This window comes from Labrus bergylta, chromosome 14, assembly GCF_963930695.1.
Source record: "Labrus bergylta chromosome 14, fLabBer1.1, whole genome shotgun sequence".
In the NCBI taxonomy this organism is placed as follows: domain Eukaryota; kingdom Metazoa; phylum Chordata; class Actinopteri; order Labriformes; family Labridae; genus Labrus; species Labrus bergylta.
Genome location: NC_089208.1, coordinates 20,237,385 through 20,358,743, shown reverse-complemented (window position 1 = coordinate 20,358,743; position 121,359 = coordinate 20,237,385). Strand labels below are relative to the sequence as shown.

At 39.6% G+C, this 121,359-nt stretch overlaps 3 protein-coding genes across 10 annotated transcripts; 1 reads left to right on the top strand and 2 right to left on the bottom strand.

The window, feature by feature from the left end:
* Window positions 1–330: 330 nt before the first annotated feature.
* On the bottom strand, window positions 331–9,450 carry dnajc18 (DnaJ (Hsp40) homolog, subfamily C, member 18). The gene is made up of 8 exons (XM_020633346.3): window positions 8,301–9,450; window positions 6,605–6,773; window positions 6,075–6,220; window positions 4,628–4,834; window positions 3,253–3,365; window positions 2,820–2,929; window positions 2,537–2,709; window positions 331–2,270 (listed from the first exon to the last, which is right to left on the bottom strand). The coding sequence occupies exons 1-8, from the start codon at window positions 8,425–8,427 to the stop codon at window positions 2,146–2,148; spliced, it is 1,170 nt and encodes a 389-aa protein (XP_020489002.1). The 5' UTR covers window positions 8,428–9,450; the 3' UTR covers window positions 331–2,145.
* A 630-nt stretch (window positions 9,451–10,080) lies between these two features.
* Window positions 10,081–48,928, bottom strand: ppp3ca (protein phosphatase 3, catalytic subunit, alpha isozyme). Of its 4 annotated transcripts, XM_065962997.1 has the most exons (15): window positions 48,611–48,927; window positions 45,823–45,864; window positions 41,058–41,258; window positions 33,589–33,713; window positions 33,323–33,434; window positions 32,185–32,330; window positions 31,930–32,069; window positions 21,592–21,669; window positions 21,367–21,461; window positions 17,257–17,382; window positions 17,056–17,133; window positions 16,018–16,102; window positions 15,720–15,817; window positions 14,768–14,821; window positions 10,081–13,080 (listed from the first exon to the last, which is right to left on the bottom strand). In XM_065962997.1, exons 1-15 carry the CDS (start codon window positions 48,663–48,665, stop codon window positions 12,902–12,904), a joined length of 1,614 nt encoding a protein of 537 aa, XP_065819069.1. In that variant the 5' UTR covers window positions 48,666–48,927; the 3' UTR covers window positions 10,081–12,901. The 4 variants fall into 4 exon arrangements, with proteins under 4 accessions (XP_065819069.1, XP_065819070.1, XP_020488990.2 ...); XM_065962998.1 differs by lacking the exon at window positions 14,768–14,821 and having other exon boundaries at window positions 48,611–48,928; XM_020633334.3 differs by lacking the exon at window positions 45,823–45,864 and having other exon boundaries at window positions 48,611–48,926.
* Window positions 48,929–59,285: 10,357 nt separating this feature from the next.
* On the top strand, window positions 59,286–83,207 carry cxxc5a (CXXC finger protein 5a). Of its 5 annotated transcripts, none has more exons than XM_065963173.1 (3): window positions 59,286–59,710; window positions 68,978–70,007; window positions 80,923–83,207. In XM_065963173.1, exons 2-3 carry the CDS (start codon window positions 69,202–69,204, stop codon window positions 80,924–80,926), a joined length of 810 nt encoding a protein of 269 aa, XP_065819245.1. In that variant the 5' UTR covers window positions 59,286–59,710; window positions 68,978–69,201; the 3' UTR covers window positions 80,927–83,207. The 5 variants fall into 5 exon arrangements, with proteins under 5 accessions (XP_065819245.1, XP_065819244.1, XP_020488908.1 ...); XM_065963172.1 differs by having other exon boundaries at window positions 80,920–83,207; XM_020633252.2 differs by having other exon boundaries at window positions 59,287–59,710; window positions 68,978–69,996; window positions 80,920–83,207.
* The last annotated feature ends 38,152 nt before the right edge of the window (window positions 83,208–121,359 follow it).

Sequence of the window (121,359 nt, the reverse complement as noted above, 5' to 3'; positions counted from 1 at the left end):
TATCAACTTAAAAGTGCGTGAGATGAACCGGAATTATTCACTAGGATGAGAACAGCTAAGGCAGTTTGGCAGTCTTAGTGCACAGCGATGAATGTCAGTGTCTGAATGGGTTTTGAATGATCTTGGTTTGGAAAAAAAGGATTAAAGTTCAAAAGTCCTTTTCATGACATGACCTGACAAAAAAACAACAACTGCGCTCATTCTTTTTGAAGGTGTTATTTTGTGTATTATGCACATGAAATAAACTGCTAATTCTGTTAAAGAATACATTTTAGATATGTGTTTTTTAAACATCAGTATAAATTAAAAAAAATGCAGGACTTAAAAAACTTAAATATGGGCAGAAAACATTAACATTATCTGCATCGTTAGCTGTCGTCTATCAGACACTTGTTACGTTACTGTGGAGTACTTTCTCAACACAGCAACTAAACAGAAACAGCAAAGTAGGCTCAATGCAGTCCTATACAAATCTTGAGGGGGAATTTTAACTGAACACAGACTAAATTCCACATGGATCATTTAAATCTTGTTGGGACAACTTTTCAGATGGGGACAAAAAACAACAACATAAAATCACTTCCCTGATTTTTCAGAGAATCCATCCTTAAAATTCTTCATGAAAAGAAGGTATTGGCATGCCATTTAAACCCTGGTAACACTTCAGATACCGCCCACAAATGAGCCTTCTACATCTTCCAGGTCCATCAGAAAGAACCCTGTGCAGGAGTGTGAATGGGAGTTTCGGTTTCAAGTGGCTTATAAAAATGAAGAGACAAAAACCTATTCTTTCAACACACGTCCTCTCTTACACTCAAACATCAATTATATGTGTTTATATCTGAATCAGCAGTTTCTGAATGGCAATAAACAATTGTAAGCATTAGTGCAGGGAGGAGGAAGCTTGTTTTTTTTTTTTGGCAGGTAAAAACTTTCATTATCAGCACATTAATCGGGAAATGTGGTCACGTTTTGGAAAACGTTACTCTGCCTTCTTTTGCTACGGTTCTAGAGGTCAAACTGCCTGATTACTCACAGTACAGAGGGAAGGTTGAAGTAAAATAATTAGAGACCGACTGATTAATTGGCCAGCCGATAATAAAGGCTGATATTAGCATATTAAGTGAATATCGGTATTAGCTAATTTTATCTTACATATGCACCGATATAACTAGATTTATTCACCAGTCAAATAGCATCATTCTATTTCACTAGCAGTTCTTTCTCCAGCAGAGGGCGCTATAGGGATTACGACAAACATCACTTTCCAGAGTGTCAGGCGGTAATGCACGTACATGAGCAGCTACTTTCCAGTTGAGTGACCATCTTGTCTTCGTTATAAATCTTTTCCAGAAGTGGTTTATAACTGCATTTGAGCGATCATCCAATAAATTTGTTTATCTAAATCTACCTCTCTCCAAGACAATATCCTTAGACTTAGACTTAGATTCCGCTGATTTATCGGTATCAGAATTTATTACTCCCCAATTTTGATATTGGTATCGGCCCCCAAAATCCCATATTGGTCGGGCCCTAATGATAAAGTCTGATTCGTCTGTTGTGATTATAAAGAAAAGGTACTCTGTCATTTCACAGTACTGAAGCTCTGCCTTTAGTCCAAAGACGACAGTATCATTTTAAGTTGTCGGACTTAATTCCGTCTAAGAGAAAACAATAATGAGCCAAGCTGCTCCAGTAACATTCACTCTATAAACTAATAAATAAATAGACAAAATATTTTAGCAAGGACGCAAACACATTCAAAAAAATAGTTAAACTAAATAACCTACACAAGTAAAACATTAATGTGTGAACATGGAACTGCTTGCAAAACCCAAAGGGGAGACCCCGTATGTCATGCCATTTCTATAAGAAACTTTAAAGGCTCTGAGACATCGAACACACTGCCACAGTGAGTTTGCACTCGATGTTGCCGCCGTGGTCGGCAGCTAACATGCAACTCTTATTTTCTACCATCGAAGAGGAGAGAAGGCACATTGTTTCCAGCGGTGTTATCTCCCACTGACTGCGCCGTACCTAATCCAGATTTCTTTACAAAGTGGCCTGCTTGGGTCAATTACACACTTCAATAAAACGCATTGTTGTAAAGTCTGTAAAGAAACATGTTCTCCTCTCAAACTGTCCTCATTTGCCTCTCTGGCGCCCGACCAATCGGTGCAGTTTCTCACAGTGGTCGAGCCTCATGGACTCCGCCTTCTGCTTTAACCGATCATCTCGGTACAGCTGTCCCAGGTTGGCCAAGTCGGACTCTGGGAAGGGAAAAAAAAACAGAAGGACAATGACATTTATTATGATTTACACTTTTACCATCCAATGAATAGTCAACCTGCAAGCACCTCTAAAGATCAAAGCATTGTATAACTTATTTTCAATCCCCCCACTCCAAAAAAACCCCCAAAAAACCCCAAGTCAAATAAACAGAAATTCAACAACAGAGTACCAACTGAATTTGACTCTGTGATATCTGCACCGTCAAACAGGTTCCCTATCGATGCCAAATGAGCTCCATTCTTACTTTGCTGTTTCTCTTTCCAGCAGCTGTTCTGCAGATGTTCGATATAGTCGTTCTCGATGGTTTTCTCCAGTTCATCCAGTGCAGCTCCGCCGTATTCCTTCTGAAAACTTTTATCCACATAGTACGGTACACCCATGTGCTGCGTTTCCCGGGACACCACCAGCCCCATGGCTCTAAAATCCAAACACGACATCAAATGTATATTTAGTTTAACTACGACACTGTCAAGCGTGCTGGAAATGTAGAGATTTGTTAGTGACGGTTGATGGTGCGACAGACTCACGGCTTATAGAAGAGACTGTAGGGTGGGTTAGTGGCCATCATCTGCGTAAACACTGATATGAGGATTAGCACCAGCACAGGCAGCAGCTGCAGGAGAGCTGTGAAGGTGTTCTGTGGGTAGATAAAATCAGCACAGATTACAAAGCATACTGTATTATACTGTATGTAGGCTGCACTGATACACTGTACTCATGCCAGCACAGTACTTCAGTGCACAGCAAACCACGCTCTCCCAAAGCAATAAGTGAATGAAACAAACCACTTATTATGGGGAGAAAGAAAGATTAGAGTGCTGCTTCCATGTTACAAAAATGCATCCTCAAAAATGTCTACAGAGCATGTTAATGATTGATATAAAGCCACATCTCCACAGGAAGAACACAGCATAACACCGTGGTTGTTTTTACAGAGATTTATATTTGTGAGTCACTGACCTGACTCTGGTTGTCCTCCACCCCCTCCTCGCGCCTCTCATAAGCACGTCGACGACGAGGCTGATAGAACTGAGAGTAGGAGGCTCCCTGGTTTGTGTACACGTGAATGTTTCCTGTAAGAGACATGCGCGCACACTTTTATTAGAATCTGCACTTTCATACTAAGACAGCAGATGATCGTCCTAAACTAAAACCAACAGTAATTAACAAACATGTTACAATTATTGTAGTTCTTTATCTCTATAACTCCTCCCTCTGAGAGTACGACACTCTGTCTAACATGTAGACCTAGTTCACTGCTAGATAAGTATACCTCCTTCCCTGTTTATTATTTATTATCAACTGTTGATGCACATATTTGTACATGATGCATGTATCTGTACATGATGCATGTATCTGTACATGATGCACATATTTGTACATGATGCATGTATCTGTACATGATGGACGTATCTGTACATGATGCACGTATCTGTACATGATGCACGTATCTGTACATGATGCACGTATATGTACATGATGCACGTATATGTACATGATGCACGTATCTGTACATGATGCACGTATCTGTACATGATGCAGGTATCTGTACATGATGCACGTATCTGTACATGATGCAGGTATCTGTACATGATGCACGTATCTGTACATGATGCACGTATCTGTACATGATGCAGGTATCTGTACATGATGCACGTATCTGTACATGATGCAGGTATCTGTACATGATGCAGGAATCTGTACATGATGCATGTATCTGTACATGATGCAGGTATATGTACATGATGCATGTATATGTACATGATGCAGGTATATGTACATGATGCACGTATATGTACATGATGCATGTATCTGTACATGATGCACGTATATGTACATGATGCATGTATCTGTACATGATGCAGGTATATGTACATGATGCAGGTATCTGTAAATGGTCATATTTGTTGATGCACTTCTATACATATTCACAGTTTGGATAAACCTCTGTACATATTCATAGTTTGTACATAGTGCTGTATTTCTTCTTTGTACCAACTTCTATATTGCTCACTATACTTTATTTTTTATGTATTATGATGTACTTGAGTGTATATCTTATATCTGTATGCTTATATTCGGCGTAGGAGATAATGTAGTGCCCAATTTTCCACCTGGGATTAATACATTATTTCTAATTCTATAACAGAAAACAAGGTGACTGTCTTGTTAACATTCAAATTTACAAACGTCTTCCCACCTAATTTAGGTAATGAATTTGTGTGAGTCGACAAATTAGAAGATGAACTTGGAGTGTCTTCACTCATCTCTGCTCATCACACACAGCCAAAACTGTCTAAGTTCAGCCAAATAAATACTGCACAACACGGCTCACCCGTGGGAAACCTTCCCCCGAAGAAAATGTTGAAGAGTTCCTCTGGGGAAATATCGGCCTCGAAGTCTCTGTGGAAGTTTCTGTGGTATCCATGGCGACTGTGGCTGGAGTGTTGGGGTGCATTGGCGGTTGTGGATTGATCTCCGTATTGATCATACTGCTGCCTCTTCTCTGGGTTGCTCAGCACTGCGTATGCATTGCCTATTGCTTTGGGAGAAAGGAGGAAAACATTTGGTTGTGGCAAAGTAAAAAAAAAATAATAATAATAAAAAAAATTGCAGGGAGACGTCCCCTTCAGTAAATGTTCACTTTTCCTCTTATCAAATACACATGTACATGGCAACATTACATTCTTTCTTTTTTTTAGTTGAGTTGAGTCAGCCACTTAGACCGAGCATCACTTTTTAAATAGACTCCCTTAAAACAAGTCACATCAGCAGGGGGGGCATGCATCTCATCACACAAAGGGTTTGAAGGCCTGATACCATTTCATCTTCTCATCTTTATGATAAGCAAAACTGATGTTTATTAACCTAGTCTTTGTGAGATCCTTCTGTAATGTGTTGGATTATCAATGTTAAAAAGGCAGGATTGGAGTTCTGGTCCTTGTGACTCACAACTGACTAGACTTTGCAGCAGATTTTTAAGTGACTTGAAACCTGACTGTCGTTCAATCATAATGTTGACAAAATATGTTCATATTTTGACTGATAACAGCATGTCCAACAACGAGAATTTACTCAGATGGAGGAGCCTGAATTCTGATATAATGTATGCAGGCATATATATATATAATCATTACTGCAAGAACCAGGATCTTTTACAACACTTAAACAAACCTCTCTGCCTTTGTTTTACTTTTTTGAAATTGTGCCAGATCGGTCTTTAGGTTTAGGGGAAAAAACGATCACGCATTTGACTCAAAAACAACATCAGCTTAGGGTTTTGGTTTTGTGCTGGGGCTTATTAAGATCCTGAAATAAGAGGAGGAGATTTGACTGACTGTAACTCAACAAAACACAGTATATCTAACTTTCTATTGTTTTTAAAACATGGACATGCGCTCCCCCTTGACTCGCCTGTGCCCCCTGGTTACAAGGCGTACAAACCATTCATTGAAGAATTTCTGAACTGAATGAAAACTGGCAAAAATGGATGGCCAAGGTGAAAACTCCTGCCCTGCTGCTGTCTGTTTAAACAAGACAATTTCAGACCGAGGAGGCCGATATTAAACTACTCATGAGAAAGAGCATGTCCTTTGAGGGGATCAGTACATTTTTACATGAGTAGTGCAATCAATATGCTTCAAATCAGTTGGGATACAATAGAAAAGGACAATAAAGGATTATCTTCATCATTGCAGGGCACAGATTTATTAGAATGTCTGGTCGTTACACTCCTACCAACAAGGAGAAAGAAAAACAAAAATATCCTGCCAAAATCTTACCTTTGAAAGCATCTGTGGCTCCCGGAGCAAAGTTCTTGTCAGGGTGAAACTTGAGGGCCAACTTTCTGTACGCCTTCTTCAAATCTTCATCGCTTGCATTTTTGGAAACGCCGAGGATTTCGTAAAAGTCCTTGCAATTCTTTATTCTGCATTAAGAGCAGCAAAATTGATGTCAACACAAATGTCGAGATGTACAAAGTAATACAGAAGATGTTTATATGTTTATGCAAGGACATGTGGGAATATCAGATCATGAAAAAGCATGGTTAACAATACAGGCTTAGTCTGACTTTAAGGAAGTTAGAATGGCATGTAAGCCTTCTTGCAGATTTGTAAGTATTGGAGTAATGAAACAGAAAAAGTCAAACAATGGGCATCTTATGACTTATTAATCTGTTTTTGCTGGCGGGTGTACAGGAAAAGTGTGAGTGTATTCATGTGGGTGGTGAGCTCATGAACAATGGCCGCCATCAACCCAGCCACTGAATTAAAGTGTTGAAAACAAAATGTCCAGTAGAATCATCACGTACCTGAGAACACCCTGACGTTGATCCTCGGTGTAGCTCTTCTTTTCATCACTGTTTGCATTGCTCTTCTCATTGTTTCTTATGTCTTCATCCCTCCAGCCTGTTGGAGGGGGAACGTGGTTTGCCTCTGAAGTAGCAGGGCCTCCGTTCCTTACTATGGCATCGATCAGCACTACAAAAAAAAACAAAAAAAAACACAGCATCTGAGGTCAGCTGGCAATTCAAGTCACAATGAGTTTTGTGGTAAGAAGCCAGCCAAAATGTTTAAGGTAGGTACTAAACACACAGAGAGGCGAGAATAAAGGGGGTAAACCTACAGTAAGAGGTCAAGAGGTTTGGCCACCGTGAGGTTTAAAGTCACATTTTGTTAAAACAACTTCCCTACCAGGCCTCTGCTAGCTCCCCCTCCCAGCAGCAGGGGGGGTGCTGCTACCCATCATGTACCTTTTGCTGTTGGGCAATTTGATTGGTAGGTTCATACTTCATAAGGTTGCAAGTCTTGTTAAATGTTTAGAAGGTTTGCCAGAATAATCATAAGATGAATGTTTAGAACAGCACAAACATATCACACTCTAAAAGCTTCAAGACTATGAGTTGTGAAAATGCCTCGATTGTTTTTGTTAATGATTAAGGACTTTGGGGGAGAAGCAGTGTGGACAAAAGCAGGATTCTAGCAATGAGAAAGCCACTTTGCTAACAGTGTCAGAGCGGATATGTTGTGTTTCCGCAGAATGGGGGGGGAAAAGGACAACAATGAGGAAAACGAAGAAGCCCGAGCTGCATTACAAATGTAAAAGTTAGAATGATAAGCTGAAACTAAGCTACTTCTGTCATGTGCTGTTCTAACTCTTACATTTGTAATGCAGCTCGGGCTTCTTCGTTTTCCTCATTGTTGTCCTTTTCCCCTTCATTCTGCGGAAACACAATATATAGTAACTTTCTCATCGCTAGAATTGCAGAGTGTTGTTATCTCATGTAACTTTAACCTTAACTTTCTGCAGCAGTAATAGAGATGCATTTAAGTGACTTTGATTTGGATTGACTTTGAATGTTGTTGGCTGTTACTTTTTTCTTTTTGGCATATATTTATATTTGTGCAGTGGTAATATGTGGATATAAATGTGCTGGCTTGCACAATTAACTTTTTAGTTTTACAGCCAGAATAATCAACTCAAGACTGTGATTTAAAAAAAAAAATGCAATAAATCATTTGATCATACGTTTTCCTCAGGTGTATACTCAGGTTTTCCCTTGCATTTGCCATCCATCTGTGAATTTGTACAATGATATTGATGTGTACAGTTCATCGAGTTTCTCAGTCCTCGCACAACAACTTCTGCAATTCAGTAGAAACTGTGGTTTAGACCATGACCAAAAAAAGTACTGAATGACGACTTAATTATCCTGCTTTTAATGCAGTTAACATGCAAAAGAAACCGATTTGAACACAGCAGTGCCTCACAGCCTGTGGTGGAGGAAAGGGAGTCTTGAACAGCCCTACATTTGAGCATTAAAGTATTAAGGCTACATGGCTAATATGTGTCCCATTCTAAAAATAGCAATCAGTGCAACCCATTTGAAATATGATAATATATATTTACAGCGAGTTACCTAGTTGACTTGTGTTGGATAAGTCACACACACAGACACACACACACACTTGTCATTGCAGAGTGTGCGTCAGCTAATTTTTTTTTACCTCTGGCCCGGGTGCTGGGGAAAATATTCTGGGCTTCATAGAGCAGCTGCAGCGCCCGATCTTTCCGTCCTGACCGTAAACACAGCTTCGCCTTCTCTATTAGCCGGTCTGCTTCTTCTTTATCCATGTCAACGTTACACGATGAGGGGCTTTTTTTTTTTCTTTTTTTTTGTTCCTAATCCAGTCCAGAGGTCCCTGTCCCTTCGTGTTAGTGCGTCTATATCATATGTCCAGAGCGCTAGATAGCACTTTAGCTTTGGGTTTCAGACAGCTGCGTACTGTTAGCGAAGCGAGAGCCTGCAGTCACTCAAAGTCTTTCGCAGTATCCTATTCGCAGAGGATGGCGGTGGTTGTTGTCGAGCTGCAGGCCGGCGTGCAGCTGGGCCATTTTAAAGATGTTAGTCTGAAATGTTGACTGTTTTTTTTTTTTTCGCTTTCTTGTTGTTTAGCAGTGTTTAAAGGGGCCACCCTGTGACATTAAACCCGGACCCTTTATGACGGTGACGGACAAGAAGAAGGAGGAGGTAAGACCACATGACGTCATATCCTATCCTGAGCGGGGGCTCTGAAATCTGAAGAACACCTCTGGTAATATTTTATAATATTTACAGGCTGTTCTGGTAATCTGTCAACTGTTTTATACAGGTTTTTTTTATTCTTAATAATGTTTATTTTTTTATTTTTTATTTTTCTAATACCTAACGGTTCATCGACATCAGCTTGTGTGTACGGTCCGTGAAGCTGCTGCATTCAGGGTCCAACTTTAAAGGCGGAGTTTTGTGATGCATTCAAATGCCTAAGTTGAAAATTGGACACAAAAAGGATTTAAGGTTTATAATAGGTGTTTTTTTTGTTGTTGTTTTTTTTTCAATTTCAGTCAGATGTTATGCAATGCCAAACAGCAGGTTATCTCAAAATGCCATTTTAAACAATGGGGAAAAAAATCTATAAAGGGTAAACTATGTTTCAGTTATTGATGACTTATTGTTTTCTTTAATGTTTATAAAGTGTACTCTTGGAAACGTTGTGAATGAGCTTAAAGAGAGGCAGATGAATCAGATATTACGTATTTAACAACACCTCAAAATTGTAAGTTGAGCTCTCTGAATAATAATTACTAAAAACTGTGTATAATTTACTTATTTTCTTTAAATGACCTACAACATTAAATTACATTTTCACAAGGCTGTAAGGATCCTGCTTTTTGTAAAGTGTCTTAAGATAACATTTGTTATGAATTGGGGCTATACATATAAAGACTGATTGATTGATCTCCGTAGAAAGTAGTCACCTACATCAGCGGTTCTCAACTGGTCTAGCCTCAGGACCAATCACCAGCTCCTTAATAGGAATTCACGACCCACATTTCTGATATTTTTCAACCAATGAGATTTGTTTTATGAAAAATGGTGCAATTTGGACTTCAGACTGTCCAAACAAATGACAGAACAAAGAGATGAAACAAAACAAACATGTTTTAAAACTGATTTTTAGACTTGCACTGTCGCGACCCCCTGAAAACGACTCCACAACCCACTTCTTGGTCCCGACCCACCAGTTGAGTACCACAGACCTACATGACCAGGGCACATTTGGACATGACCTGAAGGCAGATTTAGTGATATAAAAAATATGTAGAGTGATGATTCTTCAAAGTAAATCAGTTGCACGTGGGGTAGATATTCTTAGCTGGCTATGTTGTACAATATTCCTTTTTTGTTTTTCTAGGCCTTGTATCTGCATGTAGGCTGGGATAAAGGTTTAAATTAGCAGTCACACATTTTTGTTCATGCATATTTTATTCAAGAGTAAAAAAATGTGATTTGTCCCATAGGGCATGCTTACAATGTGTGTATCGTTTTTAGGAAGTCAAATGCGAAAACATATTTCCATAGATAATAAAAAATGTTGCAAGATAAAATCCATTATATTTGTTTGTTGAAATATGCATGTAGACCATACAAGAACCAGAAACAGAGGAAGGAAAATAACCATAAGCTTAATTGTAACAATAATAATATCAGCAGTAAATATAACCAGAGTACAATGTTTCCTGTTAAACGTAAGTGCGACACATGATTTTCTGTGTGTCCGATTCATTTACATCTGAAAACCATGCTATCATGCTTTGGCAGCCTGAAAGTTGCTTTTCACTGAGATTATATTCATTCACACTATTGAACATTTTCTGTACATCAGTACAAGAAAAATAAACTGAAAAGAAACACAAGGCTTCACACCTTAAAAGGGCATCTCTGCATACAATAAATCCATATAAAATTAAAAGCAGTGGTAATAAATAACAGATTGAAAAAAATGGACAAAAACAATCAAAGGAAGCCTATTTATAAAATTTATAAAACAAGACAAATAGAACTTTAAGTATAATTGAAAAAATAAAAGAATTCAAGTTTACTATTTGAAACACAACTATCACAATTATAATCTCACATAACAATTAGGAACTTAATTGCATGCATTGATGCGTTCCATACCATAGATGCTGTGTTAAAAATCACCTTTTCCATCCGTAGTTCACGTACCTTTATCATTAAATAGGAAGATGAAATATCGAGTAGAAAAAATATTAATGTGCTCAAGGAAATTCTAGAAATTGATGTGACAGAATGTGTCGCTTGAGGTTGGCGGTATCGACCTTCCCAAAGGATTTATTTTGAAAAACCAGAAATGTGTCTGTTTAGTTTGGTTTCTTTTTCCTTTTGTTTCTTTCCACCTTTGATGCATTTCAGGATTCTCGGAGACAAATGAACTTTTTTTTCTGAAACAATTAGTTTATGGCAATTGATGTTTTATCTGGATCACAGTGTGGTTGCACTTTTCAGTGACGTTTTCCTCAGCATGTATCTCAATCACAAAAATTTAAATATGTAAGAAAATTTGATTGGAAACAAGAAATTATAAATGATCAACACACTTAGATGCAATATGGATGAATTTTTTTTAATCTAATGATTGTTATATAAATATTTTCTGATAGTACTTTTGAAGACTTTGAATTCATCCTCGTTAAATTTGCTAAAAGACAACTCTCATTCCTTCACAGAGTTAGCTTTAATCTAGTCCTTTCAGGTCTGGATACATTCCTACATCGCATCAGAAAATCAGGATAGATCTCAGGGTGCTTTTGACACAATGACACATTAGTGTGTGGTTGTTAAATGCTCTTTAAACAACAGCTAGTTCAATAATATAAATTCACAGATTTGTAGAATTTCCTTCTCACTCTGATATATTACTTTGTTTAGCTCTTAGCAGGAAATCTCATTGAAATGGCAGCACACAAAAAAAAAGCAAAAACTCAAAGGGCGTCAATGTATTCGTTTACTTTCTCTTCAGCAACAAGCAGGTGAGAAATAATCAGGTAGTGTGTGACAGCAGAGTCCATCCCAAAGTTCAAAATGGCCTCTTCTTGTTTTCCCTGTGATACAGAAAGTTGAGTTAATGCTGCCGGTCGTAGCGATGCAGAAAAGATGAGAAACCCACGATCCAATCTTACGCCGAGGATGCTCATGTGTACACTCTCTAGACAGTGACTTTTGACCTCATGTGTGAGGTATTATCTTAACAAATGTCATGCTTCTATGAAGTGCACTACCCGGACATTTAAAGTCGAGGGATTACAGTCTAACTTTAAGGATGATTTGAATGAAGGAATAACCTTTTTACATTTACCTGTGCACGCTGATGGAAGCTTTATGGGATAGTGCTTTTTATTTGGGGACATTTTTAGACATATATTTTGGTGTTTAACAAAGTATGTACATTTTCCAAATGCTCCTTTCTTCCCCTTCCTTTCTTTCCTCGTCCCCTCCAAGTGAATTCTTGCTAGGAGATGACTGATAACAAGGGAGGTGAGGAAAGGAGCAATCCTGGAGAGTACTGGGGCAGACCCAGCTAGAGCTATTAATACACACGAGCACCCTGTCCTCTTTCCACTTTCAGCACGGCAGCATCTTACTACAAGGTAAATCAATAAATTCAAGTCCACTGGTAAGATTGCACTGCCAGTTTTTTAAGAGGTACACAGTTCGCTCCCTTTCCCTTTGCTTTCTTGCTCACAAAGTGGCGTGACTTGTTAATACTAGCAAAACATGAAGGTAAACAAGATTAGTGTCCTCATGAAGTGAACTTGTGAGTGATTCATAATAAACACTTAGGAAACCGTAAAATGATTCGTGTGGCATGGATACTGCAATTATGTCATCATCAGTCAGGCCCTGCAATGAAGGAGCAGACATTTGTCAGCACTCAGAACAACACAGCCTCCAACAATCCAGTCCGTGGTTCAGTCGAGAAACAGAACAACGGGCAGAAACAACTTTCAAACCACACTTTTTTTCAGTCAAGTTGCAGCCTGCTGGACTCTCCTTATCTCAGCCCTCTGCTCCCCCCTCCCCCAATCTGTGGGATGACAAACTGTCATGAAAAAAATGACCTTTTTGCCCGTTTAAGAGTAGATTTGCTGCAGATTTCATGTTCTGTCTGTGGGCCTGATTTATTTCTGAGGCCTGAATTCCCGATTTGGCAATGTCTTGCTGCACAGCTCGACAGCGGCACGGTTGTGAGGCTCAGTCAGCACATCACTGGAGGTTGCTGTTGTCATCGGTGCCATTCGCCTCCGACATATTCATCTTCCCCATGGAGTGGCCGACGTGGTTCACCCCGTCCTTGCGAGGCGGCATGCGCTCGTTGATGCGGTCCAGGCCCTTAGCCTCCGCAAAGCTGTTGATCTTGTGCTGTGGGGAGAAGCCACGGATAGCTGGAAAGAGAAAACACATATATGAGGATCAGGCGACTCTTGAGCGGACCACAGCTGAAATTGTGATATAACCTCCTTTTCTCAATTTCTCTCAATTAATTTAGGGCTAAGGTTGTTAAATTTTCAATACTTGGATACTTTATATAATACCACTTGTTGTAGCTGACCCAAACTTTAAGAAAACAACAAATCTTTGTCATTGCTGTTGCAATAGAGAGAGAGAGCACCGTCTAAACAGCACAAACACTTTGGCAACATTTGGGAACTGAAACGTTGACAATATATTTGTGCAATTTAGGCTGAGTCCAGGAGCCATGAGTGATTTTTGTTGATTAAAAAAAAAAAAAAGTTACCCAATATTGAGTTCCTATGACTTTATTTTTTTTGCTGAGGTATTGAAACAGGTCCAATTGAAAATACTTACCTACTAGTAGTATAGGCTGTTTATTCATAGTAATTCTTTTTGTGAAAGAGCAACTGCAGTATGATGATTCAAAGATTCCCTGTGAAACTTGAAACAACACTTTGTGCCACACAAACACTCATAATGAGTTCTAAATCATTTGTCTACGGAGGAAGCAGCCTTTTAAGAATTGCATTTGGTAACGTCTACATGCCACCTGCATTTATAGACTGCTTACTTTCTTCTTTCCTGTAGGTGGAGCAGGTTGACATGTTTAAAAAGCGTCTTTCATCAAGTCAAACTCCCCTCCTTTAACTGATACCATGCTGCTGTTCACATGTAATAGTCCCCCATTCAAAATGTCTGACCCCATTATAGTGGATCATCACAATAAGAATTGGAAAGGTCCATACAGTCTGGCATCATTGTAGTTGTGCCTGTGCTGTAAAATGCTGTATGAAACTGAAGCTTCACAGTCAGTGAAGCAAACATTACATCAGACATATCACGAGCATTTGAGGCTCCATGATGCATATTTCATGTTGAGACTCTGGTGTGTTTCTTGCTCTTGTGCATGCAGCATTTTTTTTTTTTTAGAACCAGAATGAGGCCATTTTTCAAGCCAAACCCCAAAACAATGTTTTTTTTTTTTCTTTCGTCATGCATCTTTTAGCAGCAATTAACCTTGCAGTGTTTTAATTTCTCACAAACCTGTCTCAATGCCTTTTAAAAAAGGGGGTTCTTGATTTATGTTGCATTTATTTAAATTATTATTCTTTCTCTCGTGACTCAGTTCCAGATGTGTGCTACTGTCTGAGTGAGCAATTCATATATCATTCCCCTTGGTGCTTGTGCCTTTATCAAAGAGTGACACGAACATGATCCCTCACCTGCTTTCAAACTTAAAAAAGCTGAAATTAAAAGATCCTTTTTTTATCTGTTCTGCACTCAGGGACCCACTGGAAAACATTTCATTAAAGATAAAATCCCCATTGTGTATAAGGTGCCCTACTTTACTAATAACCACTTATCTCATCTCAACCCAAGGTTTTACATGAACTATCTTTCTCAGTTATAAACAGATCCTCTTTCTCTTCAAGATAAAAACCCAATCATGTTCTTGGGTTTCTTTTGTAATTAAAGGTACTGCAAAGGAAAGTGCTGCGTGAAAATAACCGCATGAAAACTGTCCTGTTAGATGTTGCTTGATGGAGTTGTTATTGTGTGAGCTGTTGAGTGAAAGGTCATGTTGAGAGGGCTGGAAGGGAGGGAGCGCAGGTTTACCTTCTCCGTCCTCATCCTGCGTTGGCTCGATGGCTTCAATGGCTTCAATGGTGGCTGAGGGGGGAGGAGGGGAGCAGGTTACTGCTGATAAAGCCATGCAAATGTAAAAAAAAACAAAAAGAGGCAGCCCCAGCGAAAAAGGCGGCTCATGTTGGACCAGATATGAGAAATACATGTTCAGCGGCAGTGCAGCCAAAATCAGAGGAGTGCCGTGCGTTAAAACTGAGAGAATAAGTGTTAAAAGATCAGTTGAGAAAATAACAAAGATTGATCAATAGAACAAAAGAGATTGGATGGTTGAAAGTTAAAGATAGAAGACAGACATCAGAGAGTTGAAACTGTGACAGATTTGTGGAGGGAGGATAAAATAACTTGCTATGGCCTTTCACAAGATATCTTACAAATCTTTAAGATTAGAAAAGTGTAAAATAATATCCCAGTCAAGGTAAGCTAAAAGAGATTCTTGATACTTCTGTCCCAGTTGTGACACATTCTCATGGTTCCTACTTTGATCAAGCCCTGATTAGAGAATAGTTTGATCTTTGCAGTCGTTTATTCGACATGTTTTTCTTCATCCAGCTATAAGTAAAGGGGAATTAACGCAACTTAAAGTTCACATTTTTGGTCATTTTCAAAGAATCTATGACACATCAGTAGTGAACTAGAAGTAAACATCGCAGTGTAGATCTTGCAGAACGTTTGACAAATGTGCGATTACACTAAGACAGAATATTGTGAAATGGTTCTGGTCAGGTTGTCAACATTATGTCCTCCTGTCGTGTGAATAAGAGGCTAAACAAATAAAGCTATCCTGCCACTTTACGATTTCGTCAGAGAGAGGAAGAGAGAGATAAGCACCATTGTAAGGACTGAGAATGGCGGTGAAGAAATGAAACATAACAAAGATGGAGTTCAGGGTAGAGAAAAGGCTTGTGCTGAGCCGTGTACTCACCACTCTGCAGTGTCTGTCTGCCTCCAGAGAGAACCCCGCTCGGCAGCATGCCAGTGGGCGTCAGGCCCTTAAGCGTCAACACATTTTCACTCTCCTCTCTGCAGGAAACACACAAACAGGTCCGAAAAACTTCACCCAAACCCTCATCAAACAGCAACATTTTTGACTTTATGTCCTCACGTAAGACAAACGTACACCTACACACGTGACCCACATGTACACACTAACACCCGATACAGTTTAAACATTTGGAAATATACGCCTGATCTGAAAATCTCACACACAAACAAGAGTGTACCTGAGAACTGAGAACATTTTGGCCATTTTCCCGATGGCACGGATCTTGTTTTTGATCACCTCCTTGCGAGCTGCAGCTGCATTGGCTGAAAAAAAAAAAAAGTAAATCCACTTTCACTTTGAGCTTCTCTTGTACAATATATGTTTTCTTTATAAGGCTATATAATGTGTAGGTGTCACTTTTGTTATTGGGTTATTTTCATAGCATGTCTAACTATTTCTTGAGATTTTACTAAACGTACAATTGATGAAAAAACATTCAGTTTAAATGGATAATTATCAATAGTTGCAGCTAAATACAAAGTAGTTAAAATAAGGCTCCACCTCAACCAACGACAAACTGTAAAATGCTGCTTCAACTTGTTTGTCATTAGTTATTATAATCTTATGAAGGAGTATATCAGTAATGGAGACACTTTTCTGCATGAAGTACTTTTGATTTAAAAACTATCCATAATTATATTATCATACTTTCACCCATTTACTCTTTATTTAAAGGCTTTTTACATCAAAAGTAATTTATTGAAGTAAAGAATCAGAATCCTGTGGCGCCGATAGCGTAGAGGTGCACACGCATGACCCATGTACAGAGGCCATTGTCCTCCAAGCAGGCGGCCCAGTTTTGAATCCGACCTGTAGCTCCTGTCTTGCATGTCATTCCCCGTTCTCTCTCTCTCTCTCTCTCTCTCTCTCTCTCTCTCTCTCTCTCTCTCTCTCTCTCTGATTTATCACTCTATCCACAGTCCTATCTCTAAATAAAGGCATAAGAATCCGAATCCTTCCTCTATCTCCTCAATTTCAACCAATGTTTGAGAGTGATGCATTCAATTAAATCACATGAAAAAGAGAACAATTCATCATTTCATTTGGCCTACATAAGGAAACACACAATCTTTGGTGTTAATAGTTTGGAAGTGAACAGCTCAATTGTGTTCTTATTCCATTAAAGACCTGATTTAGTGTACGGACTTGAGCTGTTTATGCACATCTGAAAATAACAGAAATCAATGTTTTAGTCTTTGTTTACAAAGCATCTTACCATCAAAGATCTCGTCTTCATCATTCATGAGCTCATCATCAGAGCAGATGCTCAGGATGTTCACCAGCATTTCTGTGACTGATGAGGAAACAGAGTGTAGACGAGAGCTGCTGTCATTGAGCGATATATGCCGCAGTGATCAGTTACATTCGAGAGACCTCAAAGACATCAGAAGACTTTTTTTCTGGAAACACTTGATACCTTTCTCTCCAACGAACGGCAGAGACCAGGTGAAGACGTCCATGAAGTTTGGCAGCCAGTAGGGATGGGGTGAACAGTTGAACTGTCGGATGTTCATGACGTTATTTTCATATTTCAGCACAGCAGCTGTTGGGAGGAAGAAGAAGAAGAAGAAGACACAGCCACAGGTCAAAACTTCCTCTTGAAACGTGCTCAATCTTAGAGCCTGTTGGTGTAGTGAGCACTTTTTTGTCAGGATCACGTGATTATTTTACATACATTTTCTGAAAAGTGTAACCTGATAGGATTTAAATGGATTAAATTCAGGGGCCTGTGACCAATATAATATCAAATCATAGGCAAACATTGTTTTACAATCACTTTGATTTATATTCTCTCAGAATAAACATCCTTCCATTCTCTATACTGCTTTTCCCGTTCGTGGTCGCAAGGGCTGGAGCCGATCCCAGCTGTCATTGGATGAGAGGCGGTGTACACCCTGGACTGTTCACCAGTCAATCACAGGGCTGACATATAGAGACAGACAACCAGCCACACTCACATTCACACCTACAGCAATTTAGAGTCGAATAAACATCTTCAATCTTATTTACCATTATTGTAACTCAACTCATCCAAATAAACAAACATTTTTTGGTAAGAGAAAGAAAAATACACCAGCCAATGAAATGCCTCATTTTACATACGCTAAAATGAAGCTAGCATGAGGTTAAAGCAGAATTGTTTTTTTGAGTGCCAGTTCAGATTTGTGGTGTTTCCTGAGTATGTTATCTGAAGTCTTGTGCTTACATGTGGCATAATGCTTTAAATATTTCTCCATAATTTCTCTAGGACACAAAATATTTCATCATTACTATTTTATTTGTGGTTTTATTTATATATGTGGATGTTTCTTTGTTGCTTGCTGTTATCTGCCTTGAGCATATGCTCAGCTGGAAACTTTGTGACATGCCATGGCAATTTCAGATTCTACGCTGATGCATCTTAAAGACAATGATTTGGATTTCTTTTTCACTTTATACCTTTCTAATTGAAGCGTTGATCATTAAATGAAATGCATGTTGATCTGATACTGATGTATGGTAAGTACATAATTACTACCACTGAGTCACATGGGGCGGCTGTGGCTCATTGGTGCAGTTGGTCGACTCTGAACCGGAAAGTCGGAGGGTTGAACCCCATACTGTTAATACTGATGGACCCTTTATTTAATTTTTTGAGTAGTTTATTAAAATTTTTCAAATTTAAACACAGAGACAGACAGAAAAATTTGCATTATTTAAATAAAAAAAAAGCAATAATAGAAAACTCAAAATAATCGACACCACAGTACAAAATTAGAGACAACAGACAATAAAAAGACACATAGGTTACAAAAAGAAACTTAGTCAACAACAATATTAGACAATGAGAGGCAAATGTCCGTTTATCACCTCATGGGTGATATTCATGTAGACAGTGATACAGTCTATCATGATGGGATGTTTTTCATATAATCCAGAAAGGGTTTCCATGTCTTGTAAAATTATTTACTCTGATTTCTTTAAATGATAAGTTATTTTATCTTAAGGTATACAGTACAGCTATTAAAGTCCTGTAGTAATGTAGACATTTGATTTCCAGCAGCCAGCAACATTTCTGTCAGTTTAATGGCATGTCTGCTTTTAAAGATTCATATTTTCTAAAGTGACTCAGTAGACAAACCTCAGGGTCCATTGGGAATACAACATCATCATGTATGCTCGGTAAAGCATCACAAACACACGTCTAAAACAGAGGGTCCATATGGGGTTGGATTAATGCACTTTATGCGTGGTCCTACCTAAACTATCTCTGCACAAGCCGCCCCTTAAATTCCAGTCCAGATTTATCCCCAGGTATTTCTCCCATCTGAGCCTAGACCTGTTCAGATCAGGAATCCCTAAGACATAATAACCTAATTTATCTTAGAAGCACTTCTAAATAATTGTTATTGACTCTTAAATCATTTCACCACAGAAGTCAGGGTTGGCAAGGTCCACCTGCCCTTTGTAAATGACCCTTATAAAATCTCATAATTGAAGATGGCCAAAAAAAAAATCTGTATTTGTCAAGCAGTAACTGTTCAAGACACACGGAGACACCCTCCTTATAGCAGTCCTAGAGGTGGCTTAGGCCATCTTCAGACCACACTTTAAAATGACTCTTCTGTAAGACCATTAATAATAGTCTATTTCTCCATACAGGAGTTTTGGAGGAGACCAAATTTTGACCGTATGAATGATAAAAGGATTATCAGTTACAGTTTGAACTGATGTTTTTATCCCATTTATGCAGCAAATCAGTTGGTGTCTCTTCATTCATCTCATTCTTTTCAATTCAGTTGAAAAGAATGAACTGATGAACCTTTTACGCTGACAGCCTCTGCCATCAGCGTGTGAATGAGTGGTGTGACCTACTGTGTAAAAAGCACTTTGAGTAGTCAGAAGGCTAGAAAAGCAGGATACAAGCTCAAGTCTATTCACCATTCCAGTAAATAGTATATTCAGAGAGAAAAAAACAGCAAGAAGACACATCTAAACAGAGGACTTAAACACCCGTGATGACAACGACTAAGTGACACTAAACCTATAAAAACCTAATTACAACTAAACTCTGGTGTTGTAGCTTCTGTCACTTGGCGCATGTGTCTCTTTCAGCCTGGTTTGTCCTTTTTATTTTGTCATGTAACTTAAATAAGCCTCTGCTGCAGAGGCTGTCACATCAGAAAGAACCAAACATTGCACATTGTTACATAATGACCAGTTTGTAAAATATAATGCGTCTGTAAGACATGCTCAGTAGAATCCAGTGTTTTTATGACATTTGCCTAAAGGGAAGAGAAAAACTTTTCAACAAATGTCTGCAGCGTACACATACTGCCATTTTTTAAATTTCTGCACTGTGCAGGAAATTCACTATTCACAATTCACTGTCATAGCCATATGGACTACATGTCTCCTATATAAATGTTGTATATTAATGTATGCTGGTTCATTGATGTGTGAACCAGCATACATTAATGTGGCTGTGTTTTTTTTTTCTCAAACAGCCCCCTCTGTACATGCAGTCTGGGAACAGAGACAAAGCAGAATGTTAGATATTTAGCCACTAGATGGCCTCGCTGAGGCCAGGGATTGCTGACACTGTTACATCAAGAGGGATAAAGCCACATGGAGATAGTCAGCGATGCCGACAGTCCCTCCCACGCTCCCCTTCTCCCATAGCCCATAGCAACCAGGACACAGATCTTAGAACACAAACAAACGGGGGCTCCCTGATGCATTCTTCAGCCCGCTCACGAGCAAAACGCAGTTACATTAACCCTTACAATCCAGTAAGCGCCACGAAAACCCATTTTAACATGAAAGTAAGAGGAGCTCATGGTAGCCTTTCTGTCACTGCAAAGTGTGTATTCATTTCATCTCACCCAGATGTAATGAAATGCCAGAGGTTCAGGTGTTACAGATATACAGGAATTAGGGCATCCCTTTCACAACACTGGGTTTTGCTGTTAACTGTTTAATTTAGCAGTAAAAGCATTTCTCAAAGCCTGCCTCCCTTTGCATAGCAATGGAAATTATATGATAATTAACAGGAAAGATCCATTTTTTAACAGGGGTATATTTATTTCACATTGCTTGTTTCTGTGACACAACAAAGGGTTATTTCATTTAGTGAAGGCTCCTTTCATTGGTAGAATGTGATCTTACTTGAAAATGTAAAATTCATTTCACCTTTCAAAATAAAGGCACAATGTAGGATTTGTGCAAAAATTAAAGTGCCTTTTATCTTGCAGGGCAGTACGTGTTTAAAATAGCAGATGTGCTGCGACCAACTTAGGTCTCCATCAGGGAACCTCAGTCAAGGTTGGCTATTTTAAACTCACATTCTACACATGCAATGAGCCCTTCACAAGAAGAAGAGACAAGCACAGAAGTATCTGAAGAGCACTCAAAACACACCAAGCAGCGCTTCTCCTCCTTTGTCTTTTACAAACAGTGTTACGATACAGATGCTACTAGAAACAGACGACAGAACTGCAAATGAAACTGAAACAAAGAAGGGCTTAAAATGAAGAGACTTTCTGACCTTTGTTGTTGTAAACATCCAGGTAGTTTGGCGCTGAGAAGATGGTTATGAGAGATGGGAATCCAGTAGTCTGGCTTTTGCGGTACATCCGGTAGCTACACAGGGAGGGGAAAGTGGAGGTTAAAGACAGAAAAAAGGACATGTTGTTCTTAGTTGTGCAAACATCCGAATTTCTTTGTGTGGCTTTGAAATGTGTCTTTTAGGTGTTTTCTAAAGGTGACCTACCCGGCATCTTGTGCTTCGTGCGCTCGGATGATTGATAATAGGTTATTGCTCTGTAGGAACTCGCATACAGCTGGATAACTGTAAAAGAAAAACACACAAAAAAAAGGTTTAAGACATCACTAAAACTGTTGGCAACAGAGTTTGTCAGTGTACAGTTCAATTACAATACTAGTAAAACATGACTTTATAAAACTGTTTTTTAACATCATAAAAACTGAACTCCGTGTAAGCTGCAGGTCACTAATTTCACATTCGGTTTCACTCACCAGAAAACAGACAAAGATTTATCACTTATAAATGCATTCATGAAAGACTTGCAATGATGATGCAAGGGCGTGAAAAAAACAATCTACATGCTACCTGTTGCAGTGAAAAACAAACTAACCCAGTCAGCGCTTCCTGCCCCCCAGCTCTAACCTGACAGGAAAATGCCTGAAAGGAAGAGGAGCCAGGCAGAAAACACCGCTACACTCACACATGGCATCAAAAAGCTGCAACCTTCAGTGTGTCTGTCTGTCTAATCCACTGTTTGCATAAACTGATCTTTGGCTACTCTGAGCAAGAAGCTGCCCATAACTCTTCTGCTCCACTACTGCTGAAAAACCGTGTTCAGGAAGCTTTTTTTAAGCGGTAAGATATTATGTTGCCTCAGGATAACATTTTGGAGGGAATAATTTGTTCGCCCCATATTTCTCTCTGCTTCACACAAATTTCACAGCCCCATTCATCGGTCATTTTTGTCAGCTACAAAATTGCACTACAAGCCAGGAGTGGAGATTTTTGTCTGCAATTGTTGACAGTTTAGGGAACACGGAGACTCCTGCATAAGGGTTTACTGCCCCCTGTGATTCTTGCAATCACTGATTCACTTAAGGTTTCCTTCTATTGGGAGGTGTCTCCTCTTGTACTCCTAGCTTTACCTACTCTATGTCCGTAACTGCATTTCTCTTAAAGAATCTGTGAATTATTATGTTGTTTTTTATTAGCTCATTCTTCTTTTGGTCATCTCTTGGCGCACACACTTTTTCAGTGCTGTTTGTTTATGGTGGTGAATTATGACTATTGAGTGCGAGGAGGGCTGATCTGTTCTGCAACATATTTCATTCTTTTGAGCTTTTCCATTCGTTTCTCTCTTTATATCTTCTAAGTTGTACGAGGTCTTTCGTTGTGATCTTTTAAACTTCACAGCCTCATTTTAGGCCGTGGATAGTCCAACTGTGAGTAAATACCATTGACTCTAGAAACGAACCGGGGAAGTCACTGAGACTTCTTCCATTCCTTATAAAGAGGTAATATGAAGCCCAACGATTGCTGATGCCATTTGGTAATGCTACCTCCACCTAACTTTCGACAAGAGTTCAAACTAAGAAGGCTGGCCAGCCACAGTCAACTAGACCACATCCATTTTTATGCAAATGTATGCAAAACTCTATGCCTCAATATAAACAAACAGATGAATTATACAAAAAAAGAACATAAAATGTCCCCCCTTATAGTTTTAACAAAGTAAGAAATTAGAAATATTAAACAAAACCAATTTTGGATTCAGGCTGTAAACGTCTGTTGTAAAAATGGGCATTTCAAGATGGGACCTAATGAGGATTTCTTGGCTTTTACAGCCAGCCTCAAGTGGACACTTAAGGAACTGCAGTTTTCTCTCCTAGCGGTTTAATTTTTCAAGACCAACGGTTACCGCTTGGTAAATAAATTTATACTTTTATGCTACCTCCTGCAACCTGGAATTCTATGCAATGAAAAAATGCTGCTTTTTATTTTCAAAAGTGACCTATATAATATTGTTTAGGCTTTTAAAAGCTATGCAAATTAACACATCTCTATTGATTAAAGCCAAAATATATCATGAACCTGCTTCAAAGAGTCTATATTACTCTTTAAACAACTTCTCTAGAACTGCTCATAACAGCAACAAATCCCAAAGATTGATAAAAATGGGGGACTTTTAATATGTTCACTGGCTAATAGCAGCAGTTGACCTCCTGTTTTTCTGGACAGACACGCCATCAGATGGTCCATAGGGGAACAAATGATGATAAATGTGTCATAACTCATATTTAACAGTTCAGAGTGGAGTTGCCTATGTGTAGATCAGATTTATTTTCAAACAAAAATAAATGAACACATACATTAGGAGAGTAACATTAGACCCATTTCACCTAGGAGGGACGAATAATCAGAATTGGGACACTTCCAGCCACAGCGTTAATGTAGTCCAACATTTAGCAGCTCTCATCACAGTCGTTATGTAATACCTAAAAGGTTGTGTTATGTCATATAATTCAAAATGAGTCTCATGAGTTAGAAAAATGGATGCTAGATAACGGTTTGATTAGCTTGTTTAAAATGATACTCGACACCATTTCGATCCATCTTTTCTCTGGGCTTTGGTTGTTTTGGAAAGAACATTTATTTCTTGCATCCAGCTCATCAAAGACATATTATGTTAGGATGAACTATTTGTAATATGTGTACCTCCTCTCTGGTTGTGAGTGTGAGTGTGAGTGTGAGTGTGTGTGTGAGTGTGAGTGTGTGTGTGTGTGTGTGTGTGTGTGTGTGTGTGTGTGTGTTTGTTTGTTTGTGTGTTCTGGGGTGGGGTGGGGGCGGTTTATGTCCATGGATTGGGTTGTGAGTTTTCAATTATAAGAAAAGTCCGACCTCTCCGTCTTTGGCCTGATCCACTTTTCAGAAAATGTGTGCTCAAACAGGCTATTTGGAGATTTTGCCTTGATGACATCACAAAGGGCAGTAACCCCTCTTCCAGGTGGGTGACACTCCCACAGCAAGGTATTTTTTCTGTCCTCTGAGTCTGCCTTCTCACAATAAAACAATCGGGCATGGACAAGAAAGCCTGAGCCACACGATCCCTTCCAGAGAGGGGCGTGGTCAGACACAGCTCGTTTGCATTTAAAGCTACAGACACAGAAACAGCCTGTTCTGAGCACGGCTGAAATAGAGGGGTTTATAGACTTGATCAAATACAGGACCTGAGTGGATTATTAGCAAGAGCCTTAACAGACATGTTTTGGGGAACTCTGAGACTAATTTAAGCTGGTTGAAAATAAGTTTAATATGTGACCTGCAAAATGCTGCAATAGTAGTTCACAAAGCTCCAATGATAACAACATGCATGTAAATCAGACATGTTGTGCATTCCTTTCAAATGCCAGTCTTTACTGACAACAGGACATATTTTAAGTCATAATTCTGATCATTTACTCTTAAAAGTGTATGTAACCTACATACAGTATAGAGACCAGAACAATATCTTAGATTCTAAATCTGCTGATTATTCTTCACAAAGATCCATGTTCACTGCTTTTACACAGTCAAATCCATATAGACTGGAAGTAGACACCTTGAACCTTTATAAAAAATGGTAGCCAGTGCTGTCTTTGATTATAAAAATAATAATGTTACCTCGCAGGCAACAAAAATCACTTGTTTGACTTTCAGCCAATAAACGTCAAATAATAGTAAACATGTCCTTCACATTTTCACAGAGCCAAAGTGTGCGTCTCCAAATCACTTGTTTCAACTGGCCAATAGTGTAAAAAACTACATTTTAAACTTAAAAAAGCTCAACTTCCGAAAGGCAGCCATTCCAAAAACCTGATATTTTATTTAACATTTCTTCAAATTATTTAATAGCTAATAAAACTGTTGAGTACCTTATACACCATGCAAAGATGACAGTTGAGTTGTTTAAACATCCATCATTATCCAGCCCTACAGTAAACATACAGTACATCCTCCCCAGCAACAATCCTCTCATCCGGCTCTTTCTCACAGTCGCTGCCATCCACGGACCCATCAAACTTTCACAAGTGTTTAAAATATTTAAATGTTCAACCGTTTGTGCTGAAAAAACAAGGAGACTGCTGTGCCCTGAGCACCTGGCGAAACTGTGTCATCTTCATATATCTAGGTCGCATGAAAGACACCCCCTTGCTGGCCGATATATACATTTCAGGAATAGCTGCGTTACACACTAACATGAATATGCTGTGGCTCTTTTCCATGATGGCTGACAACGCACCCTGATAGAACAGCAAAACGCTGCTCTCAGAATCCGTTATATAACTGTTGCTATTAAAAACACTTCCACAACACATTTCTAACTTTTGAAAAAAAAAAGGGCAATTTTTTGCATCACTCTTATTAAAAAAAATGTGGTTAAGTATAGCAACTGTTTCACAGTACGGGCAGAGACTTCCAGTACCACCATAAAAATAAAGCTCCCAACATGCACTATATACTAATTTATTTTTTGTCCACTCCAACGGTATCTATTGATTACTGCGAGGGAACACAGTACACACACGTTGCTTGCCTGCGGCTCACATTCCTTCTCTCCCCTTCGTGAAAACACACAATTATGTGTCGGTGAGCCTGTGAGCGAGAGAGAGAGAGAGAGAGAGAGAGAGAGAGAGAGCGCGAGAAATCTGACAAGTGAGTATGAGCGAAAGAGACAGAGAGAGATGGACGTGCTGTGTTGTGAGTGTGAAACTAGAAGGTTTTTTTTTTTCCTGTTCCTTGTAAGAAAATCCATCTGTCCATCGGGCTAGTGGTCATCCTATTCACTTTCCCCAATATAAAAACTAATTTTATAACCATACAGAGTCACAGTTCATCAGTGAATAAGAAATGACACTTGGTTGGTTGTTACTTTAATATTGTAATAGCACACTACTAATGTGTTTCGTAGAAAAATCAACTATTCATGTGTCGTGTAGCCAGAGTTAAATGACTTGAGACTTAAATCTGGCTTTAAAAATTGAAAATGCATAAATGATATCAAAGATTAGAGTGTTGTCATGCTTTACAAACATCTCATCTCAGTGGCATTAAACCTTCATAACGCCCTGAAAATCTAACGTCAAACACGGCTCTTTTACTGTTAGGAGCATTCGTCAACCCTTTGTTGGTATGGCCTCTGTGGCTCCACTAAGTATACTCTGCCAGATATAACAGTTGTGCAGCCTTATAGGCTTAAGTTTGAGTCATTTTCACTGACAGTGTCCGATGTTGAAAATGAAGTCAATGTGGAAGTGTAAAAAAACTGCAGTTCCTTGAGTGACCACTTGAGGCTGGTTCAAAAACAAAGGAATCAGCCTCGAACAAATAGAGTTTTTGTCTCTGACTTATTTACTTCTTAAAACATTACAGGGCGTGAATTTGTTCATAACTCATCTGTTTAGATTACATCAAGAGTTTTCCATAATAAGGGGCGTGGCTGATCTGATTGACAGCTGGGTAGCGATTTGCCAGTTGTCTTAAGAACTGCCTCAACTCCAACACTTTGCCTGTTACTGGATTATTGACTGAAAATTATAAAGAGTCCGTCTCTGGTGTGAGTCATAGGAGTAACAATCAGAAGAGGAAAAAGAGGTGATTTCTTTTCATATTGGTTAGCAGTTAGCATATGCTAGCTGAGTTTTAATGTTAATGAATGTAATGTTAAACAAAGCCTCTGTAGCATTTACTCATTCCATGTTATTATGGAACTTATCTATTTCCAATTTACCTAAAAAAAAAAGCTGCTAAAAAGAAGCTAACTGTGATGTAACCTCTTCTCTTGTGGATGATGCTAACACTGTGTGTAAACAGCCAAACAGCTGCTTTTACGAGGCATGGTGAGCAAAATGTACTGTATTGCGTAATTTTGGTAAAAAGAAATATCCAAGCTTTACCACACTCAATTCAAACGCTATTTCAGCAGAACTTGATGTCAGAATCTGGTTGAAACCATTTTCTTACAGTTTTTTTTAATGCTAACTGTTCAAAATTAGACCTTGATTTCATCGTTAAAAGTTTATATTTAGGTTTCCAGTGGCTTAGATACTTAACATGTTTAAGTTCCTTAAAAATATCTGAGCATACAGTATGTTTTAAAAAGAGGGTCGCTAAGTTTTCATATTCTGACATTCTGTGTACCTCAAGGTATCCAGTTTTTTGTAACTACAATAGTATACAGAAGAACCAATATCAGGCACACACATTAAACAGGCCTTTAATGTATAATGCTACAATGAAATAGGCCTTTAGTTACATCTATTTCTAACTTCTCCTTCTCTCTGAGGAGCCTGCAACTGTATGGCTACTTTTGAGAAAATGCTCTTTATTGATTTTCTTTTAGGTAAGGGTTTCAGATAGCGCTGGCATATTCTCCCGAGTGTGTGTTTGCATGTACAGTTCATGTATCACAACAATCCGTCATTGTCAGAATATAGCTTAAAGTCAAATAACTGCAGTGTATCTGATTGCATTTTAATGTACCCTCTTTCTTCCTAACCTGCTTAGCCTTATACCCACTTCTACTTCACACAGAGATTTTCTTGCATTTCTCCAAAAATCCCCCAGGAGACTGAGTTTCTCTCTGCTGCATACACTCTGTATAGTTGGCAAGAGTCATAATGATGGAGAGGTAAGTTTGAGAGTGAAGGCAGAACAAAGCCACGGGGAGATAGATGACTATAATAGCAGCATCCTCCACACATCTACAGAATAATCCTCACTAAGCTCCTCTCTCTCTCTCTCTCTCTCTCTGGCTCTGTCTCTCTCGCTCACTGTGAATAGATGGTTTCTTATTGCTGACCATTCAACAGCGGTGAAGAGGGAAGTTAAAGACCATCACCTCCTTTTTCTATAGGCTACATGAAATACTATCAAAGAGTGCTGGTGACCTCAACCAACTCATTTACAATGGATTCATCATTTTCAATCATGTGTCATCTGCTGTTTCACTTTTTTCTTTTAAGATTGACGTGTTGCAGGCAATCACTGGTTTCAGTTCATGCTAGGTTAGTAACAAAGCCAGCCATTAGATTAGCGCTCAGACGTGTTCCGTCAGATTTACAATTGCCATTGAGTAAAGGGACATTCAGAAAGTCCTATTGTGAACATCACCTTGAACGCTCCTCGAATATGTGCTGAGGAACACACTGACATAAAAAAAGAATACGCACGCTTCATCTTTTGACTTAAACATGAGGCTACTTGACTTATCCAACCTCATATTAGTTGGTGGCGACTGCAAGAGTAGCGAGTAGCGTTCATGCTAAAGAAGGAGGAGGAAAATGTGGTCAGCCATTAAAAGAAGAGCTCGACTTCAGCTCCTTGAAATGATTCGGGTTTCAGAGGACTCAACGCTAAAAATACAGGTGCTGTGTAAAACAGACAGCAGAAAGACGGGAACTGCATGTTATAGTTGAAGTGCAAACTTTCAATTTTTGTTTATGTATCGCAAAACATATTGTCATCACAATAATGAACAATTATGTAAAACACTGAGCATTTTCCTTAGTTTGTGCAGGCCTAGTTCTTTGCCAGCTGATTTTTTTGGGAATAAAAATCAATGTCCATTATTTACCAAACACATTAAAGAGGTCATATTCTGCCCTTTTTGGGGTTCGTATATTTAATCTATGTACCTACTTTTGTACGTTCACAATAGCTAAAGTCCGAAAAAAGAGTCTGTTTTCATGAACTGCTCCTCCTTGCTCCCTCTACGCTCTGAGTCCGTCAGCTACACTCTGTTGAGCCCACACTGTTAGACCCCACGTGGGCCAAGTCTGCTCTGATTGGTCTGCCGATCCGCTCTGTCGTAATTGGTCAGTTGCTCAGCACGCGTCTCGGAAATTTCAACATGAGCTGCAGGGTTTGCCACAACGAGCCAATGGGCTTAGATCAGTGATCTCACACTGACAATGACGCCGCACTGACACATTTTTATCGAGCGTTACATGGGGCTAATGCTACAGCTAACAGGAGGACGTAGGAGAAGCCGCGTTTCCGCGGACTTTGAATTTTTGCACATAGATGTGCCTAAACATACACAGGACACTTGGAAAACACACTAAAGAGCATATAAAACCAGAAAAAGCATAATATGGGAACTTTAAAAATCAATTAAACAGCCATTATTCCCGGAAATATCAGCAGTACCATAAACTGTTCGGTCCGTTGTTAACAAGGTGATCTGGCGGACGAAACTTCCCGTATCATTTCAACCCACATTTGACTCTTCATTAACCACAATGAGAATCTGGTAATAATGTGAATATGAACAGCAATTACTCTGCGCAAACAGAATGTCATTTCCTCTCTGTGGAGGACGAGATCTTCCCAGCTTTACTTTTTAGTGATTTGTGCGGAGCTGCAGCTCCCACGCCGGGGTCCGCACTGTTCTGAACCTTCATTAAGAAAACTCTCACAACAAGCGCCACCTAATCTCTTCTCCACACCACCACCTACTTCCCACAGCTCTCTCCCATCTCACAACAGCATTAGGACAGTGCTCACTCCTCCTCCTTTTGCATGCCTTGTCATGGAGGATGAATAGTTGCATAACAAACTCAACCACCCCCCCCACCCCCCCCCAGCCTCGATATCCTCTTTTTCTACCTGTTTTTGTCACTTGTTGACCGTCACTATCTGTTTAACCTCAGCACATGTTAACCACAGGAAAAAGACCCTTATATACTCACAGATGCCGACACAATCTATGGGCTCTATAGATGTGTTTACCTAGTTATCCATTAAATCATTCACAGTCTCATTAATCAAACCCTACTCCCCATGAAATAGCCATAATAGGCTGTTAAGTGTGTGTCTTTTGTTTGTTTTGTTCTTTTTGGTTTTTCTCAGGGAGTCATAAATGTTTGATATCTATTTATAATTTATCATCTTAACATCTATTTTTGATATTAAGTTGCTAGGCGCCTGTGTGACAGTCTGATTTTGGCTTTTACTCTAGCAGTTCTCTTTAAGGATTGAATTAGAAGTCATCAATATGGATTCTTTAGTCCTATGCATTTTATCCCCTTTCTTTAATCTCCTGTTTGAAACCAACTGTCTAACGAAGCTGAAGCGAATGTTGATGACTCGCCCCTTTTCTTTCACGATCAACGGGTTTTTTGGCCTACCTTGTGTGCGAGACAGGAATTATGGTTGAAAGATTCACAGGGTGAGTCACAGCCTTTCATTCTCTTAAGTCTTAGCTGTAATTAGAGACCATCAACGAGCCACATGGGAACACCTAATGGATTCAGTGCACCATATGATCAGCATTTAAAGGAGGTGATGGCCTGCAGGATGCCGTAAACAAGGTTTCAGGCTATCGATGCATGAATGCAAAAGCATGTTCTCACCCTTCAGTAGTCATATACGTCCCCCTTTTGTTTGGAAGACCAACACTTCCTAATATGTAGCTGGAGGTGTTTTGGTCGTGTAGTATGACGAGCATTCCAGTTAAATGAGGGCAGTAAGTGGCTCAGACAAACGAGCGACTTTCATCAAGGAGACTGGGATTTGGTAACTGTGTGAAAGGTGATTTCTTATGTTCTGTAACGTATGTAAGTGAATTATTAAGATCAGGATAAGAGATATTTATTATGTCAGTAACTTAGACCAGCGGTTCTCAACTAGTGGGTAGGGACCCCAAAGTGGGTCGCAGAGCTTCTGTGGGTCCAGAATGTGAAAGAGGCCCTTTTTAAAACATATTTGTTTTGTTCAGTGTCCTTGTTCTGTCACATGTTTTCGACCATCTGAGGTCCAAACTGCACATTTTTTCATTAAATATCTGATTGATTGAAAAGAGCAGAAATGTTGGTCGAGAATGTTCATGAAGGAGTTGGTGGTGAGTACCGAGGCTAGACCAGTTAGGAACCACAGACTTAGACTATGATGTGATGGTTTGGTAATGAAAGAGATTAAAATGAATACTAAAGCCTCCTATAAGACCTACAAAAGCAAACAAGGCCATGAGCGAGAAGATTGTTTGTTCCAATGAAGTCATTTTTTAATGCTTGTAACCATAGCCACCGGGGGTAGGTGTCAGACAAAGTGAGTTACAGTAACCTGCTGAACCCCCCTCCCCCCAACAAATTGATTCACAGTGAGTGAATTTGTTTGGCTGTTAAAAGAAGGCAGGATGAGACTTTTAATCAGAAAGAACACTACTTACACATGTACAGAACAAAATCATCAAAGAGACAAGATTTTCTGCTTTGACCACAGGGGGCGCCAAAACCAACGCAGTACGTAAGTTCCTCACAGAAGCTTTAAATGTTGTAAATTAGCTACACAACTATAAGATGTTGGTTCTTATTTTAAGTCTATGATACATTCCCTTTTGAGGGGGGCATAATTAGTAATTTTTTGTACTTTAAAATAACCAAACTGCAATCGTTTTGCAGCATAAAGCCTGTTTATTAGTAGTTATTGCAGTTCTAAAAGTCTTGAATGTTAACTGTTTGTAATCAGGCCTTATTTAAAAATGTCTAATTGGAGGGAAGGGAAGAAGAGGCAGGATCAGCTCACCTGTAGAAGTAGGAGCAGCCTCGCACTGTGTTGTGGCTGAAATATTCCTGGGTTTTCTCATTGCCAAAATCCTCCAGAGGATCAGACCACAGCAGGTCACACATGGGCCCGAATGCCGGCGGCTCCTTGAACCGATCCAACTTGACATAAAGATGCAGAAAATGTAGTTGTTGGAAAAAAAACTTCTTCATAAGCACAAACAAAGAAAAAAGATACGACCAACATACATTTATACCAGCGGTTGTAAGTTTTTACCTTTTTAATGTCGTCTAAGGTGTGTATTTCAGGTGAGAGTCCACCGTGGACACACAGAAACTGTTGGTTCATGAGGGCAGCCAGGGGAAGGCAGTCAAATGAATCCATACACGAGTCGTACACCTGCTCTGAGTACTTGATTTTACCTGACAGAAAACAGCAACGAATCAGAACCTGTTTATTCCTTTCCAAGTACAATGTTCCCCTCATTGAATTTTGAATTTACAGCGTCACAAAACACAATCTTGTTTTATAATTTTGATATTCATTCATTTTAGCGTTCTATGCAGAGACCACTTTATGGGCTATGTGATGTTAACCTGTTGATTCAGAGACATTGAAAAAGGGAGCAGTTTAAAACTTTGATTTATTAACAGAAGTTTTGTTCACTGTAACATGTTGTATCCCTACTGCTGTAAAACCCCACAGAGCAAAAAAAGAAACTGCGCATGCACAAGTACTTTGGTTGTGTAGAACCTCAGCCAAACACGCCCTCAATGCTGACGCACTTTATGATACCAGACCGGTAGATGAGTTTGGAGAGCGCTTGGTAGCTCATAGTGAGGAGAAGTGAACTTAAATGAAGTTTAGTTTTTTTCTGTGGTGAGATCAAATCTAGCTCCACGCATGCTTCGAAATACTTAGAGACATATTATAAAAAAAAAACTTTTACAGTGTTTTTGAACATATATTTGGGTAACCTGAGTGTCTACTGACACACAAAATGTGAAATAAACCCATCCAGTCCTTTGTTTGTGTTTTTACAACACAGAGAAAAATGCTCCATTTCAAATTTGCTCTCCTTGTGATGTCACAGTGGGATTCTGGTAAAAAAAAAAAAAAAAAAAAAAACCCTCCCCTCTTTTTTTTAAAGATATATGTATTTTGGGGATTTTTTCTTTTATTTGATAGGACAGTGGATAGATGAGGAAACCAGGGAGGGGGGGGGGGATGGCATGGCGGAAAGGAGCCACAGGTTGGACCTGAACCCAGGCCGCCCACTTGCAGGACTGAAGCCTCTCTGCATGGGGCACGACCTAACCGCTAGGCTATCTGCTCCCAAAAATACTGACCTGCACATGACCTTAGCAAGACAAAGAAATAGATGAAAAAATCATAAACGCTTAGTTTTACTTACATTCTTGTTTGAAGGTGAAATATTCTGTCAAATGTCTACATTCATGGTTTCCACGAAGTAAAAATAGTGTCTTTGGATAGAGGATTTTCAGTGACCAGAGGTATAAAACACACTGTGGAAAAAAACACAAACAAAAAACTGATTATTACATGTAAAGATCTGCAAAAATATCATCATAACTTCAGTTAAATGAAATGCAGTGTAAGTGAATCTTTCTGCACTTGGGTTCCATCATGACACACTTTATGATAATGTGACGATTTTACCTCAATACTGAAGTATCCGCGGTCGACGTAGTCCCCGAGGAACAGGTAGCGCGTTGTGGCTGGTGATCCTCCCACTTCAAACAGCTTCATAAGATCAAAGAATTGCCCGTGGATGTCACCACACACTGAAAAACAACAACAGGACAGCAAACGTTTCAGGGTTATGTTGAATACCTTTGTCTGCATCCGTGTCTTTCTCTCATAATTGTGAAGATCCGTCTCTTTTTTGCATGTACCTGACATAAACCATCAAGTTTCCTTGATCATTTGGTAATTTTGGCGTCCGCCACTCCTCTGTGAAACGGTAACAGCTACATCAGTACAGGTAGACAAAACTCTCAAACCTGTAGTATCTTGTTAATGTAACTGGAATCAGTTGTAATTGTTCTGATTAGGGATGTGAAGATGACTCGTAAAATCGTGATAAATCGATTCAAACGTGTCAAGGTTCACATCGGTACTCTGAAAAATGAATCCCAATAATATCGTGAGCGTCAGCAGCTGTAGAGCAGAGGCGGTAGGTAGGCAGCTGCAGAGCTAGATTTTTAAATTTGAAATCGGAGGTGTGGAAGCATTTTGGCTTCCCCCAAGACAGAAAAATGAAAGAGGTGAGAAGATAACAGACGAGACAAAAACTGTGTGCAAATATTACATGAAGACAGGAAACTACACAAACAGCACAAGCAACATGATGCAGCATTTAATCAACACCACAAGGAGAAGCTCCAATCACTTCCCTGGGTTGAGAGAAAAACAAACATTAAGAGGCCAAACCACACTGACAAGCGGGTTTGCAATTCCTAAAGGAATCTTTTTCAGTCATAATTTGTGTACAGTCTCATTTTTGTAAAATAAATCATGAGAGAATCGTATCAAGAACCCCGTATCGTGTATCGTATCAAGAGTCGAGTGAATCTTTACACTCCTAGTTATGATATGAAGCTTCATCAGGAGTGCAGGAGATCCCATTGCCCCTTTTTAGATGTTCTTGAGGTTCTAACAAAGAAAACTACAGAGAGCAAGGAGAGAATGATCAGAACAGAGGTGTACACTTTGTGTCAGAAGTGCGTGTCTTTGCTTTATAAATAGAGAGGCAGGCCGGCCGGAAGCAGAACAGAGCGTGTGTTCATAATTGTATCTCAACAGCCTCAGACCTTCATCTGCGATAAAGTTGATACAGCTTATTGTTTTATGGTTGAAGCTGCTACTGTGAAGATATGAAAGTAATAAACTTACAGTGGCTGTCATCTATAATTCATTCTACATTAGACTTCATTATTGATGTTATGTAACCATAAGACACGGCCGCAAATGAAATAGCTCTACTTTGAAGACAGGAAACAACAGATTACACTGCATCTTTATTCTGTTCATTTTTAGAAATCATTAAGGTTTATTGTGCTGCAGTGATGAATCGATTAGTTGTCAATTACCACATCAGTCGTTAATTACTTTGATAATCTGTTGACAGGCCTGAATATTTTTTAGTTTCCTCACTCCACCATGAAAGTAAAATGCCATTAAACTTTAAATAGAAATCCATCATAATGTGACGCCCAGTCCCTTTAACTAGCCAGCTGTTGGCACACATTTTGACAAATATAGTGTAATTTAGAATCCCTTGTTAGTGCTGAAACAGCGAAACATAACGATCAACTATAACATGTGATCAAGAAAGTCAGAATAATGCTGGTATGTGGGACTTAAAGTAGGTTTGCATGCTGTCTTACAAAGCAAGATCAAATTTGTTTATTTATATTTTCTACACAGTTAAATATTCTTTCTGCTGTAAATTTACAATTAACCATCTTTGCTGTGCACAAGTTTTGTTTTAAAATAATCAAAAGCCCATCTCGTATTGACGCCTGTTTCTAATTAAGGCAGGGTCAGTTTATAAAGTATATAACAGACTGGGTTGTTAATAGAAGCTTTAGGGTTAACATCTTTGGGTTATGATGAAAATTAGATATTTAAAGACCTTAATCATAATAAATAATACTACTAATAATAATAATAAAGGCTTTGGTACAGACTGATCAACATGATCACTGATCAAGTATTCTGTAGTTTTATAGACCAAACAAATAATCGATAATAATAATTATATACAGATTCAACCAAACTCAAAAGAAGCAATGCTTTTAAAAAACGCTCCTCAAACACACTTTAAAGATTCTACATAACATGACTGCACGATTATACATTTAATCTACGATCACAGTCCTACAGGCAGCATTAAAACACATTTCAATGAGACATGTTCTGTTAACATTTAGTTTCCCCCAGGCGTGAGAGTTGGCTTATTGAGTAACCTTACAAAGTGTTGGATACAAAATTATACACATTGTTTATGAATCATAATAATAATTGTGGAGATTTTGCTTTGACTAGCATAACGCTTGATGCTATGCAATGCTACTACCGTGCTGTTGTTGTTTCACATTTCCCATGAAACCAGCTGATGTTTTTGATCACTTACAGTATTGGATTGTTGCGTTAACTAACACTGAATTTCTGGCAGTATATGGAAGCCGATATTTATTCTGATACCAGAGTAACTTTAAGTGTCTCCTGTCCTCAGGCTGTCTTCATATTTAGATAACTTTATGGTCTTTGGCTGAAAGGTCTCTGTCCTCACAGAGAGAGTAGAAGCGCTCACCTCAAAGAGGTAGAAAAAAGCTTGAGCCCCGAGGGAGACGCTTACTTTTTTCGCAGTGAACACTATGGCTCTGGAGTGCAAACCTACATCTCATTTCCTCACTGCCTTCAATTTTTCATTATCATCTTCCTCTGTCTCCTTCTCTCCTACTCATCCTCCATCTCCTCTCTCTTTTCTGTCTCCCCTATCAGCTCCACAGTGGCCTTCGCCCACTCAAAGCTTAGAGCAATGTGAGTAGGAGACTGCTTGTGTGACTAAAGCAATCAACACACACACACACACACACACACACACACACACACACACACACACACACACACACACACACACACATGCGTTCACGCACACACAAACACCCGTGGAACACATCCATGCAAGTAAAGACCCACAACTGCCTCATAATATATGACTACACGCACACAAACACACGCGCACACAGCTGCAGAGACATTTGAACATAACTCAAGCTTACAAAGATGTAAAACAGACCTCCACTCTCACAAATGCCCGTACACAATGCTCGGCTCATCATCCATATTTCATGCTTGATACATACAGCCTCCATTTTACTGACGCCAGTCAAGATGAGCAGCCTGAGACCTCGCTGAAGTCAAAGTGCATTTCATCCGTAAGTCACCTTTTCTTCAGTTTAACATTACACTTGCTTTCAACAAAGACAATTGAATGTATAATTGATGTCACACAGTTTAATGTGAAGCTGAATGGACACAAGAGCACCAAGTTCAAATGACCAAGGTATATGAATTTAAATGATTTAAATGCACTCAATTTAGTCAACCACTTGATTGGGCATGGTTACAATCGTCTAGCACAAAGTATTGCACATATTTCAAATGGCTTTTTAAGAGGCAGATTTGCCCTTTACTGGATAGCAGCGGCTGTAAAAAAAAACACAGAAGAAACATCGGAGAGAAAACGAGGGGGCGTAGAGGAAAGGTCTATGTCAGGGATCAAAGCATTATGGCCATATGGCATGCAGCCTTAAAGCTCCTGTGAGGAGTTTTTTTACTCGGTAATGAAACGCACTTCAATAAATATTGATGCCTCCTGTATGACCTACCAAAGCAAACCTGACCATCAGCTCTGAAGATTGATCATTTCTATACTGTTGTTTTTATTTTGTGTATCTTATCTGCAGCGGTGTAGGCGTGTGTAGTGAGTTCCTGCACGCTGCTTCAACAGTCTTTTCCAGAGAAGACATTCAAGGTGACTGATATACTTTTAAATGGATGTACAGATAATGATTTACTCTGAAAAACATTACTTTTGCATACAGGACATGATCAGCAAAGACAGAGAACACACTGCTTTGGGGAACCAATGTCATCGCAACCCAAAAGTTCCTCCCAGGAGCTTAACGTTTTATCAGTGTTGTTCTGATACTCAGGCAACTAATGCAAAATACCCTGAATAGGCTCAAAATAACTGATCCATAGACATTTAAACTGGGCTATGCAAAAATACCACAATATATTAACCACAGAAAAATGGTTTACTGGAAATAAATTAATCTTTCCTGCTCAGTGAACGTTGCGGGTCTGCCACAGAGATGGTTTAGCACAATTTGCTTTGCTACAACCAGGGATGTCTAGCTAACAGCGAAAAAATGTTACTTTACGTATTCGTAAATGCTGGTTAAAAAATGAATGTTGCTCCGTCACCTTGGCGGATACAGCATGGCCGTTATGTTAGCTTGGCTTTTTGCTAAGTTTTCTTCTTGTTCTTAGGTAAGGATTACTTCAGTGTTCATTATTATTATTCTCAGCCGAAATATCATCAGAGGTCCCTCATTCCCATAACACAAATGGACAAGGTAACTTAATAGTAGTGAAAATACTGAGGTTAACAGTTTAATGTTAAAATCAGTGTCTCTTTGAACCTCCTTAGCAGATACAAGAAGAGAGATGTCAAACAAAATCTTCTCTTTTTGGATTTTTTACTCCTCAATGTTATATCATTTTTCCTTTGCGGGATCACCTAAATTAATATTTTTTTGGGGTTGCATAGAGTGTAACAACTTCCGAATAAATAAACAGTTTTCCAACTTGACTACAGTTACCTAAGTCACATGTTACTGTTGTTTAACTGATGCTTTTACACGGATGAGCTACATTTGTTGATCAGGATGATTTTGACCAAGAAGGACGTTGATTTACTTTTGACTTAATAAACAAGACTCAATAAGATCGCTACGTCTTTATTCCTTTATTACTCAAAAGGTTTTATCCATATAGACTTATGATTTAGTCCTTTGTAAAGGACATGATGAAGACAGATAGCCTCCAGTTTGTCAGAAATATTAGCCTCTATGACAAGATAATGATGAGTATACCAGAAACTGACATTTCCCTGCAAAAAGAATTTACATACTGCTTGAATCTTTGTTTTATCTTCGCCTGTGCCCTCAGTTACCTTGTTTATTTTTGTACTACAGCTACAAACAGCAGCACTGTCAGTCCACATCCTCTCACTCTCTCTGAAGTCTTACAAGTCTTCTTCCACTCTCATAGCCTCTTTTCAAGACTATACAGAAATATTACCTTAAACATGATCGTCATACAAGTCAGAAAACTGTTCCGGGCTTTCATGTCTGATTAACTGGACAGAAAGAATTGTGATTACTTACCTCTTTCATCGGGACATTTCTTAAGTTGTCCAAAACCTCTTTTTATTAGATTTATTTTGGGGCTATTTAACCTGTATTTGACAGACAGGACAGTGAATAGAGAAAGAATCAGGGAGAGAGTGGGGAATGACATGCGGAACGGAAGCTAAAGGCTGGATTCGAACCACAACATCCTCTATACATGGAACGTGCAAACTAACCACTAGCCACCCAAAATTTTGGTTTATCACTAAATAACCTTAATCTAGTCACATTTTGTTAGCTATTAGCTAATTTAGCGTAGCCTCTTAGTAGTGTATTATTATCATAATCATCATGTGAAAGGATACATAGGTCAACGGACAACACTGGTGATGATTGGAATTTACACGATTAATTAAAAGCTTGTTAGAAGTTACTTTGTCTACTGGTGGGCCGAACAACTGTCTTCAAATTATCCTATTAGGTATATGATCACCTTCATATGTATCAAGCAAGCAATTGGAGCTGCATTAGGACGCCCCTCGGTTTGCCAGGCAAACTGCAAACCAACTGGTGTTGCAGCGGGCAAGCAAACTGGTTCAAATATAACTGATTCTATCTGACCTATAAATCCTCTTCATTTTCTAATAAGCTCCACGAGCACAAACGGAGTAAAACTAGGATACATTTTGGAGATGCTTTTGAAAAGAGAGGACAGAACTTAGAAAGGTTTCAAGACCAATTGCAGAGCTGGCTAAACACTGAAGCTTCCGTGTCTATGACATCTATTCAGTTTTAAAAAATGTAAGTTGGTTGATTAGAAGAGATACTGACTCACAATGCAATATGAATTGAAATTTTTCAATAGCTTCCTGGTCTAGCTATGTCACACTTTTTAATTGCTCTAATTATTGTCTAATAAAAATGTGTCCTCAGGCATTTGGTCTGTGCCTGTTGATGAAGCCTTTTGGAAATGGAAAATAAACTGAGATGTCAAAAAGCATTTGAAGATTCATTTGGACTGTCACCTAGAACATGTTGTTGTGGTGTCCTGCTGGCTGAGTTATAAATTAAAAAGGCTCCCTACATTTTTTTTTTCACTCTTTCTACTTTTATCTTTAACAGAAAGCCAAACAGAAGTACAACCAAACTGTTACAAAATGTCACAAATCAAGACTCTCATACCTCATTGATTTTAATGGGGTGATGGAAATATCTGAAACACCTCTCAGTGTTATGCAATACTTTAAGCAGCCTCGAAAACAAGCTCCCAAATGACAGTGAGTTAGGCGTGCACAATATGAGAAAAATATTCAATGAGCAATAACATTGTTCAGTATTATGCTACCGATATGAAGTGCAATAAAAGACAAACAGATATGACGGAGCACATAACAGCAATTGGTCACACTCTCTATGTCTCTCTGCTGATCTTCATTTTTTACACAATACAACTTGTGTTAGCAAATCCCCAAAAAACAAAAAAATGTCACCACTAAATTGGCACTAATTGATGTTATGGTATGGAGGCTGGTCGAGAAGCGGGGGATCACCCTGGACCAGTCAATCACAGGGCTGACATACAGAGACACACTACCAGGCACATTCACACTCACACCTACGGGCAATTTTTGAGTCACCAATAAGGAGGAAGCCGGAGTACTCAGAGGGAACCCACGCATGCACATGGAGAACATGCAAACTCCACACAGAAAGGCCCCGGCTGAGGCTTCAAAGCCAGTAACCTTCTTGCTTTGAGGTGACAGAGCTTACCACTGCACCACTGTGTAGACCCTCCATCCAATATGTGAAGTGGGAACATGCTGAGTGAGAAAGCATTGCTTGTTTTTTATAAAGTAAGTCCCTCATTTCTCACTTTGTGGATGAATTTGTTATAAATGTTTATGTTGCGATAACAATTAAATTGGGATTAATTATGCAGCTCGACAGTGACTTGAATTAATATCCCTTCAAAACAGTTTAAGATTTGCTACAGGACTGCTGTTTAATTCAGTAATCTGTAACTACATACAGTATAGTACTAACTCTTAAATCTATATATAAAAAAAAACCCTATATGACGAAAAAAGTGATGAAAAAAGAACTTTAACTCAGCGAGTCGTTGGAATTACAAAGTGTAATGTCTTGCAGATGGCTGTGAGCCTAGCAGGACAAGCTCCAGGTAAATTCCAGCAAAACTACCTGTGACTGGTGCCTCGATGTCCAGTATAGTTTTCTCCTGACGCAGGATCGATGCTCCCTCGTTAATGATTCGAAGTGCCACGGCTTCCTCCACACGGCCCTCCTTGGTGAGGTGAGCCTTCAGGAGATCCACTCGAGGTTTCCCTTCACAGTCGAACACTTCCTTCATGGTAAGGCGGTGGCTCAGGGGGAAGGGGACAGCTGAGGACAGAGCACAGGCACGTGGTGACATTTAGAAAGGGGACATTGCGGTAACTATGGCTACTGTTTATGACAACAAGAACACAATTTGTGACTCCTGTTGTTTTGTTTTTTTCACTGTGAGAGCATGGTGGCAAAATCTGCACAGAAATTATGCAGGAAAGAAATTCATGGAGAAATCCTATTTGCAAAGCACAATCTGTGTTTTTCCTGAAGCATTAATGTGCTGCTTCTTCTTCCATCTTGTCGACTTACATTATTTACATCTTTCGCATGAAAACCATATTTAACATTAGAAGCCCGACCGATAAATAGGCCAGCCGATAATATCCTGTCACAGTCACGTTCCAGTTGAGTGACCATCTTGTCTTCGTTATAAATCTTTTCTACAACTGTTTGATAACTGCATTTGAGTTATCAACACAAGAAATGTGTACATCTTTATTTATATCATATCGAACATAGATCTAGGAACGATATTGGCCGATATATAAATATCAGATTTTTTATCTCTCCGATATCGATATCGGCCCCATAAATCCCATATCGGTCAGGCCCTATTAAACATGGCTTTGCTTGATATGCAAGGACCTAATAGATACAATTTCCAACATTTAAAGTATCCCAAATATAGTGGCAATTTAGCAAATATATTGTATCAGTTTTTAATTAAATTTAAACAGAAATGCAATTTTTTACTAAATTGTGCACAATTATTTACAAGACTTAAATGGCTATTGTATATCTAAGCTTGTTTTCTCTACTTTGTACATTTATAAATTGCAGCCCCAGCTAACATTCTCGGCACTCAATTCATCCAGCGCTCTCTCTGGCCATTAAAATGCACCAGTCACCGACCCAACAGACTGCCTGTGAAACTGTGATTCCAACCACAGATCATTACTTCAGTGGCAGCAAAGGTTATTCATTAGATCTTGTACGGATCTGTCTGTGCTGTGTGAGTACCAGTTTTCAGGTCCCATGTATGGATGTTAATCTACAGATCATCTGGCTTAACACAGGAAAGTCTTTCAAGTGTCGGAGCTATAAATAATTCAGATGAAAAGGAAAGTTGCAAGTCCTCAAATGTATTTGAAGAGTTGGCGACAAGCACACACATACACAGGTTGAAAATAGCAGATCACATTTCCCATTGTTACAGTAGCATTTTTGTGCACCTGTACCTTTAAAGTCACATCTGTTACAGTGTACTACAGTACTCTGAGACTCGAGCTGTATCCAAAATCCCTCACTGCTCTCGATAAAGTCCACTCCAGAGTGACTCTCCAGTTTGCAGTGGTGTATGAATGTTCAGTTACAATATGAAGATGACACAGCATAAATTAAGGCAAGGTGAAAATTATCTGAGTAATGTATAACTCTCTACACAGTGAGAAGGTAGTAGTGAACAGCTGAATTCTTTCGGACTCAAGTAGTGTTGTAGTCAAGACCACACTAACCGAGACCAAGACTGGAGTGCTCCAAGACTGAGACATTTAGGAATTAAGACCGAGTCAAGACCAAGACCAAGGCAGGGCGAGACTGAGATCATAAACATCACTGAAAAATCATCTTGTGTGCAGAAGGAGTGTCATTGACTTAATGTAACACCTGGAAGGTTGCGGGTGTAACCAGTGAATAAACATGAAATTATGAAGGAAAGAAAGTTAACTGTTCTTTTCCTTAGAATCAAAGTAATGATGTGGAAAAATAGCCTATCAGAGGTGGTCTTGACCGGTCTTGATTTAAAATCTGTAGTCCTCCCACATCGGGTCCGAGACAAGACCGAGTAAAAATGCTTTCGACTCCGAGACAAGACCTTCAAAACGTGGTCTAGAGAACAGTTTTGAGACCAAAACCGATTTTGAGTACTACGACACTAATCTCAAGAATCACTTAGTTTCTGATACACGACAACAATGTTGTTTGAGCATTGAGCATCAGGTGAATACTAGGTTTAGCTAAAATACAGTATACGTATAGGCACATGATTGACCCCTCTTTAGCGACCTTTACTTGGAAGAACTGCAATCACTGTAATACCCAGCTGTGACTAACTCTTTGAAATCTTTGAGGAGCATTGTGTGGACCCAAGTCAAAGCGTATTGTTCTTGCCCTCAGATTTAGATAGATGAAAAGGAATTCCCAGTAAAGTATGGCAATGAGCCCAGTAACATAGCATTGTATGGGTTGGACTACTCTGAGAGGACAAATCACATAGCTCTCCTTTATGACCTCATGGGTTTTTGTCTAAATGTTTTATCGTTTTGCTTTCAAAGGGTTATTACTTTCCAAAGCTTATGTAACTTTTTATTATCTCTATGTTGTAAGAACACTTAACATTTTAAAAAGTAAACGGTAGCTGACCTACTTTGTTATGGTGAACCTGCGGAAGGATCATTACCGGTTGAGATCCCTGCACCCGAGGCTGCGTGGCCCCTCGGTGCTGGCAGCGGATCGTCACTCCACTCTCTTTCTTACCTATGTTAAATAACAATTTTTGCACAAATACGTTTCCTTACTTTTGATCAAATGTATTTGAAATAACAGGGCTGTGACTAGTGGGAAAATACTCTAGTATTCTTTCCATCCATAATACAAAGTGTTAGCAGTAGTACATTTAGAAGTTGCCAGATGTCACAGCAAACAGGGCCACTGAGATGACAAAGGCAGAGTCACAAAGCTCTGGCTTATGGCGAACATGATCAACATGCTTTTAAAGAAAGAATGCTTGGCTAGAGGCATCTCAAAGTCGCTGCTCCTGGGATAATGAGGCGAGCCCTGGCAAGTGGATTTAATGGGACTCAAATTTTTCACAGCATGCAGTGTGTATCTGTGATGGCGATGGGTGCTTTTTACACTTTACCAGTTAGTACAAACTCAGCACAGTCATCACTCAAGTGTCTCAAGTTTTTGGTTTGGTTAATGTCATTGTGCACTGATGAATTTCCAGCGCTTTGTCTTTGATTCTTGGCGTTCAAACAAGACTGTACAGGGACTGACGCTGACTCTACTTTGTAGTATACCTTTAAAATGCAGGAGTGAAATACCTTCATACATCTTTGGGAGGGATGAATAGAAATGTGATGTTCCGTCACAATGATGTGTAAAGAACCCCTTTAAACAATCAGAACTGGAGGGCTTTTGCCGCCATACCTTATGGTACATATTGTTATTTCCATTAATGACAAAGAAAAGGTAAATAGCTTACAGAAAACTGAAATACTTAATGCTGGCTTTTTTAAAATCTAAATTGAATTGAAATGTAGTTACACATGAGGATTCTTTTCAAAGGAAATGACACTTAGCTTTTATAGGCAGAATGGAGCAACAAAACATTTATCTCACTACTCACTATCACAAAGAAATCAGAAAAAAAGCAACCCAGATCCTTCACACACCATCCCAAACAACACACTTCACAAACAACACGCATATGTAGACACAGAACCACTCTGATTTAGATGTACTGCGAGATGAAATGAGATGAAAAGCTGACTTCTGCTCAGCACCCGAGCGGAGTTGAACTATGAAATACTGTATGTTGCCGGGCAACAGCAGCAGCAGCAGCAGCAGCTGACTGTTGGAGAACAGCCAGTACCGCCACAGAAAACTGCAATTTGCATCAAAGGTTCACGTAGATGCTGTTGGAAAATGCTCATAAATATAGACTCATGTCAAATTATCCCAGTATGTTGTGCAGACTGTACTGTACACACAACCCATAGCCCTCCATTCTGCAGTCTTAATAAAAAAAAACGTGTGTGGCGTTTGTGGTTTGTGTTGCTAATGAGCAACCCCTGGGAAAGCTGGATGGTATCATCAGACTGATCAACGACAGAGTGCGCATTTCTGAGCCGTGCAAATAACACACAGAGAAGAAGAGTCAAGCTGAGAACATCCACTGCTACTTACACGTAAAGATAAAGATGATCTATTCTTCATAAAACAACGACTGCTCCACTGTGACAATTAATACATTATTAATGTCAACATCAGTGTTGTTGGAATCATTTTGCATATTTTGCAACTGGAAGCAAGAGTCAATATTTTAGCCTTTTGCAGGACGTGTTGATTTTTTTTATAGCTGACACATTATGTATCATTGCAATGCTTCTCATATTGTTGCATAATATAGTGGGAGTTACGGCGCTTTCAAGGGAGACGGATCCTTTGGCTCTTTCCCAGAGAAGTTAAAAAAAAAAAAAAAAAAAACATTCATCATGACTTTGTTTTTATTCTTGTGGTTAATAACCAGCTTAGAGTTGCCGCGGGACTCGAGAGGACATGAAGTGAAATTTGGGGCTAAAAGTTAAACAAAGATATTTTTAATTTGAACTTATTTGTACTTTTTTTTTTTAGACCATATGCATTATATAAATAGATTTCTGTTGCTTTAAAAGATTGATAACACTGTTACAGATTTACAACCAGCAGTCCTTAAATACAAAGACTGTGCTGGTCTGAAATCTTAAATGTGAAGAACGTGCTTTTGCAAGGCGCTGTTATAAAGTAAGACATTTCACAAAGTGTGCAATAGGCCCTCCTCCCTGAAATAACTGACCTGAATATGCCGCTTGATGCCCACAGCACAGTGGTGACAGAGCTGTGGAAAACAAATTGCACAGGCCAGCAGTTATTGTATCTCTTAAGAAATGTTCTGTCAGCTTTAAACATGTAAGAGAAAACAAAAACTGGATGAGGTCTAACTTAGAGGTACTGAATGTGTGCAGGGATAAAAATAACTCGGAGTAGCTTGTAGCAGCGGTGCTCTGTAGTTTGCTACACGCACACACATCAATATCACCTTTTTTTAAAGCTTACTTTGATCACCTTTCTTCAAGCTTTAGCATGTTGGGTTTTAGAAAAGGGGAGTATTAGAAGTGACAAAAGGAGTTTTAATCTGTTAGTAAAGGCATAACTCACTGTTTTAGAGACATCTGATCGATAGTGGTTTGATGGATAGGGAAACAATTACTCATTTTGATTGGTCAAACTGATCAAATCAATCAGTCTTTATTTGTATAGCACCAGTTATTGTAGAGACTGGACAGTGGACAGAGTCTGAAATCAGGGAGAGAGAGAGTTGGGAATGGCATGCGGGAAAGGAGCCACAGGTCAGATTTGAACCTGGGCCGCCCGCTTGAAGGACCACAGCCTCCATACATGGGGCGCCCGCTCTAACCACTGCGCCCAATAGTGCCAATTCTTAACAAATGGTATCTAGAGACACTTTACAAAAGGAGCAGGTCTGGACCATATGCCTTGTTATTTTATATATTGTGATTACATTATTAGTAAGACCCAGCATTACTCCACCAAGCAAGATTTAGCAAAGTTACAGTGGACAGAAGAAAACGTCCTTTTATATGGCAGAAACATCGAGCAGAACCAGACTCATGTTGAACAGCCGTCTGCCGCGTGTTGTGTGTTGAAGTTGCAAAGCGGGATGGAGGGAGACAAACAGAGCAACAACAACAACAACAATGAATAAGAAAGAGTTATGGCTACAATGGGAGTAAACTAATGGGGATTAGGAGTCATAGATCAGGCGATTCAGCAAGTTTTCTCAAATGTACAGCCTGTGGCGACATGAAAAGCCAATTTAAAAAAACAAGTGGATATCATTTTACTCAACCCAAGACAACAAAAGAAAAAATGCTTTGGGTGCTTTAAAGACGATGGAAAATATCCTAAATGTTATGTGACCATGTTACAAAAGAAGAACACTGAGTCAGATTTTTTGGCTGGGTTGAGTTTGCTGATGTAAACCTTCTGTTTGACATATTTTTTGAAAGCCCTGGATGTCAGTGAATTTGTTCCTCAGAGAAAGAACTACAGGTTCACCTTGCTTAAGTTGCTCAGACACACAACGACTAATTAAGAGTGTCACTATTGACCAACTTTGTCTTCCTGCTGGGGAACATAACGGATGACAAAATGACTTCTCATCTTTGTGACATGACATCACATGTTGATGTTTGTTTTTATTAATAAGTAATACTATGGAGACAGCTTAGTGTGTGCAGCATTAGAGTCCAAGACAAATATCCCTAGTGGCACAAAGTAATGACGTTAACTTGTCGAATCGATGTGTATTGTATTGCTTGTATTGTATCCTAATGTATAGTATCATATCTTAGTGTGTCATATGGTATTGTGTGTTTCGTATCAGATTGCATATCCTGAATATGATCATCTGCTGACAGAGCAGAGTATGATAAAATGTTTTAGGACTTACTCTGTTGTTTGTTACACTTCAGTATCAGTTTTTGCTCTGAAACTACTCAGCGGTGATGTCATTGTTTGTTATTTCACACTGATGAAGTGCTTGACTAATAACGATAATGAATTAAAGACTGGTAATGCCCCTTAGAAGGCCGTAGCTGAACACGGTGTTTTTTTTTTTTCAGTTGTAACATCTTACCGTATACGTACATGACATTAGTAGTGCCTGCAGTCAGTGTCGTGTTAGTGTATGTCACAGTGCCGATCACTCTGTGTTTCTACAACTCTGTATAGCTTAAAGGACCAAGTTGTTAATGCTGACTGAGCTTCGTTACCATTCCCACAATATACTGCATGTGAATTTATTCCGGCTCTGTGCTGACTCTGGGCTGATCCACGGTCACAATGAGCACGGCTAAATGAGTTATGGCACAACTGTGGCCACTTCATCATCCTCCATTGATCCAAGTTTGTGTCCTCAGTAATTCCCTCATCCGGAGCTGCTTTCTCAGCATCTACTGACGCTGCTTTTGGGTTTCCTTAGAGATCTCTCCTAATCAAATTAAAAACATGACTCACTCCTGGTAAAATATACCCCCCATTAAATGTCAATTTCATGCCCGTTTCCTCTTCCACTGGCCCTGTCAAAGCCTGTGAAATCCTGCTGCATCACTGCCCCAGCTCCTACCAACCACAAGCTCACACAGCAATTCAGCTGTTTTCTCTCTCTCTCTCTCTCTCTCTCTCTCTCTCTCTCTCTCTCTCTCTCTCTCTCTCTCTCGATCTCTCTCTATCTCCTCTTGGAGCCAGGATGCAGTCAAGCCGTGACATCAAAAAACTGAAGGAAAAAAAAAAAAGAAAAAAAAAAGACGTGCGCTTTTGCAGAACATAATAAAAATACATATTCTCTGGTGCAGTGCTGTTGTTTCTATGCGTTATCCCCGTTTTCGTGGGGGCTGTGCAGCAGCAGAAAACCGGATTGTTTATCAACATCAAAGCTCCAGCAGCCCACTACACCACCACGAACACAACTTGATGGCCGCAAACACACCATTAAAGCACGACATGAAAATGAAAGCCACAATCTGCCACAAGAACCAAACGCAGAATGTAGGCTAACTTACATTTCACCATCCTGTCGGCGGCGTTTAAGACGATGTCAGCGTTAGACATCTTCATGGGCAGTTGATGTCTTCGTGGCTGAAGCGATTTCCTCTCTCCCTGCTTTTAAGGATGTACTCGGCAGTTCTGGATGTCGAAATGCTACTGATAATGTGGCATCACTTAGATGATGCGCCCCCTCCGTGCGTCGGTGCTGCCGGGTAGGACTGCTGCTCCCCAGGCAGGCAGGCAGGCGGGCGGGCGGGCAGGCGGGGATGGATGGATGCTGGATGCTGTAGGAGCTGCTGCTGCTGCTGCTGCTGTGCTAAGCTGTTAATGTGGGGGAGGATGCACCGAGAGAGAGAGAGAGAGAGAGAGAGAGAGAGAGAGAGAGAGAGCGAGGGAGGGGGAGGAAGGTAGGGAGAGAGAGAGAGAGAGAGAGATGTGCAATATCCCGACATGGCGGTGAAGGGAACTCCCACGCAAATGTTTCACGGGACTGCCTGATGCTGCCATCAGATGGAGGTACAGACGGGGTTGCCCCCCACGCACGCACGGAGCGCCATGTTTCGGTATTCACAAAATATTGGTACGCGACGGCCCGAGTGCGCGAGGCCCCGGTTGTGTGTGTTTTTTTTTTTTTTAAATATGTGTGACATTAATGATGAAGACGGGGTTTTTGATGAACATTAGTATTTATACAATAGCAGAGAGTGTTCACAGGGTGGCGACAGTTCATCACAAATAATCCACATTTTACCCCTCGTGTTGGTTTATGTAGCCCAATTTCTATTGAACATTTTTAAATTTTAACCAGGATATAAAGTGTCACAATAACAGTCTGATGGGCTACAACGTAGGCTACTTAAATTAAAAAAAAAAAAAAATCCATTTACTAAAACATTTTTTATGTTTTTTTTTATGACTTTATTTTTATTTTCAATTAATTAAGTTTTTATAGGTTATTTATTTAAAATAGATTATTTGCACGCACATGATATATATTCAATTAATGCAGTTTATTTTCACAAATATTCACAACCCAACATACTGCTGTGCTGTGGATTATGTGAAAACTATTTTTTATTATGCTGGTTTATGATTAAATCATATAAACTAGAGACGAGCAATTTATTTATTATTAATTGATGAGTTCTGTTTGTTTCACTTTAAAAAGGGAAAACGTATATTATCAAAACTGCTTGAAACAAATCAGCTTATGTGTATAGGAATAACTGCATGTGTAGTACTGAGTTGTACCAACAGAGAAGCATTCAGTGCAGTACATACTGACCACCAGTAGAGGCAGCTGGCGCTCACTCTTTGCTGTTAACATTTCAGCCTTTTTATTTGTATTTGATTATCAAAACTTCTTGCATAAATAAATATATTATTCATTGCCACAACATTTGATGTCTAAAGAAACATTAACATACCCACATACTATTTTATTTTAAGTTTTTTTTAGATAAAGCAAACCAAATAAGATGAAGACATGCTCTTTACAAATATCTATCTAAACTATGTTTATCTTATGCTCAAACAAAAAAAACATTTATAATCAATATGTTATTTTTAACATCTATCAAATTCAAGTAGACAGATCAAGTTTTTAACACAACAAAAAACAATTTAAACTAAATATGTAGGCTAATTTTAAACCAAAACAGCAAACAATGTAATTACCTTTAGCTAAGAATCAAACTGACAGATTCCTCTATTCAACACATACATTCACAGTGAAGATAGACTTTTATGAGGTGAACAGTCAGGTTGTGGAGTCAGAGGTAAGAAATATACCATATGAGATGTGCAAGATGCAAAAGGCCAAACAATTTCATTAAGTTCCTCCTGTTGGGTCAGATTGCAGCCAAATACACCAAAAGCAAACAGATCTTAAGGTTCTGCACACTGATGGAAGAAACTTGAATAAAGCTAAAAAAATGTTAAAAAAAGGCACCAAACATTTTCAGACTCACTAATCTCACTCGAGGTGATCATTAATGGAGCAGCAGGGTAGGTTGGTTTTAATTTCTTGGTCTGAGCAAGAAAAAACTCCAATATTAAGAGTAAAATGTTCATTGTTCAGGTTGTATTCTGACACTCGACCAACAGTTAAGAAGTTGCTGGTTGAATCCTTTTCAGTATTCTGAAAATGAATACTTCTGAATATGGTTTCCTGTGGGTTTTTTTTAGACCCAAGATGTCTTTCTGACATACAGGGAGGAAACTACAGTATATCTTTGAGATATTGAAGAGGCCTGAGGCCCTCCCAGGGGTCTACATAAAAAGCCTTTAATTCTTCAGCACTACAGATTCATAAAAACATGCCGACATGTTTCAGACATACTGGCCTTCATCAGGGCAGGGTACCTGATGAATTTAGACTTTTTATTTATTCCCCTCTGAGTGACTCAGACCTCGTCAATATCTTCTTAGCTGGATCCCCACACTCAAGAGCAGCATAGAGACACATTCTTTTCAACATCTTTAAAAACATTTTTCGACACCCATGCAACACTACATGCATCTGCTTTTTGAATGTATAGCTTTGAGATGTTAAGATTGGATACACTGATGTTTTTTTTAAAGGACAACATTGGCATTGATGTTAAATCCAACTTTTGCACAACCAGATGCTATCATCAGCATGTCTGCAGATCTGACATTTTGAATCATGACTGTTGAGGCAGAGTGGTAATAAATCCAATCCCATTTCATTAGCAGAATTTCTTGACCAAAGTTCAGTGAGCAGTTGAGCCATGAATTACTTATTTTTCAGAAGAATGTTGTAAACACAGCTCGATCAATCAATAAGAATTTGTATTCAGTCTACCTCTGGTATGGTGTGCCAATTGCTTTAAAAGTAGAAAACTCTGACCTTAATCATTATTTTACTACAGTTCTGAATTTACATGTGTTTCTTCAACAATTTCCCTGGCAGATAATGTGCAGCCTTACCACTAGATGGAGCCCTAACCCTGATTATCACCGCAACAGGAGCAACAGCTGGTTGGTTGGTTCTGCTGCAGGAGGGGCACTGTTTGCTACGTTACTATTTGAGACAATTATATGAGAAAGCAATGACACAACATAGTGATACAAGCGAATCAGTAGTTGATCGCTTCCGTCATGTTTTTTTGTCCTCACATTGTCAGGCAGGACAAAAGATCTACTTGCCTGATGACAGATGAGGCTGAGCATGTGATTAGTGGCAGGGTGAGTAATAAATCTCCAGTAATGGAGCCAGTGTTGCTCATCAGGCCAGTGAAACGCTGAGGTCTGAGGCACAAGGTGTGACCGACTTGTCTGTTCAGAGAGAAGGTATAAGACACCAAAAAAAAAAAACTCAACTGTTTGAATACTAGATTGATAGTGAGGGTCCAACACCTGTGTGGAAAACAGGGGATGCGTCCTTGAAATAACCAATTTTGCAGGAAGCGATAAACCAGGAAGCGATGTTAAAAGGAGGGAAACTACCTCAGGCTTTATGTATTACACAAAAATGTCTACATCTGCCTCTGGTGTTGAACATTTTATTTATCCCTGAAGGGAAATTCAGGTTTACACTCTGTTATTTAGAGACATGCTACTCACACACACCGGCCCAAATACACATACACACTATCAGGACCTGTGGACATGCAGTAATGGAAAGATGTCAGATTAAAGGGGCTGGCCCCGGTTGTTGGGGTTCACCTCTGCAGTACTTAAGAAGTGAACCGGCACCCCTCCAGCAACCAGACCATACTTTATTTATATACTTTTGTCCATACCAGGACTTCAACTGGTGATCCTCCAGTTCACAACCCAAGTCCGTATAGACTGAGCTACTGCCACCCGACGGGTAAATAAAAAACAGCATTGCTAAACAGCCTGGTGCAAAAACAATATGTTTGGTCTCTTAAGTTCATTTCTTTGGTTTACATTTCATTGGGGTGAGATTTTTTTGTAACTCATTTGTTTTGATAATAGTCATTCTAATATGCATAATAAGGGGTGTGGCTGATTTGACTGACAGGTGTGCACGTTGTGGTTGTTTGCCAGGCGGCTAGGTTTCAGTTGAGCTAAATCCAGTTACCAACCTCAAACAGTCAGCTTTGTTCATCTTGACTTCATCTTTGGAATATCTTAGCTAGGTGAAGAGTTAGTCAAGCTAAATGGGTGCATTTCAGCAACAACGATATTCATTCGGCTGGCCGCTTCTGTGCCTGTTTCTTTATTCGCCAGAATAAGTTGGAATTAGTTGCATTTTCAATATGGCGACCGCAAATTCATAAAGCCTCTTCAGAAACCAGCCTATGTCCATTTTTTAAAATTCTGTTTATATATCTACAAGTGTGATTTACATCCTTAAAAGTCCTTTGCATTGCTTCAAAACAACATGTTCTATAGAAAGTGACTTAATGTAAACTGTATTGACAAACTGTGTACACAAAATTATTAATGAGATGTTCTTTTTGAAAAAGTCTGCTGTAAGTGTGCAGTATTTCTGTGGTGGCAATGACCTGTTGGCAGCTCCATTTGTTGACCCCTCCTTTAAACACTGTTGTTGCTGGCATGCTGAGCTGGCACACAGCTAGGAGAAAATGGCTCTAAGAAATGGCCTCTTCCAAAATAGTATAAATGAAGCTCATCCAGCTGTACGCTTCCACATAATTAACTCACTGTTACTTACTCGCAGTCACATCAGCCATTAATTAGATCACAAGCCATGTTGTATGTGATTCAATTACATCACAGGCAAGATTTCTCTGCTCGTAAAGCTAACAATACATTCATCTTTCTCTACTTGGGACTCTCACCGCCCATTGTGTTTCTCATTTTCCAGAGACCCCATCTTCAATTTTTGGGGGATTTCCTCCCCCATTAGCCAAGAGAGACAGGATAGTTTGATATATTCAAATTTAATTGCATGTACTGTATAATGGCAGTAAGCCACAGAGAAGAAACATCCCTCTCAAAGTAGATCTAAAACAACAGAACATCAATAATATAGAAATAATCCAAATAATGAGAAATATGCATTCGAAGGGAGAAGCTTTAGTGACTCATGACTTTTTGTGAGCACTATACAATTCAGTGAACATTGCTCCAGGAAACCAGTCCATATTTAAAAGCAAAACCATCGGCTGTCATGCAATCCTGGAAGCCCTACAACGTTGTCTGTCATTCCTAAACCTTACATCGTCATCAGGAGATTGCTGATGGGTGCTTAAATGAATACACATTTAATCAATTAAGTTTCTTTTATTTCGCAATTTCCTTCAAAGTTACTGATTTTATTGATAGACTAGTTTCATTTTTGAGAAATTCAGTAAAACACATGACACGAGAAGATTGATGCCAGTCTTATATCCGTGCAAATAACTATGAAGCCAGCGTCTGGAGGCATTTAGCCGAGCTTAGCATTAAAACATGCACGAGGCAGGAAACCGTGAGAGGTGGGAAACAACTGACTAAGTCAAAGGCTGAAATATGCTCGCAGCCTTCAACTCACACATCTCTTGATTGTTCACTCCATACCCAAAACTAAGGAGCTAAAACAACACTAGAAGCGGCCGGTGGAGGTTCCTAATGGAGGCTGTGAAAAGAAACGGCAACTGGAACAATCTGCTCCAGCAGCTGGTTAATGTTGCTGACAGATGATCTATGGTATTCTGTAGGAAGTGACATCACCTGGCACCAAACACCGGCCAATGGGAGAGAGTCAGAACTTTGTTTGATGCCAGTAGATGTCATTTTTCACACATGTTTGGGTTTGGCATAATGTGGTCTGATTCTGGTAATGTAATTAATGCAGTGTATTATATTTATTTAAAAATGAGTTCGCCTAGAAATAAAATAGAGCTTCATTTTGGGATGGCTTAATGTTTTTTTATGATGCAGATAAAGTTTGGATGTGTTGAAATGAATGTAATGTAAATGTCTCAGCTGGGAGAGACACTGCACAAAACCTTTAGCAGAGGAAGAGGACAGTCTCTCAGAAATCAGGGGGATGTTCACAGTGTGTAACAGTGATCATTTGGGGAGTTAACAGGGCTTGCAACATTCCTCAGTATTGGAGAAAACCGATGTTCGTGTCTCGCCCTGCTCCCTTCATCCCTTACGTACCTCTTTCTGGGCCGTCCACGGGGGCTTTCCTACGGTGCCGGTCATGTGTGCAGCTGGGGATGGAGGCTGTGCAACGCTAATCCTCCTCCCCAGCTCAGGAAAGTACCCTACCTCCCTGTGCAGAACGAAAACAACAAAGAGCTGAGTGTGGCTGCAGCCTCCGGGGTTCAGTGCACCCACCAGAACATGTCCAAGAGTCACAGCTTGCTGCTCCCTCCTACCCATCTATCCATGCATGACTCTCTTTCTCTCCTAGGCTTTCTCCATCTGACCCTCTTTTCAACCTATGAAAGACATGTATGATTGCAGACTGCATTGTAATACTCCTCATCCAAAGGATAGAGGACTTTAGAAGGTCAAAGAGGCAAAGACAAAGACAAAGAAAAGTGGTCAGGATGAGTACTACAAAGACAAACGTATTCCTGTTCATTTACATCGTTCGCTTGTGAAATTAAACCCTGAATGGAAACATATAGAACATGTAGAAAGAAACAAAAAACTCCCATCAAGTACCCCAGTATTAACAGCTGATAGTAAGAACAAATGGAAAAGACAGAGCATCCCTTGAACCAAAGCCTTGGAGATGACAATACCTCATGGTGTGAGGTAGTTTTTGTGCTTGCTCTCACATTTGCTTTGAATGTTTACATGTAAAGCCATTTGTTGCATTGTCTGCAACAGCTTTTATCTGTTTTCTGGGTGCAAGAGGATTTTCAGATGTAGCTAAAAGAACACAGATAACTTACATATAGTCCTAGTCTTTGTCTTCCATGTGCTTGTGATTGTAAACCCTCCAAATAGAATCTTGGCAGGCAGGAGTTTCGAGGAGAAAAAGAAAAGAAAAAGTTAAATTATTGTTAAAAGAAAGACACTGAGTTAGGAAAATGTATTTAAGCTCTTATGTTCTACACATGGATGTTTTTCCTGCAGGCAAACCAAAGTCTGCTCAAACATGATTGGTCAATACTACTCTCTACTACAAAATGACTACAGTATGATACCAAAATGCTTCCAATACCAGAATTATATCCTCCCTTTTTAAAGTTTCTTCAACCATTGGTTTTTGAAGATGCCTTCAGAAGCCAAACAATAGCAGTCGCCATATTGGAAATACTGACTCCAGCTAACTTCCGGCTAATTTAGAAGCAGGCAAAGAGGTGGAGCTGAGGCGGGCCGAATGAATGTCTTGGTCGCTGAATCATGGGCATCACGCTCATCTAGCTCATCTTTTAACTAACATATTTCAACTGATGATTGAAGACAACAGAAAGAAGACTGACAGTTTCAGTTCAAAGACAATTTAGTCAAAGTTAAACCGAGCCTCCTGGCAAACAGCTGTATGTGCCCACCTGTCAGTCGGATCAGTCACACCCCTAATTATGCCTCATTATGCTAAACGCTGAGCCTTAATTTGATCAAAATGAACGAGTTAGAAAAAAAGTCCATCTGTGTATTGTTTGATTGATAAAGAAATTAGTTTGACGAACAAACTATTATTCTTTGTGCCAGGCTGTAAACATGTTTGTTTCTCCTGTAAATGCTAATATGAGCTCTAATACAATAGGGATTCCTTTTCTTTTTCTGGAGCGAGCCACAAGTGGACAATTGAGGAATTGCAGTTGTTTGCACTACTGCATTGGTTTCATTTGTCTAAACCCAGAAATTGCTGCTTGGCTCGTATCTCTGTGGCATTGTCATCACCTGTAATGTATTTATAATAGTTAGCTAAGTTTAGCATGCTCATGTGCTAAACTATAGTGGTGGACTTAGCTAAATCGTTGTAGCAGGAAGTTAGACTTGTCATAGTGTGAGTCTATTCATGCTTTTAGCAAAAAATAAACATCATTTTAAACACCTCTAAATAAGCACTCTTATGCTTGTAAAACATTGGTCCTTTTTGTGTAAATGGCAGTTGTAGTTAAGTATTAGTTCATCTAGTTGACATCAATGACGTGGATGTTTCCAAATCATCAAATTAGTCGAATCATTCTGCATTAATACCAGGATTTATCCACGACTGACCAAATTCTTCAAAGTGAACTGCCAAAAGAATAAAAGGCCACTGAGAAACATCATATGTTCAACAATAATGCCAACACACATGTTTTAAATTGAAGACAGTAAAAGCTTTTGTTGCCTCTTTCAGTTATTATTTAAAAAATGCAACTTAATAGCAGTGATTGTGCCAATGCACCAAGTGTGATGATTAATGCAGCTGAAAGTACCGGTGTGTGCAGGCTGAGGTGCAGGTGTTTGACTTTAGCACCAGTGTTACATCCCCTGTAATTGTTTGCACTGTTTCAACCCTTATTTAACCACAACCACCAAATCTTCCCCAAGTAACCCGATTCAGGTCTCACTCATACGCGAGTAAAAAAAAAGGAGGGTAGCGAAGCACAGCCTGCTCTGCAGCATTACAACTACTCAACATTTCACTTAAAGGTGTTGTTAGATTGAATTCACACCCAAAACAGTGTTGCTTCTTCTTATGAGTCTGATTCAAGTCATCCAACAAGAGCCTGAAGAGCTCTGTTTGCAAAAAAACAACAAACAAACAAACAAAAGATAAGTGAAGCCAGACAATGAACACACAGGAGGACATGGGGAACTGAGATCTGCTTTTCACATAGAAAAGTATTTCCTGCTACATGTTTGTTTTTCCTCTAGTTTCTGTTGCTGCATAGCATCAACTTTTTCATCTTTAAGGCTATAATTCAACCACCACACGCACATGACACCGGAAAATTATAATTCTAATCACTGAAAAGTTCACTTCTAAAGAGACCGTCATGTAGACTGTCCTGGAGACTATCTGTTTAGGATGAAAGTGGACTTGATCAGCAGTTTGATTCTTGATACAGTCAATGTTTTGTAACCCATGCACTGCTGCCCTCAATACACATAAATGTGATATATTAAAGTTTGGCAAAGAAAAGCTTTTGGACTGATATAAGACTGCAATGAATTTTGTGAGTAGAAAAGGCAAATATGGAATGGTTGTGGTGACATCAGAGAAGTCTGTAGTATTGGTTAAATCAGTACAGCCGATTGGTGATATCAGAGTATACAGTAAATGTTTACAATCTCAACAGGTTTAAGAACACAGGAAACTGGACTCAGATAAAGCTTGTGAAATGTAAAATAACATGTAGACATGGGTCAGTTCTGTCTGTAGATTTACCAAACCTATCGTTGGGAGGATTAAATGTGGATCTGAAACAATAACTTAAGACATAAGACTGAAAAATGAGAAACCCATCATGTCAATAAATGACTTCCACCTTTTATCAAATCTGCGGAATGAAATTCATTTTTGCTTGGCATGAAAAATACATCATATTCAGACTATTTGTCATATTTAGGACATAATGAATAGTAATTCCTTTGCTATTCCCTAATTTAGGTATAAATTAAACAGAACACAAAATCAAATTAATGAAAACAGATGCTGCTTCACTACAGTTTATCCTTAATCACCCCCTGCCTATATCATGCAGTGTGATGATTTAAAAAGCCATAAGAATGTCACATCAATGTATTTCCTGGTTGAAAAGAGCATGAGATTATTTTAAAGTTTCTGCTTCAGTGTTGTCTTATGCTGGAAAGTAAAAGTGAACAAAAACTGAGAGAAAAAGTGAAGCCGCTCTGTTTCCAATAAGCAGATGTATTTAAATATTTTTTTATTTATTTAAATAATGCCCTATAAATGATTTTACTCTTACATTTACGCTGTGTTGACACATTTGTGGTCGTTTTCAACTGAACTGTTTACTAAGTGAGTGTCATGTTTATGAGAGCCAGTGCATATTTGTTTGTTGGGAGGCTTGTTGGCTACTGACAGAGTTGGTTGAATACTCTCTCTCTCTCTCTCTCTCTCTCTCTCTCTCTCTCTCTCTCTCTCTCTCTCTCTCAGCTGCCGCGATATTTTCCAGCTCTGGAGCCTCCACCGCACAGCTCGATCGATTCGCATTGATTGTCCCTGACGAGCTGCTCCACTTTCTAGCCAATGTCAGCCAGTCTGCGATCGGGAAGGAGAGAAATGAAGGAAAATCTCTGCCGCCCTGGCGGTGTCATTTCCACACACTTGGGTTGGCCGCCTGCCAGCAGACAGGCCGGTGGAAAGAGGTGGAGTGGACTCTGAGAAGAGAGAGGGGCTGAGCTGAGAGGAGGAGCGACCGGCCACCAGGGTGATTTCTGTCAGATGAATGAGTAGATTTCATCATCCTGCACTCCTTTCACACTGATGCCACTATTTAATACAAAACACACAATATAAAATCTACTTGAAGATTTACGGAAATGCAGAAAACATTTTCCACTTGCATAGCTTCAATATTTTTCATTGAGCATAACTGCACAAATAAAAGCCAACCAAAACATTACGGCTCATTCAGGTAGCCTAGGTGTTTGTAACTTAAACTTTATTAAAAAAAAAAAAAAAAAAGACATACGGGTCAATGCTTTTCATTTTGTATTGTGCGTAAATGATCATCATTTGAGCTACAGTATCATTGAAGAAAGTCTCAGCCAATGGCAACTCACACACTCATCGTTTATTATGGCATACTTTCATTGTGAAACGCCTCTCTCCCCTCAGCTGTCCTGAACGGCCCTCTCGCCTCTGTTGTTGCCACAGCCGAGGCGCAGCAGAAGTCCACTTCGGTTTTTCCGCGAAGCTCCAAAAATCTATGAAATGTGTTTGCATGTTCCTCTCTGCAAGCGGGGATGTAGAGGTGGGATTGCAAGGACCGAGAAAGCTGGGGGAACCCACGCGTTCAGCCTCAGAGAAAGTACGGCTTTTTCCGACACAACTGACGCGCAATCATTTTTTTCTTTTCACATTTGTCACCAACAGGCAGACACTCAGTAGGATTGTGTTCTCGGAGAATACGCTCTTTTTCCTGCTCTTTTCTTTTTTTTTTTTTTTTTTTGTCACCATTCTGCACGGCAGGCTGAGAGACGGACCGCTCGGACTGTGGGAGCCCTCCCCTCTGCTCCGATCTGCTTTGGTAGGTGCGAATAAATCGGGCCCGTGTTTGCAAATATGCAGATATATGGAAGGGAATGGAGGAGGTGTGGGATGGAAGAGGGGGGGGGGGGGGTCATACTTTGTTGAAGTCTGCTCAAAGTTGGGATGTCATCTTCTTATCGGATCAAGTTATAGCAGGAGGAGGAGGGGGGGGGGGGGGGACCGGAGCTGTTCTGTTACCTATATCCTCAAATGTGTGACTGCAGCTCTGTGGTGGTACCGCAGATAGGCTACCGTGTTCACAGATCACCGGATCCGCACAGAAGAAACCCATTTGGATCTGATTTAAAAGCTGGAAAATAAAATAGCTTAATAACCAGGGTTTTAAAATGTAAAGATATGTAAGCTCCAATAGTCGGCAACGTTTTTGGATTAGTTTCCTTGTGTATTTATTCAACGCTTTATTTCTGAAGTGCGTTGATACGGATCGGTACCACGCCGAAGGATGAGCCTGACGCTTTTCTGTGAATCAGCTGTTAATGATGCGCGTCTAAACTTGACGCGTGAAAGAAACGATCAGCGCGCCAGCCGAATCGAGCCTACAATTGACAACAGACCCCTTACTGATCGTGAGCATTTACGTTGAACTTTTGTTTCAATCAAAAGAAGACAAGTTCATGGATCTCTCAGCGATCGACTCGAGTTAAGAAAAGGGAAAAAAAATGAAAAATAAATAACGGATTTGTGTATTTCCAAATGTCATTTTCTTCCGGTTTTGTCTTGGCCATGTCTTTCATGTGGGCACATTTTTTGGAAAGTTCCTCAGGTAGGCTATTCTCAACGCGCTTCCCGGATTTACAGTCAACCCCCCCGGCTGCAGCCCTCCCTCTGTGTCTCAGCTCCAACTGCTCCATATGTTTGCGAATAATTGAAGTCACTGTATGCCCGGCGTGGCTGTTTTTCTCTAACTTTTTGTGTGCGTATAGTCCCAATTAGTCAGAATAAGACGCAGCAGGTTGTGGACAATGGATGAATCATTGAGTCTAATTATTGTCACCAGTTTTTTTTGTTTTTTTTGTTTTTACTTCCTGTGTGTGTGTGAGAGAGAGTCAGTGTGCACAGGAGGTTGGAGGAATAGAGAAGCTCGCCAGTAGACAGGTCCGCAGACAGCGCGACTGAAGGGGAGGGGGGGCGAGTCGACTAAAGAGGAAGGGGTGGGTGGTGGTGGGGGGGGGGGGGGGGTGTACTTGCATCGTGCATCGCCTGAACTAATGCATTAAGTATTCTCGCGTCTCCTGAGGTGCAGTCAGTCAGCTGCTCCGGAGTTCGTGATGGACCAAATGCCTCACAACCACTGAAGGAAACATTTTCTCACCTCCTGTTTAAAACGCTGATTACCATTACCTGGCCACCTTCGCGTGCTGTGACGTCAGTGGAGGGAAGGGAGGATAATTGTCCAGAAACTACCTAGTTACCGTGACGACCAAATCAATTTGTGATTATATTTTTGCCAGTAATAGAAAAACATTCCCCATTCAGGTTAGACATTGTTTTTCTCATGTTTTTTTATTTTTTTTATTTTTGTTTTGAGTAAAATGTACGTCTAGCATTTCAAAACAAAAGGAACCAGCCTACAAACACATGTGATCCCAAAGGCGTTACTCCATCACATATTGATCCACTGAAAGAGCCCCACTACTCATCCATCAGTCAGCTGTCACTATCGTTAACTGACATTCACCTCCTTTAGTATCCTAGCTGGTACAAAGTCACTTACTGTCAAAGATGAATTTAAATTACATTTCAATCTAAAGGAATATATACACTACTGAAGCTGATACAGTTTAGAGTTAGTACAAGCTGAGAGCTGCGTGTGAATGTTAAATGAGCTGTTCATACAAGTATCACACTGCTGACAACGTTCACCCAGCAGCACTGTGGCTGTCAGGAAGCTCTCATCAGCTGAATTGGTGAGTGAGTACAGTATAATTTATTGAAGTACTACTTCATTCACCAATCATTTCAGTTTGAAGTTTTAGTAAATGTTCGACACAAAATGAAACCCCCTGTTTGGTTCTTATACACCACATGTAGTCAATGATTCAGATTCTGAACCTCTGACAAATTTATAATGACACACTCTTCAGGTGTTATGGCTATTCCAAGGTGTACAGAATACACTAACCATATTTAGGAAACACATTGAATTATGTTTAACAGATCTCTTGGTAATACCACACACATACTGTTGTATTTGTACATGCACAGTTAAGTTGGGCTCCAGTTATAGCTTGATTAGGTTGTTTAATTGGACTACTGCCCAGTACCATTGTACCAGTGACAGAAGTTTGTACTACTACAGCAGGTGGCGATATGCCCCCTTTATGTAAAAATATGACTTTTACAAGTAGACTTATATGTCATATACCAATTCTTTGAATCACCTTTCCACGTTTTCCTTCAGTCCTATACTTCAGCAGGTTTAACTCCTTCAGCTGACACAACATATACTGTATCTCCTTGTCTGTCCAAAGGTTTGATCTCGCTCCATTATTCGGCATGTAGATACCGTCGTCTTGTTTACTTCCTGGCTTTCTTCTGCACATTTATGCTGTATGACTTCTGGCCCGGCCCGTAGAACCAATAGGCCAATTTGGGACCCATTGAGGTGTTTACATGCCAGGGTAAATTGAGCCCCGATTGCATTTTCTAAGTGTGTTAATCAGACTACGAGATTTTTTCGACTTAGTAAGATTTCAATGGGACTAAACTGTATTTTAAAGTCGGACTTACACAGTAAATCACCTTTTATAACATCATGAAATAGTGTGAAGTTGGAAGCAATTGCTAGCAGCAAGCTAAATGGCAACACAGAGTTTTGTTTCTTAGCTAGAACCAGTGACTTTATAGCTACATGGTTGCTTGGCAACAGATCCCCTTGATAAATTGTTGTTCTCAAACATTGACTGTAATCGTGGCTTTTGAATCCTTTTTATAGCATAAAAACAATTAAAATCTCAGAATAGTGAACACTTGTATGTAGATCAGTGTGATAAGAACTCACTTTAAGGACAGAAACCATGTTACAGAAAAATGATATGATGTGTAGCCTACCTTATATTATCTCTCATGTTGTCGGCCTACTTGAAAGAAGAGTTTATGATCTATAATGTCACTTTTTGGAATGGAAAACAATCAGGATATAGCCTGACTATTCGTGAATTACCTTTAGAAGTTTGACAGGCTGATTTTTTTCTTAATCGTTTGGCAGAGTGAGGCCTTCTGTTCCACCTTGTTTCCAATCGTCATGCTAAGCTAAACTAACGGTCTCATGGCGGTAGCTTCTAACTCTCGACAAATGAACATGAATTCCACACTGTAGGAGTTTGAAACTGAGTTTTAGTCTTCGGTCACTGATTCCAAGTTGCAAGTTTCATGTTAATTATTAGACATATCTCTTTTTTACTGTATGTCTGTTTGATAGTGGCCATGTTGCAGAGACAGCAGAATCTACCTCTGAAAGCATCAACACAGTATTCTGAAAAGCTGGAATATCTGGATTAAATCACCACATTTTACACTCACATGACACCCTATCTGGAAAAAGTGGGCTCCCTTCAATTTGCATTTCAGGAGGCTTTTTGCAAAAAAAGATTTGATATACATGCTCAATGAGGCAGCAGCCATACGCTAATAAACCAGGTCTCAAAAAGAAGTTTGAGTTGATGTATCAAAATTAAACAAATTGTCCATGTCATTGCATTTTTTAAACTTAAGTGGCATTTTTTTTGTCAACCACATCCTAACATCTCTGATCCTGCAGATGAGCAGCTGTGGGAAGTGTCAGATCAGACACTGAGCTGACATCACTCTGCTGATTTAACACAACACGTTTAAATTAGTGTCAGGATTTTCACATGGTGTCTTAACTGGATGAACTAGAACATTTATAATCATATTAAGTTACCTGCATCTGATGATATTATGATATTATGTGAGCAGTTGTCCAGCGCTCTGGCTTAAGGGTTCAAAAGTTCAGTTTTGCTCATAATGGAGATATCTTACACTCTTTGAAAGTTCAATGCAAAAACATGTACTGTTCCTTTTGTTTGGAAATCGCCAAAACGAGACAATCAGTTTGATTTTGCAGATGCTTGGATTGCAGGTTCAAGCTCACTCATTGGTGGAACTGTGAGAAAAAAAATCCCACTCATAGTTGTTGGCCTCGATTGAACTTTTGAACCACTCATACCCTGAGATTTATCTTTGTCCTGTGGAGGCAAAAAAAAACAAATAGCGAAAGACTCAGGTAAAAAAGGAAGTGATTATATTTTGTTCTCTTTATGCTGAGTAAGGTGAAACATATGTTTCTAAAGCAGCTTTAATTAATGACAGTCATTGTTGTCTAATTACAGACTGTCACCAAACCATCAAGCGTAATGTTTTAATATATATAATCGTTACATCAAGTCTGTTATATCACCAACAATCGAGTAAATATGCTTCATTGACCAAATAATACTAAATCAGCAGCATGACACTGACACTCAGAGGCAGCTGGGGTGCAGGAGACAGTTCACATGAGGACATAAACCCATCTGTAAATGATGTGGTGAGGGGATCTGAAGAGCCATGACGCTGCGAGTCGAGGAGGGTGATTATCCAATGACTATATGCTGCGCTCAAGGTTGATGAAGATGGAGAGAGTGTGACTGATAGGTCAGGAGGATGGCGGGAACATGTAAACACATGCAGCAGAGAAGGGATATATGTGAGAATAATATAAGTGCTGACTAATGCAACAACTGTGGTCAGGTGCAGCAGTTTTAGCACATGTAAGTGTGTTTCATATGATAACTGTTTACTTTAACATAGTTTTTTAATGATGTTATCTCATTCATTGCTCCTTTTTTTTGCATAAACAAAGCACAGATTAACATCTCCAATACACTTAAAATGTCTTCATGACTTAAGTGTTCTCACTCAAAGCCTCACACTTCACACTCCAAGCTCCAAGACAAGTGAAACTGAACAAACAAAAATCCTGTCATTAGTCAATTAATAACATTTCATGAAATAATCAAACCAATACAGTTTATGTCAGAAGCAATATAATTTAGCTATATCTGCTATGTTATACTGCAATTACATTATTTTATACTATAAAATAAGGCAAAGTAAACAAAAAAAGAGCCTGCACGCATATAAACAAATACATGAAATCAAACTGTATACTTACAAACTGTAGATACCAAACCTAAACAGAGCATGTTTAGTTCATATACTTATAACTTATTAATTAATTAATTAATGGTTTATTTGATAGGGACAGATACAATATACATAGACGAACTGAAAACAGCCATCCAATGCAAGTATCATAGTGTTTGTAGCGGTTGCTAATTTGTGACACTCGTCCCTACAAGGGCTTTTTATGTAAATAAAAGATTAAAACAGTTATAAAGGAAAAAGAAAGGGTAAACTGGGTACAGTAATTACAACAATATAGATACAAAAAAATGAGACAGTTTGTTGCTGAACTAACCCAGATTTTGGTGGCAAGTTTCAAGTGATCAGGTAGCGAGTTCCATGATTTTGCTCCTTTCACAGGAATAGCTGTTTGAGCAAAAGATGTTTTGAAAAATTAAACTTTACGATTGCCGCTTGAAGCTGCTCTGTTGGATCTGCTGCAGTCTTTATTATGTATAAACAGTCAAAATTGAGTTAGAGACTCTGAAGCTTCAGAACGTACCACGCTAATCTGCTATGATACCTGCAAGGTGATTCAAACCTAGAGATAATCCTTTGTTATACATCTGCTGGTTACTGGGTTCAAAGCATTGACTGTATATAAAATAGATGAAGTGTATCCTCCTCTTCCCGTTGTTCGCTTCTTCTAAGCAGCAACCTCAGCTGTTGAAAAATGAAGATAATTCGGAAGTGCAAAAAACCTGAAGTTCATCGAGTGTCTGTTGAATCTGTCTGCAAAAGCCACAGAAGTCCCAAACACACCCATTCTAAAAATGCCAATTTTTACCGCAAAAAAAACAAACATGTTTACTGCCTGGTTCAAAATACTAATTTAGTCTGAATAGCTTGCCTTTGTCTGAAACACAGTGTCCATGGGTTAATTTCTAAAGTAGTTTCAGTGACATCACCCATTGGTTTCCACAGCGGACTGTTTAAACCCATCGATGGCGGTTGCCATGTTGATAATGCTGTCTCAAACGTTCTTTCAGTCAACCTAGAAACAGGCAGAGAGCTGGAGCTGAGAAGGGCCTTAAACCTCCTTACAAACTGCTGCGAAGCGCCCACTCATCAGTCAGATCAGCGACGTCATTAATTATGAATAACTCTTACCCTTCATCACATCCAAAAAAAAAAACATTGTACACTGGGTGCAGATAAAGAAAGAGCCGTTCAGATCAAATTCATTCTAAACATGCGTATGTCTGCTCCAAAAATGTGTGTATGTGACCTCTGGGGCTTAAGTGGACAATCAAACAACTGCAGTCATTTTTGGCGTCATTTTTCAAAACCTGAGGCTGTCACCTGCAGTTAACATGATGCTTATGACCTGCAGTCTGCAGCCAGTCAGTAGAGGGAGCTCCAAATACTTTGGCTTCACTTTTAAGGAGCCGTTATGTCGTCCATCTTTTTAAATGGTCTATGGTTCAAAGCTTCTATCCAGTCACATTACTGACTGAGTACTAATCAATAAGTTTGAGTATTTACTTTAAATATATTTAGTCTAAATTAAGCCTCCTGTCAGATCATCAACACGTTATAAAGATAAGCAGTTCAAATAAATATCTGTGTCAGCAGGTCAGCTTCTGCAAACAAAATAATCATGATTACTGTTTTCATGGGCTTTGATTGACAACTTTGTCACTTACTAGCTGACATGGTACTTTATTCCAGCTATTGATGAAGCTCCATTTAATTTATTATGTGAAATACTCAAGTCATGCCCCCACTGTACTCAGGGCATTGGTGAAGCAGTTGGATCAGAGCATGGTATTCTCTCAGGCTATGATTTATCAAGAAACTGTGTTGTGACACAAGTAGATATCCAGATTAACTTCTGTGCAAAGCTGCAGTGGAATCCAATTGAGACCAAATGAAATTGAAATCTCCCTTTTAAACAACATTACAATATTCATAGTTGACCAATAAATAGAACTTTCGTCTGATGTTTCACAAGACCACAAACCTCCTCATGCTTCACTCCTGATTTGCATGGCTGCTTTACATTCAACCTCAACTGAGTGGAGATGCAGTGAGTCTAAGATGATTTAGGGAAACCGGACCCTGGTCAGTGCTGCAGCAGGAGAAACTGAAACTACAGGGCTGAGGGGCTGCGGAGCTGGCTCTGGTTCGCTGGCGCCACATCCCCCTGAGCTGGTGAGAATGTGGGGGCTGTGCTCTTGCCTTTGAAGCTTTACCTCCCACTAATTCTGGCCTTCCAATTTCCACACACTGCACAGACACCCCTCTCCATCCTCCTCCCCTCCCTCTCCCTTTGTTTCCCTTATAAGGACTGGCCCGGCCATTTCCTCAGCGATTCTGTGGGAGGTGGTGGGCTTGTTTGTGAACACGGACAGGTCAGGGGAATCGCAGGAGAGTTTTTCTTCTCCTAGATGAGCAGTCACAAGATTCTTGCGCTAAAAGCTGCTGGATGGATGCATCTTTGTCTTTAAAAGTTCTAAGACAAAAACTACCTTTAAGACAAATAGTTGATTGACAAATAAGGCGAGACATTGAAATCAAAAGTTGGTAAAAAGATTTGACCATTTGTAGAATATTTGTAGTTTCAGCACTATTGACCAATTACGTGTCAGCAGGCTTTGATGTATTCAGGAGAAACAGCCCGTGTGGACGGCAAAAAACGAGGCTCAACGTTATCTGAACTAATGACATACCATCTTCAATCAGCAGTTATCTAACAGTAATTCTTTAATCTCTTTACAGATATTTGCTGACAATCCATCATAGAGCAATCATTTCAACTTGAGCAACAAATCTGCTTGACGCTGTGTCTTGTTAGAGCCAATCAGCGTTTAGATTTCCCGACTACCTGAAACGCATCAGAAGTGATCAATCTGACCTCAATTCAGCAAACAAACATAACATTCATTTTTTTATTTTGTTTTTCCTCTTGACGACAGACCTGACAAAGCTTGCATATTTACTTTTTACAAATCTGCTTCATAATGTATTCATATTTCCGCTAACTTAAACCCAATTAATTGCAATTACGTGAATAGAAAATCGTTTATTTTTTTCTCAGGTTCATACCCATAAAGTAAACTGAAGGCAAGCTGCTGTGTAACTTGTAACCAACTGTTGAACTGAACTGAGACTCAACAGATGAACGGGCTCCGGGATGTTATAAACCAAGAATTTACGTTACAGATGTCACACTGTCTGGAAGTTGTTCAACACTAACTGCTGGCTTCGCTGAAATTACAGAGATATCAAAATTCGTTCCCACAGGCATATAACGCCTATCAAACAGTGATGGACGATGATTGCCAAAGGGTTTCAATAATATGTGGTCCCTAATTCCTTCCTAGCTATGAGTGTCATAACTCCTAATGTATCAATGTAGTACAACTTTCAGCCCCAGGTGTTGGAGAAAAGTTTAACTGACAACAAAATCCCTTTTCATTTCATTGTGCAACATATTGTTATTCATGATTTGTCAAGTCATGAGCTCATTATTCAGCCTGGGTCAGGAATTGGCTCTGATAATGTCGGTTTTCAACAGGAATCTGAACCCAAATTCGTTAAAGTAAGAACAAATTAACATAGCCCATGTGACAGGGTCCAATCATAAGGTTGAACCTACATTATAGCTATCTACCAAACGTACAGCTCTGCTGGGCTTTATGGAACTAACAGCTTACTGGACTCACTATTATTGTATTTTTTAGACGTAGAAGTCAGCTTTTTCCATTGAAAATCTCTAAAACAGTTCAATATCAGCATAAACAAAACATAGCTAGCAACTAGTTGGACAAGACAGTGGAGCACTTCAACTAAAGATCCAGATATTTTGCTTCAAAAAAGTCTTAACAGAGTTAATGTGACACCATGGATACATGTAGCCAAATACACCTAAATGTTTTCCACTTAAGTTTTGGATGTTTAAGTCTGAATAATCCAAAAAGATGATGTGCTCTGATCATAACTTGTGTCTGTTAGCGCTATCCTAGTTCTAGTTCTTCTCCCATGTTTGAATGCCTTACTATTTTGGTGAAGTGATCATTGAAGAGTAATTCACCTCTCTTGTCTCTATGTGAAGTTTCCAGATGGCCCATTGGAGAGCGTGGATGAGGCCTGAGCTGTAGTGGGGCAGAGGGCTTTGGGGCCTGCCTGTTGTCGGCTTCCAGATTCATCCATTGAGGTGAAGCACCACTCTCCACCAGGGCAGGACACGGACCAGGAACAGGTCTTTGCTCCCCCTCCTCGCTCACCCCTGCCCCCTTTCCACCCTCATCCCCAACCCAGGCACATACGCTCTGGACCATGTCTAGCGAGCCGTCGGAGGGGGGTCGGACAGACGACCAGGAGCGGAGTAGTAGCAAACACCACTCTCCTGCCATAGAACGCAGGAACCGCAGCGGCATCATCAGTGAGCCCCTCAGTAAGAGCCTTAAGAACTCACGCACCCTCTCCCAGTACACAGCCGTCTCCTCGGCCAACACCAACGGACACACAAACAATAATGAGGCGAAGAGCCACTCGGCCAAGCCTCAGCCCGTCCCGCAGCCCCAGCCAACCGTCTCTGCACTGACAGCAGCCAAGTTGGACCGAACCCTTGAACAGGTTCTGGAGGGACAGAACGGCCTGCTGCACTTTGCTCAGGCGGCAGCGTTGTTGAAGCGGGCTGGTATGGAGCACATGCTCCTTCCCGGGGGCATGGGAGTAGGAGTTGGCGGAGGAGATGCAGGCTCGGGGGCTAGCGACTTGGAGGGTACGTCTGTCACGGACGCCGTAGGTGGTCCCATTGACTTCCCATATGGAGTAGGGGGTGGTTTCCCTTTCAACCCGGGTCTTTTCATCATGACGCCGGCCGGAGTGTTTCTGGCGGACAGCGCACTGCACATGGCCGGCCTGGCCGAGTACCCGGCACAGAGCGAGCTGGCCTCCGCTATCAACTCCGGGAAAAAGAAGCGAAAACGTTGCGGCATGTGCCCACCTTGTCGACGGCGGATTAACTGCGAGCAATGCAGCAGCTGCCGGAATCGCAAGACGGGCCATCAGATCTGCAAGTTCCGCAAATGTGAGGAACTGAAGAAGAAGCCCTCTGCTGCTCTGGAGGTAAGATGGAGGTAGTTATGCTGTACCTTACTTAACAAATGTGTCCTTATAATTATGTTGCAGCTAAAGGCAGGTGTAAGCACACATTTAGGTTAGAAGTCTACTATTCAAACCAAAATGATTTGTACTTGACAAGGAAATGGGTGATTGAATTTTATACTGCTGGAAACAACTCAATGCCTCAACCATGAAAGAAATAACATTCAAAAATTTGAAGACCTAGAAAAATGATTATTTGACTTGAATAGAAACCTCTTGTGCTAAGACAGTGGTGGTAATGATGGGCCATTCTTTTGGGTTCCATCAATCAATTGGATTTAATAAGAGTTTTAATAAAGCTTCAACATGAAACTATCGATATTTGTGTATATTAGGATAAACCAGACAAATTTGCCTAAAGTTTGAGATCTAAAATTTTACGTCAATCGACAGTTCGACAGACACGTTTACAGTAAGCTTCACATCTGAAAGCATAAAGAAAATCTCTGGATCATACATGAAAGTCATTGCCGTTTAAAACTAACAGCAAAGGCGGGATGATGGCGTCACATGCAGGGACATGAGGGGTGGTGAGGAGTGTGGTGGTTATGTGCAGGGTAAGCAGTGCACCTTGGGGTCTCCTTAATCTGTCCACCATAACCATTCAATCACTGTTCCTTCGGCTTGAAGACTAATGCACTAGCTTGAACATGTGACAGTTTAGATTTTTATGCATTGAGCTTTTGTAGAGCATGTCTTGTTTGGTCACATGTGCCTCTACATATGCTGCAATCATAAAGACATTAAAAAAGTGTGGGTGTCAGTGTGTGTGTGTGTGTGTGTGTGTGTGTTTAGGCAATCTTTCAAATATGAATATGCCTACAGTATGTGTTTGTGTATGTTTGTGCTAATGTGTGTGCATGTAACACGGTCCATCTGGCCTCAGAGCTGTCATCTGGAGCACCAGGTGTCAGCGTGGCACATGCATCCCCCTTTAGCTGCCGCTGTCCTTCTCTCGGTGACACTCCTGCTTATCTAAATGGCCCTCCAAACTTCCTGCCTGCTACCTCATGCACACTCAGTGGCCTAACTTACCCCGGCTACAGGATGACCAATCAGGAAATCCTTTCAGCAGACACTACATCTGTAAGAAAATAAACTATGGAGATAAATGGCTGATATTGTCACTTTGGCGTTACATAATAAAAAACGAAATAAATAAATAGATATGTAGCATGTGGAGATGCCTCTGGTCTAATTGACACAAACTGGGTGTGCTACAAACTGCTAATGGCTTTACTTCTTTCTCTTTCTGATGTTTATTGAGGGTGACAGCTTGGCCTCTTGTTTGGAGGCTGAAATGTTGGTCGGTCAATCCCCATGTGCTGACTTCGGCTATCCACAGAGAAATGCTCCTTAAAGGGGAAGATGCAAACTGAGAGGGAAAAAAAACAGTGTTATGGCCGCATTTTTCATTTTCCATTTTCCATTTTAAAGCTCCTGTGAGAAACATTCAGTTTGGCACCCCGTGTGGATGAAGTCTTACATCTGATCTCTTTTCTCATGCGTATCAAGTCTTTTCTGAAGAAAATAACATTTCATCCTGCTTTAATAAGCAACCACATTTTACAGTTTTATATTTTTTTTCTGAGGGTTAAAGGGGTTCCCCTGCCTCAAACTAAATAATTCAACTTGTGAGAAAATAAATACCAGATCGATACTTTGAAAAGCCATAATGTGTTGGCCACCAATCAATTTGGGTTTTTTGGTGGGGGATTGTTTTTTTTGTTTTTTTATACAGGAGGACAGTGGATAGTGTAGGAAGACGAGGTGAGAGAGTGGTGATTGACATGCAGCAAAGTGCAGAAGGTCGGGATCATCCCGGGCCGCCTGCCTCGAGGACTATAGAGCCTGTGTACATGGGCTGCATGATATAACTGCAGCGCCCCAACACCAAGCCATTTTTTTTTTTACATTTAAATTTGCTTGTGGGGACAAGAACAAAAACACAACAAGCTGTTCCAGTAAATGACCCCAAGATTTTACACTGAAGGTCATTTAGGAGAAACCTGTCTAAGGCTAGCTGACCAAACTTTGGCCTCGCAGGATTTCCAGCAGACAGATTTTCTTTTTTAACACAACCCACACATTAACCACATGTTCATTATTGTGACCATGACCATGCGAGACCCTTTAATAATAAAGTCATACATATAACCCAAAAAGCTAACCAAGTAGGTTTTCTACCTTCTAACCATGAATCAGTTATAATAATCTGATCTAACGTCAATTAACGATTTGTAACATTTTGGAAGCTAAAGAAAATATTTGAGATCCTACTTGGAGGACTTGTTTGCTTGTGTTAAGAAATCAATCCCAGTGAAGATCCGTTCTGATTACTTTGTTTCTGTGTTTAAAAACAAAGAAGAAGAATTAGGTTTATATGAGGGCACACACCAGAATTCAACATCAGTCCTAAATGACTCTCAGTTTACAGAACAACAAATTGATACTACACTTGAGGGTAAGTCAGACAGGGGAAGCACAAGCAACACTATTAATAAAAACAACTTTATACAACCCTATGGATACAAGTATGTATTAAACAGTTTAAATAAATAAAACACAACAACAATAGTGCAATGGAGAGTGCAGAGGTACTGAGATAAATGTTGTTATGGATCAGGTTGCTACATTAACAAGAAGTAGATGGTTGTAGTATTTACAGAGGATGTGGATTGGACTTGGATGTCATAAAATAATGTAAAAAAAACTCTGGTTATCATAACACAAAAATGATTTGTTCTTTGACGATTACATTGACAACAAAATTAAAAACCATAACGAAAACTAATTGAACCTATGACATGCATGGAGCATGATAAACCCTACAGAATGCAAATCACTTTAAAAAAAAACACTGAATATATGATTTGTTTTTGCAGCAAATAAGACCTGAAATAGTGTGAAATTGAAGGACTCACAAGGTTGTCACCAGGGTTCATTGTAACAAAGGAAAAACTGACTGTTAAGAATCAGGCTGATGTGTCTGAATATCTGCCCATTGGTTATTTTGTGTTGGATTTTTTTCAGTTGCAAATGAATGATCAGCTTCTTTTGTCTCCGTTGATGATTAACCAAATGGCGTAATGTGTCAGCTCGCTTTGTGGGTGGTATGACTCAATGTCTGCAGCAGAAAATGAATTTAATGTTAATATGTGATTTGCATTTGATGTTGTTATGGCACTTAGCCTGATACCAGTCGTTCACACCAGCCATGCCAAACCCGAGGGGGCCTGAATATTCATGAGTGCTGATGTTGATGTAGGTCATCATGCTGCTTGTAACGTCACAGGCTGATGAGGTCGCCAGTAGCCACCACTTATGAAGGAAACTCCAGGGGGCCACGTGCCATGCGTCGAAATACCATAGCAGTTGGAGTATTGACTATAGTAACTTTCACTCATTTTTTAAAATCTATCTTTATAGACCAGACATGAGAAGGCTAATCCCTCTTTTCTTCTGACTTATTATTATATTACACTCTACTGAAGGATAACCTCAGTGTTTTGCATTTTCTGCCTTTAGACCTTCACAATGTCAAAGTGAAAGTCAGAAATTAAAGTCAACATTATATTGAATATTTTTCATATGGTCAACATGGGTTACAATAGAGTTGGTCCATTTGATAAATAGAGATGGATGTCAACACATGAATAGTATCTGGAACAACAGGTGCAGTGTAGAACTGAAAGAGTTTAAAGTGACAGTACAAAAAGAAAGAGACGGACGAAGGGAGGCATAACAATAGCAAGAATCATCAGTTACAGCTACGATAATGTGACGATTAGAATAATGGTGGCTCATTATTGCGATGCAAATAATACTAATAATAATATATAACTCTTTTAACTAATTGTATAACAGATCACAGTATATCTGCTGTAGTCTGTTGCTGTAAAATGAGCCTTATTATAACATAAGCCCTGTTGTACTGCGCTGTGTCTGTTCCAAAAGTTGAAGTTAAAGCCCCACATGCTCTCCGTTTGTTTTTTTTGTCAAACGGGGAGCGTGCACACGCGACACACACTGCAGGAACAGCCAGTGCAAAGATACACACATATCCGCTGCAGGTATTCAACACAGTCAAAGCTCACATATTAAAACCTGTTTTCATCTATTACAGCAGACTTTTCATTTATTAGGAGACAATGTGACGATTCACTGTATATTTTGTCTTAATAGATGTAAAATTTAGCAAATGTAGCAATTAATGACATCGGCTTGTCTGGCTAAGGACCAGATCAAGTGCACTGTATGTATGAAACAGTTGAGGGTGACAGTGTAGGACATAAAGAAAGAGCTGAAGTTTATGCATACAAACAATCTAAACATGAGATAACTAAAGGCAGATGGTTTTTTATCAGTTTAATAAGATTGTAATCCAACATATAACTGATGCAGAATAAACCATAGAGGTATAGTTATGGTTGGTGGGACTGCACAAGGTCTTGGAATCAGCTTGGCCTTATGTTTTAAGAAGAACAAAAACTAAGCTTTCTTCCGCTGTACAGGGGATGTACCAAAGACACTTAAAAAAGTCCCACTCGACAAAAAAGTTCATTTCTGTTTAGGTGAACTCTGTATTTGTGAATATTTTTTTTATCATCAGACAGCCATTTCATCCAGTGACCATTCAATTACTGAATCATCAATTTAAAGCTCCTGCGAGGCGTTTTTAGACGATTATGAAACAGGCTGTAATTAACACTGATGCCTCTTTACGAGCATCAAAAGCAAACACGAGCATCAGGAAGAAGATGGATTATTTCTATAAAGTTGTTTTCCATGCCTGAAACCACCGCCATGGGGTAGGAGATGACGGTTAACAGCATGCTGCAGAAACAGATTTTTCCCACGCGCTGCAAAGATTCTCTGTTTGATATACATTAGACTGAAAAGAAAGAAATGGGATGAGATTAGTTTTTTGTTTAGAATACACTACTTACACATTTAAAGGACAAAATCAGCAAAAGATAGGAGGAATTGCTTTGTCTACAAGGGTCGCCAAAATTGACACAAACTGAAAGTTCTTCACAGGAGTCGTTATAGGAAATCGGCTTTATCTTAAAATCCGATAAGTTCTCTTAATCACTCGGAGAAATCACTTTAGAATTCTGCGTTGCTTACTTTTATATCCCAAACGTTACTTATTGTAGTATCAACTTTTCCTTCTACAGGGAGCTGCAACAGTAACACTTTGGATTTCACTGCTTTTCATTTGTCCCCATGTGCTCACTCATTTCCCATTAGCAGTGTAGTAGCTGTCTCAGATGGCTTTGTTATTAAGTCAACAGCTCTTGTTCAGCAGGTGATTAGATCAGAGAATACAGCCTAGGCCGCACTGTCAGTGAGCGGGATGTCATCAGGACACGCTAAATGTCAGAGGAGGAGATTCAGAGAGGATGTGCTGTGTCAGGTGAGAAAGTGGAGAGCAAAGAGTCAACAGTGGATCCACAATGTCAAGAATGAGCAGATATGTCAATATTTTAATTGTCTTCAAAGAAAGCTGCGGGAGAGATATGCGTCTAAAGTCCTAAATGTATAGCCACTTTGGCATCACTTGTTGAAATTGGTGGGAGTGTGTTTGTGAGATTTTGATGGGTTTTCCACACATGCAAAGCAAAAAACAACACAGGAAACAGTTTGGCTTTCTTTAATGCTGCATTTGCATTGATGCTTGTGTTCCTGCTTTTGTACGAACCTGAGAGCGTATCCGCGTCGGTACACGAGTGCAGTCCAGCAGCCGTGTGTGCTTATTTTAAGGGTGTTGACGGTTTCCATTGAAAGCTCACGGCAGCTCAAAGAAGAGCGTAAAATTGGCAAGTGAGGGGGAGTAAGCATGCTGAGGCCTTTGCCACCTCACAGCTCACTGGCTGAAGATGTCTGGATTTATTCTGGGAATGCTACATTTGAGAGAAATAAGTGGGAAGGCAGATCCTCTGCGCTCGACGTCTGAATACCCTCCAGTGGTGTCAGTCTCAGCGATGCAGAGAAACAACGAGAGTCGGGGTTAGGGAGTTGTAGTGTGCTTTGTTTTTACTTGTATGTCACTGTAGGTTCATGATGGACTGTACAGGTGGGTGGGTAATGTTTGAAAATAGATAAGACAGGACTTTTATATTTTCTTACCCATGCAATAATGTTTTTTTTTGTAATAAATGTCATTGGCTGTGTCAGATACTATGCATGTTTGTCATCAGACACACCTCACGCCTTAACATACAAGTGTTGTCCTTTGGGAACCGCTCTGCCAGAATCAGACATCGATATGGGAGCAGCGTATTCCCTCATGGTCCTTTCTGCCTCCCAGACACCAAACACCAGACAGTCAGGACAGAGTAGGCTCATGCAAAGTGACAGGCATGCAGACTGACACCGAGACACATGGATGTGCGGGCAAGTTGCTGGGCAGGCAGAGGGATAAGTTGGAGAGGACAGAAGAGTCTTGGGCAGACAGAAAGAGAGGGGAGACAGTCAGGTACCCAAGGTGCACTGTCAATCAGGCGGATCAAGCTATCAGCCTTTAACTCAAAGATAGAAAGAGATCAGGTTGTAGTCCACTCTGTTGATTTGGTAATGTGCTGGTCAAAAGGTTGTTAAGTGTCTATTCAACTTGATTAACTTTACCTATACTTATTTATATAATGCCAATCACAGCACAACTGAGAACAGTTTACATATATGAGCACACACTTGGTAACTGTGGCAAGGAAAGACTTTCTCGTAAAAGGCAGAAAACTCAACCAGAACCAGACGTTTTGGTGGATAGCCATCTGCAAAAAAATAAAAACAGCTGGTTGGGAAAAGCGTGATGGAGAGGGGAAAAGAAATAAAGAGAGGGATGGATAAAATTCTGACAGACAGACTGTCAAACAGTTGATATGACGTAAATAATGTCTTTTAATTGTTGTTAAAAAAAACCTATCTTACTAAATCTACCAAATTCCAGCCAAGTTTACCCCATAATGTAGATGTTGATTTATCTTTTCACCTGTGACAACTGTGCGTTAGTTTTGTGGTTTTTGGAAAGACTTTGATCGTTGAACTATTGATCACTGTGTCTCCATTATCATCTCTGGAATATTGAAGACTAGAGATAAGTATTTATACAATGACTTGTCCATTGTTTCAATAACTTTTCAGCTTCTAGCCTCTAAAATGTGATGACTTGTTGTTTTTCTTTGACATTTTTTACCTGTGTTAATACTTCGGCCCTTGTTCTGAGATGTACGTATGTTGAAGCCCAGTAGAAGAAACAGTTGTAATGTATTTATGTATCGATCACAATTGGCTTATGGTCCTGCAAGCAGGCGTAGGAAAAATCTCGCCCCTTCAGCCAGACGAACAGTGTTTATGCCAGCAGGAGGTCAGAGGTGTTTTTATTGAATTGTTTTAAAGGTTTATTTTCTACTTCTTGTGAACAGCAGTCAGTTCTACATCCCACATGCTCCATTGCTTGTGGAGATTATTTCATTGTGGGGAGGGTTTCTTGTGGGTGTCCATAAGGGAGTTCTCACTTTAGTTAATGATGAAGCTATGAAGACAATAACCAGGATGCTTAGCATTGCTCTGGGTCAAAAATGATGTTATGATTTTAGTTTGACTGAGACAGAAACACATGTAATGTACTCTGAAATTACAAATTTAGTTTGTGTAGTCCAAAAAACCATAGATTCTTCCAGTTTCCCTTTGTGGTGGCCTCTGTTAAACACATTGTTTGGGCTATGCTAAGACAAATGTGCTTGCCTTGTTGAAAAAAACACATCCATCGATTTTAGTGATTGGCCACTTCACACCCACAGACCCCATCTGTTTGAACCCGTGCAATCAGCGCTGGTGAGCGAAGGCTTTTTCTATTCCTGAACTGCAGCCATTTTTCCATTGATTGCTCATGTTTGATAACGAGAGAAAAGCAGCATTTACAGTTTACTCCAGGGATGTGTTGTTTCTTCTTCCCACACATGACGTCATGGCCGGGCCAGACCTCACCAGGTTTTTGACATCTGTGGCAGCAGCAGATGTTGCTGTCCTCTGACTGTCTTTGTAACAGCTGAGTGGTGCTGCAGAAAGGTCACTACAGAGATGGATGGCAGGCTAATGATACCAAACACACAGACCATGAAATAATGTTGGCATCATGTTGGCTGTTAACCTCCAGGTGTGTGGTTCATGTGAATATTACTTGGAGCCACAAAGAATATTTTTTGATCATTCATTTGCATATTTTTACTGGAATACTAAAAGATTTGACACTATATGATACAATATGGTCCATGTTACTCTATGGTAGAGGTTCCCAAACATTTAAGCTCTGGAACCCCAAAGTATAAGCTAGACACTGGGGACCCCCATTCTTCCTATTTCAGTTATTTATTGTTAAAAGGCTGGAAGCAGAACACAAGTAATCTCCAAGTATAAACTGTAGGAGTGAAGGGGAAATGTAATAAATAGACACACAGGTAATGTCTGTGTGTATTTTTATTCTTAGGGAGCAACAGACATCTACACTGTTGCACTTGTATGCAAAGTTATTCAAAGATTTTTTTTACATATCACTTTCATGTCAGCATAAATCTTAATTAACCACTATAGTTGTATTTTAAATTGTACTAATTGTTGTATGTTTTTTCACAAAAATGGGTGAAATATGCTATTTTAAATCATTTTATTAGGTTATGGAAGGCATCTCGAGACCTTCCTATCAGTGTCTTATGACCCCCCCCAAGGGGTTCCCGACCCCCCCTTTGGTAACTACTGCTCTACGGCACTACGATATGATATGACACGATACAATTCACTACATTGTTCCCGTAGGAAAATTGGTGTTGTACTCAAATGGTGCACACATTTAGCTGTAATACCATTAATAGACACACATTCAATCCAAATCTCCATCCATCTTACAGTATTTTCTTCAGCTTTGACAGACTAACATGAAGTGTAGAGGCAGATGTGAGCTGGCACAAACATATGTGGGCTATGAATGAGGAGCACTGTTGTTCAGTGTCTCTGCTGTCAGATTATTCCAAATTGAGTCAATTTAACAAATAAAGCTCAGAGTGGACTATGTTTGGTTGAGATCACTGAGGTAATTACCATGCTTGAGGTCTTTTTACCATAGAAAAAATGTTTCATTTATGCCAGCAGGAGTTAACTTTTAAAATAGAAGTAATATGAAACCTGTGGAGCTCGAACCCTGCTGTCGCTCAGTGTCATGTCCAGATATGAACAATGGCATTCAAACGAACACCGTGCTGCTGATTCAAGGCTACAGGAGTGGTTTATGTGGGCATGAAAAGTAATTAGAGCTGGTATTGTTTTTGGTTTCAAACAAACTTCTCTAAACTAATGGGCCATTAAAATCTCAGCTGCCTTTGATTGAAAATCTCGTAGTTTAACCGCTGTGTTAAAGAGCTGGTGAACAAAAAAACATGAAGTCTGATTATGCTCAGGTTACATTTAATTATATCATCAGAAACCAAACAGAACTTGACACATATTTGTGTCTGCAGAGGGCAGTACAAATATAGATATGTATCCGAATGACACTTTAGTACTTTTATATGTCATGTCCATTAGATCGGTGTTATTCTATGAGCTGTGTGTGAAATGTTTGTGTGATTTCTTTATTTTTAACCTTCTGCTGGTAAGCACTGATGGAAAAGTGAACCAAAATCCATCGTATGAGAATGTTTTATTTTAACAGCCTCACTGTTTGGTGTGATTTCGGGGGTGTATTGTGAGTGTCGGTTAACGTGCCACTGTGTGTGGAGGTGTGTGACTGTACTTGAATACATATTGGTTCGGTGAGAGAGTGTGTGTGGGTGCATAAATGTTTGCCGAGATCCTCCTGCTTCGCTCCAGGCAGAGCTGGCTAACGGAGGAAGAATCCGTGCTGCAGAATCGAGTTGCACTTTTACAGGACGCCAGCCCTGCTGCAGCTCCAGGGACCTGAGCAGCTCATGTGTCGGCAGGCCTCCCGAGCTACTGCTGAGCCCTGCAGCTGCATGCATGTGTGCAGCTCCTGCTGCAATCACACAGACAGATAACCACAGCCAAATATAAAGCGGTGAGGGACAGAGAGCATTGTAATCATTGGAGATGGTGTGGGAGAGTGATGCGTGTGGTGGTTAAATAATAAATGTGGCATATTGGGTTTTGTGCAAAGCCGGGACTGAAGCTCACTCCTGTGGTGGAGCTAAGAGGAGAAGATGGGAAGGACACATAGATTTCCCACATAATAGGTGAAATAGAAGTGTATTGGTTTAATCCAGATTTTCTTTAACATTAATAAGTTAACCTGTTCAGAATCAAAACATTGAACAAACATCATAAAAACATTCAGATGTATCATCAGCAATCGAATAAAAATATTTTGAACAAAAGAAACCACCTTATGCAGAAACATAAGTTTGTAGTATAAGATACCTTTTCTCAACAAAACAAGTTTTTTTAAATTGTCATTTATCATAAAAGCACATCAACCAATGAAGTGATTATTTGAAACACATAGCATATGTTTGAATGTTGCTTTTTGTTTAAGAAAACTGCAGTATCTCAAAGAAACAATATTGGCAAAGTCCTCCTATTTGAATAATCTTTTGCAAGATTCTGTTTTTTCAATTCCATACATTAAGCAGGTATAGCTGTAACAAAACATCAATACATACATCTATACAGGTCACAGCAATGACTATAAGTTTCGAAAGTTCAACAGAAAAGTTAACTTTATGATAAGGCAAAAAGTACAAGGTATTACTTCTGTCTTACATTTGCAAACACTGATTCTGAAGTGCTGTATTGCTTATATTAAAAACCTACCTCTTCTTCTGTTCCCCCTCCCCTTTTGTCTGCTCCTTTCTTGTCCTCTGTTTCTCCAAGAAGGTGATGCTTCCTACAGGAGCAGCGTTTCGGTGGTTCCAGTAGGACTCCTCCTCCTCCACTCCCTACCCAAAGCTCTGCCATCAAGTGCAATGCCAACTCCTGGATTGTCTCCGGAAAAGAAACTGGCTTATACACAAACAAACAAGCAACAAGTAAAATAAAATAAAAAAACAACATCAACAAAACAAAACAATGACAAAAAAAACAAAAAAACAATCGGGTAATGGATGCACCTACTTATTCCTTGAACCAAAAATGAAGCGCAAAGAAAAGCATCTATGGCAATTTTCATTCCCTTTTCTATGTTTCCATTTTGGTACCTTTTGTCCTTTTTCCAGCAGGTTTTTTTCTGTCGCTTCAACATGGAACTGTTCATTGCCAGAAACAGAAATGACGGACTGAGTGTGGACAATCAACTAATTTCTGTGTTTGGTGTTAATGTTGTTCATGTGTGGAAAGATACAGTACTTGTGTAGAGAATGTAAATTTACAGCTATATTTCAAAACTAGTGGCTAATGGCAAACATAATTGTAATTTTTCACCATTATGTTACCTAAACCCTTGTCTATTTTATGATTCATTTCAAGTTTTCTGACAGATCAGTGGTCGTCTTTGAAAGACAAAAAAAATGCGATCAAATTGTGACACTGTGGATTTCCGATTCAAACAAAACTGGAAGAGCAATGTTCTTGACCATATTCACACAGCGGCCATTTTTCTCTGATGCATTCTCCCAGTGGGAAGATAAAATGCTGTTATATCACATTGATGTGTTTCAGGCTGTCAGTCGACAAATAACAGTAGGCCTGACAATGACAAATCATCATTTCACTACTTCTGCATTTTTCAGAAACTACGGAGGCAATAAATTGTGAAAACCCCAAGTGAAAACTGTCAAAAGAGTTTAAACAACATTTTTGATAATCCATTAGCTACCATTTGACAGGCTGCTGTTACCGTTCAGCTATGCTTGCTAAAATTAGCTAGGAAGTACCTGAAGGCCAATATCACTGGTTGAGTTGCTCTACACATCATAAAGTGTCCATTCCTTATCTAGGACTAGGCTACAAATTGAGTTCTTAGATTAACTAATTTATTCAGCTTTGGTAAACTGTGGCTGTCTTGTCATCAAACGTGATGTTTTCTATGGCTTTGGCTAACTTTGGCTATTTGCCTCTCCAGACTTTCAGAATCATTCACCTTTTGAGTTGCTTATTTCTTGAGAAGCGATGAATTGTAACAGTTTCAGTCTATCAACTCGTTACACAATAGTATAGCATTAGGCCAGCATTTGAGCTTTCCAACCAGAGAAGACCTATTAGCTGTTATACGACCACTAACATTAGCAATTTGCCACTTTTTAGCTAACATTACTGTAAGCTAGGAAGTGAATGATCGATAATAAATAAATGCTGGTAGAGTTAGCCTTCTTAAAAGAATAAGAAAGCTGTAAATTCCTAGCTTATAACAATTATTTTCCAGAGAAAACGTTTCTATGCGTAAGAAAACCTGTCAGACAATAAAGACTATTTTCACCATTGGCCAGTGAAGGCTAAAACTTACCTGATGCGATTTCTAGGTTACAAAATAATATAAGGAATTTAATTCTCAGCAATGGCAGCTAGGAAGTGATATCAAATTTAAGCTAATTAGCTAATGAGTTGTCAAATTTGTTGTTTTCTTTCTAAAATGTGGCTGGTTTTCCCTCCAGAGTTTCAGTATCAATTGTGAGTGTAGTTGCTCATTTATTGAGAAGCAGTGAAATGAAAAAGTCTGACTCTTTGAATTTACTAGACTTACAACCAGTAAAACAGCAGTACAACATTACACCAGTATTTGTTCTTCCCAGTCTGAGTGTGGGGTCAGGAGAAAATGGATGTTGAGTGAATATGGTGAATTGGGCAAATTTCCCTAGACGCCTGTCTGGGTGTAAGATACAGTATGCCAGAGCCGTCACTACTGTAATCTCCTCCATCAGCCCTCCTCTGCATTTCCAAATGTTTCCTTTCGTGAGGCTGGCAGCCTTATGTTACTGTGGCCCTACTGAGCATGTGCCAATACTGCTCAGGGCAACAACAGAGACAGCACTTGCTCTGAGTCTACCCTACTGAACGCACTGAGACAAGATTACATTTTTTTTATTTGTTTGTCATATTTTCATGATTTTTGTTATGTTGCTGGGTAGCTACAGCTTTTAAAAATAACCAATCTTTGTATTTGTTTAGGAAATTGGACTGGTTTTGTGAATAAAAAGGACTGCATGTATTCGTGTCAAAATGTACAATTCTGATGTTTGTCTACTCGTCTATTTGCATGTTTCTTTTTTGTAAAAACAGCTGGTTTGACAAGCAAAACATTTAGTATAAAATTTCCATCAACTGAGAAATGTTCCTTTTTCTTTCATAATTGGGTGGTGTAGGGAAACTTTAAAAGATTCGGACTAGAGCAGAAGTCATTAAAAGCGAATTAGATGGTGGTATGGATCTCCATAATGTCCTTGGATTGACTGTGATATTTCTCTCACTGATTTAATATTTCCCTACAGGGGGGTGACTGAGGGAGCCTTACTATGCTAACGTGTAACCAAAAAAATTCAAACTTGTTTGAATAATCTATTTCTGTTGCATTGAGTTTCAAAATGCATGAAACCTCTTGAAAATCTACTTAAATGTCATTCCTTGTCAAAGATTGTCACTTCTCTAAAATATTTGTCATTCACTCTACTCCAGTCAGAAAAACGGGAGCATAAAATAATTTCAATCATCTCTGTCCTACAGAGCTGTTGAACTTATCCTGAAGGAGTCTGTCTAAAGCTACATATCGTTAGGTTTGGGTGTGATTTATTGATTGATATCTTAGTACATAAAACAACAATAAATAAATGGATAGACATCCTATGCAACAATTTTGAGTTGCGAAATTCCTCTTGAAATCAACAGTATACAGTATGTTAGTAAAGCAGTAGGTTGCATACGTTTATTCCTAACTGCTTGTAATCAACAGCTGTTCGATAGGCACGATTTATAGAATTAAACATGTTTTTCAAATGTAAATATCCACCCAAATGTGTCACCAGCTATCACAATAGCTCCTCGAATCCTGTGTTTTTCATCCATGTAGTAAAAGGAAAGTTATGATAAAGATGTGAATACGGTGAACGCTGTGCTAATTTAAAAAAAAAAAAAGGAAAATGTGGACAATCTCACACGGGTCTTGGTGTAATTACTGATTCTAATGCCTCAGGTCTGTGACACTGGACTGAATTTCCATTTCCTGCTAAGTGATGATTCTCTGCGGGTTTTTTTTCACAGCTCCGCAGTCACTCTTTCATATCCAGGTGGGGACATAGAAGCTGATTTCTGCTGCGGCCGTAGAGCTGAGTGTTTCTAATTAGCGAGAGGAAGGCCCAGTATAGTTGGCTTGTGTACGAGCTCGTGATCAGCTTGGAGAGTGTAGCTGTAACCCCCCCCCACACACACACACACACACCGGTGACACTGCTGGGCTTGTGCCATTGCCATGGAGATGGGGGGTGGGGGGTAGTTGTGAGTGTGTATGTGTCTGGGGGAGGCTGGTGGTGGCTGAGGCCTTTCATTATTAATGTGCACCGCGGCGTCCTTACCTCCTCTGAGCCCGCACAGCTCACTGCCTGACCTGCCATCCAAGGGAGAGGGGGAGAGAGGAGGGGGAGTGGGGAGGCAAAGGGGGAGATAAAGAAAGAGAGAGAGCGCACGACTGCTGTGTTGTGGAAAAACTATGCCTACATCTATGTCTGTTTTATTTAAAATTTACACCTGAGACAGAAAATATTGTCAAATCAAGATTTAGAGTTTAAGCGGTTGTGGTGTCTCTTTTGGGGTGGGGTTGCAGGTGTCTGGGGCTCCTGCCTGCTGAGGTGTAGCAGCCCAGGGAGGTTGGAGGAGGGGGGTCAGGTGCATGGTTGTGGTTGTCTTACTGCAGAGGGATGTACGGCCTGGTGAGCAGGCCTGTCACACTGGGAAAATCCTGGAATCTTATCACCGCCTCACAGACACTGAGCAGCACTGATCTACTCACCCTCACTGCCAGCAGACATGCCCTTCCCCCCACCCAAATGCCCCTGCGCAGACTGGCCCCCACTCAGCCTGCTCGCCACCTTCTTCCTTCAACAGAGAGATAGCAGGAACTGATGCGGTGTAAGTGTTGAGAAGGGAGCAATGCAGCTTTCAAAAAGTGAGGAAATAGAAAAACACAAGCAGTGCACGTGAGTAGCCAGACAGAGAGCTGTGACCCTTGATTTACTGTTAAAGCATTTAACTACCTTAACTGACCATAACACATTGAAAGAGGAAGTTTAGATATAATGTTTGAAACTACAAAAAATAAGTAATTTCAGAGAAAATAGTTTCTGCACAACTGGCCTCTTATATATATTTTTACAGAACTGATCTGATATCAGTCTCTAATGACCTGCTTCTTGCTGCAGACACAGGCTTTTTTCTCTGTTTTAATCATTCTTGATCTTAGCTCGGTTTTGACACAGTCAACCACAGGATTTGAATCAACTGCCTGAAATCACTTGTTGGAATCTGCAATGTAGAAATGGACTGCTTTATTTCTTACCTTACACAAATATCTTTCTCTATTACAATACACTTTTTTTAAGCATTCATTTGCCTGTGGGGTTCCACAGGGTTAGATTCTGGGTCCCCTATTTGTTCACACTGGGTAAGATATTGTATAGTAACAAAACCCATTATCATTATATGCTGATGGCAATAGACCCTTGCTAAGACATTCTTTCATCGTAGGGCCTTCTCTTTTCTGGCGTGCTACTTGATTTTCTGATCGATACTGTCTATGGTTGGCTTGTTTTTTTTGTGTGTATTGCTTTCCCTTAAATGTCTGCCTGTGGGGCAAGGGAGAACTCTTTTTGTCTAAAAAGTTGCTTTTTTATGATGCAACTTTTCAAGGAAAAAAAAGTTAGATTTTACAATAACATAATACAATTATTATTATTGTACAAACTGCATGGGTAAAACCTAGATTGTATGCATTAACATTTTTATAAACATAATATGATTCGATTTTTTGGAAATTTAAAATATAATTTACAATGATTTTTTTTAGCATTTCGATATAATACATTTAATATTTTGTAATGCAGAGTTGATGAAAACATTTTCCAATGTATTTTTCGCTCAATATGTCCTGCAGTTTACTTAGAACAGCTAAAACATACTTTATATAGTTATGATGTAACCGTGTTAAATTTAATTTTTAGAGATAATGATTGTGAATAGTACACGTTTCAAACTTTTTTTTTAAGTAGAAGTGATTCTACAAAACTGATGACTGATATTGTAGTTCAAAGTGATACTGCATATTCCCAGGATGCTTCACTCCGGTGAAGCTAAAACACTGGCAAGGTAGGTTATTTATATTTCACATTTCAGCAACAAAGCATGTCAAAGTGCTTGACTCTAGACAAAATCACTTATAAAAGAAATAAAAGAAACCAATGAAGACAGAAAGAATGTCAAATAAATTGACTTCTTCAGTCTTGCTTTAACTAACAACAACAGTTAGAGGGATAATGATAATGAGATGTTTAACTTCAATGTACAGAGCTAACAGCAGAATTAATTTAATAATTTGAACAGAAACTTGACAGGAGGTTGCCACTGCGCTTCCGCTTCACTGGGACTTGTTAAGGTGTCTTTATGTTTTCCAATGTGTGATCTAACCAACACTGTTTTGTTGTTGCAGGATGTATTGGAAGAAAAAGCCTTTTCCCTGATCTTCAGTGTACAAAGAGACTATGCAGCAGGTATTCTTTGATTTGTGATAATAACATTAAGACTCACATATTTTCATGTGCTGAAGAAGACAAGCAAACAACAGGTCTTATTTGTGCTCTAAGGCCCCAAAACATTTATTAAGATAATCTAAAAATTAAAGTGTGACTTACAGAAACGGTGTACTCTACAATGGTGTAGTGATTTTTTTAAAAATTTTGTGATGGAAGGACGTAAAAGTTAAAAGTTAAAAGTTAAAATTACAACACTTCAGTGTTATACAGTAAATCTGCTACACATTTTTTGAAAAAGAAATCGTATTACTTCAGAAAATGACGTACAATACTTTTGTTTAGATAAGGTATATTTTTGATAATGGTTATACTGTTACAAACCATCACCAACTCAAAGGTACACAGGACATTTGATTTCTTAAGAATACATTTAAATAATCACTGGGATTATGATTTACGTAAATTCATACAGTTTTCTTTTAGATGGACAACTTGCCACATTTACATTACACTATGGCTCCCATAATAAAATACATGTAACGTTTTCATGATGGTTAATTAAAGTGCTTGCTGTTAGATCATCCTACATGATAAAAATTCACAAGCAAAATAAAAGTCACATCTGGCACACTTCCCGCACCTTCACTTTCTAGTATTTGAATACATTATTGATAACCAGCATGCTGTAGGGACGTCTGAGGGCATGCTCATCAGAGAGAAAATTACAGAGGATCAGCACAATTTACAAGTGACCTTGCTCAGGGGGACTTTAAGCTTTTTTTTTTATGACGTGTTTCACACACTTGAAACACAATTTAACTTAACATCTAAAAAGAACTCATAACCAACAACGTTAACAGTTATGGCTCAAAATATGAAATAAATTATAAGTAAAGGGAGTCAATAGAGAGTATCAATAAACACAGTGATAAAAATGGTCTTTCAAGGGCTCTTTAATAAGAAAATGCTTCATGAAGTTGGACAAGAACATGGAATCCTTAGATGAAAACCACAATACGAGTCAGTACATATAGCTCAATACGAGAACTTGAACTTATGATACACTAGGTACAGGTATACCCGATGGGTCCATGCTCCTGACTGAACCATGAACCAAAAGAGCAGCATGGAGGACCAAACCATCCCTGAGTGTGGGGCTTAAATAGTCTATTTAAATAGTCTGTTTTATTTTTGCACACGGGCATACTGAGATGAATTCTGGTTTAACACACTGCCAAGATCTGTTCCAGCCATTGACAACAAAACCCATGGAGTTTGAATCTGCACTAAAGCTAAATACCTTTTTTTTCTTTTAGGTGAAAAAAAAAAAACATTCTGCAAAAAGATTTAAGGCTTAATAAACATGAATGATTTTTTCTTTTACAATTCAATGGTACAATATTCACTGTTAAAAGAAAATCCACAACAAACCATGTTATACCTTAAAATAAAACAATGTGGTTTCAATAATTTCATTCAGAAGAAAAGATACACACAAATGAACAGAGCAAAAAATAAAAATCACAATTTATAACTCTTAAGCACTAAATCTTTACAAACATGAACATGTACACATCGGAACAGAATAAAAAAAAGGATACTCTCCATTTCTTATTATTTTAAGTCTTCCTTTCTTTCTGTCTCTTTCTGTCTCTTTCTGTCTCTCACACACGCACGCATGCACGCACACACACACACGCACACACACACACACGCACACACACACACACACACACACACACACACACACACACACACACACACACACACACACACACACACACACACACACACACACACATACACACCCCCCCACGAGAACATGTGGGAACAGATTAAGTCCAAATCAATGGCTGTGGCTGGACTGGGAGAGAGATTTCACCCAGGGTTCTCGTTAAGGTCTGACACATGCGGCAAAGGCTGGAGGGAGTGTTATTACCAGGGTGATGGTTGATAAGACACTCGTTTCTCCACGCTGCATCCCGCGGGAAAATGCATCGTGCAGCCATGGAAACCATAAGGCTAGGTGTTATGCTATAATTGGGCCAGCGTTTTGAACGGTGCATCTGCACTGCCAGGTATGCCGCTGTCTTCAAATGAGAAATTAGAGTGGAGTCGCAGCAGAGAAGATGCCACTGATTTTCGAGAGCAGTTTTTCTTTCTGCGTGGTTCCTTTCTTTATTGTTTGATCAAACAAAGTTTTGTACAACAAAATAAAGTGACAAAGCTTAAAAACATCAACTTATGAGGGATTCTTCGGTGTGGCTGGAGGAACAAACGCATCTTCCACTATTTTGTTTTGAGATTTTTACAACAAACATTTGTTTTTCATCTGCTTTGTAAGATTTTTGCTTTAGCCTGAAGAGACCTGCAACATGACACACAGTTTGAGATGGAGGGAGAAGTCAAGGGAAAGGAAAGAGGAGGAGGAGAAGTAGAAGGGAAAGATAGTCGTTGGCCAATCCCTGCTCAGTCTCTGTAACTTGGTTGATTACGATCAATTTCCCTGGTATCGATGGCCTCTCTGGCCCTGAGCTACACTCCCTCCTGCTCTTTGCATGGTACGTGCTTTGTGTACCATGACATGACTCACACTCCAACACACCATTCCCAACCCCGGGCACTCCCACCTGCAGTCCTGGCCTTGAGGAATATCAACAGCTGTGTAACTGTGTGTTGGAAAGAGGGATATAAACCAGCAATCAAAAAAACACAAATGTTTCCACTTCAATGTTCTCACAGTCAGTGTAAAATCTGGGTTAATGTGTTGTTATTTCAAACTGATTGTGAGTGCAGTTGGTATATAAAAAAAAGTTTGGGTGGTGTTACTGCGGCAGAGCAGGAGGGAGAAGGGAGGGTTTTTTTTTTCTTCCCTGTCAGGGCTGCTGAAGGATTGAGCTCTCGCTGAAAAACTCTGAGAGACAAGGTGGAAATGATGAGATGAAGTTTGGTCACGACGTGCCGGACTGAAAGCCCCCAAATCTGTATTTGTTCTGGGGAATGTGAAACTGTCCTCCCTCCGGCATGTGCGAGGGCGCATCCCGCTCGCTCTATCTCTGCACACTTGGCACGCTCTATCCGAATTAATTGCATCTCTGCGAGGGAGAGAGCGAGATGGATGGAGAGAGAGGTAGAGAGGTTTAGTCCTTCTGTTGGGCTGGTCTCGCTACAAGGGGAGTCATTTAAAATTCTCCCTCCCATGTGGCTCCTGGTTTTCACTTTAATGACCCCCCTCCTCTCCCCCTGCTTTTTACCCTTCGACTTTCGTGGTTTTGCAGCTGCAAGCTCGGTTTCCTACTGCTGCTGCTCGGCACTGTTACACATCTTACGAATAAAAAGCGCTTGTTTATTGACCTGCATTAAGGCCATTAGTCCCAAAATACTGTGTGCACCCTCTGTCTCTCTCTCTATGCCTTCTCCTTGCTTCCTCTTTGTCACCACATATCAACATTCCAAGTTTATGCTTCACATTTTACTTGCCAGTAACTGTAAGAGCATCAACATTTCTCTGGGAAAATGGCCGTTACACCTGTTGTCAAGCTGAGGGATCTTTGAATTAGTCTTCACTGGACTATGCTGTAAATAAAAAAAAGTAATTGTTCTTTGTTTGGGGAGGATACAAATGTTTTGTTTACAGTGGACCCGTCTGCTTGGTAATAATTCATAAAGTCGGGATCATAACACAGATATTGACCTTTGCTGATGACTTTAGAGGTGAAGCTCTCGGTATGGAGGTGTGGGGCTTTTGTGTGTCGGTGTGTGTGTGTGTGTGTGTGTGTGTGTGTGTGTGTGTGTGTGTGTGTGTGTGTGTGTATCAGGAGCAGCAGAAGGCCCAGTGGACGGTTAACTGCCGCAGTGTTTACCGGCACAACAGCGAGGCTTCGGAAGAAGCACGATAGGAAATGGCCTCAGTGAGATAAAGCTTTCTGCATAGTTCTCTGCAGGGGTCTCACCGCACACAGACACACACATATATCTGTGTGTGTGTGTGTGTGTGTGTGTGTGTGAGGTGGGGGTAGAGTGGTGTGGGCTGTAGGACAGCGATGGCCCACAAGGTCAGAGTAGGCAGTGTATATGGTTGTTTTTCTCTGTTATTTCTCTCTCTCTCTCTCTCTCTCTCTCAGCGGTGGAGCTGTGTGCAGCCTCCCCGGGTCTCTCCTCTATCTGGTCAATACCAGCACGCAGCTTCTGACGATCAATGGAGGGTCAATACCTCTCAGACGCCTGCCTCTTTGTGCTCTCACTGATTTAGCTACCACCTACCCTGGCCACCTTCTTTTTTTTCTTTTCTTTTTTTTTACTTTTTCTTTCTCCCTCTCAGTTTCTTTATGACCCTGACTCTCACCTAAATACACGAACCTTCTGAAATTAAAGACACAGTGGTAAATCCGAGAGGTGAAGCACACGTTTTCTGCCCAACTGCATAAACCTTTGCCATCATTCATGCCACCATGGTGACCTTTTGTCTACAGAAATGTCCTTTAACCTTTTCATATTGCTAAAATAAAAACACAATAATAATCCATCCTAGAGAGGGAACTAGAATCACACTAAGAGGGCCAAACGGTATCAACTAAACACTGTAGTTATTCAGGCTGCCTCAATGAAGGCATTCTTTTAAATGAATAGTTTTCCAGCCTGGCTCCATGATGAACCGGTCTGATTCACCTGTAGATGGGGCTAGATTAAGTCTCAAAAGTCCAAACCCTGATATAATGGACCCCAGAGCAGTTCATAAAGGACACCCAGTCATGCATGCTATCAGCTGACCCATGAGCACATGTTACAATCAGACTGACAATAAGTCGGTCTGTTAAAGCCAAAAAGGCTCACACTCTTTTCCTGCAGCACATTCACACGGCTGCTGCTGATGACGATGACAACGATTGGTGTTTGTGAATCTTTTCCCGCACCACCCCTCCCTTTCAATGCGCTGCTTCTGCTTTTACACACAGTCTCCCCGTAAAATGTGATGATGTATGTGACTGTATTGAACTATTTATGTTGATTTCTGAATCAGCCTCTGTTCCATTTCACAAGATCTGTGAAAGTTGCCTCAATTCATGAGTAGAAAATATTATGAGGGGGGGTGGGGGGGCTTAAGTATTACAAAGCAAGGACCTAAATACACTCTTAAGACTCTCCTTTTGGTTTACAATACATGACCCAAATTAAAGGTACTCACCTTAATTCATAAAGAGCAGGTGCTGGGGAACGAAACAGTTCCCTTTCTTGCTTTCCAAAGAAATACTGTGAATGTGTCTTACCTTTTCTATAGCCTATTACTGTGTCCTGTAAAAGACTTTGTGACTTATGTCTGGGCCAAGTGCTACATAGACAAACTTTAATTACTCACCTACTGTATCACTTGCTTAAATTGATAATAGTTAGCTTCCTGTTCTATCTGTTTAATTTTAGTTTAGTCCTTCAACAATGAGCAAAAGGTTTCAAAGTTCATCCATTGAGTTAGCTAACTCTTTCAACCCATGAGCTAGCTGTTTCAACTGTTCCTATGGTTACGTAACACATCAGATAACAGCTATTTACCACCATTTATGATTTAAGATTATTAGATGAAGCATTTGATTATGACTTATAGCGAACTGTTTCAACAACTAGCTTCAAATGTTGTCTTAAACTTTATTTGATTTGTTCAACTAGTTAGCTAGCTGTTCCAACGGTTTAACTGCAGTGAGGCTCTGTATCTGAACCATTAGTTAAATTAAGATTACGATTAAGATTAAGATCAATTAAGATTTTTGTTAAGCCATTAGGCTACTTATGCTAATGTCTTAAATCACTTGACCCTAACTTCTATTGAGCTGTCTCTTGTTCTGGTTATTTTTAAATCAATTATTTGGTAAAACATATATTTTGTATTTAACCAGGAAAAAGTCTCATCGAGATTAAAAATCTCTTTTACAAGAGCGTCCTGGCCGAGACAGGCAGCAGCACAATTACAGGGTTTCCGACATAAAACACTTAACAACAATGAACATAAATACAGGAATCACAAAAAGAACCATTCATCAGAATCTGTCAGAAGTCATCAGCAACAAAGCGATCAAAAAGGGGCAAAACAAGTTAGCTGAAACATCTACGGTCAGATATTTCTGCCTCCAGATCATTAAGACGAGCTAATCATTTAAACTGTAAGGCTACAATTAGCCTACTGCTAACTGCTCACAGTGCAGCAACACTACACTACAAAAAGCAGCACCTTCCCTCAAAAAAAACAACTGCACTTCAGAGGTTTAAGAAGCATACCACTGTTTTCTTTAAATGCATGATTTTAACACAATGAGGGAGAAAAGCTTTAAAAAAAATTGTGCCACCAGCCTGTTTCAGCGCTCATGTCATCCCTCACTGTCTCGCTCCCAATTTCCTACTCCATCCATTGTCTTATCCAAATAAATGCAAAAAGCCCAAAACCCAATCTTTAAAATAATAAAACAATACATGACGGGATGATTATTGAAATACCGTTTTTTTTCATGTCAAAAAACTTTGAAACACTTCTTAAAAAGAGTTCAAATTGAACTACTTTTGTTTCATTAGGATTGTTTTTTATTTTATACATTAAAACCAACTGAAGAACCTAAATACATTGTAGAAAAAAAGAAACATTGATCTTCCGACACAGGCCCAAACACAGTAGGCCATTAAAAACACCCACAGTGCAATCTGGCATTGTTGTACAGGAAACCCAATATTCTCTGCTAAAGCAATCAGGTGGGAATAAACAAACAAACCGACTATATTTATAAACTGTATTTTGACCAAATACAGGCACTTCCATTATAATCTGAACTGAAAGTAGCTATTTTTAAGCTTCAAAATTCATTGAGTGGCTTTTATCATACAAACATTAAGTGTAACGAGAGACAGGGACAAGTTTAGATAATCAACGGGGAGCCATTCTGTCTCTCGTTATGTGTGAGGCTTATCAAATGGAAGTGAGAAATATGATGAGTAAGTCAAGTGGCTGATTATAACGGTGACTTTGTATCCGTCCCAAGGATGGTACGGGTCAGACTTTTAAAATATCTTCTTTAGTTATGTTATTATCAGCAAAATGTTGATATTTTTTGCTCCTCCAATGAAGGTTCAATAAGTCCTCCTCCTTCAAAACTGGAAAAAACGTATCATATCTATTTTAAAAAACCAGGACCATATTCATATTCTTTGGCAGTGAAATGGTTGTGAACAGAGGGACAGTGAATTTGCATTTTAACTTTCTTAGAAGGGTTGCAATTTGATAGCCATGTCTTGAAATCCTTCTCTGTCTCTCTCTACTTAGCTCTCTTTCGCTCTCTCTCTCTCTCAATAGTAAATTAGCTACCATCAGAGAACTATTACTAGCAGTTGCCTTTTTTTAGAATATGACCCACTGTCAGATGTTCACAGTTCAATCTGCAGTTGCTAATCATTTTTGAAATGCTGAAATTATAACGATTTGTTGGATTTCCTACATTTATATAACTTACAACCTGGAACACAGTGGTAAAGCAGCATAACAGCATTTGAGCTTCCCACCCTGAGCCTGATGTTGGAGGAAAATGGCTGCTTTGTTAATATTGTCAATAACTACTATAAGAGGCACAAACAAGAAGCAATCTGCACATTTTTTTACGTGGACTTCTTCCTCTTCCTGGCAACCCTCTCTTCTAAGCAGCTGTCGTAGACCGACTCATAAAGTGCTCCACTCATTATCACATCAGTCCGCCCTACTTATCTCCACCTCTTGACCTGCTCATGACCTCACCTTTACCACGTGCAGCAACTGTACCCTCCATAAAGGCTGGTATCAAACTGCAGCCACAGCTATGTTTCCCCTGCTCCCCAAAGAACATCAAAGAGCACACATTAGTTAACACTTTCAGTTAAGCACATTCATGTTATTTTTAATGGCATTTTTCTATATCCATCTCTGAACACGTAAAAGAAGTTTGAATTCCTGTAAGGTCCCCCCACAGTATGTAAAACTAGTACAGACTATTGCATGAGTTATTGAGAAAAAGAGGATAACATCCATCATATATATTTAGGGTTTGTTTGGTGGTTGAGCTTGATTATAGAAATGATCTGCATTTATAGTAAGCATTATTATTAGATTTTGTGTTTCGTTGAAAAATGGAAAAAATGTGCTTCAAAAATGTGTGGTCATTAGCAAAGGCCCAAAATAAATTCAGGTTTTAAAACACCAAAACCAAAACTGGGAAAGGTCTTTTGCCGTTATAAAAAATCTATTTTTTTTGGTGTTCTTGAAATGGCCAAGTATTGATCACTATCCCAAATGAAGAGATAAGTGGAGCAGGATAAGTCTTTCAAATCTGTTGCAGCATTATTGATAAGAAACAGGTCTAAATGTGAGAAGCATCCATCGAATATCATTTGATCTCTTTGGATCTCCTGCAGCAAGTTGACTAACATCTCCTCTCCCTAAAATGACGGATGATTGGAAGGCCCCTGTGGAGGCGAGTGACATTATGGTAATTGTCATTACTGGGGTTGGGGTGCGTGCGTGACTGACGCCATTAGAGAAAGTGCAATTACAGTAGGCTTTGGTGACCTTGCTGACTAGTGGAGGTCAGAGCTTCTCATTAGAGTGTGGTGGAAGGCAGCCCAGTGTCTCCACTGTGCCAATCAATAGGAGCGTAGCGTGGTCGGCGCTAATCATAGCTTTGACGCAGCCTCACGCCCTGCCGCCCCCCATCACCACACATCCCCACCACCCTTCGTTCCACCTTTTAGCTCCCTTATTACCAGAGCTCCAGCACCTTTTTCTCTCCCCCAAGCACTGAAAGCATATTGAGCAGAAGGGCTGAGGATAGTATTGTTTTAGTAGATCCTTCCGTATGTTACTCATGATACTTTAAGTGCATCATAGGATTAAAAAAAACAACCTTTAGAGACATACTGAATATTTCATGAAATCAAATTCATTAAAAAAATAAAAATAAAAAAAAATCACTTTTTAAGGTGTATTTGTCATAGGCCTATACAAAAAAATGAATACAAATGTTGTTTTCTTTTAGTGGGTCCACTTGGGTGCAGGTTATCATTTACCCCTCTCAGGAGTTTATTCATTGGTCTACCTGTTTTCTCAACTTGTCAGTTTCAAGGAGCAGTTGTGAATGATGCTTTATCCACAGTTTGAACACAAGGTGCTATTATACAAAACAATGACTTTAAAACATTAAATGTTGGAGACACCGCTTTTTGTTTTAAATCATGAGATGATTAAATCTACAGACATCTTAACCTAGATGTTGTCTAGACTTCTTTCATGGAAAATAGTCCTCTTTTTTTTACACACAAGTTGGCATGTTCCTTATAAGACCGAACATTTGTGTTGATGGTGTTAATTTAAGGTAAATGGACTTTAGCTTGTACAGCCTTGCCTAGTGTTCCGACTATTCTTTTGCACCGCAGGTCACACCTAACTATTCACACTGATGTCAGAGGCTGCTATGTTAAGTGTCCATCAGTATAAAATAATCCCATTCATACACATTCTTAAGCAGCTGGAGCAAATTTGGAGTTTAGTGTCTGCAGGAGCTGGAGATCTAGCCCCTGACCTGCTGGTTGAGAGAGGTATGGCTCTACCACTGAGCCACAGCTGCCCCATGGCAGATAAATCTGTTCCCCAACAGTTACCACCATATCTACCCCCTTTTTTCCTGTATTAAATAAGACATGCTAAGGCTTGAGCACTATATCCCTTGAATTGCTGTAAACCAACTTTTTGCTGCTTGTTGGTTGTTTTTATTAGTTAGAATTAATCTCCATGTTTCAAACTGAGTTAAAGCAAATAAAAGGAACTGATTTTTGTGTTGATTCTGGTGACTACAAAGAGGTAGTGATTCCTTAAATAATGAATAATGAATCAAGAATAATCCCTTTGTGGTACATGAATAGGTTGTATCAATTATTTAATAATAAATTAAACAAATACGTACATTTCCATGTGTGCGTGTCTCTCTGCTTAGACTGCTGTGAGCAGAAGGTGCAACATACAGCGGACACGCACATAAGGACGTCTGTTAAAAGTGTCCATGCTGTTTCGCTCTGCATGCTCTGCGGCACTCATCATTTTTTCATGTTGCTGTGACTCTGCTGCTGCAATGCTTCTCATGTAGCATTTCAAATGCAACGCCTACTCAAAATCATTAACTTGTAGGGCTTAGCTACAAGTAAGGCCTGCCTCAAACTACAAAGCTCCCATTCCTGAACAAATCTAAATTGTGTTGCATTTCATACCAAGGGAGAAACTTTTTACAGATGTTCTTCTCTGAACAAGCACACACTTTAAGATATGAAATACACATGAACAAAATCTAACCAAAAATGGCACATTGCCTACTTCATGGTATTTTGAAGATTGTCTTGTTTCCCAGATGGAGCATCCTCTTGTGATCCCTTGTGAACGTGATTTTACAGGGAAGGAGATTTAGACATACTGAAGACTGACTCCAACAAGCCGTAGAAAAGCTTTACAATGCGTGGTTAAGCATAGCTTCGATATACAATGTTAGAGACTCAACCTATAGGCTACATCTGCTTTCTCTTAATGACTTCTTGCTGTGAAAATACTGATGCAAACATCCAGATTTTACACTGAAAATATGATACACAACTATTTAGACAGCTCCTTCTAGTCTGTGAACAGTTTGAGAAGTCTAAGAATCTATCTTTTAAACCGTGAAATTAGCAGATTATCTGCGCTGAAAACTGGCAACAACCAAAGGCCCAAAACCAGATCCTACATTAGTCATCAGGAACTACGGGGGTTAAAACTGAATTTAGCATCTTGTTGTCCAAGTACAGCATAAATCTCTTTAAAGGCATATTAATATATTAAAAACTAAGTAGTATTTACACTACAAACATTAGTCTGAGGAGCTATGACAGCTGATTAAGTAACCCCAAAAATAATGACCCCAAATACAAAAAGTAAGATTCTTGCAAATTCCCTAAAGAACTTTTGTTTCAGCAGTTTTTCCACCTATCCTCTGAGGAGATGTACTAATAATATTCTGAGGAATTGATAAAGGCTTGATGTTGTGAGTGTTTGTAGCAGGGTGCTGTGTCCACGCTGGTGTGAGGTATGTAGTGTGGCTTGGGGGCAAACAGTCAGGCAAACAGGCTGTGAGCCAGTTGTCTGCAGGGACGGGGAGGGGGAGGGGAAGTTGACCAGAAGACTCCGGATCAGCTCTTTCTTCACTGTTTGCACTCTTGTGGTTGAGTCACCAGACTTGCGTGTGAAATCAAAGGCCCCTTCGACAAAGACTGCCAATTATACCCAGATGAGATGCCCCACACACTCCCGCTTTTGTGTCTCCACCCGAGTTTTGTCCTTCTCTTTGTGTCTTATCTTGCTCCCACTCTTTTCTCCACAGCTCTGTCGGACAGATTTTTCCAGGTCTCGGTCAGATGGGAAAACACAGTGTTGCATCTCTGACTTTTTCCTGGAACACAGTAAAGACTGAAGAAGGATCTATCATGGATTTATTAAGCAATAGTGAATGTATTTGTAGCTGAGTTGCAAAACTAACATCCCATGGCTATTGTGGCTTTTTGTGTCTTGCTTGCAAAGAATCAGGTAATTTCACACCAAGATCAGAGAGGACAGGATCATGATTTTAAACATGCCTGCAGCAGTTCCTCTTAGGATCAACTATATAATCAACAATTGGATGCCTTGCCCTGAGAAGATAAAACCTATTGTCTTTGATTGTTGATTTACCTTTTTTATAGCACTAATATCATGTACAAATTCCAAATTGTCCCAGACTTTGGGTTTATGAACAAATATTTAATGGCCCTCTCATCAGCTCAAAATGGGCACACTGTTTATCCCTTATTAAAATAACCAGCATGCTAAAACAGAACATACATCTATCTATTTAGTCAGCCATATGCATACAGCTCAGGATCAATGTTGGCTTTTCCCCAGAGAGATTATGGTGGACTGGAGCCATGAGTAGAGTGGTTATAAATTGAGCATGTACGTGTTTGTCACACGTCACTCTCGCTAAAGATGGGGCAAGCGAGCGCTGAGTCCGCTACGTTTCACAAAATCTCTTTGGCTTCTTAAGTCTGATAAACAGCTGTGGTCAGTCACCACCAGAAAAGAAATCTCACTCTGTGGAAAACACAATGTTTTGCTCGCTCAATCACCAGCTAATGGATTCACCACAAGTGTTGAATGTTAAGCTTTGATAACCCCTCACTCCTAAGAAGTAGGGCCTCATAGAGAAACCAATGCTAGATGCCAACGTAGCTATGATGTACAGGCTATGATGTGATATGGTAACCATTAAACCTGAATGAATATTAACATGTAAGCATTGTAATTGTAGTTGTGATAGAACATTAGCATTTTTATTTATTTATTTAACTCTATTGAGGTAATTATTAGTTGCTTTAACATATACACAAAATACATGTATAGAAAATGTATGTATTAGATGATAAATACTTTGACTTAATCGAAAAAAAGGGGAATATTTCAACAACTATAAGCAGCTTACCTTTTACTGATAACACAATGCTTATTTGTTCAAGACCAGAAATCGAAAAAACCAAACATTCAGAATCCCATTTTTCAGAAAACTAGTTTTCTTACCGAGCGATACTTAAAGTTAACATGTATGTCCTCAGTGTCGATGGTTTTTAGTGTTTTACCTGGCTGCAGAACTGCAGATGTAGTGCGTTTGTTTTTTAAATGTTTAACTAATGAATACTTATTTATTTAAAGGTTTCGGAAAAGAGAAAAGATATGCAATGTCTTTTCCGATAAGACTCCATCGTGATGACTTCATGCACTCAGAGGGGTAGCGAGGCCAACAGCAGGATAGGATACCCCCCCTAATGGAGTCTAGACACTGGTGTGGGTGGTGATGATAGAAGAATGCAAGATGTGATGAGGGATGTGTTTCTGAGGCTTCATCTTAACTCTGCTGAGCTTGAATGAAGGTGACTGAGGCAAAGGAGGATCCACGATCGCACTGAAACGACAAACTGACTGTGGAAGGGCGAGAACAGATTTTAAAATCTGACAGCTGCTGGATTATTGGTTGAGAGAGGTTATGGCAGAATTTGGTTAGTTTATTACCTAAAGAGTAAACACCCATAGTCAGCTGATCACCAGAGCACTGGGGCAGAGGGAGTGGAAGAGAGGTAGAGGCAAAGCATGAACAAGTGAGGGAGTATTACCAGTTATCCTGCTTGAACTTTACTGAACTCCATTTAAATCACTTAACACAGCTGCTTACAGGGCTGTCTTATTTGTTCTCCCATGATGCCCTCATTTATTGAAACCTTTCAAAATAATACCTTGATGTGAAAAGCATTTGAGGTGATGAACATTTCCGTACACTTTCTTTGCATATGGGCTACCAAATATTCAAATTTTAACAGGTAAATCTTATTTTTATTCAAATATCACTGACATACTGTAGCTTAAACTGTTGCAAAATGTTTGTCTTGTTCATTCCCAGTTTCTCCACAGCCTCACTTGAGTGACAGGCTTAGGTGACTTTGTTGTGTTCCTGTACAGCAGCCAGCAAATAGCCTCCTCTCGCTGCATTGCTTCGTGTTTCATTGAGCTTTTTTAACCAAAATCTCTATGCTCCAAAACAACAACATACAAACACACACATGCACAAACAAATACTTTTCCCAGCTTTTTTCCTTTGACTTCATGGTAAACTTGAATGAAGCCTCTTACAAATGACTATCAAGTGATGTTAACTCTCCTTTGTAAGAAATGTAACAAAGCACAGCATACAGTAAAGTTCACTTACAGAAATTCTACAATGTGACAAAAATCAACAACTCTTTTTCTCTGACTTTAACAGGGTTGATTTGTTTGTATTGAAACTTTAATTAGCTAAACAAAAAATTTAGTAGTTTGTTGTTTTAAGGCTTGACATTTTCTGGGACACCTCAGCTTCTGAGCAGATGTTCCTTATACCTTGCTAAATGGTGCATTCGTTGGGGTCTATTTTTATTCACAGCTTTGGGGCTCAGAGAGTATTTATGGGGTATTGACCTGAAATGATTTAACACATCCATGTTCATGTAAATATAGAAACTCGTCACCTGGTGCAAAGATGTGACTCATTGATCTGCTGGATTCAGAGTGATTTAGAAAGGCATTGGAGCTGTAGAGGAATGAGCTATAAGGTCTAGTGACACAGGTGATACATGTAGAATACATTTATTGTTAATTTTGGTCTTAAGATAGCATTTGGTAACAACAAAAAAATGGTAGATTTATTGTAGTGTTGTAAAAAAAACAATTCAAAAACATTGGTTAGGGTTAGGGTTTTTATGAAAGACTTGCATGCAGTTTAAACTGCATTTTGTTGTTTCTGTAATATTATATTTCCTTTTATGTGTTGTCTCTCCTCTAACCTGCTGACCAGTAAAACTGATCTGATACCTTGTGCTGCATGTGTTAAAGGTCACATATTATGCAAAATACACTTTACGACAGTAATATGTGTCCACAGCCTGTCTTCAAACAGGTTAGTGAGAAAAGTCCAGCCTCTCTGTCCTTGCCTGCTCCACTTTTCAGAAAATGTGTGCTCAAACAGGCAGTTGACATCACAAAGGGCAATAACCCCTCCCCCAAGGTGGGTGACACTTTTGCCCTCTGAGTCTGCCGTATCACCGTGAACAATAGGGCACGGAGCGAGAAGGCTCAAGCCACCCAAGCCCTTCCAGAAAACGAAGTGGGCAAACACAGCTCACTTGCATTTAAAGTTACAGACACAGAAACAGCCTGTTCTGAGCAGGGATGATATAGAGGGTTTTATAGACATGAAAAGGAGGATAATATGTTATCTTTTAAATATTGGGCCATTGTGCAGTTGATATCATAGTTCCAATGGACATTATTATTTATATAAAAGACAAGCAGTTACAGTATCCAAAATATAATGTACATTTAGACTGAAAGGTTTTCTATACGTTTGACTTGACGTATTCATGTGACTCTGTCTGCAGCGTTGCATATTCTAGATTTAATGAAATACCCCAGTTGGCTTCTACAAATAGGAGCAGTGCTGACTGACTACCTAGTATAATCCGGGTCTTTGTAACATAACAATGAGTATGGTCTTTTTACCTGCTCTTTTGTAATGTTAACAGACAAAGAGTAAGGTATTTTACTTGCTTTTTGTAAAGTGTCTTGAGATAACACTTGTTATGAGTTGACGCTATACAAAATAAATTGAATTGAATTGAATTGAATTGAATTGAATTGAATTGAATTATCATAACTACTTTCTTTGATACGAAAGAAAAATAAAAACTCAACATCGACTTTTTCATTTATTCACCATTCATTCCATTTGTGAAACTTTTGGGAGGGAAAACTAATTTTCTAATAAATGCAACTATTTATTACTAGTAACTTAACACATGATGTGCTAAAGCTTTATGAGCACAAAAAACGAAGTCCATAAAAAGATTTTGGTCCCTGAATGGAGGCTTCATTCTACCGAACTATTTATTTATCACTGTGAGCATGAAGGAGTGGTCGGAGGAATTTCCAAAATGATTAAATTTTTTGCACAAAACTATGAAAGTCAGACACTCATCAAATAAGTGAAGAATTTCTGATGAAATCACAATTTCTCGCTGTTACATTTATTAAAAAGTGGAATACTGCTGAAAAAAAACAGCAAGAAGTGAGTCATTTTAAGAGGGGCTCTTTATTTAACTTAGTGGAATGTGGACCTCATGCAGTGTAAAGCTCATTTTCATCATGAACCCAGCAGATGCAAAAACAAAAAGGCAATGTTAGATTCATTTACACCTCTCAGATTTTAATGAAAAAGTAAAAAAAAAAAAAAAAAAAAAGAAATCAGTGTGAATATTTGCCAATCATTTTTTCTGTTAGGTGAACGTAACAGCTCTGCGACTTAAAGCGATGCAACCAGGTGTTCTGTTAGTGTGTCGCTCCATCCACTGGCTGTCTGTCTCTCTGTCTGTGGTTGTTGGTAATGGATTGGAAACCCTGGTGCAGGCACACAACCCTGCCGAGGGAGCTGCACCCCCACATACCTCAAGGCGATGCTCCAGTCCTGCACGCTGCTCGTACTCTCCGCTTTGCTTTCTTCTCCTGCTTGGTCCTTTCTTTCTCTGGTTTGCTCTCCTCGCTGCCCAGATTCTTCTAGCATTTTGCTCGCTGCAGCTTGGACAGCAGAGTCGCTAGCAATCTTTGGAACACATCAGGTACATTTACCCTGAACAACAATAGTCACTTGACATTGTTAAGAGCTTTTTGAAATTCTTCCCCAGTTATTTCTCATCATAATGGTTCCTTGCGAAACAATTCAACAACACGAAAAAGTCACATAAATATGCATTTACCTCATATCAATACATCTTCTTAAACTTTCTGTGAGGAGCATTTGCTTTGTGTTGATTTTGGCCCAACCTGCGGACAAAACGGAACGTCTACTCTCTATAATGATCCTGTCCTCTACATGCGTAAGTAGTGTTTTCTGATTCTTGATTTTATCATGCCTTTTTTGACCAGTAATGTGAATATGTGTAAAATGTAAAAAGGTTTTTTAAAAAAGACTGTTTTTGCAGCGTGAAAAATTAATGAAACTTTCTTTCTCAGTAATAAATCATCAAATCAATTGCTTAAATATGAAACATTCTTAGATATCAATGTCTACTATGTCAAAACTTCCTCTTAAGGTATTTCGTTTTGCACAGATTGAGTGCTTTTGATTTAGTTATGAATTCTTTTCAGACAAAACAACAGGTTCATTATTCTTCAGTCTTGTGTGTCCATTCAAAACGCGGAAATGTTTGGTGATAATGTATATATTCCAACGATATATACCAAATGTGACTTTCCGCTCTGCTGCATGGAGGATTAGTGTGGAGCTCAGAAGCTCATGAATATCGTGGAGCAGGCGCTCAGGAGAGGATACAGAGAGAACACAACCTAGCCAAAAGCAGCTCAACAAGGCAATCAGACTGGAGAGTCAGGTTGCCAACAATGACTCATACTACAGGAAAAGACTTCTCCTTCTTCTCATTCCGTTTCGCCTCCCCCAAACAGAGAGGAGCCTTTTTTCACCACAGAAGATGCGGCTTGAGTCATGGGCGGCAACGTTTGTTTGTAAGTGTAAAGAAAAGACAATGATGCAGTGTCTTCCTCTTTCAACATCATATTTCAAAGTTTGATGAATATCTTCCCACTGTTCCACCCACTGATTCATCCTGTAGAGAAGGGTGGGGTCTCTGTGATGTAACGACACACAGGTGCAGAGAAAATGATGTTTTTGAAGAAAACAAACAGCTGTGCACTTTGCACTGCATGACGGGTCACATGGCGTTGACAACACCTGCTGATGATGTGGGCGAGACGATAATGCCATTATTCAACAGAACCTTTTATCATTGTTTTTCAAATAACTGCAATCGTGCATAAAATATCATTGTAGGCAGGTACGTGTAATTGTGATTGTAATTGTGATGTGTGACATTTGTTGAGATATGAATCTGTAGACGGTTTGTCAGCATTAATGTGTTAATCATCATGCGATTAAGGTCAGAAACTATTTATTTTATTTTATTTCGGAACTCATATTCACAAATAAAATCACATGCTATTATGTCCCTTTAGGCGCACCGTAGTTAAGCCACCACGTGTGTTCTCCTACAGTGTTATAAAAGGAAGACTCTACTGCATGTTATTGGCTCTATAATAATAATACATATAAATACTTTGTGTAGGGGTTGTTACTTTGCTTTTGCTTTTTTTTTCATATGATTCGTCAATGACCCACAGCTTTCCATTTCTGACTGTCACAAATGAATTTAGGACTGGTGAGTATAAGAAGAACAGCTACTATGGGGCAATTTGATAACCTGGTTATCAGGTCAATGAGTATTAAATGGTAAATGGAGCTCGTATAATGTTTTCTAGTCTTCTGACTATATCCAAAGTGCTTTTACACTACAGGTCACGGCTACCTATTCACATACTGGTGGCAGAGGCTGCTATGTAAAGTGGCCATCAGAAGTAACTAATTCCATTCATACACATTTATACACCGCTGATGAAGCAGTGGGAGCAACTTGTGATTAGGTGACTTGCCCAAGGATACGTCAGAGGTGTGGCTGCAGGAGCTGGGGATCGTACACCCAACCTTGCGGTTGAGAGACGATCGACTAACACTGAGCCACAGCCGTCGTTATTAAAAGAAAACCTCAAATTACTGACTCTCAATAGTATCATTATGTCCATCATTTCATAGTAGTTCCCTCAGTTTTGGTGTGACCAGTTTGACCATTTGAAGTAGCCCAGCACACACTAACAATGCTGGAGAAGGAAAGAGAAATAGTCCTGGTCTAAGTGGGTTGGTTTTCAGTGCTGGAGACAGATGCTTGTTTACTGGCCTCATTATGTCAGCAGCTGTCCTGAGCGGGTCACACTGTGGTCCTCTGTCCACCTACTGAGACCCATAAGTCCTGCACCTGGTCTTGGACACACTGTGAAGGCTTTCAGAAAGGAGGAAAGCTTGAGAGGTTCTTATTTTAAATTGCTGCGGCTTGGCCTCTATGTGTCTAAGTGTAATGGCAGAAAAGAAGAGTTTTTCAATATGGCCATTTAAAGGTGCAATATGTATGTTTTGATGTATGATATTATAGGAACATCCACACATAATTGAATTTAGTGACTTCATATGTAGATGGATAATACACATTTTTATGTTTCTTGAGAAGATAAAGAAATTAAATTTCCCTTAAATTTATAAATGTTCAAATATATAACTAAGAAAAAAAAAATCTCAACCAGCCTTTTAATCAATTATTCCAAAGAGGTACGAAATGATTAAAAAAGAGAGGTGAAAGTTGCTATTTAAAAGTGATTAACTGAATATTCTAGTAGGTTAATTTGGACTTTTAACTCATTTGACTATTTCTATGCATTTAAAAAGTTGTTTTTTAGTGTTATATGAAACGCCCAGGAGATTTAAATATCCTGCAATATTCATTTATTCCTGTTTAAATCAGTAAAATCGAAAGAAACGACACATTTAGAGGTGCGTATGTTGTAGCACCGGCCCCGCTTTTGCCCTGAATGTGTCCCTGAATGTGTTGTTTTTCCTCTCCGCAGTCCCCACATCTATAATCCCTTTTATTGAAATCCGTGTCACCTGCCGCCTGCGCAGTCCAGCACCCTGAAGCATTAGACGGCTGGCAAAGTGACGGGCACTGCAGTGAGCGGAGAGAGAGGGAGAGAGGGAGAGACATGACCATGGTGTCTTTCATTTAGTTGTGCTACAAGGCTTTTAAAATATAGACAAATTTGCAGCTTGTTTCATTTGTATATTTTGAGTGAAATTGTACAAGCGGGGTCCACATTTGAGTTAGTATAAAGCACCTCGATTTTCACTCACACTGGCACCAAATTTGGATGTTAGCTTGACATCTTCCTGTTGTTATGGCAGCACTCTGTGACAAGCTCTGCCCACTGTGTTGGTCAGCGAGACGGACTCATGGTGGGCATCTTGGCTGGGCGACCGTTGCCTGTCTTCACACACAAATAGCTGCATTTCCTCTTCCCGTAAAGCACCCAGTAACATCAGCCTGAGCGTTGTGTTTGGGGAGGAAAGATTGAGATGGAGAGGGTGAGGTAGCCCACGCCACGAGGGAGGAGGAGAGAAGACGGAGTGAACGAGAAGAGGAGAAAGCCAGAGGGGGGAGAGGAGGAAGGGAGGATTGAGCAGCGAGGCAATTTTGCAAACCTGTGACACATTAATTATTAACAAACTCAGGCTAAATGCGTAAACTCTCCCTCCTTGTTCATTCTCTCTCTTCTGCTTTCTTCACCTCCTGCGCAAAAAAAAAAAAGAAGACGACAGTCACGTGCACATGGAAGCACACACAAACACACACATAAAGCCAAGGGAGGTGGCGTGTGAGGCTCGTAACATGAAGTGGAGCATGTCAAAGGGCTAGGGAAGGTGTCAGGCTCAAGGCCCTGCAAAGGAGGGAAGAAGAAGGAGGATGTGAGGCAGAGAGGGAGGAGGAGTTGTTTGGCTGTAATGTAATAAAGTAAGAGAAAAAGAAGGTGAAGTACCAAAATGAGGGTAGGAGATATGCATTGACGGCAGGGAAATAAGAGCGATGGAAGGAAGGGGCGTAAAGAGCGTGCTTGGGCATGTGTAGGTGTGGATCTTTGTTTTTAAGACCTAACGAGGCTGCCAGCACTGGTGACACAACAAACAGAGACAGCAGTGACATGTGGTTGGACTTTCAAATGTAAGAAAGATATATAAATGAGGGTATTGTATTCAAATGTTAAAAGAAGAAATTGATAACATGTACAGCTGTTGAGCTAAATACCTCCTTTGTTTGGAAAGCGAGGAATCTTTCCCGCAGCTCGGTAAGCTGCTAATCATTAATAGGTGGTCAGTCCATTTGGCATTCAGTATTCTCTAATCAATTGGCTAGAATGTTGCAACGGCATCACATGGACGTGCCTCAGTGTGTGTGTGTACGTGTGAGTGTGTGTTACTGTGACGCGTGTGTGTGTGTGTGTGAGTGTGTCTGTGACGTGTGTGTGTTGAGGCAGGCGCTGCTTGAGCGGTCACTCTGCCCCTCAGGCAATGGTGTGTGTTTGGAAGGGAATGGATCCTCCCTCAGGAGTGCAGGGAGGAGATGTGTGTGTGTGTGTGTGTGTGTGTGTGTGTGTGTGTGTGTGTGTGTGTGTGTGTGTGTGTGTGTGTGTGTGTGTGTGTGCGTGCGTGCGTCCGTGTGTGTGTGTGTGTGAGAATGTCCCTACAATACTTATGCTGCAGTCTGTCCTCACGCAGCAGCCTATCTCTGAGCGTATGTATATGGACACAGCATGCAAAGAAAAGGTCATGATACAGATGTGTTGTAGATCAGCATCATGATCTAATCAATAGAGCTGTGATTATCTTTATATGCGGAACATAAAAACGTGTTATTGACAGAAATACATTGATGGAAAATTCGCACTTGACTGCTATATATCATAGCCACAAACACACACACACACACACACACACACACACACAAATCAAAATCATCTTTCAAAAACCAATCAATCTTTCAACCAATCCCACTTCATCTGGTCCCATGTTGCCGTACGCACAACAGTAGTTTTTTCCTTAACTATTTACACAGAATATTCCTCATAACGGAGCTGCCAAGAGATAAAAACACTGAGCTATGTATGATTGAGAGAATCAAAGTTTAAACTGAATGTTATGACAAAGTAGTACAGTAAGCCTCAAGTGTAAGCTGACTGTGTGACAGGACATACTTTGTAAAAGTGACTATTGTAAAAACTGTTGTAAGAAGAAAGAGTATTCACATGGTACTGCTGGATCATCTTTTGCTTATATTATACGTTTTTTCTTCTCTGTCATGCTCAGGGCTGTACACCTGCATTCCCAGTGAGCAGCTTTACTAGCATCACCTCGGTTGGAAGTTCTGGTGTGTGATGCAGCTAATGAAGCCTCAAGTTGTTAGCCTGGAGCAGATATCTGGAGTGGGCTAAAGAGGTCTGGTAAGCTCACTTCTTTGTGACACCACTGCAACACTTTTTCTTCTCCTTTTCAAACCGAAGTCATATCACTTGAGGACGTTTATCAGACTTAGTGCAGCTTCTATTGAAGCCACAGAGGTCTTTATAAAACTTGTTTCACATATCCTGTAGTCCTGCTCAAGACCTGTAAACACACTTTGATGTGTTAAACTTTTGGGTTCCACTTTAAAATTTGGATGAATCATTCTTCAACTTGCAGAACTATTCATACACTACAGCTCAAAACGTGAGAGAGGAAATCCAGATATTGTTTTGTTTTTATTAAACCTAATGTTGTAAGTCGATAATCATGAAACATTTAGTATGACTAGGGGATTTTGTGAAATAAAGTAGTAATCGGATGAATAAAAAAATACAGTTTGTACCAGTTTGTATCTGTTTTCATGCTCTCTTTGTGACTAACAAATGTTGTAATTAGACGTGATCTCTAGTGTTAAGAAATTAAGCAAATTTAGAAGACTGCAATTCCTCCAGCTCCTCCCCTGGAGCTTGCTGCAAAAGTCAAAGAATCCCTGTTAAAGCCCATATGAAATTGCCCATTTTTACAGCAGGAATACACATGTATTTTTGCACAATGTAGCAGTGTGAGTTATTTTTTAACTAATCTGTTTTCATTATATCATACATTTGCATAATTAGCTGAGTAGAGGTGGATGCTTAAAGCCCACTTCAGCCCTATCTCTTTGTCTGATGCTCAATTGATCTAAAGTTCAGAGGAAATAGCATTTACAATACGACGACCACCATCGGTGGGCTTCATCACTCCTCTCCAGATACCAACGGGTGACATCACTGAGACTATGTGTATGTTTTATTCAGTCTATGTTTAGAAGTCTGGCATTTTCCCATCTATTTGGCAAACTTATTATGATAGAGACATTTTAGAAATTTGAATATTCCATTTTTGAACATTGTAGCAGAAGTACTGGATTGATTTGTATGTGTTTTGTATTGGTCTTATTAGTGGCCTTATTTCATCCAGTCAAAAGAATTGTTGTTTTTTCCCCCATAAAATATCCGATATGCAAATGCCTTAACAAAAGGCCATTCATGATTGTGTGCACTTTTATATTTCAATGGGCACCAAGAAGTCACAAAAGCTAATGGGTGTTTGACATTTCTGTGATTTCAAGGGGTTCAATTTAAATGAACATAAAACATTTCTGTGATGTTAAATTAGTACTTGGCCTCATAATGTCCAATACATTATTTGAAATGTAGCTGTATGGTTATAAAGGTTGAGTCTGCTTCATCTATTTGTTTCCTAATGTTCCTGTTCCTCTCTTTGCTTTTAAAGAAGCTCGTCTTACACAGTTATATACAATAACAGCAGTAGACTTTTATTGTGGGCATTATTTGTAAAGAAACTGTGTAACACATCTTCAGCCTTGAAAGCTGCAACAAACATGGAATATAACAAGGTCAGCATGGTGGCAGAGGAAACTGGTAGGGTGCTAGTTAGCCTTTTAAGACTTGTGTCAAAGCTTTATTCACACATAGGATCACAAATGTGAAGACACAGCTCGAGCTGCCACTAAAGTACAATCGATTTGAACACTTGACCACGATGATGTTCTAGAAAAGCAATGTTTTTAAAATAGTTTCAAATATTTTTGTGTAAACCTTCGCTTTTTAGAGAAAAAACAACAAATACTAATCCTTTTATTTCCTTTTTTTTGTTTGTTACGTGACTAACAGAGTTGAAGAAGAGCCTCAGCCATTACCTGCTCTCGTCCATCTGCGCCATACTGTGCAACTTTGCCAATGGTTGCAGTAATGCCATGTTGACTTTTACGCATGAAGGGACCATAGACTTGGGTGCAGGCCAGTTGCTCAGGCACTTCACATCACCTCAGAGCTTTACCTCCTTTAACATGTCAGAGCCCTGGATAAATGGACACAGAGAGATAGAGTCCTGAGTGGACTGGGGTCACACTCTGAGCCACCGTCAAATGTCACTGTGAGGAGACTTAAACATGAACATTTCAGGGCAATAAAGTATAACCTGCTGAAATATTTAGAAAGAAACCCACACAGCTCTGTCATTATGATTTTGTGGAGACAGAAATGTGTGCGTGAGAACATATACATAAACATGTTTCCTGCTCTGTGACAGGCTCCCTGCTGACATTCATGGCCACATGTCACTATCACAGCCATCCTCTCGGCATCGTAGCCTAACAGTCAGATTGACGTCTTTTTTATTTTTATGTTTTTGGATAGTGTGTTCTGTTTTTTATTGCTGGAATAGAGACATCAACACCATGGGTCCTCCCTTCTAAAATAAAGGATAAAATGAATTCATAATAGTATAACAAAAAAAAAAAACATTAAACCTGACATAACACACATTTGTTCCTGCTAACATGTTGTGTTAGCAGGCTAATGTTAACACACTTTAGTTAGCTCGTTGCTTCACATTGAAAACAATGACATGGAATAACCGTGACATCCAAATAAGCAGAGAGTAGGCTATGTTATACTTCTTTTCACTAGTCCTTGACATGAGCAGCTTGAGTACGCAAGAAAAGGAGCCGGCCGTCCCGTCCGTGTAAACATGATGTAAACACTGCTCCAACAACAACACAGTTAGCGGGACTTACACTTCTTACTCCTTGTAGACAGTCATGACTCAGAGATATTTAAATAGGATATACTTAATTTCTGCTTCATTCATGTGTAAAATGTCTCACATTCTTCCTTTAAGAGAAGAAATTTGCTGCAAATCCAGAACCAACGGAATCATTTACAAAGCTCAAATACGACAACAGAAATGTGCTGCAAATAAAAGTGCAGAAAACAGCATAAACAGCACATGCAGCTTTTACAAAGGATGCAACACCAAAAAACACAAATATAGAAAATAGATACAACAGACAAAAACGCTGAAAATCCAATTACTACAACGAAGTGCTTTAGCCCAGTGGGGAGGCCCTGAGAGGAACTGGATGTTGTTGAAACCTACTCTATGGAGAAAATTAAATCAAAGTTGAAACTTTTGAAATCGTGTAATTACTGATTTTACATCCCATTTCTCTTAATGGGAATCTTACTGACTAGTGCAGCCCAATTAACTTTTTTAAGCCACCATACAAACCACACCCTCTTTAAAAAATATGATTGTTGGAGCTTGACCTGAAGTGTTTCCACTTGAATCTGGAGGAACACATTTTACTGTCACTGAAAGTTAGGTCTTTTAGCCTTGAAACAAATAACCTAAAAAAAAACAATTTGTATTTCTTTGATGAAATGAAAAAGTTTTATAAGTTAACTAGATACTGAAGTTGTTATTCCAAGTATGAAGATACTTACATTTAATACAGTAACTTTGGAAAAAGGTTTTCACACTCCAGTACATATAAAAAAAGACATTTCCATTTCAAACTAGATTTCTACAGCACATGGGCTTTAAACCCCCTGCAGACAATGACTGGATAAAAAGGCAAGAGGATGAGTCAGCATGAGTCATGTTTTGAAATCTTGCCCGGATGGTTAAATCTCACCTGAAATAGTGATAATGTCATGCACCAAGCACTCAGCACCTTTGTCGTATCGTATCTGAGTGTGACACACAGGAGGTGATGGCTGCTCACCAGCACACGGAGTCTGATTTAACAAATCCACATGCTGTTAAACCGGGGTGGGTGGCTGAATGCAGGTTGAATGTAAGTGTTGAAGGTGCAGTCATTATGCTGTCACACGTTGACACTGCACCCACACCTTTCAGTAACACCTCCAAGTGTTTCCAGTCTCCCAATCAATCTTAATAACACTAAAAGTCAAGAGGTCATTTGTCACTTCAGACAATAAAAATCTAATAAATATATGAACAAGGAGTTCAGAAATGTGATATGATATTAACTCAGATAACTTCATGTGCTGATTAAAGCTCCGGTGAGGAACTTTCTAATTGTTGTTTGATACAACCGATGGACAAAGAAGTGCATTATATCTCTTTGTAAAAATTTTCCTGCATGCATGGTGCATAGATGGTGTTTTCTGACATAAAATAGTCAATAGATATTTGTTATGGAGGATGTAAAAGAGGGCTGTTTCTTAAGAGTGCTGCAAGCGTCACATCCGACACCCACCCCTTGGCAGCAGGTATTAAACTTCAAGCAGTAAAGAAGGAGTCAATCTTGTAGCCAAAGGTTGTGTCTGCTTTTGTCTGTCATATAGAAGAATCAATATTGATTTAAGTCTGTTTCATAACCAGCTAAAAACTCCTCACATGGGCTTTAAGGTTGACTGTGGGGTAAGCTAATTCAGTTAAATTAAGGTTGATTCATCAAAGTTCAGAAATACAACAAAGCACCCTTTGCTGCCTGTTATTAAGTGAAAACGTTAGCCTTTTTCTGATGCGTCCTTATTTCTCTAGGAATGCGAATGCCTGAAAATAAAACAAGTTATAAGTTACTTCAGTGGAAAGATGTGTGTGTCACTGATGTGTCACATGTTCATTGGTGACTTAATTTACTGTATAATTTTGACATTAAAACATGTTAAACCTGTATAGACTGATTATGAGAAAAAAATCAACAGAGCATATTTTAAACTTTCTGATGTTGTTGTACGAGGCCTCTCATTAAGCAATTAAAGCTTTTTTCAAGGTCTTGGTTCAGTGTTGAAGTAATCCAAAATTAGCCACAGCTGGGAGCAGAATTTCTCTAAGAGCCATTTAGATTTCAAGGGGCGATTATTTAGCTTAACTGAAACTCTCTGTTCATATTAATTTGGATTTTCAATGCCAAAAACAGAATGATACAAATTATTGTCTGTTCAAAATATGATTTTCCTTTAAATCTGACAAACTCAGACTTCAAGTTGATATTCATACTACACTGTGTATTTCAGTGTATGCCATTTCTTCCATTGGTTTTTATTTGGGCAATTACATTTTCTGGACTTCTACATTTATCTCTGATTTATTGAGGAAGAAGGAATGTCTACTAATATGAATTAACCTCTATATTAATTTGGCTGCTGAGAGCAATTCTTTCATTATTGTTTTCATGAATACAAACTGCAGAGGTCATAAAGTGCAAAGACATACTTCTGCACCTTGCCACAATAGTTATAAGAACAAAAAAGGCTTTTCATTCACCTTCTAAGATCAAATTGTAAGCTTACCTGTCAGAAGCAACATTATGAAGCAAATCTTTTGATATAAGAAAGATAGTTATTGAAGGACATTTTGTCATCAAAGAAGACATTTTTAAACCAGCTATATTCATTACTGTTTCCCCTACGTTTAATCATCCCAAAACCATTTCAACAACATAGGCAAATGTAAAATGAGGAGACTATAGAGTTCTAGCTAAGATACAATTTGAGAGCAATGTCAGCGCTATTCCAACTTCTCTTTGAGTGTTTATCAAAGACATGCAGCCGATTCTTATAGGAAACTGCTTTGTTAAGCATTAGGTACTGTTGTACTGTGTCACAGGCTGTGATCGAGAACATTATGCACACTTTGATTTCATGCAATTGTAGCTCCTATTTTAGCAAAAAGGTTTTCTGTGAAATGACAAACGTGATGTCTTTATACCAGATATATTCAGAATACAATCTAACATTCTTGATCTCGATTAAAAGCTTAGACCCAACAATTGAGACTTGCAATTGTTTGGTTTGATTATGTTTCAATCTTTCTCTCAAGTTACAATTTTAATTAAGGCTTCTATTGAATATTATCTGCTTAAGAGGGGTATTGTTAATGATTTCCCAGTATAATTCTGTTTTATCCTCAAAATACATAGTTAGCAATGAAATATAGTTTCAAAACAAAGCATGAAACTGATGTGATGCATAGAGAGTTTGTAGCAACAGCGAAACTTAGCTTTAGCACAAAAACTAAGAATAGGTAGCTAGCTCTACAAAACAAGTTAGCTAGCTTAGAAGTGCTTGAAGGATAAATTTGTCACCTTTGGACAGAGTCATGCTAGGTGTTTGTGGGCAGCTAAGCTAGCAGGCTGCATCTTAGCTTCATAGCGTACAGAAACATAAGCAATAGCAATCTCCTCATTGCTCTGCTAAAAAGTGAATATAATTATTTGCTAAAATATCTTCTTGTGTCTTTAGGTAATTTAATTTTTATCCCAACTAGACTCTGGGAAACGACCTACAGCAACAGTCATTTAACTAAGCCTAGCACAAAAACTAGGAACAAGGACAACTAGCTAGCACTATACGACAACATAAAAATCCACTACTAGTCCCAGTTTAAAGAAACTAACAAGGTATATTGTGCTTATCAGTAAGCTCTGATGTGCTTGTTGGATTAATTTTTCACCCTTGAGACAGTCAGGCCGGGTGTTTGTGGGGAGCAAAGCTAGCAGCATACTTGAGCTATATAGTTAACATAAAGCTATGGGAGCGATATCAATCTCCTCATCTGTGGTGTGAATCAGTTTGCCTGATATTTAATTTGTATGAATGTACGTATGGATGCTCATTGTCTCTCAGACACTGAGCAATCTGTGCAAGTCTTGACCAGTACACTAAGAGATGTTTGATGGTTAAAGACAAATATAAAAAAAATATTGCTCAGCTAGAAATTGAATTAACTTTTCTTAACTATCTTTGGTCTTCAGATTGCCTAATTACACAATTTTGTTAAAGCTTTATTGACAGCACTCTGAGAAACAAAAAACCCTCATAGGATCCTCCTTCCTGAGCTCTTCACGGATGACTGTAAGAGACATATTGTACTTGGACAGTGTCACCATGGCTCTCTGTCTGCTCTGCTTCTGTGGAAGTGGTCCCAGTGGACATGTTCTCTGTGGACTTCTTACTGTGAGCCTCTGTGTCTGAAGGAAAGAGGGGAGGAGGAAGCGTAGTTTGAGGTAGTCATTGATTGTGTTTATGACTACAGGTATCTTTGTTTCATGTATTTACACTACAGTTCTGTTCTTTTTTATTTTTGTGCAACTTCTTTTTTCTACATGATGTAACAATACTTGAACGTCACACAGAAAAGACAGCTGTGCAATGACCAAGTAGACGGTGAGGATGGTCTCTCTGGCTCGACAGCCTGGCTCACCATGGCAACACGTCCTCCTGTGCAGGCCCCGCAGCTGCATCGGTCTCTGCACATTGCATGCAAACCAGGCCTCCAGCATCCCCATCCCATACTCATCCCCAACAGAGTGCAGATACACCTACCAACACATCTCTCCCACATCACATTGAAATGAAAACATCTGTTTCCAAGGACTTCAGATTCTGTCAAAGAAGGAAACTCCACCTATGACTTCTTTTAGTTTACAAAATTAAAGAAATGATTGGCACTTAACCATAGCAGTTTCTAAAGTATTTTTTTTAGGTGTGTCCATGTTCTTCTGAATCTGGCAAATTCATTTCATCAAAGATAAAGGATAAAGAGCTGAATCAGTGCTTTGTACTTAGTTCAAAGTGTTTGGGGTCTGTGGTTGGTGACACTGAGCGAACAGCTGCCTACAAGCCGTGTTGCCTCCGCGGTTCAAACCAGAGGGGCCACCTGCTGCTGTCTGCTAGTCGACTTTTTTAACAACTTTGTTTATTCAACTTCATGAATGCTACGAGTAGTCCTGAGGTACAAGTAGCTGGTCACAAAGTTTTCCTTGTTATGCTAAGCTATGTCAAATGATAATTAGAGAACCACTTATCTTCTGTGACAATGGATCTGTGTGCGCAGCTTTTTAGACTTCCCTCTCTCTTAAGATACTGTAAATACTCTTCTATAATATTCACAGCCTTTTTTCTAAACCCCAATAAATCGTTTTGGTTCCACAGACAGAGCCAGACTTTCTTAACTGGGTTGGGCCAACTGGAGCACTGACATATGGAGGTATGTGTGCAAACACTTACCAATACATAGAGAGTTTGTCTAAGTATACTTAATTAACATCGAAGTGTCTTAAATATATCATATTCCTGTTTATGCTTTAAGTTCATAAAGTGGCATTACTGAATGGAAACATTTCAATATTCTTAAATTAATTTTAAAAAGATAAATGCCGTAGTTCACAATTTAAAATACAAACAAAAGGAAAGGTGTTTCAGTTTGTTGCAAAAAACTAGTCCTAAGAGTTAAATAGCCAACCATAGTTTATGGTTTTAGATTGGCCAATCAGATTTGACCCTGGCTGCCACTGACCATCCCCTGCATCCGGGTTGTAAATATATTCCTGCAAATGTTTTATAAACCATTTATATGAGTATATTTGTTGGATAATGGACATACATCTACTTCGTCAACATTAGTATTTATTGAAAAATGGTCATTGGTAGAGTTGGTCGTCTTTTAACTGGAAGGTTGGGGGGTTTATTCCCCCTCTCCTGCAGCCACATGTCCGGCGTGTCCTTATAAAAAAACATTTAAACCCAAATTGCTCCTCCTGCTTCATGGTTGTGATTAGTTAACACTGATGGACACCTTACATAGCAGCCTCTGCCATCAGTGTGTGTATGGGTGTGAATGGTGTGACCTGCGGTGTAAAGGTGCTTTGAGTAGTTGGTAGACTATGAAAGCGCTATAGAAGCTCAAGTTCATTTTCCATTTACCAAAATAGTACATAGTTCATCACTGCATTCTGAATAGAATAGGAACACTGTGCTGGTGTACCAGCTATGAAAGTACTAGTCAGCCTGGGGTGAATTCTTTATTTCAAAGAATATTTCCATTCATGTCTACCATCACAAAGGGGATATGTACATTTCTGGACTGTTGTTTCCAATGTCAGACTTTCAGTTTGTCAAAGGGTCACTTTGACTTCATTCAGCCACCCATAGAAGAAAACTATTCGGATGTCTTTCATTTACTTACTGTGCAAATGCTATTGAGATGAGTTCATATGCTAGGTGTTATTCAAAAAGTAAAAAGAAAGTTTTAATAGAGCGTTGAGTGGCTCATATCTGCAATACATATGACATACCAAATTACATACATACCTTAGCTTTCTACATACTGACCATTTCTAAAGCCTTACAGCAACCTGAACTCAAGATGGCTAAAAAACCCACATAGATTAAATGTAATTTTTTCACATACAGTTATATTGATTTTTTCGAACAATAGCATGCGGGTATAGAATAGCAGAATTTAACTAAATAGCCATAGATCAACCAAAATAGCAAGCAACAATTTTGAACAAACCCAAAAAGTCAATTTGAGTATTGCATGGTCTAGGAGGTCAATGTAAGCCCTTTCCCATTTAGAAGATAAAAAGTGGTCAACATCAAATTAATGTAAAGCCTTTGAAGGTTCTATTTAGAAACACTTTTCAATGATAAATTGTGTTTTATGTGTGTTCTCCACTGTGAATCCTGTCTGCAGCCCGACCTATAGTGTCAGTTGTATGTATAGGTTTAGGTTCGACTTCCACAGGCACAGCATGGAGTGTGTGGCGTTCCTGATTGGTTGGACTTCTCCACTGCATATACTGCTCTGTGCATCAGACGGAAATACATACGTAAAAGCTCAACTGTGAAGGTCCTCTCAAAGTAGATCACACACTCTCACACGCACGCTCACACACACTGAGCCCCTGGTTTGTCCCCCTGCCCACTTCCTCTGCAGCCTATGGTGCTTCCGCTGGGGTGAGACAGTGCCAGCTCCCTCCCTCTGCTTCCCAGTGGGGTCCTGCCTCCCGGCATCTGTCAGGGCAGCTGTCTCTCCTCTCCTCTCCACTCTGCACTGCACCACACTATGCCAGGCCTGCACACAGGATCAGGAGCCTCATACACACTAACACACATTTTAATACGCACAGTGACACCATAGGACGCCTCTTCTTAGCTTTATTGAGTGAATACGGAAGATTTTCTCCAATTGTAAGGCAAGATTTAATCAATTGATTTAGAGCACTGAATGATCTAAACTTCACAATCTGTCTTAATACGATTTGATTCATGACCCAGGATTAGCATAATATCATGATGCAGCGTTTCTGAAATAATTTATATATTGCAATGCAATCTTCTAAAAGCACATCCCCATATCTGATTAACCCAATAATTTAAAATGTCCCCAAAAAGGTAAAGGGCAGCCTTAATGTATTAATTCACTGTTTCACCTCTAATCATGCTTCATCATTTAACTCCTTTCCCCTGCTATCAGACATCATCTCCCCGTCTTCTTCTTCTTCTTTTAAATCTTGCATTCAACTTATCCTTTGGCCAATTAACTTCCTGTAAATTTGGCACCAGCAATTTGGATATTGTATTGAAAGAGTCAGGATGACATTATATTGCTGTATCAAGATTTTTCCTGACCATACTCGACACTAAGGACACATTACAATTCTAAACTGAGAGCTTATTGATGTTACTGATGTTGTGTATCTTGGTGTGTACTAAAAATTTGAACATCCAGTGTGACGGCCTCAAACATCCATCCTGCAGGTAACACTGTCATGACTTTTTTAAGTCTTGTGTTGAAACAGTGTCAGGCTCTATAGAACATCTGAAAATATTTAGAAGTTAGAGTATAGGACATAAAACCAGAGGAAAGTTCTGTTTTCTCTGTGGAAACATGCACTCTGCTTAGCCTCATGCTCTTCAATTTCATTTGTTATTCATATGAATAGTCCTGGAAAGACACTGGAGACGCAACAGCCAAACAGGGAGAAAAAGAAAAAAAACCCCAGCAAACTGGAAAGCAGAGATGAAAGAAGGAGGGGTAGCTCAGGTCCAGGTGTGCCAGAAGCTTCAGGAAGTAAACATACAGGCGGCGAGCTGCACAGGTGCTGAAAAATGATCCTCTTTCTAGTGAGGCACAGCAAAGCAGAGAGGGAGGTGGGGGTTTATGTGCATGTGTGAGGGAAATGGAGGGTCAGTGAGGGGTGGATGACACTGAAACCAGAAGAAAAATATGGACAAGTAGGAGACAGAGAGCCAGAGGAGGCTGTAGTTTTTTTTTTTACTGCGAGGCTGGAAAAAAAACCCAGCACCAAAAACCTCCTCCAGGTTTTGCCAGAAAATGCTCACAAAAACACACAACCCCCTTCTCTCCCTTCCCACCATCTGAGACACACTCTCACAGGTAGCACACACACACACACACACACACACACACACACACACACACAAACACACACACACACACACACACACACACACACACACACACACACACACACACACACACACACACACACACACACACACACACACACACACTTATGCTCACATGCACAAAAAAGTGTGTGTATATTCAGACAAAAACACAATCGTCTCCGCTCAACCCCCTCCCCTCGGGGTAGAGGTCCATCCAACACAGATGTAGCCCTGATTAATTGGGCGCAGCACAGGGAAGTGGGTCTGGAAACTACCTGGCAATTTCCTGCAGCCTGTCCCCCTCCAGCCCCACTATCCCCCCCCCCCCTCCCCCCTCCTCCTCCTCACATTTGGATCACGTAAGTCAGCAGGTGGGCTGCTGGGAGGAGTGTCTGCCGTGTGGCGTTGATATTCTGCCTGCGTCCGGCTCGCTGGGCGCCCTACATTGCAGGCTCTCCCTCTGGCAGTGCTCGCCTTGGCTCTGGGCTGAGTGCTGGAAAACGCTGAGAGTCTGACAGACTCCATGGGCGCACGTACAGGTACACACACACACACACGCACGCACACAGAAAAACACACACAAACGCACACAAGCCATGCAGAGAATGGACGGCACTCTGCTGCCCAGCAGAGCACATCATAGAAGGAGAGAAAGAGGGAGCAGAGGAGGGGAAAAAGAGCTGGGAGAGGCAGAGAAATGGACAGACACACTGTATTTACCTCACACTTTTTCAGGAAAGCATGTGGATTACCCAGCGGACTTGGGGAGGCTTTTTAATGAAAGCACAGGAAGGGGGCAGCAGCTGGTGGCATGTGTTTGAGCCGGGAGGATAAGACCCCTTGCGCTTGGCCTGCCAGCCCCCCTTACTCTCTCTCTCTCTCTCTCTCTCTCTCTCTCTCTCTCTCTCTCACTTCCCTCATCTCCTAACGCCCCGTTCATCCTTCCCCCCTTCTCCTCCCCCGTAGAGAATGAAGTCCTTTGTCCGTTCCACTACTGCCCGTCCTGGAGCCGGGCCTGAGCCGCAGGGGCCTTCTGGTCAGCCAGCACCAGAACCAGAGCAGAACCGAGTTGAGCCCCCCCCCCCCCCCCCTCGCAGCAGCTCTGGCTACACAGTCTGCCTCCACAGACCAACACAAGTCCCCGATCACCCCGTGCTGGGAAAGGAAGAAGAAAAATGAGCAAAACAGACAGAGACATCAACAGAATGGTTGGACAATACCGATGAGTGAGTCGGACAGAAGGAATAACACAGAGGACTGTGGCCAAAAGTTAGACAGAAAGCGGGGAAAATTTCACTCTAAAGTCGTGTTGCAACAAGATGTCATTACCAAAAAAAAAGAAGAAAATACTGAGCTTCAGGCATACAGACACATTTTTATGGATATCATGAAATCACCATATCAATTTGCCAAGAAGCAGTACAGCCTGTGTTTACAGCCATACGAGATAGCTTATTATATAAATGTACTATACAAATTAAAACATATAAGTTAAAATAACATTTCACCCAATGACTATTGAATGAACTTTCAAATACAAGAAAGGGAAACAATGCAACATCCTCTTACTTATTGCCAATATCAGTCCCAATTTGATGCATGATCAATATACAATCAAAGCCTCAGGGGCAAGACATGATGAAGAACAAACAAACACAGTGTAATGTTTACAACTTGTCCAAAATGGTGAACGATAGCAACAGAGTCTGACCCTATGAAGACACTTTTGCCTTTATACCAGTGCTACAAGTAATTGGACGTATTCACTATACCAATAAATGGACAGAATAGGAAAATATTGGAGAGCAGAAAAGAGTATGAAGCAGACTCAGTGCACAAAGATCGTACCTGTACAAGATCTAAACGTTATCACTTGTGGCAATTTGCCTGCTGTGTTCACACATCGGCTAACCCCTTCTTTTTACGGATTTTTTTTTTTTTCCCAGAGCAAGAGACCTTGTGTATATGTCAGCATCGACATGTTGC

What these genes read in the sequence shown, in the direction of transcription:
- cxxc5a (XM_020633252.2), top strand. Translation starts at nt 69,202, where the DNA reads ATGTCTAGCGAGCCGTCGGAGGGGGGTCGGACAGACGACCAGGAGCGG. An exon ending in AGCCCTCTGCTGCTCTGGAG is followed by an intron (nt 69,997 to 80,919) that starts GTAAGATGGAGG and finishes TGTTTCTCCAAG; the next exon opens with AAGGTGATGCTTCCTACAGG.
- ppp3ca (XM_065962997.1), bottom strand. Translation starts at nt 48,665, where the DNA reads ATGAAGATGTCTAACGCTGACATCGTCTTAAACGCCGCCGACAGGATG. An exon ending in GCGGATACTTCAGTATTGAG is followed by an intron (nt 33,435 to 33,588) that starts GTAAAATCGTCA and finishes TTTTTTCCACAG; the next exon opens with TGTGTTTTATACCTCTGGTC. An exon ending in GCCGTTCGTTGGAGAGAAAG is followed by an intron (nt 17,134 to 17,256) that starts GTATCAAGTGTT and finishes TTTCCTCATCAG; the next exon opens with TCACAGAAATGCTGGTGAAC.
- dnajc18 (XM_020633346.3), bottom strand. Translation starts at nt 8,427, where the DNA reads ATGGATAAAGAAGAAGCAGACCGGCTAATAGAGAAGGCGAAGCTGTGT. An exon ending in CGGGGGAAGGTTTCCCACGG is followed by an intron (nt 3,366 to 4,627) that starts GTGAGCCGTGTT and finishes TGTCTCTTACAG; the next exon opens with GAAACATTCACGTGTACACA. An exon ending in TGGAGGACAACCAGAGTCAG is followed by an intron (nt 2,930 to 3,252) that starts GTCAGTGACTCA and finishes ATCTACCCACAG; the next exon opens with AACACCTTCACAGCTCTCCT.